This window comes from Curcuma longa, unplaced genomic scaffold (assembly GCF_044706935.1).
Source record: "Curcuma longa cultivar G26 ecotype Majalengka, Jawa Barat unplaced genomic scaffold, ITB_CL_G26_1.1 contig_15349, whole genome shotgun sequence".
Classification (NCBI taxonomy): Eukaryota; Viridiplantae; Streptophyta; class Magnoliopsida; order Zingiberales; family Zingiberaceae; genus Curcuma; species Curcuma longa.
In genome coordinates, this window is record NW_027430048.1 from 1 (window position 1) to 123827 (window position 123827).

General features: G+C 39.0%; 20 protein-coding genes and 1 long non-coding RNA gene across 28 annotated transcripts; 12 read left to right on the forward strand and 9 right to left on the reverse strand.

Moving 5' to 3' along the window:
• The first annotated feature begins 749 nt into the window (after positions 1-749).
• On the forward strand, positions 750-2261 carry LOC141816235 (putative aspartyl protease At4g16563). Its single transcript, XM_074704057.1, has one exon. The coding sequence runs from the start codon at positions 758-760 to the stop codon at positions 2156-2158; it is 1401 nt and encodes a 466-aa protein (XP_074560158.1). The 5' UTR covers positions 750-757; the 3' UTR covers positions 2159-2261.
• A 1373-nt stretch (positions 2262-3634) lies between these two features.
• LOC141816225 (serine/threonine-protein kinase Nek5) lies at positions 3635-10895 on the reverse strand. Its single transcript, XM_074704045.1, has 15 exons — positions 10590-10895; positions 10251-10493; positions 10105-10171; positions 9949-10014; positions 9824-9870; positions 9689-9734; positions 9523-9603; positions 9391-9433; positions 9256-9305; positions 7551-7632; positions 7421-7470; positions 6485-6558; positions 6337-6388; positions 5436-6218; positions 3635-5366 (listed from the first exon to the last, which is right to left on the reverse strand). Exons 2-15 carry the CDS (start codon positions 10346-10348, stop codon positions 3861-3863), a joined length of 3045 nt encoding a protein of 1014 aa, XP_074560146.1. The 5' UTR covers positions 10349-10493; positions 10590-10895; the 3' UTR covers positions 3635-3860.
• Positions 10896-13960: 3065 nt separating this feature from the next.
• On the reverse strand, positions 13961-18641 carry LOC141816241 (receptor protein kinase TMK1-like). Of its 2 annotated transcripts, none has more exons than XM_074704064.1 (6): positions 18560-18641; positions 18309-18478; positions 17988-18217; positions 17800-17883; positions 15398-17703; positions 13961-14639 (listed from the first exon to the last, which is right to left on the reverse strand). In XM_074704064.1, the coding sequence occupies exons 5-6, from the start codon at positions 17700-17702 to the stop codon at positions 14128-14130; spliced, it is 2817 nt and encodes a 938-aa protein (XP_074560165.1). In that variant the 5' UTR covers position 17703; positions 17800-17883; positions 17988-18217; positions 18309-18478; positions 18560-18641; the 3' UTR covers positions 13961-14127. The 2 variants fall into 2 exon arrangements, with proteins under 2 accessions (XP_074560165.1, XP_074560166.1); XM_074704065.1 differs by having other exon boundaries at positions 17772-17883.
• A 285-nt stretch (positions 18642-18926) lies between these two features.
• Positions 18927-22534, reverse strand: LOC141816228 (protein LEAD-SENSITIVE 1-like). The gene is made up of 3 exons (XM_074704050.1): positions 22447-22534; positions 22246-22319; positions 18927-19796 (listed from the first exon to the last, which is right to left on the reverse strand). Exons 1-3 carry the CDS (start codon positions 22464-22466, stop codon positions 19114-19116), a joined length of 777 nt encoding a protein of 258 aa, XP_074560151.1. The 5' UTR covers positions 22467-22534; the 3' UTR covers positions 18927-19113.
• A 3479-nt stretch (positions 22535-26013) lies between these two features.
• On the reverse strand, positions 26014-27315 carry LOC141816236 (E3 ubiquitin-protein ligase PUB23-like). Its single transcript, XM_074704058.1, has one exon. The coding sequence runs from the start codon at positions 27259-27261 to the stop codon at positions 26014-26016; it is 1248 nt and encodes a 415-aa protein (XP_074560159.1). The 5' UTR covers positions 27262-27315.
• A 1636-nt stretch (positions 27316-28951) lies between these two features.
• On the forward strand, positions 28952-29413 carry LOC141816219 (uncharacterized). Its single transcript, XM_074704036.1, has one exon. It carries the CDS (start codon positions 28952-28954, stop codon positions 29411-29413), a length of 462 nt encoding a protein of 153 aa, XP_074560137.1.
• A 3624-nt stretch (positions 29414-33037) lies between these two features.
• LOC141816234 (vacuolar iron transporter homolog 1-like) lies at positions 33038-34203 on the forward strand. Its single transcript, XM_074704056.1, has one exon. The coding sequence runs from the start codon at positions 33504-33506 to the stop codon at positions 34152-34154; it is 651 nt and encodes a 216-aa protein (XP_074560157.1). The 5' UTR covers positions 33038-33503; the 3' UTR covers positions 34155-34203.
• Positions 34204-35572: 1369 nt separating this feature from the next.
• On the reverse strand, positions 35573-38579 carry LOC141816222 (soluble inorganic pyrophosphatase PPA1-like). Its single transcript, XM_074704043.1, has 9 exons — positions 38393-38579; positions 37200-37327; positions 37088-37116; positions 36723-36788; positions 36495-36602; positions 36259-36324; positions 36056-36176; positions 35839-35920; positions 35573-35722 (listed from the first exon to the last, which is right to left on the reverse strand). The coding sequence occupies exons 2-9, from the start codon at positions 37321-37323 to the stop codon at positions 35680-35682; spliced, it is 639 nt and encodes a 212-aa protein (XP_074560144.1). The 5' UTR covers positions 37324-37327; positions 38393-38579; the 3' UTR covers positions 35573-35679.
• A 2918-nt stretch (positions 38580-41497) lies between these two features.
• On the forward strand, positions 41498-45774 carry LOC141816221 (tubby-like F-box protein 8). 5 transcript variants are annotated; one of them, XM_074704041.1, is made up of 5 exons: positions 41498-41536; positions 43096-43470; positions 43657-43744; positions 44618-44750; positions 44833-45774. In XM_074704041.1, the coding sequence occupies exons 2-5, from the start codon at positions 43105-43107 to the stop codon at positions 45560-45562; spliced, it is 1317 nt and encodes a 438-aa protein (XP_074560142.1). In that variant the 5' UTR covers positions 41498-41536; positions 43096-43104; the 3' UTR covers positions 45563-45774. The 5 variants fall into 5 exon arrangements, with proteins under 5 accessions (XP_074560142.1, XP_074560140.1, XP_074560141.1 ...); XM_074704039.1 differs by lacking the exon at positions 41498-41536 and adding an exon at positions 41596-41791; XM_074704040.1 differs by lacking the exon at positions 41498-41536 and adding an exon at positions 41596-41759.
• Positions 45775-46516: 742 nt separating this feature from the next.
• Positions 46517-50250, forward strand: LOC141816231 (large ribosomal subunit protein uL3-like). Of its 2 annotated transcripts, none has more exons than XM_074704053.1 (6): positions 46517-46602; positions 46880-46977; positions 48129-48239; positions 48796-49100; positions 49224-49633; positions 49807-50250. In XM_074704053.1, the coding sequence occupies exons 2-6, from the start codon at positions 46893-46895 to the stop codon at positions 50063-50065; spliced, it is 1170 nt and encodes a 389-aa protein (XP_074560154.1). In that variant the 5' UTR covers positions 46517-46602; positions 46880-46892; the 3' UTR covers positions 50066-50250. The 2 variants fall into 2 exon arrangements, with proteins under 2 accessions (XP_074560154.1, XP_074560155.1); XM_074704054.1 differs by having other exon boundaries at positions 46549-46602; positions 46884-46977.
• Positions 50251-51901: 1651 nt separating this feature from the next.
• LOC141816229 (protein LIKE COV 2-like) lies at positions 51902-58682 on the reverse strand. Its single transcript, XM_074704051.1, has 8 exons — positions 58455-58682; positions 56629-56681; positions 56448-56557; positions 55192-55359; positions 53185-53282; positions 52611-52737; positions 52244-52348; positions 51902-52147 (listed from the first exon to the last, which is right to left on the reverse strand). Exons 1-7 carry the CDS (start codon positions 58557-58559, stop codon positions 52245-52247), a joined length of 765 nt encoding a protein of 254 aa, XP_074560152.1. The 5' UTR covers positions 58560-58682; the 3' UTR covers positions 51902-52147; position 52244.
• A 534-nt stretch (positions 58683-59216) lies between these two features.
• On the reverse strand, positions 59217-62639 carry LOC141816226 (V-type proton ATPase 16 kDa proteolipid subunit). The gene is made up of 3 exons (XM_074704046.1): positions 62303-62639; positions 61904-62189; positions 59217-59574 (listed from the first exon to the last, which is right to left on the reverse strand). Exons 1-3 carry the CDS (start codon positions 62376-62378, stop codon positions 59442-59444), a joined length of 495 nt encoding a protein of 164 aa, XP_074560147.1. The 5' UTR covers positions 62379-62639; the 3' UTR covers positions 59217-59441.
• A 496-nt stretch (positions 62640-63135) lies between these two features.
• On the forward strand, positions 63136-64443 carry LOC141816223 (photosystem II 22 kDa protein 1, chloroplastic). Its single transcript, XM_074704044.1, has 4 exons — positions 63136-63452; positions 63520-63633; positions 63754-63997; positions 64081-64443. The coding sequence occupies exons 1-4, from the start codon at positions 63249-63251 to the stop codon at positions 64323-64325; spliced, it is 807 nt and encodes a 268-aa protein (XP_074560145.1). The 5' UTR covers positions 63136-63248; the 3' UTR covers positions 64326-64443.
• A 1102-nt stretch (positions 64444-65545) lies between these two features.
• Positions 65546-73155, forward strand: LOC141816227 (cystathionine beta-lyase, chloroplastic). Of its 2 annotated transcripts, XM_074704049.1 has the most exons (15): positions 65546-65821; positions 66231-66372; positions 66479-66665; positions 66752-66861; positions 68724-68794; positions 68906-68997; positions 69069-69156; positions 69239-69350; positions 71078-71174; positions 71295-71376; positions 71800-71917; positions 72111-72218; positions 72294-72396; positions 72701-72903; positions 72952-73155. In XM_074704049.1, exons 2-14 carry the CDS (start codon positions 66292-66294, stop codon positions 72874-72876), a joined length of 1425 nt encoding a protein of 474 aa, XP_074560150.1. In that variant the 5' UTR covers positions 65546-65821; positions 66231-66291; the 3' UTR covers positions 72877-72903; positions 72952-73155. The 2 variants fall into 2 exon arrangements, with proteins under 2 accessions (XP_074560150.1, XP_074560148.1); XM_074704047.1 differs by having other exon boundaries at positions 72701-73155.
• A 2350-nt stretch (positions 73156-75505) lies between these two features.
• LOC141816230 (patellin-3-like) lies at positions 75506-77812 on the forward strand. Its single transcript, XM_074704052.1, has 4 exons — positions 75506-76722; positions 76855-76979; positions 77065-77206; positions 77329-77812. The coding sequence occupies exons 1-4, from the start codon at positions 75523-75525 to the stop codon at positions 77587-77589; spliced, it is 1728 nt and encodes a 575-aa protein (XP_074560153.1). The 5' UTR covers positions 75506-75522; the 3' UTR covers positions 77590-77812.
• A 1858-nt stretch (positions 77813-79670) lies between these two features.
• Positions 79671-80704, reverse strand: LOC141816220 (uncharacterized). The gene is made up of 3 exons (XR_012600667.1): positions 80608-80704; positions 80286-80390; positions 79671-79780 (listed from the first exon to the last, which is right to left on the reverse strand). It is a non-coding gene; the product is annotated as an uncharacterized LOC141816220 (long non-coding RNA).
• A 5998-nt stretch (positions 80705-86702) lies between these two features.
• On the forward strand, positions 86703-88915 carry LOC141816232 (protein DETOXIFICATION 54-like). The gene is made up of 2 exons (XM_074704055.1): positions 86703-87772; positions 88053-88915. Exons 1-2 carry the CDS (start codon positions 86825-86827, stop codon positions 88629-88631), a joined length of 1527 nt encoding a protein of 508 aa, XP_074560156.1. The 5' UTR covers positions 86703-86824; the 3' UTR covers positions 88632-88915.
• Positions 88916-91885: 2970 nt separating this feature from the next.
• Positions 91886-93284, forward strand: LOC141816240 (NAC domain-containing protein 48-like). The gene is made up of 3 exons (XM_074704063.1): positions 91886-92121; positions 92216-92490; positions 92583-93284. The coding sequence occupies exons 1-3, from the start codon at positions 91959-91961 to the stop codon at positions 93039-93041; spliced, it is 897 nt and encodes a 298-aa protein (XP_074560164.1). The 5' UTR covers positions 91886-91958; the 3' UTR covers positions 93042-93284.
• A 944-nt stretch (positions 93285-94228) lies between these two features.
• LOC141816239 (MADS-box transcription factor 2-like) lies at positions 94229-96317 on the forward strand. The gene is made up of 7 exons (XM_074704062.1): positions 94229-94520; positions 94645-94711; positions 94920-94981; positions 95083-95182; positions 95275-95304; positions 95399-95443; positions 95884-96317. The coding sequence occupies exons 1-7, from the start codon at positions 94333-94335 to the stop codon at positions 96016-96018; spliced, it is 627 nt and encodes a 208-aa protein (XP_074560163.1). The 5' UTR covers positions 94229-94332; the 3' UTR covers positions 96019-96317.
• Positions 96318-96581: 264 nt separating this feature from the next.
• Positions 96582-97473, reverse strand: LOC141816238 (protein DMP3). Its single transcript, XM_074704061.1, has one exon. The coding sequence runs from the start codon at positions 97341-97343 to the stop codon at positions 96681-96683; it is 663 nt and encodes a 220-aa protein (XP_074560162.1). The 5' UTR covers positions 97344-97473; the 3' UTR covers positions 96582-96680.
• Positions 97474-101014: 3541 nt separating this feature from the next.
• LOC141816237 (U-box domain-containing protein 26-like) lies at positions 101015-102811 on the forward strand. The gene is made up of 2 exons (XM_074704060.1): positions 101015-101243; positions 101360-102811. Exon 2 carries the CDS (start codon positions 101365-101367, stop codon positions 102574-102576), a length of 1212 nt encoding a protein of 403 aa, XP_074560161.1. The 5' UTR covers positions 101015-101243; positions 101360-101364; the 3' UTR covers positions 102577-102811.
• The last annotated feature ends 21016 nt before the right edge of the window (positions 102812-123827 follow it).

Genomic DNA, 123827 nt, shown 5'->3' on the forward strand with positions numbered 1-123827 from the left:
TTTATAATTAATTGCCTGTTAACGTGACAACGAGTTGGCATATATTAATTGCTCTTATTAGAATAATCGTTATTAGGGTTTCAATTTGAAACTAAATAAAAACCATTATTCTTTTATTATATTTTTTATTCGATACATTTTTAAAAAAGACAAAATGGTATATATACTCTTGTGCATTGTCTTCCCTTAATTTGTATATAATGCATCAAGAATTCAATGTGATAAATTCAAATAAAAATAGTTATAAGATATAGCCTTTTATTATATTTTTTATTCGATATAAATTTTTAAAGATAAAATGGTATCCTTTCGTGCACTGTTTCTCTTTTGTAATTTATCAATTTTGTGGACTTAAAAGTTAAATAAAATTAAAGTATTAGGCATGATAAATTCAAACAAAAAATAGAGATAAAATGTGATTTAAATATGTAAATAAGTCGAGTTAAATTAATTATAATTTATTTTTATAATTAAAAATCTCACATCCATCTCCATCGTAATTAGAGTTTTTTATTTAATTTTTTATTCGACAACCTCGGAGATGGCGTAAGGAGGCATGCATGTGAGTGATCCGAGGGGGTGACGAATCCGTGCCCAACGCCTCAAACCCAACCCTATTCCATCCAGCGCAAGACCGTTGTCTTCTTCCGCCGTGTGTCTTAGTCCCACCTCTCCTTTTCCTCCTTTCTTCCTTTTTTTTATTACCCCTTCCAACGCGAAGCATCTTCCTCTTCCGCCCGTCGCCGCTACTCTCGCAATGCCGTCGCGTCTGCGCCTTCTCCTCCTCCTCTTACTCGCCGCTTCCTCCTCCTCCGATCCCATCACCCTCCCTCTCCGCCGCACGCCTCTCCCGACCCGCCCCGACCCCCTCCACCGCCTCGCCGCCCTCGCCTCCGCCTCCAACCTCCGCGCCTCCCTCCTCAAGAACCCCCACCGCCGCTCCTCGCCTCCGTCCACTACCGCTTCCCTGTTCCCACACTCTTATGGAGGCTACTCCTTCGACCTCGCCTTCGGCACGCCGCCGCAGGAGCTCCCCCTACTCCTCGACACCGGCAGCCACATCACTTGGCTCCCTTGCACCTCCTCGTACCAGTGCCGCCGCTGTGCATCGCCCTCCGGAAGCACCATCACTCCTTTTCTCCCTCGATCCTCCTCCTCCGTGGCCCTCGTCGGGTGCCGAAACCCCCGCTGCCTCTGGATCCACCCAGCCGATTTCCTCCGCTCCCGTTGCGCCGCCTGCGACAACGCTACCTCCGATTGTCCTGTCTCTGCGTGCCCCCCTTACGCTCTAATCTATGGCTCCGGGTCCACCGCCGGCCTTCTCATGCTGGAGACGTTGGGCTTCTCCGGCCGTACTTTCCCCAATTTCACCGTCGGATGCTCTGTTTTCTCCCAACGCCAGCCCGCCGGAGGCATTGCCGGATTCGGCCGCGGCGCCCCTTCCCTCCCATCCCAGCTTGGCCTGAGGCGCTTCTCCTACTGCCTAATCTCTCGTCGGTACGACGACGACGCCTCCGAGAGGGGCTCCGTCGTGCTCGACCCACCAAAGCAGGACTCCTCCAGTGGCTTATCCTTCACGCCCTTCCTCAACAATTCGGCCGCTGGAGCGGGCTCTCCTTTCTCCGTCTACTACTACGTCGGATTGCTCGAGATCGCCGTAGGAGGCAAGAAGGTCAAAATCCCCCGTTCCTTCCTCCTCCCAGACCACATCGGCAACGGCGGCGTCATCGTGGATTCCGGCACCACCTTCACATACATGGCCTCCAAGGTGTTCGATCCAGTGCTCGCCGCATTCGTCGACCGCGTGGCGGGCCGCTACAACCGATCCACCGCCCTGGAACTCCAGACAGGCCTGCGTCCTTGCTTCGCTCTACCGCCCAACGCGACCGACGTGGAGCTGCCGGAGCTGGCCTTCCGCTTCAAGGGCGGCGCCGAGATGCGACTGCCGCTGGAGAATTTCTTCGTGTTCGTGGGCCAGGACGCCGCGGGGGTGTGCCTCACCGTCATCTCCGACGGCAACGACGACGTCGCCACCGCGGACGTCGCCGGCGGCCCCGCGGTGATACTGGGTAATTTCCAGCAGCAGGACTATCTGATGGTGTACGACTTGGAGCGGGGGCGATTGGGATTCCGGCGGCAGTCTTGCCTAATCATCTAAATTTATTCCTAATTAACCCTCAAAAGCTTAATTAATCGAACCGAGTTTAGTTTAATGTCCTTATGGTTTTCTGTCCAGGAAAGTGCACGGTGATTAACTTTAATCGCAAAGTCGATAAAGAGGCTCACATAGATGGACAATAGTGTGTGATAAATGAACACCAGCAAGGAACTTGTTTTCTTCCTCTGGGGGGCAGCTTTTTATAAATGAGTGCGCTTTGAGGAAAGATGCCTAGCTTTTGGCACGGCAATAATATTCTAACGCGTGAAGCGAAGCGTGCCGAGGATGGAGCTTGCATTGTACGACTGGAGATAAGATTAGGTGTCAAACGAGTTGATCCCTGGCGGAGTAAGTCACATCATATGGGCGGGACGAACCAATCTATCAATTTGACTGATTGAAAAATTTCTAATTCAATCCAATTAAAGACGGATCATGGATTAGGCAGACTAATCCACGGGTTTGTTAAAAAAAATAAAAAAATATTAAAAATTTTAAGTTTGAATTATAATTTAAATTGATTAAGTTGGAATTTTTAAGTTTGAATTATAATTTTTAAGTTTGAGTTGTAATTTAAATAGATCAAATCTACTAATTAATTAATTGAGTTTTTTATTTTAATTTTAAAATTTAAAATAAATAAATAGACTTTCTCAATCCACGGACCAATCCAAGTCCACTGCAGGCTAATCTACGCGAGTCGCGAGTATAGGCGGGCCAATCCATCTAAATTCATCTTAAAATGAATTGATAAAATTTCAACTTAAGCTGTCTAAATTACTTGACGGGTGGATCAACTCGACGGATCTAAATTGACAGATTAGATAGAAGTTAGAACCCGGCTGGGCTTAACTCAGTAGGTCTGTTTGACACATGGCTTTCAATTCATGTTGTTATAATAAGATCGATGACAGCTCGAGTTGACGAGGATATGCATTTGTTGTCACCATTAATTGTCTCGTATATTGGGCCCTGTTTGCATATTGGTATTATTTAGATCATAAAAAATATTCATCCTATATTTGAATTCTAATTGTTTTATTATTCTTTAGACACCACACTCGATGGGATAGTAATACATCCTTTTTGTTATTCCTCTAAATACTTTATCATTATATCAGACTGTGATACAAAATTAATATTTTTTAATAAATCTAACTAAACTTTGAGGACATTTTAAATATTTTTTTAATTTATAAATTATTCATTATATCATTTTTATAATTATTTAGAATGAAATCTGAAGAATTCTTTATTTGAGTTAAAAATTCATTTATTAAAGAGAATTTAATTTTAATCTGTGTCATATTTCATGTGAAAATATTATTTAAATAATTAATTAAAGTTTTGATCGTACATGTTTTCTGATAAATTTGTTATAAAATTGAACATTTGATACATGAATTAAAAGTAAAAGATCATGAGAGATTTGTTAAAAGTTTAAAATTTGTAATGGATATTTTTTGATGCAATCTGTGATGATTTAAAATTTAAAATTCAAGACGAAAGAGTCTAATTATGCTGACATCGACACAGCACACTGTATATACACGATTTTAAAAAGAATGTAGACTAAAAATTTGTTAAGAAAAGAAGGGGTTTACCGTTTGCCGCCATGTTGGGAGAGAGACTGAACCACTTTTTTTTCTGTAACTGAAAGACGATTAAACAAACGAAGGAGATGGGTTTTGTTTTACAATCCTCATGACGTGCGATTGGCTTCGTCACTCATCATTCCCTTAAAGCTCTTAGCTAACCAAATCGCAGTTTCCCTAGGGGACACCTTGTCCTTCCCAAATGGCTTTAGAACGACAGCAAGCTCTTCCAGTCTGTTGTGCTGCAGAAGATCGGCAGATAACTCTAACAATCCTTCAAGAGCTTCTGCTCTCTGTCTGAAGGAGTTCACGTCCAGCGTTTCTTTAGCCGGGGCCTCCTCTTCCTTTGGAGCTTGGCAGTGTTCAGATGAAGCAAATTGGTTCTCTGTACCACTTGATTTTGATGTTTGTGAGCTAATGAGCCTCTCCTGACTGCAACTTTCTGAAGCATTTGTTTTAAGAGTCATAGTTTCAACAAATCCAGACGGGTTCAGGCCAGTTGAGATGCTCCTCGTATCTACCTCATCTTGCACAACGCTAAGTAGCTTTCCCATGTCAATGTTCTGAACATTCTTCTCCTTGTTGTCTAAGATAGGTTGATCGCCACCAACTCGAAAGCTACTGTGCCTAATGACATGTATGACTTCGTCAAAAACTGGGGTCAACTGAGGTGCAGTCAGCTTTTCCGTTGTCTGGTTAATAGGGACAGGAGTCCTAGTGTTTTCCAGAGGAGAGCTCTTTGGGGTCGTTGTAACAAATGGCACGATATCTGTCATTGAAGCAAGGAGCTCTCTAACTGTAAACTTGTCGACACCATTTTGCATGACACTCGGATTTTGCTCAGGTTTGACTGAGGAAACATCATCTTTGTAGACAACATTTTGTTCAGATATAGAAAATGTTGGCTCCAGTAATGAACTTGAGCTCATTATGTCATTGCTCGAAGTACTGTTCTGCATGTCCTCTGCACTAACTTCAAAATTCAAAGTAGGTTTACTGTCATTCCCATGACTCTCAGCTGATGAATAATCAAGTCTCACATTTGTAGATGAAGATAATGACGATGCCGGCCTATCTGATTCTGAAATTTCAGGCAGAAAGATTTCTTCAGCAGAATCAAGTGTTTTATTCAGGGAACAACATTTTTTCTGGCCCTCCACTATTGTACTGAGAGAATCTTGACTAGGAGTATGTGGAGCACTTGATGGAAACAATTCATTCTGCACTTCAACAACTGCAACTGGAGATTCTTGACTTCGAACAGATGGAGAGCTTGATTTACCCAAATTGATTTCAATTGGACTTGAAGAAACTAGATGATCATCCTCGCTCTGGTTTTCACGTTTCTTAGGGAAACATCTATCCTCCTTTGGACAAATATCAGTACCCTTATTTAGGGTAGGAACATTTATGATCCCACTACTTTCAAATGAATAACGATTGTCAACATCAAGTTTCTTGGAATGAAGGATAGGCTTTTTTGACACACTGGAAGGTGGAGTCCTTTGCCTCTTGGTAGGAATTTTATCTTCTGATATTTGTTTGACAGGAACTGGTGGTGAAACACCATCATTTCTGGCCTTGATCTTTGGAGCAGATTCAGATTTTGGTAACTGCAACAACAATGTAGTGGTAGTTTGTAAATGTATAAGAGAAATAAAAGACAGTAGTTGTTATCTTACCTGCTGCTTAAACTTGTGTGAAGTCTGGACTCCTTTTTCGGACTCACCATGAACCTTGGCAGGTTCATCAGGTTGTCCTATGTTAGATTTTGAAGTAGGATGGCCACTAACAGGTTTGCAAACCCTGTTTGACACACCTATTTCAGTTTTATGGTTGAAAGAGTGTTGTGGAGGTTCATCAATGCTTTCAGTAGGTACATCAGCTTGGCCTTCTGAATTAGACAGTGAAATTGAATTGCCACTAGCAGGCTTGGACAACTTAGGTACTGGTTCTGGGTTAATCTTGCGATCTGAAGGACCAACTTTTACTCGTGTTGCTCTCATTGGGGATCTACTTTCTCTAACTTTCCCTTCCTCTTTTAACGCTGTCAGTATGTTAGTTGTGGGTTTTGAATGCTTAGACACAACATTGGGCTGGTAATCAACATGTGTCAACTTTGATGAATCTTTTCTCTCTAATACAGCTTTGGGGACATCATTCCTATGCAATGAACCAAGGGGAACGAACTTTGTAGAACCCATTTCATCAGTTGAATCATTGTCCCTTCCAACGTCATTTTGATGGCAGTAAACCTTTTCACCAGGAAAATTGGTGTCCCCCGAGTGCAAACTGTCCTTGTCACTGCTGGAAAAACTACTGCTTTGGCTTTCACACGTATTCTGACTATTATGTGAGGTAGCGATGGGCTTCTCATGCGACTGGTCGACAGTTGAAGGAACAGGACATGGTCGGTGTTCACTGACATATGGTTGCAAATAAGAGTGCTGTAGAATCTCAGATGCCTGAATCATTGAATTTTAGCTTTTTAAATGGTGTTAGGAAAAGAATATAGGTGAAAAACATCGATCACGACACACTGATAATTTGTTGTGAATGGAGAGAGTAGCTCGAGGGGCTTACTGTTGGACGATTTTCTGGATTCTTCCTCAGCATGCTTTTAATAATAGCTTTTCTGCATAAAAAACACGAGTTTTTTTTATAGTGATTAAACTCCCAATAAACAACAGAGTTATTAACTACAATAGATATATGCAAAATATGCACTTACAGTGAAGAAGAATAACAAGCAGGAACTGGACCAATAGATGACCGATTAATCTTGCTTATTAAACCAGCCATATCCTAAAGAAATTTCAGATACATAAGGTAAAAGGGGAAAGATTTCTTATAACTTTAAATATAATTTAATAGAAGAAATCCAGCAAGCTCAACTCATTTGGTACAAACATCTCAAAAGAGGGAATTATTTATCCCCAATACCTAACGTGAAATGTTCTTTCAACTAGCATAATCAACACATAGAAGCAACACAAATGAAGCATCTTGTTTTTCTTTAAAAAAATAATGACGTGTGAAAATATCAGGGAGAATGCAGAACCGAAAGATAAATCACAAAAGGTCAAAAATACTTGTTAATACTACTTTAGATATATATTTCTAGAATTGCACAGTTTGTACTATTAACAGGCTGAAAGCAGTGCTTAAGGTAAATGATTTTTTAAACTCCCAGTAGGCTTAATAGACACGAGCATTAGTGCAGTGTGATGGTTAAGGAAAACCAATAAAATACAAAAAGAAAGTCGACTTGAGAATGACTAGATATATTCATGAAAGAACAAATCAAAAAAGAATACATCAGGAAGGACAAAGCAAATAAGACTGCATACAGAATTAATTCAGGGAAAAGAACAAGATCCCTATTTTTTATCCATACATCAGAATAGATCAAACCTCAGTTTTATTTTCCTTTTTTTTGTTGTTAGTGAATCTTTGTAAACCTTTTATATTACGAGGTATCTATCATGCAACTAGAATAATCCAAAAATAATACAAATTTCTTTTTTTTTTCATTTAACTATATTGCAAACAAAGTTTATGACTGGCCAACGTGTCTCAATGCACAAATACAAAATATGCACATGCCAGCTACCTGGAGTCCAGCACATTTAAGTAATTCAATCAACTTGCATAAAGTTAGACTTACAAAAGCTTTAAATGCAGGTCGATGAGCAGCCATCTCATACACACAACAACCTGATCAATGATTTCCAAATTAATCATATGCATAATCCACCAGAAAGCATTTGGTATAAAAATTCATGAAGCAGTCATACCCAAGGACCAGATGTCTGACTTAAATCCATAAGGAATATCTGCAAGGAGCTCCGGACACATATAATTGGGAGTTCCAACAACCTATAGGAAATTCCACTTGTACGTTTTATCGAAATTGGCAAGCATCATATGACAAGCTATTGCATTCGAGAAAAAGAAATCCAATCAAAGATTCATCTGGCAGAAATTATCAGACAAGTATTACATGGGTTATAATTTGAAGGTCCAACCTTACCACAAACTATACATTTAACATACAAGTAGAGCTGCCAATTTGGGTTAGACCCGTTGGATTGGCCCGCTCCGCCAAACAATTTAGGTGGGTTAGGTCGAAATTTTATCAATCCATTTTAAGGTGGGTTAAGATGGCCTAGGCCCGCAGCCTGCATGGGTTGGCTCATGGCGGGCTTAGGTTGACCCGTGGATTGAGAAAACTTATTTTTTTCATCAAAATTTAAAATTAAAGTAGAAAACTCAATGGACTAGTGACCTTGACTAATCTAAGTTACAATCCAAATTTAAAAATTTCAACTTGACTCGTTTAAACGGAAATCCAAACTTAAAAATTTTAATATTTTCTTTATTTCTTTTATTTTTTGAGAGGCCCATGGGTTGGCCAGCCTAATCCGCAACCCGTCTTAGATTGGGTTGGATTGGAGATTTTCCAACTCACCAAATTGGTGAGTTGGCCAGCCTCGCCCCGCTATATGATGGGTTTCTGGTGGGTTGGCCCGCCTCGCTATCAGTTGGCCCGTTTGATAGCTCTACATACAAGTAAACTCCAATTTTATGAAGAGCTACTTTAGAAACTACAATTTTTCCAATTATTGTGAAGCAATAAGTCTGTGAGGTCAATTTGATACCGTTATACAATATTCTGAAGAGGTACAAGAAAGTAACAAAATGTTAGATTTAAACAAATATTTTTATTAAGACTAGCATCAGTACAAAGGAAAATAAAGACTGACAGTTAAACAACAAGGTCAGCACTTGCAATTGCTAGAATTCAAACAATCATAAGTTCTATATTCTTTAAATGAAACTACATGGATTTAAATCTTGTGGAAGAAATTAGTTACCACCTTAACCTTTCAATTCATTATGTTTACTTTATATAAATTTCCTGAGTTCATGCTGATGCATTCACAGTACAGAGACCAAGTAAATACATCATGACAGACTAAAGAAAATACCAACTCTTGACCTCTGGGACCACAGTGCCACTGTCATCACAAAGCAGACTTCAACATGATTGGTTTCACATCAAGAACATGAAATCGAGAACGGGAAGATATGGGAGTGCAGATGTTACATATCATGTATATATCCTACTAAAAGTGGATACAATCTGGTAAAATGAATTTACTGGCTGATCTTGTGGAAAGTAAGTTTGGAAATCACGAAAATATGCTTGTGACATTTTTAGAACCTAGCTCATTATGCATTTCACCATTCCAAAATAAAGCATGGAATGAAAGAAGAAAAGAAAAGACTGGTTCATCCTGAAATTGATTTTGGTTTGCTATTTGGCCCTTACATTTGAAGTAACAGAAATTAAATAATTTTTTAAAAAATATCATATATTTAATACCAGTTATCTTTAACTAACTAAATCATGTGTATTAGTTCAACAATGTATCATATCACATTCTAAGAGTTGTCTATTGAAGAAGAAAACATTCGAGGAGGAATTATAACACTTACAGAAGAAGCCAAATCATCAGCTTTTAGAGTTTTAGCTAGCCCAAAATCCCCTGCACAGGAAAGGAGGCAAGGAAAAGTTTAAGTGTAAATAAAATAATGATTATCTAAATGTCTAAGCACTGTCAAACTGCTAACCAAGGCGAACATCTTGATCCTTAGTGAGAAATATATTTGAACACTGTCACAGAGATGGAAGAGACATAATGAAAAGAATCAGGTAAGAAAATAAACAGCCGAGAGAAGCAACTTATGCCTAATGTCACCAACCTTAAGATCTCGGTGCAAAACAAAGTTTGAATGCAAGTACTCAACAGCTAACAAGAGTTGGACAAACCACTTTAGTAATTTCTGGTAGGAAGTCAATTTATCAGATTTTGACCATTCCAAAATATTTTTAGACAGATATAGAAAGATCTAGATGAAATTACTATACCTCCTCTGGGAAATATGTTCCATTTGATCGTTTCATCAGCTCAGCCCTTTTAGATTACATAGATTGAAGTCAAGCGAACCAAATAGTTTACATTAAAGGTAATTTTAAAAAAAGAAGTAACAGTTGAAGGCTTACATGTCTCCTCCCTCACAGTATCCAGTGACAATACAAACATAGCAACCCTACATTCACACGCATTGATTAGACAAAACGAATCAGAAGGTAACCTATATATGGAGTTATATTTTGTGGTTCGAGACCTTCTCTACCCAGGCTTCCTTGAACTCAACTATATAAGGATGCTGAATACGGGCGATAAGAGTCATCTGCACAGGTCAGATAGGAAAATTACTAGAAAGATGGCGCCTATAAATATAAAAGAAGACAGTAACGAAGCATCCATCAACTCCACAGACCTCCTGGTGAGCAGATCGCCGGCAACGTTCAGTCTGCCTTGCTAGTCGGATTTTCTTTAGAACGTACCTGAAATAAAAACTCGTGAGATATTGACTCGTAGAAGTCCAAAGGGGCAAATAACACCTGGAAAGCTAGCTGAACGTACTTCTGTTTTTCTTGCTTATGATTCACAAGAATCGCAGACCCGAAGGCTCCGCGGCCTATTTGTTCCATTATCTCATACTTATCCATTCTCGACTCCATGGATCCAATCCACAAATGGGACACTGGAGGCACAACTCAAAGATCAACTTCACAAATCTAATCTCAGCTCGAGCTCGAAGTGCCTTGCTTCATAGATCAAATAATCAGATCTCATCAAGCTCCTCCCGCCGCATCGAATCAAGAACTAAAAAAAAACAAAAAAAACATTTAACCGCACTGAGATCCAGCGGGAAGAAAGACCCAAAGCAGTCAATCAATCCCAGGAGCACGACGAACTCACCTGACGAAATCGATCTGGAACGTCAAAAAGTGAATACTCGTCCTCGCCATCAACGGCCAGCCGAATCTCTTCGTCCGACCGGAACGGGCGGCGATTTCCTCCAGCAGTAACGGATCCGATCGCGACTCCCCCGGTGGCCCTCTCGATAGGGAAATGGAAGCGGATCGAGGGTGCCAAATGCAGTCTAGCAATCGCCTTCCATTGTGGCGCGCGTCGGTGAGTAGCTGCTGCGCATCCCCTTTTTCTTCGCCTTCTTTTATTTAATATTTGATCTCAGTCTATTACTACTTACTGGCATCGCATCGAATTGAATTCAATGGAATGGCAGCAATTTAAAATGGAGCTCCGAGTTGGGGAGGAATATTTATAGGTGGAGGGGTAAGCAAACCAAGGTTAACCACTGGATGTGGTTGGGTTAAATGAAATGGACGCACAGTTAAGTGTTGCAATGAGACGAGGAACTGGCAGGAGTAGGTTTTAATTACTTACTTACTGGCATAAGTAGGTTTTACTTACTTACCGCAGCTCTCCCTCTTCTTCAGCAGTAGAATTCATCATTTCAACGATTATACCTGATCGATCTTATAATCATCTATGGTACGAAGAAGACATTAACTTCCGAAATTCGATATTTGTCTACTTCAATAAGTCTGTTCCATAATAATCTCATACGATTAGTCTTTTTCAATAATTCAATAAAAGGTGAAATCCGCAGAGCGGTTCCACACGATCAATCTCACGACTATCTATGAAGAAGTAAATCAAGAAGTTATAATTGATCACTACGAAAGAAGATATTGTTTCGACCCTTATCCACTTCAATAAATCTGTTTTATCGATAACCAACTCAATTATATCTACTACCGTTGCTCTCTCTCAATTTTAATTAGAGTAGGTTGAATCGGATTAATGGATGATCCAACATTCAACCGATGGATAATCATTGGTTGTCAATAAGTTCATGGTGTGGAAACTTTAGTTTGATGACCAATAAGAGTGGCTATTGGTTATCTTCCATTGACCATCAGATGTTTTTTTTGTCCACTCGTGAACTTCTAATCAGAGAGAGAGAGTACAGCTAATAGAGGGCTTTGTGACCTCACTGGACTGCGTTGGCGCACATATTTGGAGTTTTCTTGAAGGTGTTTGGATTCCAAAGCGCAGCTGAATTAACTGTGTTAACCTTTAGCCTGATTCATTAGACTAAACGTAGAATCTCCACGTACCTTAATACAGTCTAATAGAATGCCACTTATCTATCAGCTGTCCGTCGGAAGAGCAGTTAAGGCACTTAAGGGTGACAATCGTTAAAAGAATGCCCACATAAAATGGTATGTATTCGTCAACTGTCCATAGGGTACCAAGAGGCAACAGTCATTGAGAGAATCTTCATGTGTCTACTCGTTACCCGTCTAAGAGATGTTTAAGTCACCAAGAGACGACAACTAACTGTTAAATCATATCTTGGAAAATCTCTACATAGAATGACTCATGTCTACGACATGCATTAGTCATTTTGTTAGGGTGCTAGATCGTCAGAAGTTAAGGTCAAGTGTCAAATTAGCTAATTTTGAGTATATCTTCCAAATCCGAATGGATCACGTTGGACGAACGTTGAGTACTCGGAAACACCAATCTCGAACTGCCTTCCCTGCCTTCCCTTCGGCCCCCCGCATTGGAGAGGTAAATCACGGGATGTTGCCATGGTGGCCGAGGGACGAACATCGAGCAATTGGGAATGTAGATCTTGAGCGAACTGCCTTCCCTAGCCTGAATGGGATGTTGCTTGCCGAATATCAAGCACTTGGGAATGTGGATTGTTGGTTAGAAGGATGCTAAGGATCACCTGAGTGAGATGTTGCTTGACGAATGCTGAATTCTTGAGAGCTTCCCGATCTTCCCGAGTCCAAATGAAGTTGTTGTTGGAAGGATGCTAAGTGCTCGGGCACGCAGGTCCTAGACGACCTTCCTACGTCCGAGTGAGATATTGCTTTATGAACATTGAGTGCTCAAGAATGTGGATGAGCAACTTTTCCTGGACCTAAACAAGGTCTTTGTTGGGTGAACATTGAGTGCTCAAGCATGCAAGTCCCAAGCGGCCTTGAATCCGAATTAAGTTGTTGCAGAATGAGTGCTAAATACAATATTGAGAAGGAGATTGGCTAATGTTGCTGGATACCATGAATGGGACAGAACAGAAAATGCATTATTTATATCATCCATCGTTACGACAGAAAGTGTCGTACGAATATTTAATATCCGCATTTGAGCACATGCAATACACTTGCAAATATATTCCACAGTGGTCCTCCACGGCTCGGCTCCTCTCTCTTCCAGCTCACTCGACCCGAGCGTCGCGTACGTGGTCGCGTGGGGACCAGCGCCAGCTCAGCTTCGCTTCATCAATCCTCCCCCAATATTTAATTCTGCCTCCCCTGCCATGTCTATTCATTTTCTCTCATTGCCACATCATTTAATCAAAATTGCATGGCGAATTACAATAAATCGGTCGAGCATCATTGATAATTGATTCAATTATTTCGATGAAATAATTCATCGCCGCGAGCTGGATCGACAGATGCGCAACGATGTACGTTCGACCACGTGGCCAATTGGAACAAGATCGATTCATCGTTCGCCTATTTATCTCTCGACCGGACGGTCCATTGATTAATTGGCCCGGTCTAAGCAGACAGGAACATCCAAATCCGATAATCGAGGTGTCGGGAGCCGGCTGCATAAGCGGACAGGGAACAGGAGTGCCTGTGGATATAAATGCAGAGGCCCCAAATTCTCACCCAAAAAAAAACTCGAGGAACGTGCAAGATCCTGAATCCTGATTGGTTCCGCTCGTCTGCAGTGCGGCAATGGGCCACGTGGTGGGGCACGCGTCACATGGCTGGTCTCTGTCTTAGCGGGACCCATGCGCAGGTCAACATTGAATGACAGAGAGCGAACTCGAGATTAACGTGATCCAGCAGGAATCGGCGGCGTACTTCTTCAGCAAGCTCAACGTCGTCAGGTGGAGCGAGGTCAAACTTCGTCGGTTGGAAAGTCAACGTTTATCATGAGTTGATGTTCTCCTCTCAACCAGTTAAAAGCTTGATTAAGACAGGCAGCGAAGACAAGTTTAAAAGTTAGCAGGTGGAAGATCTGCAGCCAGGCATGCGTGTAAGTACCAGCAAATCTGGTCATTTTATCCATCAAACCAGATCTTGCCACTGGAAATATTCACACAAAAGTTAAGCTCGAAAGCTCAAGTTTAAGTCCATTTTGTTTGTTGTGGGGTTTGTGATAATAAATATTAAAGATACTAAGCAACAGTAGAAGAAGTTGTAGAAGATGTTGAGCGACAGCAGTTCTGACAAAGCATGAATCATTATCAAATTTGCAATAATAATGTCGAACAGGCAAGACAAGAACACAGTAGGTCTCTTTATAGTTTATATTCACAGTGACTTACCAACCTCTAGCTGATCGTGATCCCAAGGAAATTCTCCAAGATGAGTTTTATTTACAAACTATGAAAACAAATGATTCATCGGGCATCTGCAGAAGTGAAAGATTCAGCAAATCCGACAGGCCTCGCCGGAATGCTTCCTTTACTGTAATCGAGGCTCATTGATGTGGCACTCGGAGCGCCGTCGGCGGCTTGCCACCCCTTCACCATCTGAAGAAGGGGCTGGCAAAAATCAATTCCCAGATATTCGTCCTGATCGTCACTGGCAGGCATCCATTTTTCGACGAGCGGAGCGAGTACATTCACTGCATGGCTCATGTCCGGCCGCTGATACGGCTCTCGTGCAGTACAATGACCTGCCAGTTCTGCAACGATGCAGATTCTTTCAAAGGACTCGTCTGTGACAGCGAGTGATGAATCAATGATGCTTTTGAGATTTTCCTTGCTGTTCTTCATTTGACAGAACCAGGATGCCAAGTAACGGCTTTCGTCCGAGCGACCCTCGTCCAGGGCTCTCAAACCAGTCAATAATTCCATCAATACCACACCGAAACTGAAGACGTCAACCTTTGTTGTAACCTTCCCAGTAACTGATCCAGCAACGGCAAAAAAGTTTGCATCAGTAAATGAGTTGCAGCTAAAAAGTATATCACATCATGACTTGATTACAAGAACAGATAGTTTCCCTGTTTCAGTCTTAGGAGAATGAAATAGCTTCAAAAATAAGTTGCATAGGCAGTAGGCATGTAGCTGTAATTTCTCAGGTGAAATTTTTAGTGTTGTTATCTACCAGGTAAAACTCCTTTATAAAAGGAGTATGTGAAGTTGATCTGTAGTTCATCGCATGTGGCATAAAGATACTTAGTAGATTTACTAGTAACCCTGGTAATAGACACTGGAAATTACTGATTAAAGATTGAAGATACTTGAAATATACTAGAGATTATGCTTTGTATCCTAATTGCTCTAGTTTTGTTTTAGAATGCTATAGTAATGCAACTTGGGCTCTAGATAAAGCCAATTCAAAGACCACAAGTGGATGGTTATCGACACTGGGTATTGCGAGATGTATAACCAAGAATGACAGATTGTCAAGTAATAGCGCAAAGAATATCTCGATGAGATATAATCATGTGTATTAACTGTAGCATGAGCATATGCTAGTACAAAACAAATTATTTTAGTAGGCCATAGCAAAGCAATCTGCCAATCTATATGCCAATAGTTCAGGAGCACCTCGAGAATTGAACAGATAGAAAATATTTGATGATGAATTCATTGTTTCTTTTGTGTGTAATGTGATAAACAACAAAGTAAGAGAGAGAATTGTGGAACAGAAACACTTTACCAGCATATTCTGGAGCTAAGTACCCAAAAGTCCCAGCAAGTTTAGTTGCCAAAGAATGTTTTCCATCGGGAGCAAGTTTGGCGAGCCCGAAATCAGAAATTTTAGCTCTGTAGTCATCACCAAGTAGTATATTGGATGACTTAAGATCTCTGTGGATGCAGCAGTGGCTGGCAAAGTTATGAAGATACTCAATTCCTCTTGCAACATCCAAAGCAATGTTAAGCCTCTTCTTCCAAGACAAAGGCTCCATTTCAAACTCTTTCCACTCGAAAAGATGCTTGCTCAGAGCCCCTTGAGGCATGTACTCGTACACTAGAAGTCTCTCATTGTCCTCAACAGAGTAGCCCACTATAGACACCAGATTGCGGTGTCTTACCTTTGAGAGTATAGCTATTTCTGCTTGGAACTCTTCCAAGGCTTTGTTATTTAATGCAATTGACTGCATTCTCTTAACCGCTATCATTGTTCCGTCATGCAATTCTCCCTTGTAGACTATTCCAAATCCTCCCTGGCCAAGCACATTCTCTGGTGCAAAGTTTTGAGTGGCAGTGCGAAGAATCTGAACTGATATTATCAAGTTCCCTGATTTGATCACATGTGTGTCTACCAAATCAGTGTTGTTTCTACTGTGAAGTTCACTAGCAGAACTGTTGTTGGAGTTATTTGCAATTGCAATCTTAACAAAATTATCTGGATCTGAAGAGTTCCGAGGATGAACAACGATGGCATTTGGTACGGAGAAATGGTTCTTCCCCTTCTTCCGTTGCAGCAGAAATAAAACGACCAGTAAGAAAACTGAAACCCCAACTGCAACTGGAACTACAATGACAACTACTTTTGAGCTGGAAGAGGAAGTTGGACTTGGAACACCTGATGATGAGTTAGATGATGGGCTAGGCTGGTTTGATGGGGCATTGCTATTAGAATCTGAAGGAGAGGTGCCATTGTTCACCAGTGAATTACCATCAAGAATCACTTTCACACTGCTTGGAAACTGTGGAACTGGAGGTGAGATATTATTTGAAGAAAGATTCAATAGTTGCAAGGACTTCAAGCCTGTGAGGTCTTCAGGGATTGTGCCGCTAAGATTGTTACTCCCAAGCAAAATTCGAACAAGAGAATCCAAGTTTGCAAGAGAGGGACTAATGGTGCCATTCAGATGATTGTTTGGCAGATTAATAACAGATGTGCTGCCGTTAGTGCAGGATACTCCGATCCATGTTCCAACACAAGAATCATTTCCTTTCCAAGAATTCGCAAGGGTTGGTGGGTAGTCAACTGCATCAAGAAAATCCAACAGCACTCCAACCTCTCGTGGGCAAGGATCACCAGGGGTAGACTGGCAAAATGAATTATAAGAATATGTGAAATCACTGAAGCTCACCTTAGGAATTGGCCCCATGAATGAATTGTCATCCAAGTGCAGAGATTGGAGTTTAGGTAAACTTGTTAAATTAACAGGAACAAGTCCTACGAGCCGGTTACTGTTGAGCCACAACCGTGTCAAGGAAGTCAAGGCACCGATTGAACTGGGGATGTGCCCTGTGAATTGATTCCCATGTAGCCAAACATCATTCAACATAGTCATTGAAGTAAAAACTTCAAGCGAGCCTGTAAGGCCTCCCTCTTGATTGTTTAGCCACAGAATCTGCAAAGGCAAGGAACTATAACTCGCTGGAATCTCTCCAGTGAGTTTGTTGTAAGACAGCTTCAGCATCGATAGAGAATGCAAGTTGCCCAAGAAATCTGGCAGCGGACCGATAAGGTCACACTGCATTACGGACAAGTTTACCAATTGAGCCGAATTGCCCAAGTCCGGGGGCAGCATCCACCCAGTGCTCTGATTCAAGGGGTTTTTGTCCAAAGCTAGAACCTGCAAGCTATCAAGTCCAACAAAAAAGTCTGATGGAATTGTATCGAATTGGTTGTTGTCGAGAAAAACAAACTGTAGTTTGGATAGTCCTTTAAGAGAAGGCAAAGCCCCAGTCAGGTTGTTGCCTTGGAGGCCGATGTTTTCCAACATGGATAGCTTGTTGAAATCCACTGGGAGAGTGCCAACCAAACCAAGATTCTTAGCCTGGATCTGAGTGACCCTTGAGTTGAAGCAGTAAACATAATTCCATTGCGGACTGCCACAAGGATCTTGGTTGTTTGCCGGCCATCCGAGGAGCTCGGCATTGCTCAATCCTTTGCGGAACTCATCGAGAACGGCATAGTCGCCAGGGTTGGTGGTTGCCAAGGCCACAAAAACGAAGGCGAGGAGGATAGACAAATAAAACAATTTGACCCATGATCCCCTCTCCATTCTGCATCCAGAACTAATGGTAAGGGAACAAAAAAGTAGACTCAAATAGCCAAATAGAGAAGAAATAACCCTAAAAACGATGATCGAGGAGAATAACTGCACTCGCCAAGCTTAATCTGCACCGCAAAAGAAAAAGATAGGAAGAACCCAACTTCTCGAAGCTATTCTAGCAATTCCAATCCTGAGTATCAATGAGCACAATGGAAACTTGAGGAAACTAAAAAAAAATGCTGAAACAAATTTCATAAAAAGGAACATCTAGGAAAGAGAGAAGGGAATGCTCACCAAATCGTAATCGCCACTTCGTGCGCAAAACCGAGGGTTTACATCAGGATTTGGCATCAACACTCTCTCCTCCCTTGAGACCATCAAAGGCGAGGCAGCAGAAGGCATCTCACCAAACTATCAAACCCCAGAAGCAATCCAGTTTAGGAGCAAAAAGATGATGTCTTTATTGGCTTCCAGTAAGCTCCAAAACGTAAACCACCTAAAGATTTGATTTTTCTCGTAAAAACCTGCGGCCACAGATTACCAAAATTCTCAAATTCCATAAATTTAACGGAAGAAAACTAGAAATAACAGCGACGATTAGGGAAAACACTTTACGGAAAGATGTCTCTTTTTGTAACTAGGCCTTGAAGCTTTTCTCTTTATCACTTTCACCGAATATTCCTTGTCGCCGGTGATCGAGGACCGGGACGACACTTGAGGATTGTTGATGACAATCAAGTACAAGAGTCACAAGGCAGTGATGACTTCTCGCCTTATACTATTCACTTTATCAACGATTAAGAGTTCATGCCAGTCATAATCATGATCGCATTTGGAGGTTACGCGCAAAATTTAACGAAACTTACTGATAAAAGCGAGACAAAACCTTCAGCAGATTCGTTGAACAGGAATCCACCGCCGAATTGTGGCAAGCCAACAAGAGCTTTAACTATGATATAAATCCATGGGTCAAACTTGGAACAGGGGAAGAAACAAACAGAATAAGGAAAGCAAAGCTGCAAGAGAACCCAAAAAAGATAAACAAGAGAATAATTAATTGATCTACTACTAGTTTTCTGGTGGTGTCTCTTGTTCTTTCTAGGCTACGTAGCCGACATATTTATGTGGTGGCATGGAATCCTACCTGATGGGCCCACAGTGTCGACGCTTGCCTCAATAGCAATGGGGCACATGCGAGTTCAATGAACAACAATAATGAACATGAATGTTGGGAAGTTTAAACTCTTTGATAGCAATATATCATTACAAGAAATGTGTGATTGTAGAAGCATAACATCAAACTTGAATATGTGATACGGCAAATCCATATATTATATCGTTCTAATTTCATGGGATGTATCGAAAGACTCCTTGATATGTTGATAAGCAAAATGGTAGTTAGCAGAAACCTTCTTATAGCTCAATGAGATGATGCAGCCAGTTGATTTCCCTCCACCACCTGAACCCTTCCAGATGCTAGTCCAGCTGTGAGTTCTTCGACAGGAATCCTTACAACATCTATGCGGTTGCCGATGTCTGCAGCATACCGGCTAGCACAGTAAACTCCGACGGCAGTCACTGCCATTCCGTACACGTTAGTTGTGATGAGACGGAATGGCGTTGAGAGGACGGCGGCGAGCGGTCCGCCGATTACTGATATTGCCTGCCCACTTTGTCCGACGACTCCTCGCTCTGCCACAAGAAGACCGGTCTTGCAATAGATGGCAAAGTCCTCACAGTTGCTTTTGAACAGGCTGTAGCATCTGAAGCCGTTGTTGAGTAGGTGGGTAGCTCGGTGGATGACCATTTCATCTGGATCAGAATTCGCGAGGGTGCAGGTGCCGCCCCGAGCTTTAGCGAGAAAGAGTGCAGGATTGACGCCATACTCGAAACGATAGAGGACTCCACCAGCAAGGAAACAGTCCAGGCAAGAAGAGATCACTCCACGGGAATCCGATGATCGGTAGGCACACTTCGGGCAGGGTGTCAAGTTTGGTTTAGGCGCGGAACTTGCGAGGACAACATCTAGAACAGTTCCAGTTCCCACCTCTTGTCCTTGACCTCTGGTGAAGTGGATGACTTTATCATCACCCACATATATGCCTGTAATTGAATTAGGCAGCAAAAACAAATAAACATTTCTGATGTATAAATTATCATGACTCAAATTCTATGTTAATCATGGCAAATAAAAAATTTAACATCATCCCTAACTTTGTAAGATAAAGAAGCTGAAAATTCTCTGATATTCAATTATAGTTAAGCAAAAAGTCTTTCACCTTTTCATGAAACAATATGGAGAAAGAAAAGAATAAATGCATGGTAATAAAAACAGCAATGCATACAAGAGTCTAGCTATTTCTATTGCCCGACTAGAACTAGCTTGTTACACCACATACACCATTTTTTTGTCTACTTATCCTGAACAAGATCAGCAAAATATCAAGGCTGGGTTTACTTGGAACGGAAAGCAAGGAGTAGAAGAAGAGGAGGGAAAGTAATACACATGAGTGAATCATGTTCCATGCGCAACCCTCCTACTGTCTTTTCACTCAGCTAGACATTGGCCTAAAGGAAGTATACATGGTAGGAAACTAACTCGAGACATCACACAGACCTGAACATCAATAGCCATTTCTGTGCATGATGAAGATATTGACTTCATAAGCACACAAATGCAGTGGCAAAAGAAAACGCAAGGTAGAGCATAGCTAAGGTGATAAACTAGTTTGACATCAGGAAGATATCTTCACTAAGTAGTATGACCACTTCGATAGGTCCACTGGGCTTGCCTAAACCACTTTTGCTCATTCATATTATGTATACGATATACATATTGTTTGAAGTTTGAAGGATTGAAAAGAATCATAGTAAGAATTGTTTGAAGAATAAAGTAGATAAGGAAAAGCTATTTGTCAGAAGAAAGTAAGAAAGAACTATTGCTTATCATTGGAGAAGCATAATTCCATAGAAATCAACATTCCAAGTTCATTCATTACACAAAGACAGAAATCCTTATTCCATGGGAATTCATAGAGAACAGAACTGCTATTTCTATTAACCAAGAACATCAATGGGGAATTCTTTGTAGCCAAATTTTGTATCGATGATGACAATGGCAGTGAAGTGCGACTATGGCATGACTGTTGGAATGGAAAGACACTGATAAGAAATGATATGAAAGCATCTTATATGACATCTACAAGGAGTAGGAATCTACCATGTAGTTTTGAGTTTTAGTTATTGGCCTGAACTTTGACAAGGCAGTTCAACAGAGAGACATTATAATGCTTCATGAAAGGGAAGCATCCACTAACTTACTGACTCACCTGACAGAGCTTATTGGAGATAGGATAGCTAATGATATTTCTCAATTAAACTGACTAATTTTGTGTTTCTCATCTGCAACAGGAGTCCCATGGCACCCCCTTCACCACAAGTAGTTAAGGTGCAAACCTGGCTCATCCTAAACAATAAGATTAACATCACGATCCTAGTGAATATAAAAGGAGTGTCATAAGATAACTAAGTGTGTCCCCTATGCAACAAAGAAATCAAAACAGAGATCATCTTTTCAGATTCTGTAATGTTGCAAACTGCAGGTTGGCAATTATTTCATTCATACGTAGAAGAGAATCTGCAAACGTGCTTAAATGTCTACTTTAAAGCACTAGAATCCAGGGATGCTTCATTGAGAAATCCATTCCTGTTCAATACACTATGCAAGGAATGGTTACGGATAAGTTAACTGCAGAGAAATCATTCCTTAACGGCCATACAGAAAACAATGGTTGCTCACTCATTGGACATGGTTGGTCCATTCTTGGATTCCAAGAACACCCGCTAAAATCAGAGGCTCAATTTGCTTAATGAGATTCCAGGAATTTATAAATATTTCAGCCCAGGCATAAGTCCATGACTCGGTGGGTCAGAGTAATGGTCCTTTAATTTATGTAGTGCATGAAACATTTCAAGGCGATGTAATACTGAAAAATCCTTGCTTATATTCATGTAATTTGAGCATTATATGGATACAGACAGTTGAACTCTTGCACGTAGCATTTATTCTTTAAGATTACTTAATATGATCAAAGACCATTAGCATGATACTAATGAGGATGAAACTACTGCCAAGTTATATATACAGCGACTCCAGCCATATTGACAGTACCAAGAGTAACTATTCAATTAGACTGATTCTAAGGCTTAATACTTGGAGCGATTTGGTTCAAATAAAAAGAAGAGTGGAATCAAAGGGTTCCCTTTGATTATTAAACAGCTTAAGGTGATTTTTACAGTCGAGAATCCACAAAATAATCATGAAAATTTAAAGAGTCCTGAATTGGAGTACTTGGGGTGAGCAAATAAAGCATGCAATAAAGATCCAGATGCAAATTATGATATATTGAAATCATCAGCATATACGGATTATGAACAAGTTTGGGTAAATTGGAGGCAGGATAAGTTCAATATTACAACGCAACCCTAAAAAAGCATACTTCATAATCGTTTCAAATTCCAAAACGATGGGGGTGAAATAACAGAATGTTACCATGGTGGGCGTAGATATATGCAGTTCGCCACGAGTAGATATGATCTCCGGGCTTCAAACTCTCCTTCCCGATCCTAAATTATGAGGCATAATAAGCCCCAAAGGAAGCGAGCCATCGGGAAAAACAAAATACTGGCGATGAAATCACACGTAGAAGAAAGAGAACTAGATCTAAAGCAACAGCAAGGCGAGCATCCGAACCTGTTCGAGAGAAGCCCCATCGTCTCTCTCCGCCGCGGTGTCGACCCTCCTGGACGATCGGGAAAGATGCCGCTTTTGCCGCCCTGAAACGGAACTCTTTTACTCACTCTCCGCCCGATTCCTCGTATGCGGCATCCGTCCGATCTTCCACTCTACAATATCCAACGGCCTTATGCTTCCCCTTTTCCCGTCTCAATCGAGGCAGGGGACACAAAATAGTACCAATAGAAGCGTCCTATGGCGCTTGGAACAGCTTGCTGGCGAAAGGAATTTCTAATTTTGATGTATCCTGATGAATCGAGACAGGGAATATAAACTTAAGGCCAAAATCCTTCGCCAAATCTTTAATTAGATTTTTGTTATCTAATTAAAGAAATAGTATAGTTTTCTAATTTAGGATAAAATCTTTAGAGGGGTAAACACATCAAATTGCTTGTTAGCTATTCGAGTCTCGATTCGAAAAAAATTCATTTGAGTTCGTTCGATTAAGTTAACGAGTCGAGTTCGAGCCTGTTTTCGAGCTCGAAAATATTATCGAGCTGAGCTCGAGCTTAATAGTATTTGGTTCGTGAGTTTGCGAACATGTTCGTTTAAAGATTCGCAAACATATTCGTTTAAAGGCTCATGAACGTGTTCATGAAGAGGCTCACGAACGTGTGTATATATACATATTTATTTATATTACATGAATTAAAAATATTATATATTAACGAGCTAAGCTCGAACTAAACTCGTTTAATTTTAAAATGAGCCATTTTTGAATCAAGCTCGAGTCATTCGCAAACTATTTAAGTTCATTACGAGCTAAGCTCAAGCTTAAGAAGAAAAAAAAAACTCCCTCTATGACCTTGGCTCCCAAACATTAGTTGCATATGATCGTGTGATGACTCTTAGGCTCAGGAGTCGTCCCAATTCTTCATCTACTAAGTGCAAACATTAATATAAAAAATCAAAAATTAAGGGATCGGGTTATAGCATTAGAGCAGTCTTATATTAAAGAGCAGTCGATTAAAGATCGGATCAAGACAGTAGTAGAATGGTAAATGTAAGAATTCATATCTCGATGAAGTCCAAACATCATATGATTTTGACTCATAAAAAACTCAAAACCCGAATGTTACTGATAGATAGTTCATAATAACAACAGTCTTCTGAGATGTGTTAAACTTTAACTTAGTCTTTTTATTTATCACTCGTAAAATATGCAAAATAGTTCTGTTAAATTTGATATTATATGCGCATCTCTAATTGTATTACATCTTTTTAGAAATAATGCATGTTATGGCTGCCATACCCCGATCAAAAAAGTAAAAGCTCAGCCCATGGGGAAAGGACACGTCGAGCGAAAGAAATGGTAGCGACCTCCCGACTGACTCAAAGACCAACTAACCCGAAGATCGACTGACTCGAAGACCAATTAGTCAATCTTCCTTTAAATGCCAACTCCTTAGTCTTCCCGACGGAGCTGACTCTCTAGTCAGCTTAACCTCGCCAAATTGACACTCTTGCCTAGCTGGCTCAATTCCACTGACATGATGTCTCTCACTTAGCATGCTAAACCCTTCGCCCCAGCCACCTCAATGTCCCTTCATAACAACCTGAATAATGCGTTGACTGGCATAATACGTAGGATGACATAGTATGCAAAATAACAGGGTGATCTAACGCATAATTAATGCAGCATGTTCTTTTATAGTGGAAGACATGGATGATGGGATACTTTCTCTACCGCGGGTGTAATATCTCACTCCTGTTACACTATATAAAAGGAGGTCACATTTGCGGGCAAAGGTACGCGCGCACACGCTACTTTTTATATTCATCTACTCTCATCTCCTAGCCTGTTCTTTTTTCTCACATCCAGCTGGCAATCTAACTTGGGTGTCGGAGTGCCTGAGTTAGGTAACCCTTGACTTCCATTCTAACTCTCCTTCTCTTAATTGGAATTTTATATGACTTCCAGTCGGCTCAACTACACGTGGGTTTCAAGCAACTTCGTCAGCATAGAAGTCTGTTGTTCGATGACTCATCTTGAGGTGATCTCAAGCAGGAACAATACAGATAAAAGATTAGCAATTGAATTTTAATAACATAATTTATTTCCATCATTAATGCAGATAAAACTCATTGATCGTTAAATACAATTAGCAACCAAAATTCGATCGCAAAATATACATTTTTTTTGGTGGTATAATTTATATAATTATTAAATAATTTTATTTTTATTTTATCAGTTTCACTAATAAATAAAAATAGAAGAACTACTCAATCATTAAAAATCAAAATTATTATTTTTATTAATTTGATTTGAACCGATTGAATTTATATAAGCATGCCCTTTCTGGATTGAGATTGAGAGGGATCATAAACAATTATTTTCAACAGAAAGAACTAATCAACCAAGAAACATCTAAGGAGAATGCCCATTTGGACTCCATCGATGCAGAAAGAAGAGATCAAATCTCCAGAATCATATTAAACAAAAACAACGAAAAGTCTATCTGGATCCATTTCTACAATAATCAGACTTCTTCTAATACAAAAATATCATTTTCTTACTAATTGATCTTCTGTTGACTTCTTATAATAAACCTATCATAAGCCAAATGTATTTATCGATTAAAATTTATATTTGAATATATATATATGAGATGTCGAGTGCTGAATATGACCGAGTCTCCGACTGTCGAGACATCGAGAGCCGAGACGTCGAGTGCCGAGACATCGAGTGCTGAGACGTCGGGTGGCCGAGAGCCGAGAAGATGAGACGCCGAGTGCCGACTGGATGATGTCAAGGCCTACATTCAACACAGTTTTCTTAAAACAGATTCGCTCCCTCTTATGTGCTTTAGAAGGTGATGGACCACTATTTCCCAGGATATAACGACAAGATCGGAGAAACGATCAAGAAAAGATCGAGAACACTTTACCTATGGTCTCCTATCGCTTCCTCTTTTATAAGCTTGATTTGAAACAAAAATGGAACAGGATGACAAAATATTGGTTGATCCACTTGAACAAATTATGCTCTGACCGGTCGTACATTCGGCGTGTGCAAGTTGTGCTCACACACAAATCACCTTATGGTTAGTGCAATCTAGACCCTAGATTTGCACCTTTGCGCACCTATGTGTGAAAGAGAACCTCTTCCCATACATTTGTTCGCAACATCAATACTTATAATATATTATAAACCAACCAAGTTGCCTCTCAATTATCAATGTGGAACTAAACTCCTTCATTAACAAGGGTGGAGCCACACCTATTTGTACCCGGGCTGTAATGACGGCGATAAAAGGCTTAGATTTAGGAAGGGAAGAAAAAAATTTTAAGAACTAGCCCGGATATACCGTCGGCGTAGCCCAAAAGTTTGAATCAGTCCGGATAATTCACAGCTCCGCCATTGCCTCCATATGATGATCTTCTTCATTTATTTTTTTTTTAATTTTATTTCTGTTCACATTTCCAACAGAAAAAAAATGAAAAATAGGACAAATAAGTAATGTATAACAATTTGCAAATGCTTAATTCTCAATTCTGTTCTTTGATATCACTGAAAACTAATGATCACAACGTAGAAACCCCGTTCTTGAAGAGAGAAGACAAACAGGGAGAATCTCGCCACGCCTTCGCGTGCATCCTCAGGATCTCCCTCGCCCTCTCCTCCATCTTGCCCCCGCCGCCGGCCTGCACCACCACGCACAGCTTCGTCACCGCCCCCACCTGCACCATCTCCTGCAGCAGCGCCGCAGTCGCGGCGTGCCGCACCACCTCGTGCAGCACCCGCACCGCCTTCTCGCTGGCCAGCTGCGACACCCTCAGTATCTTCTTGGACACCACCGCCACTGCCGCCCGGTGGCGCACCAGCTCCGCTCGCCCCTCCGCGCACCCGCACACCGACGCCAGGGCCGCCAGCGCTGCCTCGCACGCCCGCCGCTCCGGCTCCTCGAGCAGCAGCTCCACCGTCGCGTGCACCGCCCCTGCCTTCACGGCCTTGGCCCGGTTCCGGCCCCACGGGCACGCGCCGGCCAGAACTCGCAGCGCCGCCCTGGTGGCCTGCGGCGACACGCCGTCGCGGATCACGCCCACCACCTCGTCGAACAGCTCCTGCGGGAGGGCCGTCAGTCGACCGGGCGAGACGACGGTAAGGACGGACTTCAAGATGAGCATCGCGTAGCTCCTCGACTGGTAATTCGAGCGCTGCAAGACAGAGGTCAACGAGCCGACCAAGTCTCCATTTCTGGTGACCAGGTCGAGAAGCGCTTCCTCGGAGATCTGAAGAGAGTGGAGGACGGCGAGAGCCTCATCGCAAGCTGTCGAACTCGATGTTAGAACCGTATCCTGATCGATCTCCAGATCGCTCGAGGCGGAGACGACGATGACCCGTGCCAGGGCATCGACGGCCCCGGGCGTGGCAGCGACGCACCGCCTGTTCCGTTCGCTCTCGCCGGAGATCCGCCGCAGCTTGCGCAGTGCATCCAGCTGCGTGGGCATCCGCGCGGAGGCCTCGAGAAGCGCGGCGACCTCCTCCTGGCCGACGGGGAGCTTCGGCGTCGGGATCCGCTCCACGCCGTCGGAGGAGTGGAGGGTGCACCACGCCTGGATCAGCCGCCGGAGCGTGTGGTTGGGGGTGACCTCAGCGTCGGCCGACAGAAGCTGCTTCGTCACCGGGCAGGTGCTTCTCTTCGAGTCGAAGAGCCACCGCTCGATGCTCTGCCGGTCGTAGGTGATGCCGGTCGGCAGCGTCACCGGGTCCCGCATCATCTCCAGCGAAATCGGGCAAAGGTAGTACGACGGAATCTCCAACCCCTCCATCGAATGACCCAAAAATGGAAACTCAGACGAATCAAAGGCTTAAGATCTCCAAAATAGCTGCGTTAATTGGGTTTGAGGGAGTTGACAAAAGGACAGATCTTTATATAGAAGGAAGAGGCGACGAAACTCATACAAATTCAAACCCATGAAAGTCAACGCGGTAGACCTCTTCATTGTTTTTGCTAAAAAAAATTCAAAGCTTTTGGCAAGCAATAAATCCGGTGGGCCACCTGCCTTCTTACCAGAACTAGAAATGGTCTTATTTAATTATATTATTTTAATCGTTGACAAATTGTAAGGCGGAGTGCGTCCATTGAGTAGTTCTAGCTATGAGAACATACGTATGATGTAGGAAATTGACCTTTGACTTTTCCATTTATTATATTCGACTGGAAGCATTGTGGGAGGGAGGGAGGGAAGGCCGGTGACCTGATTCCATCGGTCAAAAACGACGTCGACGTTGACTTCTTCTCAACGCCGACTTTGTCGGCATGACGTGGTGAGGTTAGATTTATCCCTTCCCAAGTTCCAACCGCGCAAAGTTAAGGCCGATTAAGTAAACGGTAATTTAACACGACAAGTCGCCAAATTTAAGGAGCTGCACTGGATCACTCGGAGCTCGTGACACACTTCATTAATATTTATATTTTCGTACACGAAATTAAATCTTCTTGCTGTGTCACTCGTCCCTCGTGACATGTTAATTATCATACAAATCTAAAAAGAAGCAATTAAAGACAAAGATTATTTGTGGGAGGATAAGAGAGATGGACTTCCGAAATGGCTAGCTGTTGATGACAAATTTTATTATTTATTGGCTACATATTTAAATTATCATAAAAATATAAAAAGAATTTTTTTTTCTAACTTTTCCCGGACTAAGGTGTAGTGGCAATGACACTTCAGTAGTTTTTAAACATCTAAAAAAATTAGATATTTAGATTAAAAAAATTTGACACTGATGATTTAAATGAGATAAGTGGTTTTAATTAGAACCGTTGATTAATTAAAGGTCTAGAATTTTTTCATGTTAGAGGTAATAAATAAGTAAATATGATGAATGGAAATAAAATGTTAAAATGATAATATAAAAATAAAACAAATTAATTATTTTCAGAAATACTAATAACGATATAATTTTTTTAATATTTATTACCAAATAAATGGGCCTGGATTATGGTCTCGAAGGAAAACAAGAGAGAATGGCCCATCACTGTGTTCAATCAACAATGCACTCAGAAAAATATTATTCGGATCTTACAAATTAGATATCTTGATTATCAAAATAAATTAAAAATTTTAATCTTTGAAAAAGTACAATTTTGGATTCCTTCAACAGTTGACCGCGTCTAGTTGACTTTGTCATTTACCTCGTTGCCCTCCTTATCCAATCAGCGGATTTGTTGACTTGGCGCTTACAAAAATCGTCACGTGGCGCCTCTTTATTGGCAGAATGAAGCGTCACGCTGTCTGCTGAAGAGGGATGTCACCGGATCAACTGCTGCTCTTAAGAGAGACAGGTTCAACGAGCAATGAGCGATGGCTGCGCCTCTCCTTCTTCGCTCTTTCTTCTTTCCTTTCTTTCCCTTCGATCCACCGATTTGCTTTGTATCTATATATTCATTTCATTTCTAGTCAGTGCTCCAGCTCCATAAATTTGGTTTGATATATTTAGATATATATAGAATTAATGGATTTGCCGGTGAGGAAATCGTCTGAGCTACACGGGCCACGGCCGGCGACTCTGAAGGTTTGCAAAGACTCCCACACGATAGTCAAGAAACCCCCGGCGAACGCGCCAAGGCCGCCTCGCCGTCGACCGGTCGTAATCTACATCTCCTCGCCCAAGGTCGTCCACGCCACACCGGCCGAGTTCCGGTCTGTGGTGCAACGCCTCACCGGCCTCTCCGCCTCCTCATCCTCCTCTTCTTCCAGTTCTTCTTCTGCTTCCAGGAAGACGGCGGCGGTGGCCAAGCCTTCAACGTCAGAGGAAGTACTAGCTCAAATTGCAGGCGGCGGAAGTGTGGCGTTGTTACCGCCGGCGACGACTTCGCCGGCGGTATTGCATGAAAACAGCAGCTTCTTCTTCGAGAGTGCAAGTAGTAATTTGTTCTCTCCGGTGGCCAGTTACTGGGAGCATTATCTGTATTAACCAATACCAAGCATAATTATGTTAATTAGATTAGTTATTTAGGATGACTAATTGCATATGAAAGTGATGGGAATTGTTAATTTGTTTAGTTTTTTTATAAAATCAATGCTAAATATTCATTTTGATATTTCTTTTTAACTTTTAAACTAAAAGATTTTTCTAAACATGTATATGAGAAAGTAATATTGGAAAGAGATTTGGTGCTAGATTTTTAATTTTCGTGATGCAAACTTTTGGATATATTAAATTTGCATTGGCCAACCACTAATGAAAAGATTTAGCTATAAGAAATTAAATTTAATTGACTGGTGAAGTTATTAATTAAGATCATCTTGTAGCAATTAGGTGATATATATGTATGTATATTAATCAAAGATCATGATCATAAATAGACAGCCTTTGAAAAAAGAGATGCATATGAAAAAGATGGACTACCTTTCTTTACAATTAATTAAGCTAAGTAGAACAACAACCTGCAGCTAAATAATTTGACTAAAATTTTAGTACGATCTATAAATCGCAAAAAGAAGAAGAGAAAATTGTGCCTTCTATCAGATGGCATGCATGCAACTTCCATGCAAGTGCAACAAACTAATCATTCACTTGACGGCAGATCATTATTTTTAATAAACTTGTTCAATTTAATTAAGAAGAAGAGAAAATTGTGTCTTGGCTAAAAATGGAGATCGTTTTGATGGAGATATTTGTTTGGCAAAGATAATAAAATCTATATAAATTTAAATTATTAAATAATAAATAATATAAAAGATTTAATCTTACCTAAATTGATGAGATATGCTGAACTCAAATTGAAAAGACCGGATGATTGAGCGTGGTGCCTACGAAGGCGGGGAGCTATCCAAGCTAAGTGAGTCGTCGAGTGTCAAGATCGAGTGGGAAATTGAAATGTCGAGGTCTATGTTTATAGCACAATTCCTTTAAAATAGATTAATCCCTTCTAGAAATGCTTTGAAGTTAAGATGGACATATGTTTTTTAGGATGTAACGGCAGACCACGACCACTATTAAACATGGATTGGTCATGACGAACTGAGTTTATACTCGAATGTTATCACGGAAAAAGTTGTTGAGCAGAGTGCATGATAGAAATTATGAAAGAAACGAGGAGAATGAAGGTGGATGAATCTCTATGCTTTTGCATCTGCTACTCAAGGCTGCGACCCTTTTATATAGGAGTTTAGATCCTTGGCAGCATTAAATGATCAAATAATGGTTATTTATCCACCCCGTGCAAGTAGTAAAATAGGATTCGGGTAGTAAAACGTAGTTTGATCCACATGGGCAAATTTTACCTTGACCCGTCCGACATCCAACACGTGTGTGCTCACACATAAGTCATGTGAGTTCAATCTAATCCGAGCCTTGGTAGAGAATATGGATCTAGGAATTAGAATTAGGGGGCTTGAACTTAATATAATAAATTATATATTACTATAACAAATATAATAAATATAACCAAAAAAATTGTTCAACAAAGTTAGACCATACTAGATTTTGAACATAAAATCCATCTATAATAGAATTTATATCTATATCTTTAGTTATATTTTATTCAATGTTATGATTATACCCACTCTTAGTCAATTATTGACACAACTCAATAAGTGTAAAAATCTTTAAATTATGCATCATATCAAATTTATAATGCACCAATTCATACTTCAGAGCAGCGATGTCTTGATCTATGAAATCTTTAAGATAAAATTTTCTTGTAGACTTACAAATATCATCACTGTTAAACGAGATAAATGAATTTTTAGGATCTAAAATTGTATTAAGAGAAAGAAATTCTATTGATGACACATTAAATCAATTATTTAACTCCATTAAGATAATCTATTATTACATTTAAAATATTATAGTGGTAATGGTGTTCAATTATTTGCGGGAACAATTGATTCTACATAAACAACAATCAAGTCAGACACATAAATTTTATTTTTTAAATAAAAAACTTTCGAAGAAATTCTTCTCACTCATATTCTTTAAATTCTTCAAGGAGAATTTTGATAGTAGAGATAAATATAACAACAATCAAAATATTTTGAGATTTTCTTTGAAGAATTTGACAAAGAGTATCTATCATTCTCAAAAATCTTCAAATCATGCATCATATCAAATTTATAATATACTAATTCATATTTCAAAGAAACGATGTCTTGATCTAAGAAATCTTCAAGATAAAATTTTCTTGCAGGCTTACAAATTATATCATTAAACAAGTCAAATAAATTTTTAGGATCTAAAATTATATTAAGCGAAAGAAGTTCTATTGACAACACATTAAATCGATTATCTAACTCTATTAAGATAATCTATTATTACATTTAAAATATTATAGTGGTAATGATGTTCTATTGTTCTCATAATTTTATATACTAAATGCAAAATGAATACAAATTCAAAACTTTTTATATTTCTATAAATCCTTGGAATTTCAACCTTAGTTTGTTTTATTTGAAGAGTGGTCACTAAAAACTAAGTATTCACGATTTTAAACCTAGAGTGCAAGAGCAAGCGATATTATCATTATCCAAAAGAATAAGGGTTCACAATAAGAATAAGTGAGCAAAATTGAAATTATTTTATAGTTTTAACTTTTAAACCTATTGTTTTAGCTCACTTCTTGTTTTAGAAGCTTCCCCATCGACTATATATAGTAAAAAAAATTGAAGTGTACAACATCTCCTACTCTCTTGCTGTGGCCGTGCCGTGAGCATGGAAAAGCAGGAGCCGCCGCAGCCACGCTCGCGGCTGCGTGTGCGGTAGGAACCGAGCCAAAGCACCCCATACAATTCAAGGTTGGGCTACAATTCAAGATAGTTCATATTACTATCCATCTCTAAGCCTTAGATTTGCACCTCATACATGCAAGTTCAAGCGTGAGAGAGAGTTTCTCCCCATATGTGCTCACAACTTTAAATATTGTGATTCAATATAAACCAACCTCGTAGTCCCTCATCCATTTCCATTCGTTCACATTTCCAACACATTTTTCATCAATCATGTAGCATCTTTCCTTTGTCTATAATTCATTTGCTTGAGGGCCTGAGAAAGGTTAAATAATAGTGGTGATGGTGGATGGAGTGCATACTCCTTTCCATTATACTTGCTAATGTTTTTAATGCAACAAAACCAGGTGCTCATCTATTCAGCAATCCATGTGCCAACTTGTGTTTTAATAATAATTCATGTACAATTGAGGACGAAGATATGGCAAGGTTCATTTGGTAGATGCAGAAATGGAGCTTAAAGACATCTAAAAGGAAGGGAATATACTACTGCATTATTGGTAGATGTCGATAGTGCTCTCAAAAGAAGGAAGTGCAGAAGAAGAAAAAAAACAACTATTAAACTGTCTTTTAGGGTTTTTTGGGTACCCTTTTACATCTGTTGTAGAAACTTGTCATTTCTTTGCGAATAATTGAGATCTCAACAAGGCATTTCTTGTGCCATGTTTGTGCAAGTATTCCTTTCTTCATATATCATTTTTCACTTTTGTTGTTAGCCATTTTGTGTTGAAAATATTTTAAAATTAATCATTGTATATTATCTAATTCCAACCTAATAGAAAAGAAAAGAAAAAATCCATATGGAAACCTCAAACACTTCTGTTGCTTTAATTCTCTGTACATGAGGGAAACAGACAACATTTCAGAGTGCAATTTTTTAAATGCATGCTCTTCTCATTTCCTCCGCGATTGAACAGTACTGTTACAGAAACTGTAAGTGTTTCTTTTCTCCCTTAATTAGTAGATTTCTTTGCCTTCCGGTAATCAACTTCTTTTTGTGGATTTCCACATTGTTTTTGGCCATGGAATTAATTAGGTCATGGACAATGCTCCAACCTCGCTGAGCATTCAGCTGTTCCTGATGCTGCGTGGAAGATGTTCGATAAAAAGGCCCAATGAGGCCTAACTAAACTACGGAATACTCCACTTAGTGGCGCCACCACCATGGTCGATCACTATCTCAATGACGACCGGAAATTACTATAAAGAGACCGCCCTACGGCGTGTGTCTTCCACACTGCTTCCCTGCTACTGCCTCCCTCGGGCAAAATTAATCCATGGCCAGCGTTGATGGAAGCGGCATTAAGCTTTCTGTCGAAGGCCTCGAGGAGGGAGTGGTCGTCGCTCCCGCCGGCGCCGTCGTCGAGGTCGGGGATGACTGCTCCCAGCGCGCGCAGTGGCTGCGGGCGGCGGTGCTCGGCGCCAACGACGGGCTCGTCTCCACCGCGTCGCTCATGATGGGCGTCGGCGCCGTGAAGAACGACGCGAAGGCGATGGTCCTCTCGGGCTTCGCGGGGCTCGTGGCCGGCGCGTGCAGCATGGCCATCGGCGAGTTCGTGTCGGTGTACTCGCAGGTGGACATTGAAGTGGCGGCGCAGCGGAGGAGGGAGAGGAAGCAGAGGGCGGAGAGCGAGGAGGGGCCGGAGCGGCTTCCGAGCCCGCTGCAGGCGGCGGCGGCGTCTGCGATGGCGTTCGCGGTGGGGGCGCTGGTGCCGCTGCTGGCGGCGGGGTTTATAGGAAGTTACAGGGTGAGGCTGGGAGTGGTGGCGGCAGCGGCCAGCGCAGCTCTGGTGGCGTTCGGGTGCGTGGGTGCTTTGCTGGGGAAGGCGCCGGTGGCGAGGTCGTGCGCTAGAGTGGTGGCGGGTGGGTGGGCAGCCATGGCCGTTACGTTTGGGCTCATGAAGCTCGTGGGCGCTAAAGCGCTTTGAGCGTTACAATCACTAATCATCATTATGAAGCAATAAGGCAGATCTTTAAAAAAAATAATAATACTAAAACTATATTTAAAAATGGAGTTCCATAATAAGACAGATCTTTAATTGGGTATCAAATAAATCAAAAAAGATAAGATAAATTTGCATCTTTCTCCAGGCGACAGTGGCTTGTTTTTGTGGTTGGATGCAAAAAATGGAAGGCATGTGTATGTTTAATGAAATATTAATGCTAATTAACGTATTTACTGCGGATGGTCAAGTCATCAGTCAATGAACTATCTGGCGAGGGCGATCCTTGGACCAAGCACGAAGGAGAGGTTGGGATTAAGTAAATCAGAACCGAACCTGAAACACACTTGAAAAGAGATTAAACTGGCGCTGGGAGTCCTGGCAACTTCCAACAACCAAGTTAGGGTTCCGATGAAGATGTGGAGAACGAAAAGCACATAGTAGCAAGAGTTAAGAGTTTCAGAAATCGGACTTCCAACACGATAGTGAGCTGATCTTTTTATAACCTGTATTAGGGTTCTGTCTGCAGGGTAGGATGACGTCCGCTTCTTCGCATGCGGCTGTTTGCTATAGAAAGCAACTCCCCTCTATTCCCCTTCTATTTTGGCTGCATATGCATAAATAGCATATAATTATAAATATCTTTCTTTTGGCTTTATGTGTAGAATTAGGAGACTGGCGGGAGACCACGTTTGACGATTGAATACACCCTCTGTACGGTGGCGTAGAAGGGAGGGTATCAAAAGGGACCAAACTTGTGTTATTTGATGGTGGCGCACAGGGCTAGCTAGTGTGTCAGGGGCCCACAGCTAAAACTAAGGGTGAGCATAAGTGAGGTGGAGTGGCTGAGACAGACTCACTAAGACAAAGTTGGCCAAGATGAGGGTAGCCGAGATGAGGCTGGCCGAGACAAAGTTGGTCAAGACTAGGAGCAGACGTCGACCGAGATGAGAGGTAGCCGAGACGGAGTCAGCCGAGACTAGGGGCAGTCGTCGACCGAGACGAGAGATAGCCGAGACGAAATCGACCGAGACGGAGTTGGCCGAGACTAGGGACAGTCGTCGGCCGAGACGAGACGTAGCCGAGACTAGGGGCAGTCGTCGACTGAGACAAAAAGTAGTCGAGACGGAGTCAGCTGAGTCAGGTTCAAGGCCATGTTGACTTGTGCTAACACTTCAATCTGGGCCTTGACCATCAGAAGACTCCTAACTTTAGTTCACAAGAGAGTCACATCATCTTAACCATCCGTATCAATGCTAATTAACGTATTGTCGAAACAATTGTTGGTCTTGGAACTTAATCCAATTCTAACTTGCATAAATTTGTAAAATACAAGGCAAACTGGAAATTTTAGTGTTCTATAGCTTTAATTAGTAATCCAATCATATGTTAGATGAAATGATAAAAAATAACAAATCAACACCAAAAAATTCAAGACTGACAAGTAGTACAATATCGTCGTTGCAACTCTTGATTCCAAAATAGAATATGGTGGCTTTGATTTGGGCTTTCACTGCCTCAGAGTTTGTAAGATGTATTCAGCGTAGAGATCCCTGAACAATGGCACCATTAATACAATCAGAAATTCCACATAGAATCATTCAACATCACTGTAAATGCTTCAATTTCGGTAGTTAGAAACTCGAGCAAGGCACGGAGAGTAACTCACATTGAGTGATGGATGGCTTCACGAGCACTTTGCCCAGGCAAGAAATCATTGACCGCAACCTCTTTGTTCTCATTCTTTTTGTCTGAACAGCTTGATCAAGGTTGTTATCTGTTTTTGTTTTATTCTTGTGTGTGTAATTTTTTTTTAAAAAAATTATTAAATCATGCATTGATCCTCAAGAATATGAAACTAATAAAACATCTCTTTGATAGGATACAGTCTTCAAAGAAGCGTCGGATCTCCGCGAGCCGATGAGGAGGCAGCTCACTGATATCATTGTAGTGACGGTATTCAGGATCGTCAGCACAAACTGCGATGATCTTATCATCTTTCTCTCCCTTTTAGAAAAAACAATAAGCTTTAGTTGCACAACTTGAGGATTGGCATTGAATGTAAATTACTAATTATCTGCATTATTGCCTGATCAATCATAGGCATAAGTCCAATGGCTTTGGCACGAAGGAAGCATCCTGGAATAACTGGTTCCTGTACAATCATTTGGTTGGCAAAAGTTCAGTTATCTCTGTGATTATATTTCGTATTTGATGGCACCAGGATGGAAAAATATGATACCAAAAATTTCAGGCAAAACAATCATAATGAGAAGCATCACCAATTTTATGAATAAAAGAGAAACATATAAGGTTTCAGTCAACCTGCATAAGAACCAAAACATCCATGGGGTCATTATCTTCACATAGTGTGCGAGGAATGAAACCATAGTTCTGTGGATAAACAACTGACGAGTACAAGATCCGATCGACCTGTGAGTGAAGCCACAAAATGACATTAGAAAGATATGATTACAGAAAATCAAGATTTTCTTGCATGCATTCTACAGGTTGTTTCAATTTTAGAATTAATAAGATAATATGAAAACACACCTTAATCAATCCCGTCTTCTTGTCAAGTTCATATTTCACTTTGCTCCCTTTGGATATCTCAACCACCTTTGATGATTACCAGAGAAAATAGCATCAACAATATTAAAAAAAAAAAGATTTTTATTTGTCATTACTCAAACTTATTATTAAGGAATAAATTCACATAATTATATTAAAATTAATCATTTACCAAATGAAAATTACATCAGGGAAACACTCATCTCTTTTTGCTAGAACCACTATCACTGATGATGATTGGGGCAGTTGCAGATGCAATTGATCTTATAGTTTGCAATGATTAACACTAATGTTTCTTCCTAATACATTTTTGCTAACCAAAGGATGATTGTCCGTAGAATACTTACCACATTGAAGATCGCAGGAGCAGCAGGACCTGCATGAAACATCATGATATGGTTAATCCTTTGGTAATTTCAGTTGCAAAGAATTGAGTTTTGTAATATTGAGTCACAATACCTATTTCAAGATCATGCCACGGATGTGCAGCTACAGATCTCTTCGACAGTGAGGATAGGATTCTTTGATTCAGTCGTGGAATCAGGCTTTTGTGTGTTCCATTCGTCCCATTTTGTGGATTCATGATTCTACAACAGGCCAATTAATGTCATTACCATGCACAAGGCTCTTGGAAAATCAGGTAAGGCATGGCATTGAGGGATCACCTACATTAATCTATCCTCCATTGAGCTATATGGTAGGCCAAATTGCTAATAATATTCAAATCAATTAATCTTTTTTATTACATTTTTCTTTTTTAACTTTCTCCTTCTTCAACAAAAGGTGGAATCAGTTGCAGTTGACCACTACGGGAAGGGCATTATTTCGGCTTCGCAAAAATTCAATCCTTGTCCACTTCAACAAATCTGACCCGTTATAACTAACTCAACTATGTCCAGGGGCAAAGTTTCTCCAAACCTTATATATATTTGACTCCAATCAACTCAATTTTCCTAATTAGATTTCAGATAGCAGAAGGTCGGGAAAGCAATGAAAACGGTAGAGACCCTAAATATTTAGACAAATCAACCTAAATCAGTTTGAAAAATAAAATAATAATAATCAGGAAGTGAAATGCTATTCTTGAGGATTTAATAAATATCTAAATTTTCATTTGGGATCGAGAAGTTTGTGAAAGAAAACCAATTCTCCCTCCCCCCAAAACTCGGGATTTCTGATTCAACGTGAAGAATAACTTATAGTAATTCAACCTCTTGTCTCTTCGAACACAAAATTGAAGCATGCACCCTATAAAATTAAATCCTAACATCGAATGGGATCTTTTTTCACAGTTAAAAATTGCTTCCAAACAAATTAATGTGGCGCCCCCTTCGCTGAATCAGCTACTTGCTACCATCAAAAGTACGAAAAAATCGTGCGAATTACTGGAATCAATCAAAAAGTGCTTCCAAACAAGTTAGTGCGAGATCCTTTTCGTTGAAACAGCTAGCATTTTCAGACAACTTCTGATATTCCATTTCCCACTTAGTACGATCAAATGAGAAGCAGATGTTTATGTAGTCCGCAGAAACAGAAAGCTAAAATGTCTCGAGGAAAACGGATACAAATCTCCCCCCAAAAAAACGATGATCGAGAATCTTCAATAAAAGCCAAAGTAACTAATCATGATAAGAAAAGGGAGGAGCACACACCTCGAGCAAAAAGGCGACGACGGCGGCCGGATCGATGTACTGCGAACTGGAAGAACGCCCTCGGCCGGGTATGCGATGAGATGCAAACCCCGATCGTTCTCCCTTTAAATAGAGAGCACAGATCGAGGTCGGGAAGCGGCACCGGCACGCGGTGGGGACCGATCGCCCGACTCGTTCGGATATCCGAGTCAGGGACAGCATTAGGCGTGGAATATTCGGCGGCACGTTGGTCGTCTCCACCCTCGGGAACGAGTCGACTCTGGCCGAGTCTGGATGGCGATCGTGCTCGAGACACGTGGATCTTCGCTGGCGTGGACGGATACGATTCCCTGACGGTGGAGATTAAATTAAAGGCGATGACTTGGCACTGAGTTGTTTCCAACGTGGTCGCATGTCGCAATTGACGAAGAAAGTGGGAAGGAACAGCAGCAGACGGTGGACGCGGGATTGCCAGTTCAGAAGAGAATAAATCGAACGGCATTTATTCTACTGAATTGCACAGGCAAGTTTCGGAATTTATCGTTTCGTATCAACTTTTATAATATCGAAATTATTTATATCTTTCTTTTTTTATTATACTCTGTATTTTTAATTTTGATTATGATTTAAAATGATTTAAAATTCTTTGATTCGTCAATCATTTTACAATTAAATTGACTGTGAAAGTTAATATTTTTCTAATTATGAGAGTATTAAGAATCATTGGTAACTTATAATAAGCATGTGATAAATTTTATTAAGTTTTTATAAATTTAAAAATTTACTATTCTCAAAATAGTCGATTGAATTTAAATTTGAGGATATATATACATTTAGACTTTCAAGAATACATCAATTTTAATTTAAAATGATTTAATTTTTTTAAATTACCAGTTAATTTCATCTCACAAAATTTTAAATTACTTCAAATCAAAATTAATATATACATTTTAAAAATCTTCTTAATATATTTATGGCTTTAAATCTGAATTCAACAATGTAAATTGAAAAAAATAAATTTTTAAATTTACAAAAAATAGATAAAATTTATTATAAGACGTAGAACAATAATACTTACTGACCAACACTATTAATAAATTTTAGGACTCTTCCTAATTTGAAAAATATTAAAATTTTAATTTTTTGAATAATATTGATCTATTAGTTTCGTCTGAAATTTATTAATAAATCTAGAAAACTTTGAATTACTCTGAATCAAAATCAATTTATTTTTGAAAGCATCCTCTATATATATATATATATATATATATATATATATACACTTTTAGATCTGAATTTAACCGTGCAAATTAAAAATAATAAATTTTTAAATATATAAAGTAAAAATTATTTATTTTTTGAAAGAAGGAAGAGAGGGTGGGGGGGGGGGGGGGGGGGGGGGGGGGGATATTATAAAAGTTAAATGCATAAAATGAAAAATCTGAAATCTATTTGTGCGGTTCAATTAAACGCCCTAAATCAAAACCTTTAAATTAAGCATCATAATTAAGTCAAAAAGAACACACACAAACTTTCGAGCACCAATGGAACGGACAGCAAGAAGGAAACGAGTGCCCATGAATTGGGTTCAAAATTGTTTATTTAATTCGTCTGTAAGCAAGGACTCTCTAAAGAATATTTATAAGTGTTTTCCAATTGTTAAATTTTAAAATCAAGCTTATTCATCAATTTTATTAAGATCAATAAAAAAGTTTAGTCGACCAGAAATTTGGAACTAAACTAGAAGAGGAGTTACTGAGTTCTAGCAATAACACACAGGCGAAAACTATGTTTCTCTGTTAAATGTTGCCAATCAGTACAGTTAAGAGTTTAATTCCAAATGCTCACTGAATCCATCAGTGGTACATTAAAATCCACTAGTCTATAAAAGTAAGTAGCACTGCACTTGTGTAGCATCATTCACAAGTTTATTCATGAATCCATGAATTAAGCTGCAAAGGAAGTACAGAGGACTCTGCTCTGTTATATCTGCAAGATTGTGCAACCTCCTTACTTAAGTAAGTAGCTACTCCATTAATGGGGAGTAGCTACATGCATGAACATACAAGAAGACGACGGAGAAGGAGATGTTCTATCTCACTGAGCAACTGGCAGGTTACTGACCTACACAGCGACTGAAACCTGCGTCAAACGTTGCCTGTCGCTACTTGATGAGCTCTCAAAGCCAACGTACTTTTCACTGACCAGAGGGAGGAGGATAAGATAAGCTTGAAAAACCTGTCGTGACTTGTCTCATCATTCTAAAGCTGAAAGTTACACAAAAATTTATATATATCAGCTCGTCAAAAGACGTGCATGAAAGTGATTTCCTTCTCCCGAAGTATACAGCATCTTCATATCTGAATCTTCTCGATCATCTGCTCATTTTTATATCCATTGAGGGGAAGATTTGCTCCTAAAGTGGGCTCTTTTTCTTCTTGTTTTTGCCTGATTTCACTTTGTTTAATATACATAGATAATGAGGATGCATGATGGATTAGGTTATGTTGTTGACGTGTCTGTTCTAACACGGATAGTCGGCGAGAATTATGGGGTTTCCATGGACCACGCACCCACCTCTTCTTGTTCATGGCGTGGCATGATTGCATTGCATACTTCTCTTTGGGTTTATATCGACGTTGTGATAGGAGCTAAATGATTAAGATAGTGAAGTGGCTTACTCTTATCGACAAGCTCGTGTGGTTGATTATTTGTCAATTGATGGACTAAACCTGTCTTCAAAGCAATGTAGGAAGAACAATCAAATTGATCACCAAATATCAATTTTGATTAAGGCCTATTTTCCCTTTTTCGAAACTGAATTTAGTATCATACGTATTATTTGTACAATGAATTTCAGTGTAATTAAATTTAGCGTGATATGACAATCGGAATATTCTTCTTCTTGGACTGTTCCGGAGGAGCTTTCGCTGAAGAATGACGACGTCGACGTCGACGCCGAGCAGCTCTGTGAGTAGCTTCCAGTTCACGCGGCACGAGCGGGCAAACGGAGCCGTTAACAAAACAAACGGAGAGCCACGCAGCAGAAAGCACAAGAAAGAAAGGCTGGCGCCGCCGTGACGGAACGGTAGGGACGCCGAACCTCTTCTACCCTGACATCCTACCTGCCTTTTTATTAGGCAACGGTTCGTTCCTCTCGATGAGGTACAACAGTGGGTGGGGTTCTCTTTTTACACCTGATCTTTGCTAGATTTACGCTTTTTGGCTTCGACCTTTGAGTTACGCCTTTGTTGTGCGCGTGCGGGTTCGAGTGGAGAGAAGAGAGCAGCGGCAGCGAGAAGGAAGGGATCTGCTGATACAGAGAGGGGTTTGGTCAGGGGATTCGTTTCTTGTGGGCGAATCAAAGATTGAAGGTTGAAGTGCGGAGGTGGGTTTTGCTTCTGGATTCGGACACTCAAGGTAGATCATTGATTCCGCTGCTTTCTTTGCTGTCGAGCAAGGAAGCTTTGTGCGTTTTCATTTGCTCGCACGGAGTGATTTTAGAGGAGACCAGACTGGCTTCTCTAGTGTTGATAAACGTAGTTTGTTTTTGGAGCGTGAGGGGCTTCGATTTTGGGGTTACAAGCTCCAAAAGACAGTCTTTTTGATGGTAATGGTTTGTACTTGGAGCTCCTTCCCATGTTTTCCGATGGAATTGTTTGTGGCTTCTCCGATGTTCCTCCGATGTATCGTGACTTCGGATGTTCAAAATTTGATATTTTTATGATTTTATCCCTCGTTTTATGAGGGGAAGCCAGCTCTTTAAGTGTGATCGATTTACTGCTTGTTTATGGACGGTTTATTTCTTGTCAAGAGTGGGTACGTACATATCTCTGTCTTTGCTTCTTTGTTCAAATTAGCAGGCTCAAACTCGGTTTCACTGTGGCTGGAGGATGACACATCGTTTTATTTGATACGCGTCTATAGTATTCTGTTTAAGCCAATTATTGCGAAAGTACACTTGTAATTCACTTGTTTACTGAGATGTTCATTTAAGTTTACCAACATTGTTTTTTCGTTGTAATATTGTTTGATTCCATGGAAAATTAAAGAAGAAGCATTGTGAGAAGAATTCTCTTTCTTTCATGTTTAGTTTTTATCTTATGTTTTACATATCTATGCAATTCGTGAATTCTGGTGTTTTAAAATAAATTTCGGGGAAAGGAACCCATACTGCGGGATAAACCAGTTTATTTTAATTGATATTGGACGAATATGTTCTTTTGGTTTCTTTTTAGGTTGCACCAACTCATGTTCGTAGTTTTATGTATTTATTGGTCGAGATGAACTATTTCATATCATTAGTATCTTTTAAACTAATATTATTGTGTTAGTTTATTTAATGGTTATAAAAGACTAACTAAAAAGGTTAAGCTTTTGAATTGTATGTGTTTAAAGAAACCCATTGATCTTTTTGATGTATAGAGGATCTATTATATGTGACCATTGATAGTTGATGTGTCAAGGACCTTCCCATTGGCGATCTGTAAATTTTTCTTGAATTTATATAGTTTATCAGATTTATATTTCATAGTTGCTCATTTTTTTCTGGATTTATAAATCTCTTATTAAGCCAAAAATTCTGCCATCCAACATTTGGATCTTTGTATTTCCTTTTTGTAAACCATCCATTTAATAACTTGTCAATTTATACAGTTAGTCGATTTATCATTTATTTACTCCTTGAGTAGTTTACATTCTTTCTTGCTTCTATCATGGTTCAGTTAAGCCAGATGTCATTTGACTCATTCCGGAGCATTGTTCGTGATGTGAGGGATAGCTTCGGTAGTTTGTCAAGGCGGAGTTTTGAAGTGAGGCTGTCAGGCTTTTCTGGCCATCATAAAGGAAAATCTCAAGGTTCTGTTTATGATGCCCATGAACCCCATCAAGTAGTTCAGCAAAGTTGCTGGGCTACTCTTCCTTCTGAGCTACTTTGTGATGTGATTAAAAGGTTAGAAGAAAATGAAGCTACATGGCCATCGCGCAAGCATGTCGTGTCATGTGCAGCTGTGTGTAAATCATGGAGGGAGATGTGTAAGGAGGTAGTAAGAAGTCCAGAGTTTTCTGGGAAGCTCACTTTTCCTGTATCTTTAAAACAGGTAATCTTTATTTTCTCACTCAGCGACTAATAATACGTTACAGATTATAGTTGGAACATTCTGCACTTATTACGCAAGGTCAAGGAACTGCCTTTATAGCACATTAGGAAGTAAATGCATTACCTTTATTTGCTCCTAAAGTTTGATTCGTTACTGACTTTTAGATTTTTGTTTGATTTTGTACAGCCTGGAGCTCGAGATGGGGTAATCCAGTGTTTCATCAAGAGGGATAAGTCAAAATCAACTTATCATCTCTATTTATGTCTTGGTTCTGGTAAGTTGTCTGATTCCTGCTAAGCATGCTCTTTATGTGATAAATTTGGCCAACAAATATCTTCAATATGGAGTTTTCATATTGTGTCCATATTTTCCATTCTATATCACATCTCGATGTGCAAAAGGAATGTTAGTTTGTCTTAATAATTTCGTCATGGAACACATATAACACTGCACTACAGTAAAACTTTCTTGCTTTTTAAACTCGACTTTCGAAATTGTTTTCTCAAGTCACACTGCTGATCAAGGTTCAAATTGAGCAACCATGCAAGTTGTCTGTGTAAATCTTGTGCATCAACGTAGTATCTACTTTAATACTTGCTACGTTCCAATTTTATTATATATATATATATATAAATTCAACACTGAATGGGAGCCCTTGCTTGGAGACTAATTACGTTTCTGTATTCTAAGAATTAGAATACCTACCTGATGAAGTTGTTGATCGAGAAACTGGTTATTTACCTGACATTTTTTATGCAGTGAAGGTTCTGTATTGAATCACAAACTTCTGTAGTTATCCACAAGCATTCTGACTTAAATATCGGAATTGTTTACATTGCCCAAATAAATCTGCCTCAGTTTATTTTCTATCAAAATGTTAGAATAACAAACTATTTGCAAGATTGTTTGTGTGTTCATGGTACATTCACGGTACAGTCATTAGTTATTGCTATGCTTGTGTCTGCTAGGATTCACAATGCTGAAGCAAATCAGGAATTTAGTTTTACTTTTGTTAATTAGTCAAGTCTCTTGACAATTAACTGATGCATTCTGTTCTCTGACTAACATTTAGAATGTCTTTGAACAAACATTCAGATGTCTATTTCTATTAGTTAATAACTTGACATTTCTGGATGTTACTCTGTAGCTGTGCTTGTTGAGAATGGGAAGTTTCTCTTATCAGCTAAGAGAAATCGGAAACCAACTTGTACTGAATACACCATTTCGATGGATGCCGGCAACATATCACGGTCAAGCCGCACCTTCATCGGGAAGTTGAGGTATTACATCTTTTGTTTATATATCTTTTCTATAAATTTTAAATAAAACTGAATACTGCTACTTCTTTCCCGGGCATTTTAGGTCAAATTTTGTAGGGACAAAGTTCAGGATCTATGATACTCAGCCTCCATACAACAGGTCTGCTATTTGTCCTCCCTGTCGAACTAGCCATAGATTCTACTCAAAGAAAGTTTCACCCAATGCGCCGGCAAGCAGCTATCCCATAGCTCAGGTGACATATGAGTTGAATGTTCTCGGAACTCGAGGACCACGACGGATGCACTGTGTTATTCACTCTATCCCAGCATCCTCCCTTGAGCCTGGCGGCGCGGTCCCTGGGCAACCTGACAATCTAGTTACGCGCAACTTCAATTCTTTCCGCAGCATTTCCTCGTACATGGAACGCTCCTTCGATTTTAGCAGTGCACGGTTCTCAGATACTTCTGGAGGAGTTGAAGAGAGGAGGGTGGTCATGGAGGCTGATGCGAAGGAGAGACCGTTAGTACTCCGAAACAAGCCACCCCGTTGGCATGAGCAGCTGCAATGTTGGTGCCTCAACTTCCGGGGCCGTGTAACGATTGCCTCGGTGAAGAACTTCCAGTTGATCGCCGCTCCACAACCCGCCGCTCCGAACCTAGCAACCACCACACAGCCAGCAGCTGCTGCTGCACCTGGTCATGACAAGATAATACTGCAGTTTGGCAAGGTTGCGAAAGATATGTTCACCATGGACTACCGGTACCCGCTTTCGACGTTCCAAGCTTTTGCTATCTGTTTGAGTAGCTTCGATACCAAATTGGCCTGTGAATAGAAATGGAGAGAAAAAAAAGGAAACGATAAGCAATCACCCCTGATGCCGTTTTGTGGCTGTTCTTGCTGGATATTGTAAAACTGCCATATGTAATTCTCAAGCACTAGTTTGCCATAGTTTTCATGTGTTACAACTCCAGGTGAATTTGGAATCTTATGTACATTTAAAAAGTCGTTCAAAATATTTATATATATTCAATTTACGTTGATTAATTTTGAGAGTGATCGATTCAGTTTTATAGAAATTTTTTATCGTTCATTAAAATAAATCAAAAATTATTTATAATGGATGATTCATCAGTTCAATGTTGATCAGTCATCTATTAAGAGAATGGAGCTCATCCAATCTGGGTTGGATCTTACTTTGAGGATTGTATTTCACCTTACCGTCTCAATTAGCTGTCAAACGGATCAATCTATGATAAAGTGGATCAATCTATCAAAAATTTATCATATGACAAAGTGGGATGGACCGATCCATCAATTTAACGAGTTAAAAAATCTCCAACCGAACTCAAAATGAGTTATGGATTAGGTAGGCTAATCTGTGAGCCATTTAGAAAATAAAAAAATATTAAAAATTTTAAATTTAAATTATAATTTAAATGGATCAAGTTGAAATTTTTAAATTTGAATTGTAATTTAGATAGATCAAAATTATTAGTCTATTAAATTTTTTACTTTAATTTTAATTTATTAAAAAAATAAATTTTCTCAATTTACAAATCAATTCAAATTCGACATGGGCCAATCCATATTGATCACGGACTTAGACGGATCAATTCATCTTAACTCACTTTAAAATGAATTAATAAAATATCAATTTAACTCATCTAAATGGTATAATTGGACGGATCCACTCAAATTAACTACTCTACTATGCACTCTTACCCTGTAATTCTAAAAGATAACAAGGACATTTTGGTAATAATGGATTTCGACTCACATTATAAGTGCTCGCGATTCGTTAGGGTTTCGCGTGGCGTGGTGCTCCGGCGGCCTGTAGCCACTCTGGTGCAGAAAACGAGTGGCTACTTCAAGGTTCTACCTCTGGCATGCTTCTGAGCGCTTGAGTTATCTCACTATTGCCTTTTGCTACTTTCGTACTTCGTTGCTTGGTTTTGATTTTTTAATTTGTCGAGAATCATGCATGATTCAGAGTTTTTTGTTGTTTTTGGGCGTAAGATTTGTTTTAAGTAAAACATTTTTTTTGCCATTGTATAATTGTATAAAATTTCATGTTTTTATTTTGTTTCCTCTTTTCCGTTTTCTCTGCGTAATGGCTGAAGTCATCTTTTTTGCGCATTGTATGTTAAAGGTAGGTAGGAAAGATGTCTCATCGGAAATTTGAGCACCCAAGGCATGGGTCGCTAGGGTTTCTCCCGAGGAAGCGAGCTTCTCGTCATCGTGGAAAAGGTATCATGGAAACATTGTCAGCTTGCTTTGTGCATTCTCTGATATTTTCCCATGTATTTTGTGCATTCTAATATCCCTGTTGTCATTTCACTTTTATTGCTAGATTCAATGGTGGTATTGTCTATGCCGTTGTGTAACTTAAGATTTTGCTCTTATATTTCTTTTGCATATATTTCTGTGAAGTGTGTACAAGTTTTTTTTTAAAAAAAAAGTGAGAGGGGTTATAATTTTCGCAATATTTATTGGTAAAATTTGTGCCAAATTTGGCAGTAACATTAGGGAAGGAACTAGAATCTATGAGCAATTTTTTTTATGAATAAGCTACCAACAATCGTAAGAACAATCAAGTGGAATTATTTCCACAAATTTGAACTGTATTTATATGGTAGCAGAGCACGAATTTCTACCTTGGCGGAATAAAATGCCTAGTTGATATAACATTTATCTGTACTTATTTATATGGTATAGATCATTAGTGGCGGAGCAAGTATTACCTTGGTGGAACTATATATCCAATGATATAGCATCTAACAGTATTCTTTGGGGGCAAATTTTGAAAAAACAATTGTACACTTATGAAAATATTACGTAATACATCCATGCCAAAACAAGTTATTTCCACAGAAATTTATTTGTGTAAATCATGATCTAGTTTGACCATAAATTTTAATGTTTGAAAAAGCGTGGCTAACCATACATTCTGCTGAACATCATTCTTATGTGGTTCCTTAGTTGAGGCTGAGGCATATTGGCATCTCGACACATTAAATATGCTGTTATTTTAAAATTTGCATGGTGAAATTTGAAGTGTGTGTAAGACTGATGATTAACAATTGGCTATTTTATTATATTCTCTGAATTTTAATATATTCAACTATCATTATTAGAACCAAAAAACCAAAGAAGCCTCTCTTTTATACATAGTAATGCACAATTCACTGTTAATGGACCTGCATCTGTGGATGCTTGTGCAATGACACTTCTCTTGATAGTTTTTCTGATTTTTGTTACTAGATCATTTGTTAATTTAGCCATTGCGTAACATTGCTTCTCCAATCATGTTGTTTTGATTGAAAATTCATTGAATTCCAGAAGTAAATTCTTTGTTTTTAACAATGGCATTCTTTTTTGGGTTTTTTTTTTAAATGCAGTGAAATCCTTCCCCAAGGATGACCCTACAAAACCTTGCAAGTTAACTGCATTCCTTGGATACAAGTCTGGTATGACCCACATTGTACGTGAGGTCGACAAACCAGGATCAAGTATGTGTTCATTTGTCTGGTTTCTACACTTGGATTGAAATTTTGATAATTTATTCCTTTTCTGTTGTCATCCATGAAGGTAGATCTATAAACTAGTTGCTGATTAAAACTGAAACTGTAGTAATTGTTATATCCTTTAATTTGTGCTTTTGTTCCTTCTATATTGATGATCATTTTTGCAAGTTAAAAAAATATTCATATGCATAGGTATAGCTAAAAGTGTAGCCAATGGCACATTACTGTCGGCCACCGTAAAATGGAGCTAAAAACTTACACTTATTTCAGAGAGCATCAATTTTCTTGCTTTCGATGTGTTATGAGAGTTATTAAAAGGGATATTATTGTATGGTTATTTTAACAACTGTGGAATGCCATATTAATTGCAATTCATTGTATGCATAACATCAGTTGCTTTTGTATTCCAATTTCTTCTCTAGATTCCTTTCACATTTTCACCAGCTTCTAAAGCCAACATTGTACCATTCACTATCTCCATGCTTGTTGATTTAAAATGTCAAACTTATATGAAGCATGTGACATCTCTTCTTGTTCTCAGAGCTTCATAAGAAGGAGACTTGTGAAGCTGTTACTATCATTGAAACTCCACCAATGGTGGTTGTTGGACTTGTTGCCTATGTGAAGACACCACATGGTCTGCGTTCTCTCAACACCGTCTGGGCTCAGCATTTAAGTGAGGAAGTGAGGCGGAGATTCTACAAGAACTGGTACAAGAGCAAGAAGACTGCTTTTGCAAAATACTCTAAGAAATATGAAAGTGAGGAGGGAAAGAAAGAAATTCACGCACAACTGGAAAAGATGAAGAAGTATGCCTCTGTTATTCGTGTTCTGGCTCACACTCAGGTGCATATAATGGATTCACTTGTTATAAAAGATGACCATCCACATCATAACCCTTTGCAAACAGTGTTATTTTTATAAATTTACCAGAATTAGCTCATGTTCCTTTCTGTTTTGATGCCATAGATAAGGAAGATGAAGGGCCTCAAACAGAAAAAAGCTCATCTGATGGAGATCCAAGTTAATGGTGGGACTGTGGCACAAAAGGTGGATTTTGCTTACAGCTTCTTTGAGAAGCAAGTACCGATGGATGCTGTCTTCCAGAAAGACGAGATGATTGATATTATTGGTGTTACAAAAGGTAAAGGTTATGAAGGTGTTGTCACTCGTTGGGGTGTCACCCGCCTTCCACGGAAGACACACAGGGGTCTCCGCAAGGTTGCCTGTATTGGGGCGTGGCATCCTGCCAGAGTATCCTACACTGTTGCCCGTGCTGGGCAGAATGGTTACCACCACCGCACTGAAATGAACAAGAAGATTTACAAGATTGGCAAATCTGGAGATGAATCCCACACTGCTATGACTGAGTTTGATAGGTAACTTAACTCATCCATCTTTTATTGCTATGATCGAGTTTGATAGGTAATTTAACGCATTCATATTTTACGTGTGCTTTCACAAGATTGCCAAATGCAAGTTTGAATTGTAATCCCATTACACCAGAAAGAACACACTTCAACCTGACCTGTTAATTTCTGCTTTTTGGCAGGACTGAGAAAGACATCACACCCATGGGTGGCTTCCCACACTATGGTATTGTGAAGGAAGATTATATCATGATCAAGGGGTGTTGTGTTGGGCCAAAGAAAAGGGTTGTCACTCTTCGTCAATCCCTACTAAAGCAAACTTCTCGCGTTGCCCTCGAGGAGATCAAGCTCAAGTTCATTGATACTTCTTCCAAGTTTGGCCATGGACGTTTCCAAACAACTCAAGAGAAGCAAAAGTTCTATGGCAAGCTGAAGGCGTGATTTTAGCTACAATTTGTGTAAGCGCCAAGTCTGAAAAATTCTGTTAAAGAGATCTGTTTAGAAGGATTTTCTCTGCGTGATTTGAACTTTGAGGTTCCTTAATTGTTATGTACTTTTCAATTCTCGGAAATTGCTGCTGTGACAATGTTTTTTTGTCATTTCAAATAATTTGGATTTTATGAGTTTCTTATCGTCTGAAATGCAATTTACTGCTTTCTATTAAAAGATTTACTATCAATTGTACAATCGTTTGTGTTTCAGCGGATCTTCATCGATACATTTTACACGACGAGTAGCATGCTATAAAATTTCGTATTTTATTTTATCAAATTAGGCTCTTTTGTAAATTTATGAAAGGCACCCTACTGTCCTGTTTATTTGGAAGGATGAAGGTGGAGAGAAAAGAAGAGGAATTATTTGGAAGGAGGGAAAGGGGGAAGGAAATGGAAAAGAGGAATAGAAGGTGAAGAGAAAAGAAGAGGGAAAAATATATATACTAAAATGTCTATTTTGATTAAAAAATATGAAAAGAATTTGAATATTTGACTCTCTAGTCTCTACCTTCTTTTAAAAGGGAAATATAGAATAATTTACTCTGGTTATATACTTACAACTTAAAATTATATATTTCACTTGACTTAAAACTAAAAAAATCATAATAGTGTATTTAAAAATAATAAAAAAACTAAAAATCAAAATAAGAAAGATTGTGAGTTTCTCCGGTCAGACAACAACTTTATCTTGGGGGAAAAAATTTTGCGGCATCCAAAATAGGGTTAACGATGTTATTAATGTTTATGGTAACTCTAATGCTATTAAAGTCTCCAAGGTAATATGACATTTAGGTTGATAGCACTTGCTCTGATCCCCAATTACGGTGTATTTGTAAAAATTTTTCTCCAAATGAAGAGCGCTATCAAAGGATACGTCTGGTAACAATAAAAATTTTGCTAAATAAAAATTCTTTCGCCCTTTTTCCCTTAATTTTGATAGAAGAAAAATTACAACAAAATCAGATTCGCCCACGTTAGTTTGTTCCAAGTAGAAGAAATAAAATATAAGTTTTTTCTCTGAGAATTGTTCTTATTTAATTTTATTCCTTTCAATTTACCTCCCTGCCACCCCCTTCAATTTCAAATTTCCATCTGTGAAAGCCAGTTTCAAAATTAGCCAGTACTTAAATTACTCATTTCAGTTGAAAATTGTTTCAAAAATAAATTCGCTTGGAGTGAATTTGCGATCAATAAATTAATTTTTAAAATTAACTTTAGCAACATTTTCGCTTAAATATTCGCGGTTTCATATCCATTTACGGCGACATTTTTCTTTAAAAACCCTAGTGAATTCACAACCATCTCAACCATACATTTCAGGAATATTCTTATCCTAATGGCATGGTACGCTAAACAACTCAAAGTATTTCCATTTAAATGACATTTTAAAGATACCTGAAAATTTTATTTTCACCCAACAAACTAATTTTGAAATCAACCTGTGATCAACTTGATTGAAAGGAAATTTGAAATAGAAGAGTACAAGGGGGAAAAGGCATTTTGCAAAGCCATAAGCCTGTTTGTCAATAAATTCTAAAACTAAAGAGCACGATTTGATAGTTCATGAATACCTCTGTTGGCGTTCGCAGTGAATATGCTATCTACAAGGTAATATTAAGCAAGCAAGGAACTTCTTACCCAGCCCGCGATATGCAATTTTCTTCCAATCCTGCTTCAACGTCCTGGCAATCGATCTACAATCATAATATGACTAGTGTTTATTCCTGCATCAAACTAAAACAAAGAAAGCACAACAACCCAAAACAAAGGAAAGGCCAGGTCGTGTAGGGCAAAGTAATAACATCTCTAAACTGCAACAATTGTAATCCAGGAACACACTATTAGGTGTAGGTGTGCCGTGTAGTTCGTTGGCGTAGTAATCTTCTATATTTGAACAAACACTTGCTCAACGTTTAGACGTGTTTACAACACACAATGATGCACGATCAGTTCAAGCTTTACTTGCTAACCCCCTTCTCAGTGTAATCTGGCTCTGGCTCACTAGGAAAGTGTGGAAGGCATGGTAAAACTGCAGCGGTGTGACCCGTAGAAAAACACAGTTTGTGAGAAAATGAAGAGGGAAACAGATCACAGCAGTAGCAGAATGACTTTGACACGCGTTCACCTTAATTTGTTATTCTGTTCAATCTGATGTTCTGGTTTTTCCGGGGAATCCCTTCCAGAGGAGCAATTGCCTGTGGCATTGTCATACCCCCCGAAACAATAATCTCTACAACAATATCAAAATATAAAAATTTGAGAAAGTAATCATGTATATTGCTCACAACTGTGCACATTTCTGTAACATGATTTAAACAAAGAGTATAAGTTCATAGCTCAAGCACGAAGAATGTTCACAATTGCCTCAAAAAGAAGCAACTCACCGAAAGGAGAAAAAAACAACAAATAAATCTATTGCTAAGAGATACTATTGCCAAAAAGGTGATAAAAAAATAAGAAAATAAAAGTCTAGAGATGAAAAGGAGCCTAACCTATGCCTTCCCGAACAGAAAGGTTGGGCCTAATGATTTCTTCAGAGTTGACCAAGAATATATCACCGATATAAAGATGGTTGGTTGGAACATAAACACTGCATAACTCTTCATCACCTTTGTCATTCTGCAATGTGAAAGATTTTTTTTTAAAAAAAAAATCATACAATTCTAATAACATTTGCAACTTGATGAGTATGGAAAAATTATATGTCAAGATAAAGATAAATGAGTGCTACAGATACATGCTCGAATAATAACAGACCTGTGATATACAGAGTTATTGCTTATCAAACAAGTGATACATCACAGACTTTTCTTACACGAAATGGAGTGATATAAAAACCATAAAGCATAATAGGAGACCAAAAAGGTATGTTGTTAGCTATAAAAGCAAGCAACATAGAGGTACAAGTACGTAAATGAAATGCCATTCAGCATGTCAAACACACCCATCTAACCGATTTATTGCCAGAAAGTTGCAAACTTAAGCTATGACCAAGAAACTACTATAATTTTTAGTAGTTGACTAGCCAAAGTCATCAATGTGAATTAAAACAAGGAATTAAAATACCTGAAGAACCACTGTTGATGTAATAAAACCAAATGCATACTCCCCAACACGTGGATGGCGAATAATTGCTACCTCTTTAAAAGCTGTGGTATTTTGATCTGTGCAAAAAGAGTAATGGTAAGTCAAAAGATGGATTTATTCAATGCTCAGTTGAGGTGTCAATAAGAACATTTGTTAATTTGAAAGACAATTGTACAAAAAGTAGAATTAGACCATGATTAAATAGATGCAGTTCACAAACGAATAAATACTACATGCTTGAAAATTATGACATTAAATAGTGGAGATATCCAAAATCAGAACAAGTCCAGCTAATTCCAGATATTTGGAGTTTGCTACATGAATCCTAACCCACCTAATTGAACTCCATTCAAAGCAATACCTCTAGTCAAATCTTATCACACCTGATTGAAAGTTCTACAGATTTTCTTTGGTCTCTCTTTAGCTTTCGTACCCTCGACTCAAATTGATTCAACTTGTCTAACTATAAATTTATTCTTCATCTTTTCTTTATCTAGAAACCACACATATCCATTTATGCATTTTCTATCTTCATTTGTTAATTTTCATATATATCTTATTGCTTAACTATAGAATATAGCTGGCTGTACAATAATTTTGTAGAAAATATTCATCCATCTTAACTATTCAATCGTTTCTATTCATATTATTGAAATTATATTTCATCTATTCTATTAATTCTACATTTGTCAAAGTTGCTGCCCCCACAGGTCAAAATCAGATTTTATTGTATTCCTAGTCCCATCAATTAGCAAAATATTGTACTTGCACCATGGATGTTTATTTTGAATATATTTCATTTAGTACAAAGTGGACATAGAGCTGAAATAATTACTATGTTGAAATTTAAACATGTGAAAAGAATACACAAGTGTTTCTCCTTTTGCAACATGCAATAGTTAACCATGTAACAAGTTAGGGAAAACAGAAATGTTCTGAATAGTTTGTTTTGTCACTGCCTTTTCAAACCAAGCATGAAGAGATGGCAAATGCAGAAATAAACATAAACTCAGAAAGAGAAAACATTTCCAGGACACTTTCAAGTATCGACACATCTGAGAACTTGCAAGAATACTTCATAGTAATGTTAAACAGATTGGTGTTTGATTTGATGTTTTCTGGTCTGGGGATGCATATACCAATTTAAAGGCATTCCTCTGAAGTGATTACTGCAAGGTGAGAGATGGGTTGCATGCATTTTTTCTGAAAGAACCATGGATATCATGCCAGATTTGCATATTGCTTATCTGAACAGCTATAACCGTGCCGCGGACCAATCACATAATCAAGCACTCTGTAAGTGAGGATTCCTACACAGTGAGGCAATACTTGGAGGTTGAGAATGAAATGGACTTCCTCTAATATGAGCACATAAACACCACAGTGAATTGGCACTCCAAGTCTAGGAAGGTAGTAGCCATATTTGGTGGAAGTGAAGAACTTCAGGGAACACTAGGGAAAACTCATTTACAACCTACATACCAAAGTGTTAAGCTGTCATGAACTTGATTGGAAGGAAGCCGAACTTCTACTTGGAATCTTCATCCAACTCCTCTGGATTCAGGGTTTGAGTTCTGTGGATTTCAGGTATTCGGTTTTGCAAACAAAATACAAAGACTTACTTCACATTTGGAATTGTATAAAAAAGTTGATCAGAAATCAACTCCAACAAGTTTTCCCACCCTGGCTCAACCTGCCATCCTTTGCTTGTTTTATTGATATTTTGAATAGTAAATAATTATAAATTAAAACCACCTTATAAAACAAAATCATTTAAAGGAGGCAGAAAATTTATTGAAAAAATGTTCCTTAAAACCAGAAATGTCAATTTTGTACGGCACTAGTTAGCTCCTATGAGTGGAAAAAAGATACTGCAAATACAACAGTTATCACAAGCAATCAGTTTGTAACCGCTGCCAACTGTATGTCTGATAGTTTTTCATAAAATAAAATGAAATATGGACCTTTTTCAAACACATGAAATACCTGGAGAAATTGCAGTGCTAATTTGCTTTGATGCTGAATAAATGTGCCTTACAAAAGGCATTTTTTTAATAAACCACTCTCCCAACCAGACAACTGTTGCTCCCAGCCATGATGAAGCAAAGATTCCAATGAGAAATACGAATGCCAAAGATGTCAAGAATCCAAGGCCTACACTTTGGAAAAGAAAGAAAAATCATGTTATAATGAATCCAATCTCTGTTTATGTAAAAACATTAAAATGAAATTATAGTACAAAACTCCAAAAATATAGGTAACAGCAGCACAAGCAAACAAATTTTAGGTATATGGTTAACAAACTATTCAAGGCACCATTATGCCAAGAGCAGATTATCATACTATGGCACAGGTAAGTGCACAGAAATAGAATTGGAAAATGGGTCACAAAATTTTAGCACAATAAATCTTCAGCAACAAATTCATATAATTGTATCAATTTAACCACCCAAAGTAGAAGCTTCAATAAGCATCATGATTTGTCCCCGGGGCAATGGTGCAACGGTAGAACATCTGGGTTGTGACCTAGGGACCCGCGGTTCGATCCCCAGCTACGGCGTATTTGCAGGAATTTTCCTCCAAATGGGGAACGCAATCAAAGGATGCTAGGCATCTGGATTGACCGCCGTATGCGCTTCCCGATTTACCCTGGTGGTCGGTGGGAAACTTCCATGGGACCGGGCCGGCCACCCCCAGGGATTGAGTCCATGAGACTGACTGGGATTTATCATTTTTTTTTTCAATAAGCATCATGAAGAAACCAAATGAATTCAAAGAAGAAAACAATAATAATATTTTGAGATAATATAGATATTAGACCCATAATTGAGAAATATTTTTCACAGTTTCTGCAATATATTTAAAACAACCTAAGAGAGGGAGAGTGTTATGGACATACAGACTTATATTCAGCTTAATGATATTTCAAACCTTGGATAAAAGGTTGCATGTTGATTTGTAGTGGATGTAGAACTTGAGATGCTTTGATACCATGTGAAAGATAACAAGGAGTGTCCAAAATCATACACCAGCCATTAGCTAGTCCCCTTCTATCCATACATATATTATACTAAAGGAAACCTACAAATAGACTTGTGTACACTACATTCAAAGGTAGGTCCTCAAAAGTTGAATATAAGTTCAAACAAGATTTTACTTAATTATAGAATAACTCCAATTCCTACTACAATGAATAAACAAGTTTGCACAATATGCATTGAAAGGGAAAAGAAAGAACTCACCAAAGATATTGAATCCCAGCTTGTCATATATTGGACTGAAAAAACTATCAACGAACTGAATAAACCACCATGTAATGTAAAAAGTGATTGCAACAGGGAAGAGAACTACACTGAAAAGAAACAAGTGTAAAAAAAAATTAATTGCAAAAAAAATAAAAGAATAAATATGAGAGAATGGTACCATCCAGTCATAAACTTCTTTGACACCCAACTCTGAAGAACAGCGCAACAAGCCTGTGCAAGAGCAAGGTCAAAGTTTGAGAGCAAACTACATATAACAAACTAGCCAGACATGATTACAGATGTAATGCATGTCATTGTTCATTACTCCATAAACAAGAACAAGAAACAATTTTAACTTCTCAGTTGACTAAATGAACATGATGTAACCTTTAGCGACATGTATGGGATGTAAATTTTTCGTGGAGTATGAAATGGATGTTTCTTGAGATTAAGAAGAAAAAACTTCTTGTAAGGGTATCTATTGAGTGCAAATTGAACAATAAGACAGTGTTTTTCACAAGAGGAAGGAAACAACTTAGAAAAGAAAGAGGGTACAAAAAATAATTCATAAGAAAATAATAGGGAAATATTTCCCCAGTTTTTATTTCCTAGAGAGAAACAAAAAGAAGGAAATCTTTTCATTGGAGGGAAGGAAAAGAGGGAAATTTAAATTTCAAATATTAATTAATTAAGAAAAAGGGAAAAATAATAATAAATCAAGTACTTTATTTTTTTAGTTAAATGAGATGGCATTCGGATCACATTGGGCAAACGCCAATTCACTACAGTGGGTAAACAATTCTCCGACCATTTCCTTCCCTCCCTCCATTTCCACCCAAGGAAACAAAGAAAAAGGGTGCCTAAGAAAGTGATTCATTACAGTAGGGGAAATAATGTCCCCCACATTTCCTTCTCTCCCTCCTTTTCTGCCCAAGGAAACAAAGGGAAAGAGTATCTGAGAAATCATTACTAAGTAAATCAATCATGTATGCACAACATCCATGTGCAAAGATAGCAAGTTAGGCCCGTATCGTTCTCTCAACTAAGTTACTTGACAAACAAAAATCATATACACCACTCATATGGGTAACACAAATAATGACTAGTAAAATTTTATATCTTATAGCGAAGACCATAGTGAAGAACAACTTATGTTATTTTATGATATTTTCACTCTGTTATGTCCAAAGATTAATATCATCTATTGTCTCGGTATTTAATAGAAGTTCCACATTCTTTTTCTCAAAAAGAAAAGAAAAGAATAGCCATCACTCTATAGCCGAAAATAGGTGAACTTTTTTGAAATGAGTTTCCTTTGTTTAGGAAAGTAAATGTGATGTCATATCCTATTTTTGTAGCATATATATTGATATTTTTTTTTAAAAAAAAGTCGCATCATTTGAAAACAAAATTGTGCAATATAGTTCCCTTTATTGAAGTTTGCATACAAAATATAGGTTTAGCCAGTTGCTAGAGATGTTTGTACAATTCTTTGATATTGAATACAATTTATCTTCCGGATTAATCTGCAACTTAAGCCAAAACATACAAATTATATCCACCAAGGCTTTGCTATCTGTATCCTGTTGTAATGGCGTAGCCATAGAATGTGTGCCTAAGCCTACTTGACCCCAGAAATCTATTAATTTTCATACCAACTAATAAGTTAAAACTACGGCCTTATATCAACACGGCTACAAATCCCTTCCATAGATGACCGCTCTATTTTATGCATTCTGCATCGACTTATTTTTCAAATCGATTCCTTTGCTCAAAACCAGTCAACATTCTCTGCCATCCAGCTAACTAGGAACCAATTGATTGAATCAAACTATAATCCTAAACCAACATATTACCAAACTCGACTTATCCAACTGGAAGGGCACAAAACTCGATACAATATGCACCTAAAGCCAACCAAAACCCCTCCTGCTATAATCTTGTCCAACTTGTTTAATAGATCTAAATCAGAACCCCAATCTATCAGATCTGACAGACACGCACCTTCCTGGTGGAAGAACTCGGCGAAATTGGGGGCGCTTTGGCTGGGTCTTCAGGGTCCGCCGCCTGGCTAAGCGGAATCGACGTGGATTCATTCTCTTCCGCCATTTTCTCCTGTCCTCTCCTCGCTTCCCTTCTCTATCTCTCTATATCTCTCTCTCTCCCGATCTCGACGCCGACGCCGAATCGCGAGACTTGACCTAACGCCCACCTGCTGGAAGCGCAAGAGTAGACAGCAAGGAATGCTGATGGGGAATGGCGTTTCCCAACGGTGGTTATAATCAGCGGCAAGGAAAATGAATCTAAATGACCAAAACACCCTTGGCCTTTTGAGCTAATCCCTGAGATTGAAGCCACCCGAGACCAAGTTGGAGTCCACCCACACGCTTCGTTGACTAGTGACTTCATCATGTACATATAAATACATTAATTAAATAATTAGAATATATATACATTTTCTTTGACTAAATAATCTAATATATCTTTGATTATTAATAAAACTTGTAGATTATTATTTTTGATTAAAAAAAACAAATGGATAGCCTAATTGAGATTTGCAGGTTGAGTTGCAGTTAGAACAGTCACATATACACATCACATGACTAAGAGATCCTTGAAGAAAGCATTCAACATAAGTATGAGTACTTGCTAAACTGGTGCATATAAATAGAGTTGATACTACAACGAGGATTAGAATAAAGATTGACTGATAGCTATAGAAACACTTGTTCAATGAGAAAATCTCGCATTCTAATCATTCGATCCTTGAAGAAAGCATTCAAAATCTTTTACGTTCTTGCTGCAAAGTATAGTTTTTGCGGCAACCGAAAACTCACAGAACAAACAAAGATTACAAGCTTGTAAGTTCAAATTATTGAGCATTTAATGAGTCAAACGCCTGACTCTTATCTGTAGCAAAAGTTAAATAAATAAATTACATTGTAACTGCAAAAGATAGAGGCAAAATAATGGACCATCTCCTGCAGTTCTTTAGTCTGCTCGAGATTGACCAGCTCGAGAGGAAAGGATGATGCCGACAATAAGGCCATAGAGAGCAAGAGCTTCAGCGAAGATGAGTATCAGAATCATTCCCACAAAGAGCTTTGGCTGCTGGGCGTTGGCCCTACAACAAATGGAATAACACAACATTACGATCAGACTGAAATGACAGGTCATGGGTTCATAATGACTCTTAATTCATGAAAAAAAAACGTTGCATCTCATCTCAGTTTATTTCATTTCATAAGCAACATTAAGAGTGACACTAAGAGTGGCAGCGTCAGAGCATTGAGTTGTTCCACTCAGGAGCTAGCTATAGATAAAGATGCCAAGTATCAAAGCACATAAGGTCTAAGTTTAAAGTTAGCAGGTACTCAAGTGCGTAAACACCTGCATTTATCTCTCTCAAAGTTAACTTGAGTTTCAACCCAGGTACCCCAGACCTGCTATTTTGTTTGAACTTCATAAATATAAGTATACAACCCTATACACGACTTTCATGTTCGTTGGGTGCTGTGATCCACACCATGCACAGATCTCTCAATTTCAAGAATCCTAAGATGCTTGGTCTATGTACATAAAGCTAGCCCAGACAAAAAACATATCATAATATCTCATTTACAAAGGTTTTCCCATGGATTAAAAGGTAAATACTAGGTACATAAACTGATGCCTATGCCTGGAAGTTGTTTAAGCCTACAGATGTCCACAGTTAATGGGCTGCATTTAGGGCATGTCTGCTTGGAAGCAACCTAAGAAGAGCGAAGGAGGGCAAAAAGCAGTCAATTCCTTTATCTATTTCCGTAGAAGAAAAGTAAGGAGAAGTAAGGGAGCAGTTTGAAGTTCCTTTACTTGTTTTAGTTCCATCCAAAAGTGAGCAGAAGAAAATGAGAAGTGGCGGAAAGACTAATTTATCCTTGCATGACTTGGAACAACAAATCAGAGTTTAAAATTTTCTCCTTTTTTTTCAAGTAGGCAAAACAAATGAAACTCCTCCCCTCTTCCCTTTCTGAACACTCTTCTCTCTTTTCCCCTCTCCTCTCAAATAAACATGCTTTTAAGGTCAAAACCACCTCCAAAATTAAAAGTTTGTAATACCTAGAGAGTTCATATACCACCAGACAACTAACAGAATGCCAAGGATCCAGACATCATATTATCAAAGCATATATACAGATAGAAGATAGTGAGACACACCAAAAACATACAGATATTAGGATGCTAGATGTTCAAACATCTTCATTGTTTGCAGGTATTGACGGAATGGACAAGAGTTCTACTTTTTAACTATGGAAAATAAGCAAATTCAGACCTAGATGTGCAAGCTTATTCTGCTACAGGTAGTAGAGGAATGAAAGACAACAAGTTCTTTCTAGAAAAGGCAGATAAATGTAAATTCAGATTTTGAAGTTACATCTGTCATTGGTCTCTAAAGAGATTCTGTTTCAACTAAATCGTTTGTCTTATATTGTCAACAACATCAGAAGTCAATCGCATAATTATCATATGTTTGTTAGAACTAATAATGGCTCCTTTCCATGACTGAAAAGATTTTTACTCATTACAAACATACCGTGCATATCATAGGAGCAGATTTTCATTCATTACAAAAACTAAAGGACAAAATCTATGGGGTATGCTACTACTTTTATAGTTGCATAGGAGAAGAATGCATTGTGTCAGATTCCTGTGCATAGTTCGTTTGATGCATGTTTACCTAGGAAAATTGATTTGATTATGATACAGATATGATCCTAGGAGATGATTATGATGGAGGTCAAGAGTGTCAGATTAAGGATAGCTAGAGGAGCGCAAAGCATCTTGAGGCATGTCCCCAAAAAGAGAAGGAATATGATATCACAGTTTTGCTTTGGGAACCTAGGGAAGTCATAGATAACAGAGAACAATAGGAGAAATGGATTTTTGTTCTTGGACAATTTTCTTGGTGTATGGAGGTTTTATTACATTTTTTCCCCAGTTGAATTTTCTATTCTACCATGTAGTATTCATATTCAAGGGAAGATTTATTAGAAGAATTAGATGTCCTTGGTATGTAGTAAAACAGAATCTCGTTCACCCCTGTTCTTATTTATACTGATACTTCAAACTTTCATAGAGTCACTTTGCTTGTGATGAAACTAACCAGACTGATCTTGTCCGCCATTCCAATATTTCCAATAAACAACTTTAAGAGTTATCTGGTTCAGACGACAATGCTTGATAATTAGCAAAAGACATCCTCGATCAAAGTTAAGGACAACAATATATACGACATATGTGCAATTGATCAATCGTATGCTTTAACTGGGGGGAAAGTTTCTGATCTATAATAGGGGCATCTCAAAATCAATTGAGTAAATTTACGAGAATAGAAGACAAGGTAAGAGAATTGGTCTCCAACAATTCAGCCAAAACAACGGAATCGAGATCACTCTCGGATCTCAAACAGATACCTGACTCCAGCATCTCCTACGATTCCAATCGCCATGCCAGCTGAAAGTCCTGCGAGGCCACAAGCCAGCCCGGAAGAGAGGTGCGCGTACCCATCGAAGAGGTAGTACGACTTGGCCTTGGGGTTGATCCCGGTGCTTATTATCACCGCAATGATGAGACCGTAGATCCCCAAAACTCCGGCCATGACAACGGGAACTATCGACTTCATCACGAGCTCCGGGCGCATCACACCCATGGAAGCAACACCGACGCCGCTCTTCGCAGTTCCGTACGCCGCCCCCATGCCTGGAAGGAACAAACATCAACCCGAAACATTTCAAAACCGAAACCTTCACATCGAATCCAGCTCGACGCCAAGACGAACACTCGGAAAGGGCGCATCAGTTGGGAGAAATTACAAGAGAAGACGAGCGCCGCGGCCGCGCCGAGGAATCCGAAGAAGGGGGCAGTTTCATCGCCACTGAAGCTAGACATCGGGGCAGCGGAGTCGACGAAACCCTAGTTTCTTCGGACGAGGAAGAGAAGGGCGGAGAGAGAGGCGGTCTGATGAGATCCAAAGGGTCGTGGTGATCGAGATTTATTTCTCGGCCACAAATGACATTATTATCCCAAAAATACCCTTCTGATTTGTAACAAACTACGGTCGGACCGCATCAGCGTTCTCGATTTCGTAATGGGCTCTTTGGTCATTGAACATTTGCTTTCTTCGTTGTGAACGGTGCGGTCAATTTAACAGCACAATAAAAGGCCGCAGGTAATGAAGTCCTTATAAATTCTTTCCTGCGACCTGGTGTTCTCATGACCAGAGGTAATTAATTATATGATCATATATTCTGCATCACATATATAACACCAATCCTTTACCCATGAAGCTCTCAAGCAGTGAGAATCTCCAAGAAGCTTTGGCAAATGTCCACGCAGCCTTCTACCGTTCATTTCTCTATACAGTATGTGTACGTACATGTGGCAACATAGATCATCTTTGAGGAGCTGCATGAACATTGCGACAAACAAAGAGATTGTGACGGAGACATCACTGGCTCACAACCAAATTCCACACTGTTCCTTAAATGTTGTGATCCTGAGTCCATGGCGCACGCGTGGACTGGCTCTGCTTCACAAGTTTTCAGACTGGCTTTTGCCTCTCATGGACACTTTTTCATCGATCTCCAATATGGAGCACGAACTGTGTACGTTATCTCCAAGTAGAGCCAGTGAGACGTGGTCTCTCCGCTGCCAACAGACCTCCTCAAACCCTATCTCTGGCTCCTGGTGATCACCTGATTTCATAAAGACAGGGCCTCGAGCCTAGCAGATCAGGCAGAGAGAAGTCTCAGGTTCACCATGGCCACAGCTCAGTCCATGCTCGTGTCCAGCATTAATGGAGGCAAAGAGACGGCGCTTCTTCAGTCTCAAGTTCGCCGGCTCCGACCGACACCGTTCTCCCACTTCCTCCTCCCTCCTCGGCCGTCACCTTCTACTTCTTCCACTTCTTACAGGCCAGTTCTGGCCGTATTCAAGTCCAAGGCCAAAGCTCCGCCCAAGAAGGTTAGTAACAAAGTCTGAAGCATGCAGAAACTAAGAGCTTAAGCTTGATGGTGTTTTGAATAAATAGGTGGAGAAGGCCAAGCCAAAGGTGGAAGATGGCATTTTTGGTACTTCAGGGGGAATTGGATTCACCAAGCAGAATGAGCTATTCGTTGGCCGGGTTGCTATGCTTGGATTTGCAGTGAGTAGATCCCTTCATTCACTCTTACAAAACTCTACTTACGAATCAACAAGAAGAGCAAGCAAACTGAATTCATGTGTGGATCTGATTGAGAGTGCCTTCGCTAATTAACGACTGCAGGCATCATTACTAGGAGAAGCAATCACAGGGAAAGGAATCCTAGCACAACTTAACCTGGAAACAGGAATACCAATCTACGAAGCTGAGCCTCTCCTCCTCTTCTTCATCCTCTTCACCCTTCTTGGAGCCATCGGAGCTCTCGGGGATCGTGGCCAGTTCGTCGACGACGAACCCACAGGCTTGGATAAGGCTGTCATCCCCCCTGGCAAGGGAGTCCGAGGAGCTCTAGGACTCAAAGAAGGAGGTAACAGGATCATCAGATCATATCACTCGTTTTAAAAAGAATATATATATCACTAATTAACTATGTGTTTGTTTCCACTGAAGGTCCCCTCTTTGGGTTCACAAAGGCAAATGAGCTCTTTGTTGGGAGATTAGCTCAGCTTGGTTTTGTAATCTCGATAATTGGGGAGATCATCACAGGGAAGGGAGCTCTCGCTCAACTGAATATCGAGACTGGTGTGCCGATCAATGAGATCGAGCCACTGGTTTTGTTCAACGTGCTCTTCTTCTTCATTGCAGCAATCAATCCAGGAACCGGCAAATTTGTCGTCACTGACGAGGAAGAGTAAGAGAGGGAAGCTCTAGTACTAGTTCTTGTTCCATCAGTGTATGTCAATATTTTGTTTGTGTAGCTAAAGTGATATACGTTTGTATTCTAATGAAAGCTGGATAATCCTCTTTTGAGAACTTCTCTTCCCCATTTTTTAAATTTACTTGAAAATCCTTACAATTTATTGTTCTTGGATAAATATTCACTCTACTGGCGTACAAATCTTTTATATAAAACAGTTAAACACAAATCTTTTCATTCTCTGAAACTCTTAATATTTTGTCAAACCTTTTTAATTGTATTTCCTTGGATGAAAAGTCAGGGACAACAAGATTATTTATTTATTTTAATTTTTAATCTATTTTTTTCCTTGGTTCTTCCTTCAGTAATTTTTTAAATTTAAATTCATCGTTTGATAATTTCATCAACAAGACACTTTTTTATAAACATTGTGGCAATTTAAAAAAGAAATAAAAATGTTTGGACAGATTTACAATTTCCGACACAGATTCTGAAAAATTTATCAAAAGTTTCAAGGGCATTTTGAAACAATGGGTCAATTTCAGTGGTCAAAGTGAAAATTTCTGTTTAGCTCACACTTTTCGCCTATATCTGTAATGAAGCCCTAATATTATGTCCTTGTAACGTCTTCCGGCGTCGGATTTCACAATAAAAAAAAATAAAAAACGATAGATGAAAAGGGATAGATGATTACATCGAAGGATCGACCTTTAATAATCAATATAATTGATTAATTAAAATAATTTATTTCATTATTTATCTCAAAAGATTATATAATAATTCTATATATAATCATAAAACAATATCAAATCAATATAATAAATTTAATAACTTATTAAAAGATAATTATTAATAAATCTAATAACCTTATCTAAATTAATAGTAATTCATGTCTTATCTTGTGAAAAATAAAAAGGATAGACGAGAGGGGATAAGATGATCACTGATCTTTTGATTAATTAAAATAATTTATTTCATTATTTATCTCAAAAAAATTATATAATGATTTTATATATAACTTTAAAATAATACTAACTCAATATAATAAATCTAATAACTTATTAAAAGATAATTATTAATAAATTTAATAATTTTATCTAAATTAATAATAAATTTTAATAGATAATACTTTGAAGTGGTATTCGCAGAAGTTTACGGATCCTGATCCTATTAATCACAGCCAGTTCTCTCGACCGAGCAGGGTTTTATAGCCGGCGAGTGAATTACTTTTCCACCGCCTCTCATCGCTCACTGGTCGCCTGAATCGATCGCACATCCACGCTGCCCTCCTCGCCGCCTCCCCCATCTAGAGCTACCCTCCTCACACGCCCATTTCGCCCCCTTAGAAGTGCCTCAAGCCACTGATCGCCTCACCCACTCATCCGAGCACATCTTCTCGTCAGTGCCCCTCCACCTCGAATACTCTTTGCGTCACGTTTGCTGCAATTCCTGCTCTCCTACCATCACAGTTCTGCCTTCCAACTCAGCCATTAGGTATGATAATCGATAACTATGATATATTAATGAAGGCGTGTTATTATTAACCTTTTTTTTATCGGAGGATTTATCTGCGTTACTCGGTGACTTTTTGCGTTTTACTTGGTGAATATGCAAGTTTTAATGAATATTTCTGTTTATAGCTGTGATTTTTTTTTTAGAGTAGGCGTTTGTTATAATTGATGATTATGATACTTATGATAAGTTTGAATGAAGAATTCATGACATCTGAACTATTTGTAACATGTGACTTTTGAAGCATGTTTATCTATTTTGTGTATTGTTGATGCCATCTTCGGACTTAGACCAATGAAATGGTGAATTGGTGCTCTCACCAGGTTTAAAAATATTGGTACTTGTGTGCAAGCAATAATTGCAAGTAGTAAAATTATTCTATGCATGACAGGGTTGTGTTGTTTGGAAGAATCTAAGCCTAACGAAGAGCAAAGTGAAGACCAGAGGTTTCCATGACTGCCACCACTTCTATTATCCCGTCTTCACCCATCGCTCACCATCTTACCTCCAACCATGTTTATGATCTCCCTTCGGTAGGAAGTGGCCAATCAAACACCTTCCTCTTGTCCTTCCTGTTAAAACTTTGTATTTTTCTTTCAATTGCTTAATGCATATTCTAACACATGCAACTATTTATAGGAGTTGAGGTGTTGGAATTTGAGTAGAAGCTTAGTTTTATCCTCTAGGAGGAACTCAATGCCTTTACCAAAGATGTCATTGAGATCAAACACAAATCTTGGTGGCGGTGACGTAGACAAGGAGACTGAAACTTCAGCTATGGTGGATTGTTTTGTTGACCATTCAGATGATTTATCTTCAGATTTGGGTCTGTTTAACCTTCTTGACTACTTCTTTTGTTTTCTTAATCAAGAATCTATTTTCCATGCATTGGAGACTCATTTATTTAACCAGAGTTGGAGAGGGAACCAGGCATTGCGACACTGTTGACTTCTTTTGGGAATTCTTTTGATCCATATGGAGCTATGAGCACACCATTGTACCAAACATCCACGTTTAAGCAGGTAAAGATGGTTCTTTTCTCCTTTCCAGAAAAATAAATGCATGAATTTTCTATTAATTTCTATAAAAGATCTTTTCTTACTTGCATAAAGCTCAATAAAGGAATAAAATTCATCTAGGCGACTGCAAATAGTTGGGACATGATAAAGGTTTTTTTATTGAACAAAAAAGGGTTATATGTTATAAAAATTGTTATTTTATTTATTTAATGGTAATTCTATAAAACAAGTATGATACATAATTCTAGAATTGTATTCTCCTTTGAAAAAAATACTGATTTTATTGCTTGGAGATAGCTTTAAGTCAAGGCCATTTATTTCAAAGCAAAAAAAATGCATGTCACAACTGATCCTATGAGAAAGGTAACCTGTTACATGAGAAGCCAAGACTGAGAATGCTTCAAGCCCATATAACAAACTTGATTGGCTTGATACCATCTGGCTCCATATACTTCAAGCTAAACCTTACTGTTAGAATAATATTTCTTTATATCTCTACAAATTTACAGTGCTAACCTTTCATTAAACTATCATATCATAGTCTCTCTGTTTTAGCTGGACTTCCTCAATAGAACTGAAGACTCATAATCTAGAATCCAAAACTGGTCAGTGGTATGTAAGCTCTAGCCTAGTGGGGCATCGTACTATGAACTATCCACTTGTAGCCCTTTCATACTTAGGTCCCTTCACTATGGGTAGAATGAGATCCGCTATGGTACAATTGTCAAAAGTTACCAAATCAGAAAACTGATGAATTATTAGCTCTGTAGACCAAAGTTTTTGTCACGTAAATATGCATGTCCAATTTAACAGAACTGCTGTAATAGACACATCTAAGTTATGAACACAAGTAACCTCCACATCTGATGTGGGATCAGACTATGGTGTTACATAATGTTATCATTCTAAACAAGATACACTTAGTGCTATCTATGTTTAACACAAAACTTGTGTCAATTAGAGTGGTAATTGGCACATTAAGTGTTTAATTGTAGGATTGACTGGCATATATGTATATGCATATTTTCTCAGTGAAGAATATTGTACGAATGTTAAAAAAATCAATTTTTTTTTTTTTTCAATTTTCTTGTTTAAGGAAGAGAAAGAACTGTTGAAGCTCAATATTTTAGAAATATCAGGCTTTACCATTAAAGTTGAATCTTATGCTTTTTTATTAACGAGATTATAATGCACTTTTGCAACAATAGGAGGAGGATGCTCAAATATGATAAGAACAAACTGGGTTATGACTAAAATAGGCATATTGCTTTGAAGAAAACTTGATACTTCTTTCTAATTACCTATGTTTAAAGATTCAAATCTATTAACAATTTAAGATATATTGACTATTGTGATATGTTTTAAGAAGCAACCTAGGTGAGATATGTAGTCTCTTGTATCACATATAGCATGTTTGTATATCACATACACGGCCTGCATATGCAAACACCCAAAATTTGAAGGCTGTGCGCTGTGGTTCATTCTAACCAGTTCGGTTGAATTGAATCAAATAAAAGATCATAATTATCACTTTATTTCTTTACTACTTGCCCTTATTTTTTCCAATAATAAACATTCAATAATTCTGTTCTCTTTATCAGTTCTTGTGATTATGTAGCACTTTTATGGCCTAAGTCTTTGGTGTAGTAACTTGTAAGCATTAACCTGTTAATTCAAACAGGTTGTTGGGCAAAATTTCAATTATATCTTGTTTTCTATATGGCATTTATAGAACTCCGGGAGTATTTATCTTAGAACTCGGGGCATTTTTTTTGAAAAAGCAGGTTGCATTTGGCACTGCATATTTTTAGACTTACTATGTCGTTGTCGCAAAATTCTTGTTTGCTCATTTTCACCTTATCCAGCCTTCAGCAACTACTTTTGGCCCATATGACTATACTAGAAGTGGTAACCCTACGCGAGATGTGTTGGAAAGGTTTGTTGATTGGTCCTTTTCTGCAAAGTTCAAAAGAATTATGATATTATTTGGAATGTTAATTTTACTATTTATGATCTGATAAAGTGTAATCTTTCATATAAATGCTAGGCTTATGGCTAAGCTTGAGAAGGCTGACAAGGCAATGTGCTTCACCAGTGGCATGGCTGCCCTCACTACAGTCACACATCTTGTTGAAGCTGGTGATTTTCTACCTTTATGCATCCTAACATTTACAATCTTACATAATAATTTGATCAAACTTCTTTTATAGGTCATGAAATTATTGCTGGTGATGATATATATGGTGGCTCTGATCGGTTGCTCTCTCAAGTGGCTCCAAGACAAGGGATCATTGTGAAGTTAGTTTGGTTCCTTCTCATCCTATTAGATGTATATGTCATTCTTCTCTAATATTGAAATGGTACATCTTCCATGGTGCAGAAGAATTAACACGTCTAACATTGAAGAGGTGGCATCCACAATCAGTCCTCTGACAAAGCTTGTGTGGCTTGAAAGTCCAACAAATCCTCGTCAACAGATCACTAATATACGAGTATGCTCTTTTGTTATTTTTGTTGAATGTATTGTAGGAGGTGTTTTGCATAAGTCAGAAGGTATTACTTGCTGCCTCTGTTTTATCTAATGCTGAAACATAGGACGTGCACTGTGATGCTTGTATTGTGCTGAGTAATCACTAATTGACCATATGCAGCATAATCCTACTATCCACTTAGTATTAGAGTTATCCTCACTCTCCCTGTCCTTCATTAGGTGCTCTCTTTCCTATCTTTAGTAATGCTGCTTTATGCTTTGCAAAATGATCCTCTAGCTGATAGACTCATCCTTGCACTATTTGAAGCCAATATCAAGATTCAGATAACTATAGTTCATAAATGTTAAAAGGGTGTTCAGGTGGAGAAATGTTGTTTCATTTCTTTAATCGTATTTTGAATGACAACCTAAACCTAGAAATCATAAGTCAAATGTGCAACACACTCAACTTGGACAGTAGTTAGTGAGAAGAAATACGCCTTACCTGAAAGCTTTTTGTGATGAAATTGAGAAATAGGATATCTAGGTTGTAGAAATCCCCATATAAACTTAAGGAGTGAAAGACATAATCTGGAAATCTACATAATAATAACAAAGAAAAGTAGAAGACTGAAATAGAAATATGAGAGGTGCAAACATAGCCTAAGTCACAACACAACACTAATGAGTATAATAAAATTATAAAGTTTCATTCTAGATTGATAGATTGGGTATCAGTTCAAATTTTTACAAGAATTGTTTTCAAAATATGATAGATTTTGACATCAAGTAAAGTGAAGTCATTGTCCAAAGAATTCAATATTTGACTCCTAAGGTAATATAAATTGTAAATGACAATAAAAAAGGTTTTAAGCGACTCATGAAAAATATAGCATTATGCAAACACCAGTAGATTAAAATAACCCCCAAGTGCCCAATCAGGACTTGCATATTAGCTGCGAACTGCATGTTTAAAATGTTTAAATACAATTGTCAAATTGAATAAGAAGTCTCTGATTGAAAGAGATCACACAAAAAGAGATCTATGTTGGCTTTTTTTATACCATTCTATGCAAACTAGAGGAAGGAATGAAAGCAGTAGAGAGAACTCATTTAGGAAAAAGGAATATTCTTTAAATATTTGAAACTTATCCCAAACAAAAATCACCAGAGCCTCATGAAGGCGTTAACCAAAATAAAATAGATTCGGTCTAAGTAAGATTTAAAATGGGATGAAATCCTAACTAGATCTGGGAATGGTCTAGACCCTAACAGAAATGTTTTAGACCCTTTCCTACATTCTGCAAAGGTCTAGATTTTTGGCAAGTTATGTTAATAGGCTCACTAGATAATGAAATCTCTTATCTTCAACATCTGTTGCTAAGTTTCTTTTCCTTTACTCTATTTGTTGGCGCTATAGCATTTGTAAATGATATCAGTGTTTCTAGTTAAAAGATACAAATTGGTTACTATTGTTTTATTCTTTTTTGTTGCATATACTAGTTGTTTGTTGATAAATTCTTTTCAAAAGAGTTTTGTCTGAGATAAACTGCTGACTAACTCCATTTGGCTCGAAGAAGATTCATTAAGTTTTAGTTATTTTGGCACATGTCAGATGTTGCCTTGTTCCTACTTTTCAAACATATGATGCTTCCTTTATACTGCTCATGCTGCTTGTTGGCTGTCGATGGCTAAATGCTTCTCTAGTTATATTGAGGTGCCTTTGTTGATGCTTTAATTTTCTGGCAGGAAATTGCTGAAATAGCTCATTCATATGATGCTTTAGTTATGGTAGATAATAGTATCATGTCACCTGTACTGGCCCAACCGTTGGAACTTGGTGCAGGTACCCAAGAATTATGAACCATTATTAGGAAAGGGTGTTTTGAATTTTTAATTTTTTGGCTGCTTCTGCTTCGTTTCTATGTAATAGTTTTTATCTATTGGAAACTTGTCCTGCTTGCAGATATCGTGATGCACTCAGCTACTAAATTTATTTCTGGTCATAGTGATCTTATGGCTGGCATTCTTGCTGTAAAGGGTGATAGGTGGGCCATTTGTTGTTATTTATCTTTTTTCTATGATCTTATTTCAGGATTCTGTCTGCTTTCATAAAGAATATACATATATGATGATTCAAAAAAAGTAAATATCAAAAGGATATAAGATGAGCTGTGTTGTTTACCTGACAAGCCTTACAGAAGATTGCATAGAAGACTTTTAAGGAATTCCATACTTTCATGTCATTGCATTTCGAATTGTGAGGGCTCACTCTATGAAGTTAAATATAGCATAATCGTAGATGAAGTTTTTGCTTTGATGCAAGAAATTTTATTTTAATGACATCCTTTTTGACCATTGCCTATTTGAGCCACAAATAGGAGGCCTTCAGATTGTCTTTCTTTCAATTCCATGCCAAGCATTCTGTTTTATCATTTTATCTTTTTTAATGTTTCATTGTTGTTGACCAGATTGGTCAAAGAGATTGCCTTCCTCCAAAATGCTGAAGGCTCTGGATTATCACCATTTGATTGTTGGCTTTGCTTAAGAGGTATCAAGACTATGGCTTTACGCGTCGAGAAACAACAGGTGCAACATGTTCTTGGCCTTGAGAAGCTAACCTGTATTTGGTCTCCTCTGGATGAAACTTTAACATCCCTGTAACATTGTTATTATTTGCAATAATTCTTGCACTGAGTAATCAACTTTAACACGATTCTCATTGCTGTATGTTTCATCAAGCTGTTGTGTTATCCATCATAATAGTTAATTCTTCTAATAGGCTAATGCACAAAAGCTTGCTGAGTTCCTATCATCCCATCCACGGGTGACACAAGTGAATTATGCTGGACTTCCTGGACATCCTGGGCGTTCTCTACATTATTCTCAAGTAAGTTTATTAAGTTTCTCTTGTTAGATCAAAAGTAATAAGATCAATAATGATTGGTATTGCTATTCTTTGCAGGCAAAAGGTGCTGGTTCAGTGCTGAGTTTTTTGACAGGATCACTACCTCTTTCGAAGCATATTGTGCAAAGTACCAAGTACTTCAGTGTAACTGTTAGTTTTGGTAATTATACTTCCTTCTTGATAGCTTCTTATCTGGGGAATCAAAAACTAGGGACCTTATTCAAAATTGATTTGTTGACATAATTTGAGAAAGGTTTTATGCATCTGTTCATTTAGGCAAGCAAAACATTGGTTTGCTTTGGGTAACATATCCTTGATTTAAATAATTGGAAGTTTTGCATCATATGCTTCTATAAATAGACTTGAAATAGGCTTCATTCCTCATCTCTGCTATACATTCATTTTTAAACCTTTCTTTCTCGTAATGTGATTCAAGTTTCAACATATATTTCCATTGGATCCAGGTAGTGTGAAGTCACTTATAAGCTTGCCCTGCTTCATGTCGCATGCAAGCATACCAGCTGCAGTTCGAGAGGCTAGGGGTCTTACGGATGACCTTGTTCGCATCTCTGTTGGCATTGAGGACATTGATGATCTTATAGCAGATCTAGATCATGCCATCAGATCTGGGCCTGCTTAAAAGGCCACGCCTTTGGTAAAATAAGGGTGGAAGGTGTGCTATCACGTTGTGTTTGATATAACCTTCCATAAAATCAATTTATTTGAATAACTAATTGATAGATGTGTCAATTCGTCATTTTGTGCAGTCTTTGTAATTGACTATCAGTGTTTTGCCTTTGTGATCGTGTTTAATAAATCACATCATATAAATTTGTGACAACAACCGATTAATAGTTTGGGGTAAAATATGACTGATGTTGCTTTTGCTTCAATACAATTTGTCACATATTTTGATGTATTAGATAGATAATTATGTTTGGGTTCATCGTAGTTGTATTTAATGACCAATTCAAATATAAATGCTCTGTGCATATTAATTAGGCACTTTTAGGTTTATTGACTGGCACAATTTGGTTGTGGGATGACAGACTTTGTCCATTTTCTGCTACGTTTGGGTAATTTAAAAGAAACTCGTTGTCAAGTCTCCAAAGGGATGGAGAGACAACTATACTCACATTTACCTTGAAAAAGTGAATTGCATAGTGATGCAGGGGATCAGTAATATCTTAGAGAGGTCATAATTTTTGATACAGATTGAATCATGAAATTTATAATATATCAAATTAAAGTTCGTTTAGAAATTTATATTTGTTATTAGGTATAACTCGTAACAGTTCACAATTCAAAAGCATTCTAAAGAATTTATTTTTTTTTTTTTGGAGGTTCAAGAATTTATTCTTTTTGGAGGTTCTAAAGAATTTATTTTTTTTGGAGGTTCTAAAGATTTTATTTTTTTATTAAGATTATTTTCGTCTTCTGTATCATTAGAATTTTGAGATTGTAAATATTTATTAGTTGATGTTAGAGTATTATCTTTATGGAATTAATTCAGTTAAATCAAGAGCAAAATTATCTATTTTTGATGATTTTCTATGTCTTTTCTCAAAAATTTTCTAACATTAGTATTTGTTTCCATCACCATATATATCAAATTCTCCAATTGTGGTTGTTTATATTTGTCTTCGAATAATTAAAATACAAAGTAATTATTTTATCTAACACTGAAAACAAAGATTTTTTTTTTTTTCAAAAAAAATTGATTCTAACCTTATCCAATTTTGTATCATACACTTGTATTTATAGGTGCTAAAATTTCGCAGGCTGGTAACTTATGTTGCAATTGACTATTGGCTAAGTTTGTTGATTGATTCTGGTTCGGATGGGTTGAATGTTTTCAGTCTGAATCCTATTATCATTTGGTTCTACTAACACGACTTAAACACTCGAACACAAACACTATTTCAAGCTTAACAAATTTTGGATTCAATGATAAAATGATCTACTTTGCCAAGATAAATTAGAAGGAAAGTATTTGGAACTGATATGGAGCCATCTACGATGCCCAAATCTTGTTGCTGGAAAAAGCTTGAGAGTTGATAATGACTACTCCGTAGTAGTCCTCAAGCCCAACTTTTATTTGCATCACTTTGATCATTGATTGTCACGATCAATATATTTGTGCAAAAAAAAATTGAAAAAATATTAGTTTAACTCAAATGTGATTAGATTAAGTTACAGTCCATCTTATCTTCAAACCGAATTAATAATTTCCTACCAATTTGGTTTCTTGCATCATTATCCATTCATAATTGAAGTCACTCAACACTAAAACAAGATTCTGATTCTTTTATGAAAATAGTGTGATTAAAATAAAGTAATTGATTCCCTATAATTTGCAATCCAACTTAGAAGAGAAGAATATATATATACATGCCGAGAACTGATATCCTGAGCGATCCCGCATGACCTGTGTGCGACATCTCCGATCACTGTCACTGCCGCCGCCCTAGCCACGCCGTCCGACCACCGCCGGGCGCCGCCTTAGGCGCGATCAACGCGCCGCTCGTCGACGCTCCGTCCGACAGCGGATTCCGGCTGGATAGTGATTGGAATCCGACGAATTTGACCGGAAACTTGGTTGGCAGTGTCGGGGGTCGAATTCCGACCAAATCGTGGTCAGATTCCTGCCAAATCACGGCCGAATAGTGGTCGGAATCCAGTGCCCGACACTGCCGATCAAATCGCGGTCGGAATCCGGCCGGATAGTGGCCAGAATCTGGCGCGCGCCACTGTCGATTGCGTTTCCGACCAAATTCATCAGATTCCGATCAAATCGTGGTCGAAATTCGCCGTCGAACGGAGTGCCGACGAGCGGCGCGTCGATCGTGTCTGAGGCGGCGGACGCCAACGGACGGCAGTGACTGGATAGGGCGGCGACAATGATGATAGATTGAAGGTGTCGCGCACGGATCACGTGAGATAAGACGCGTAGAATATCAAATTTCTACATGTGTGTTGCATATATTTATGAAGTTAGTATTATTTTATATTATTTAGGCATTCAATTTGAAATATTATGTTTTGGCTTAAATGGAAGTAAATTAAATCATTCTGTTTTATTTATAAACAGAGTAATTTATCGGAGTAATTGCCCCTGTATTATTATAATTATTTTTTATGAAAAAAATATACAACTAAAATTGAACTACTATAGAAATATTTATTCTTTTTCTACTTCATTTTTCCTTTATTTTTTTTCTTCATTGTTATTTATTATTTCACTTTCTCCGTCTGTTGCTTTTGCCCCGTCTCTCGCTCTGTCGCCATGGCGGAAGAATCCCGAAGCAAAGCGACCGATGCGCCCCCCGCCACTGAGGTCGTCGTCTCCGAGCCTGCCGCCGAGGAGAGGGCGCCGCAGACAGAGGCGCCTCCCTCCGCGGCCTCTGCTGAGGCCGCCGCGGAAGGGGAGGAGACTAAGAAGCCTGCCGAGGCCGTGGCCGAGGCGGAAGCACCCGAGGCTGAGGAAAAGAATCCCGAGGGCGTAGAAGGTGAATCCGCTGCTGAGATTAGCGTCGTCGCTGAGGCGATCGATCCCGAGAAGAAGGCACTTGATGAGCTCAAGTTGCTCGTCCAAGCCGCCGTCGCCAACAACGAGTTCGCGCCTCCGCCACTTCCCGCTCCTATTCCGGCCAAAGAGGAAGAAACTAAGTCTGAAGAGCCTGCGGCCCCTGCGCCGGAGGTGGCCTCGGAGGAACCTACGAAGCCGGAGGCAGTCCCGGAGGAGCCGCCAAAACCGGACGTCGAGAAGGAGACTGCTCCGCCAGTAAAAGATGTGCCTTTATCTACCACGACGCCTGGCGAGGAGAAGTCAGTTACGGTCGAGGATGACAACGCGAAGACGGTCGAAGCCATCGAGGAGACGGCCATCCCAGTCGCGCCACCTCCTCCGGAGACCGATGAGGAGGCAGCCAAGGAGGCACCAGCTGAGATCCCTGTTCCACATCCAGCCGAGCCGCCGGAGGAGGTATTCATTTGGGGCGTTCCTCTCCTTGGCGACGAGAAGAGCGATACTGTCCTCCTCAAGTTCCTCCGTGCTAGGGACTTGAAGGTTAACGATGCCCTGACGATGCTCAAGAACGCCGTCATCTGGAGAAAACAATTTGGCATCGAGGCTCTCCTCGAGGAGAACCTCGGCCTGCCAGAACTGGAGAAGGCCGTGTTCATGCACGGCGTCGACAGGGAGGGCCACCCGGTGTGCTACAACGTCTATGGGGAGTTCCAAGACAAGGAGCTCTACGAGAAGGCCTTCGGCGACGAGGAGAAGAGGCAGAAGTTCCTCAAGTGGAGGATCCAGTACCTGGAAAAGGGTATCCGAGAGCTCCTGGACTTCACTCCCGGTGGTATCTCCTCCATGGTTCAGGTGACTGATCTCAAGAACGCTCCTAGGCTTGGGAAGCATCGCCAGGCCACTAACAAGGCGGTCACCTTGTTGCAGGACAACTACCCTGAGTTCATAGCCAAGAAGGTAATTTTAGCTCAATGATCTGACTTTAACTATCTCTTTCGATCGTAAAAATTGCATCTTTTTGACAATCCTCTCAGTTTGCTTGGTTGATTTTGCTAACTGTTAATGAAAAACTCATCTATGCCATGCTAGGTGTTCATCAATGTTCCATGGTGGTATCTCGCCTTCAACAGGATGATGAGCCCCTTCTTGACCCAGAGGACCAAGAGCAAGTTCGTTTTCGCCGGGCCATCTAAATCAGCAGACACTCTATTCAAGTGGGTGTAGATCCATCTAGTTTCTTTCTTCGTTTTATCTTCTTTTAGGTTGATTTTTCCCTCTGGGTTCATGATCTTGGTACAGATACATAGCACCTGAGCAAGTTCCAGTTGCATTTGGAGGCCTAAGCAAGGAAGATGATCCAGATTTCACTAGCAGTGATGCTGTTACTGAGGTTACCATCAAGCCTTCATCAAAGCAATCCATCGAAATACCAACTGTCGAGGTTGTGGCTCGATCCCGTTCTCCCTTATTTCCCTATCGCTCATTAGTTATAAAAAGATCCAGTTTTTCATTGTTTCATGAAATCTTTGTTTGGATTTTGGATCATTGGTGCTCTTTTATCAGGCAACTGTCTTGGTTTGGGAACTCCGGGTCTTGGGATGGGAAGTGAGTTACAGTGCTGAATTCGTGCCTAGCGCGGAGGACGGATACACAGTGCTCGTGCAAAAGAACAGGAAGCTCATCGCCGCCGACGAGCCTGTAATCAAGACCTCTTTCAAGATCGGTGAACCTGGAAAGGTGGTTCTGAACATCGAAAACCCGACATCCAAGAAAAAGAAACTCCTCTACAGATCCAAGGCCACATCTTCTGTTGAGTCCACATAAGTAGTTCATCCGCCATCTGCCCTTCATTCCATTTGTTGAAATTTGAGAAATAAAAGGGAAGAATTCGGAGAAATGGGTTTCAATCAGTTGATCAAAGTTTTTCTTTTCTCTCCTCTTTGTTGTTGGCGTATTTGGTTTGATCATTGAGTTGAGTTATGCTTGTTTAAATTATGGGTTGCTGCTCTGTTATCATTGTACATTCTGTGTAAACTGGTTCAGAACTTGTCTCTTGCAATATGGTTTGACTTTGTCAGAAATTTTTGAATAAAACAAGAACAATCTGCCTCATGTTGATATCTTATCTCTACATATTTCTTGCATTGCCATGACTTAAATTACTCTGTTAGATCCTTTCCCCTTGATTTGTCTCTAATCCTGAAGTATCATGTCTTCACACCATGAAACAAGAACCTACAGAGAGCATATTAGTAATGATGATGAGCATGAGCAATGGGCATCATCTTCTCAAACATGATGATAGCATCAGTCAGTTCCTTGTATTCATCAAATCTCTCCAAATATTTTAACTCTCTCCATTAAACTAAATTGTGATAGGGTGGTTTTGTTGCATAGACCAGCCATGTGCAGAAGAGTACTACATTTATTTTGTTTAGTGGAATGTACAGTGAATGTTCCTCTCTCCTACTCTGCTATTTCATTTTCTCTGTTCAATTCATTTAACTGTCTTCTTGGCGACGGCCTCATTAAATGCCATTTCTGAAACCTAAATCAAACAGTACGTTGGGGTGGATAATAATAAGTGCCTTGTTTTTGAATGTCCAGTGCAAGTCAAAATTAACTTAGATAACATCAATATATTTTGTAATGAATGAGCATTGGGGCTTCTTTGAAGAGAAGGTTTGAGTTCAGAATTCTTCATTGCCATTAACGACATCTGAATGATTGCCCTTATTCTTTTTGTCTTTCAGAAACATGTAATTCATTGATGTTGGGCAACAATGAGATGTGCAATAACTCTTTGTAATCTCATATATATATATCATGTGCGTCTGTTTGTACGTGCAACGTGATAGAAGATTTCGGATATCTAGAAGTGTTTCGGGCACTCGGAGTAGGACAGTGCCATTTTATAATTATCATTTAAGATTTTTCATTTAGAATTTAGGGGTTGAGTTTCTTTAATTTGCCCTCCTCTTTTAAGCATAAAAAATTTTTAAAATAAAAAAAATTAGTTGCTCAAGAGATGTGTGAGATAAGAAGTGTGAAATAACAATCTGACACATCTCATGAGCACCTAAATTTTTACTATTTTAAAAAAATATATATGCTTAATATTATAATTCAACTTTTAAATCCTAAAGAAAAAAATCTTAAATGACTATAAAAATAAATAAATAAAAAATACTATTGTTCCTATTTCAAACGTCCGAAATGATCTGGGTGCTCGGACTCTTCCATCGCGCACTGCGTTGCGTGTGTGATTTTGTCCCCCTCCCTCTCCCCCTCCCCCTCCCAAAGACATAAGTAAATAGTAAGACATGAGAGATACAAATAAGAACATTTGGGATCAATTGTCAACAAATGTATTGTTCACGATTGATTTCGTAAAAGATCTGACTGTGAGTGTTAGGTCAATTTGTACTTCTCGACGTGAGTAATGGTCGATAAAAAAACTTTTAGAATAAATTGATCATCTCTAAAATTAATCAGTTCTAAAAATTAAATATTTAAATTATTATTAAAAAAATTATGTGATTTCCCACTCTTAGAAAAAATAAGTTTCTATTGAAATATTGGGAGTGGGCATGGCACAACCTGGACCATCTCAGTCTTTGGCTGTAGTTGGCCCCCACCAAGTGGAACCTGTACTACCATCTCAGTGTTTGGCTGTCCGTGGCCCCACCAAGCAACTTATTGGTCATCGTAGGCTATAGATGAGTGGGCAGGCAGAGTTAACTAAGTTGAACCTATCATGACAAAGTGGAGAGGGACCCATTGTTTTTATAGAATTATCTTTTCCAGGTTAGGTTAAAAAAAAAAGAAGAAGAAGAAAAAGAATAGAGGCCGATCTAGTTCGATGATTATGAAAACAAAAGTATTTCCATTGTTTATTCCTGCTATTTAATTTTATAATGATCAACATCTCATTAAATTTCATCTACATCTCAATGCTTCTGTTCTTGACCAGCAGCAACACCCAGTTGTCTTCCAACATACTCTCCTCAGTTCGCTGCAAACACATTTAGCAATTTATCATAGATCAAAACAAGATAAATTCAAAAATAATTAATAACAAATTACATTATATTGAAAGGAAAATTAATTGTCTGCTTCTCTTTTTAAATGTCTTTGTACATATCTAGTTGGTGCATTCTTGTGCAAAAACAAGAATGTCAAGAGCAGATGCAGAAAAATTGAGGTTGGAGAAGTGGACAAGGAAAAATTTTAAAAGCATTTGGCACTTAGAAATTATTTTATATGAAACAGTAGTGTTGTTGGTATATCATGTCCTAGAACTCTTTATTTTTTCCTTTGTCCTAATACATTTAGTTCAGATTCCTAATATGTTAATAAAAATGCTCAAAGAAACATTTTGATCTTAAGGATGTCCTGCTTCCACTTCAAGGATAAAAGGAAATCTGAAATATTACCATGCTTTGATAATGAACACATTAAGTGAATTTTTCAAGAACCTTATATTCAACATAATTCAGATAATCAAAATTGTTAGTTACCTCCTTGTCAGATTTTGTTTTCAAATAGAAGATTCAAATATTCTCTATCCTTGAGGCCCCAGTTTATAGAACTTAGTAGGATGGAGAGCAAGCCGATCGAGATTCCTACAATTTAAGAGCATTTTAGTAATACTAATCCTCAAGGCATTCTGCAAATAAATGAATGAAAAGATAAACTTAATCAGGAGCCATGAGTAAAACTATTGGAATAACATGTCGAACAGAAAAAGAAAACTGGAGGTCTATTTTTTAACACCAAAAGATTAGCGAGTGCATGTAACTCAAATCTGGGTAGTAACATCCATGGAAGTGTAGAAATTACCAGCATCTTAATCTTTGCTCTTCTGATCTAAGAACTATCGACACAGAGATCTACAATTTAGTGATGCAGGAGCCACTAAAGCTTTTCTTGCTTATCATAGAAGGTGCAGCCCAACAGGGTTTGCATCCGACTGCGTTCGTGGTGAGATGGATTGTTGATAGTCTAATGTTGAGGTGGCCCAGAAATTGCCGGCTGCTGATATGAGCTTATGCCTGACGTATCCATAGAAGGTGCAGCCCAACAGGGTCACTGTGCATCCGACTGCGTTCGTATATTAACAGAGATTGGATTTCTGAAAATAAGCCATGAAACTAACACATTGACAGCAACCTGCAGTAAGATGTCTTCTTTTAGAATCAGAAAATTGAAAGGGGATGAAGAGGAGTTCATGCAAATATCACAGTTTAACTCACCTTTAGATTGCTTGCGACATTAAATGTAACAGCTGTAGAAGATTGAGAAGTTAAGGCAAAAGGCTGAAATTCCTGAGCCAAAAATGATGAGCAACGATGAAAAAATAGATTCACCAGTGTAGAACCAGTTAGCCACTCCAGCTCCTTCAAGTATTAATGCAGGAAGAGAGAGTATCATAGTTGCGAAAGGTGCCATATTGTACACCGTGTTTATACTACAACAAAGATAGTGACTACTGAGTTATGGTCGACCCCCTAAAAAAAGTTGTACAATACACTATCACTTAAATTTTGCAAATCAAACAATGTTGAGACAGTTTTGTCTTTAATAGTGTCAACATTCATTTAGAACAAACTTTAAAAATAGGTCAAACAAAACAAATCCACAAGCTTTACTATAAGTTGCATGAGGTAATATCACCGATATCGATGTTTAGAAGCAGTTAAAACTTGTGGCATTTCCATAAAATGTAAGCTAAATCCAATTCTCCGCTTTATTTAGCATTTTTGAGACATGGATTTCTCTATAACATAAAATGCCAGACGTAGTCGGCCGTTTCACCCGGATCTTGTAAGTTCTAGCTACAAAGATCCCTACATAACTATGGAAAATGGAAAGGGGAATCAGAATGTGTAACATATTCAAATAATATAATTCTTGTGACTCTTGCCATGTGCTAGCTACTCACCTAATCCATGAATCCTAAATGGAAACAGAATCAACTGTTTTGCTAGCACGTCATTTTTTTTAAACGAGAATATAGAGAATCAAAGTGGTAGGTTCAGGAGTGACTTGACCAACACCCTAAATAGATGGGACTGACCCATTTGCTAAAGCGAAAAATATAGGATGGGATATAGGTTTAAGGCCAGAAAGAGAGATAGCTAGATACAGAGATCACCAAGCCTAAGCTACAAGGCTCTAAGTCTAAATCTAATTGCTCAGTCTAGTAGTTTATATTATACAAACAGTAGGATAATCTCCATGAACCAATGATGACACAGACCCATATAATGCACCCTTAAAGGTTTGCCATGGAATGAAGCACTGATATTCCTTAACAAATTCAGTAACAATGGATCTAGTTTGTAAGGGGCTTTCAACCAAGAATACCTTCATTAAGAACTTCCTTAGATGAACCCATATTGATGGGAAATGTTGATATCTAGTATACTAACACCTGTTAAGATATAGGTTCCAATCAACTTTAAATTTGATTTATGTTAGCAAAAACTGAAGCTACAAGAAGGAAACTAGTGAGCTAGAGCAGAGATCTATAGAAGGAGAAAGGGAACAAACTGTGCACAATCTGGTCTAGAAACGAATATCTAGAAAACTAAAGAAAGAGACCCAACAACACCACCTAATTGTTTAATTTTAAAGGGGTGCATTTTGAGACTTGATTTATTCTACACTGTTTAACCAAAACTTTTGCACTGAGTGAAGATTATTTAATTTTGTTATCACATTATTTAACTTGACTAACAACTTATGTTATCTTTTAGTTTTAATATTTTGAAATTTTTTAGGATTGCTACAAGTTTTTATGAAACCTCAAAATATCTCTCATTTATTTTTAATTTCAAAATTAGATTTAAAATTGTTTTATAATGAGCCTATAAGTTTCTAGAGAATATTATTGCTAAATCTATCATAGACTTTTATGCTTTAACAAATCTAGCATGCACTTTTAATTTAGACAAATATATGTATACACTTCAATTTTAATTATAGCAAGTCTACTACATTATTAATCTAATACATTACATAAAAATTTTAGAAAAAAAAAATCGATAATAAAAATACTAGTATATTAGTTATTTGATTTAAAATATTATTTGTTTTTTCACTCTTAACTATCAGTAAATAAATGTATTAATTGATTAAAAAAATTAAAAATATTATGTGCATGTACATAACAGAGAATTTTTAGAAGAATTCCTAATTTAATATATTAGTTGTTTGGCATAATTTTTTTTTTACTCTAACAATCAAATAAGTCGTAAAGCAATATGTCAATTGATTGGGAAAAAAAATTACAAAAATTATATAATGTGCTAATTTGATAATATACTAGATTTGTTATAAAATTAAAAGTATGTGCTTATGTTGGTGAAAATTCGTGCAAGATTTGTCAAGCATTAAAAAAATTATGCTAGATTTAGAAATTATTCTAATTTTTTATCTAATTTAATTGGATATGCATCATATAATCCAAATCATAGATTCTAGCACTAACATATTTAAGTAGCAATTATTAAAGCATAAGCATAACCTTTTCCTTACCATAAGTCAGAGATCCCCTAAAATCACCTTACGGAAAAGAGTAATTACCTTCATTTATGTTTTGCTGCTTAAGATCTCACACTATTTGCAACGGATAGAGAGACCAGCACCTGATTGTGCCTTGGGGTGTAGATTTGAACAAACCTCAGTGAGAGGTCAGAATCTCTCCTTTGGATAGAGATTACTCACCTCCGGATTTTACCTTTTCAATCTTTCCCCAATTTTTTCATTTCTTTAAAGAATAAATTAAGTCATCACAGGATATGTATAAAATTATTTCTGATCAATAGAATAGTTTTTATGTAACAGATCTAGCGGAATTGAACAACCCTAGAATTTGACAAGCCCATGCGATCTAGAGAGAAGAGGCAGTCATACATCAGTTCCAGGATCTTGTAAAGTTCAGAAATTCCAAACTTTTAACAAGACACAATCTCAACGCACAAAGTGAAGGAATGGTTCCGATCACAGACGAAGAACAACCACAATAATAAAGGGAGAACCAAAAAATCGACCTTCTTACAATCTAGATAGATAACAAATACATCACAAAACAGTCAGGAAAAAAATACTGGAAAGAGGAAAGTATATAAAGTAAAAGGAACGGAATCACACCTGAAAGATCCACTTATTCACGATGATGACCGTGACATCGAACCCCCACTCACTGCTATGGACAGCGCCGAAAGTCTCCGAATGCGACATCTTGTTCTCCTCCATCCTGCCACCTCCTACACTGAAAGCCCTCAGCTCGATTCCCCCGGCCGCCGCCGCCGAGATGGCCGAAGAATGGCCCTCGTGCGCATAAATCAAACTCCGACCGCCACCCCCTCCGTAGCCGAAGCGAAAGCGAGGAAAGGCGACATCCATTTTTGCTCGTCCGCTTCGCGCTCGGGGCCGTCGAACCACGCTGGAAATGCATCGTGCAGCGCCAGGCAGCTGGACCGGCCTGAGCGCTGGTCAGAACTGCCCCTGCCCCTGCCCCCTGCCCCCTGCCCCTGCCCCCGCCCCTGCCCCTGCCCGGCTGCCCGGCTGCCCGGCTGCCCCTGCCCCTTGCTAGCTTGCTAGCTAGCTAGCTAGCTAGGTCACTGATAGGTCACACTAACAAACCCAAAAGCCATGCAGACCTAATATTTTATAGTGGGACCACACAGACCAGCACCCTCTTTGCCTGTCCTCCATGAGCATGTAGATATTCTAAAATACACAAAGATAGATGATGATCATATAAGGCAGTAATGTCATGTCGATATAAAGCTGCATGTGCATGAACTTGGTCCATCAAATTCATAGTTAATACTTGTAACAGCTATGGGATACGTTTAAGTTTAAAGGGGGGCACCCGGCCGTTTAAAAGCTTCGTAAAGGATACCCTAATAAATGCAATTAAGTGTATAATAGATACATAATATTTATGATTTCTTTGTTTTTTATTATATAATATCATGCAAGTTGGAATGAAGGTTATTAGATAGGATTCATGTTCCTTAATTATGAACATTAATAGATGGCAGGGTCAACGTGGCAAACTATAGGCTCAAGACTGATTAATGTAGAATCATATCATCCTGACCCGAGATCGAGCCCGAGTCAAGACCGTAGATTAAAAGGCGGAGTCACACAATTACGATCTGATCTGAATCGAGTTTGATAGGAAATTTAGTCAGGTGGGATGAGCGAGTGTGAGAAGTGGTGCGGACACGTTTTGAGGACATGGATTGACGTGCAAGAGGTCAGCAGAGTGCGCAATAACAATGCTTCTCACTATTCCAAACCGGTATAAAAGAGTGTCTGTATAGGCAAGTATGAACAAGCTATTTTTGTTTACGAACTAACTATTTTTTCCTTCTTCTTCTTCCATATGTGTGAATTGAGTGTCAGATAGGTTTCGTTTAGACGCTAAGGTCTGTTTTGACCTCCCTTTTAACTCTTTAGTGTTTGGAATTTCCTATCTTTTTGTTGACCGTAAAGAGAGTTCTAGACTTAGCGTCAAGCATTCGCCTTTCATAGGGATATTCTTCATCGAAGTTGGACTTGCCTTCTGCTAACATTTCTCACCGCCCTAGGTCAACAACAAACCTACTTGGCCTTTCATCAACCTACGAGTGACTCAATCACTTGCTGACCCGATTAACTATCGACTTGATAAGGAACCAATCTTAGTCATCAATAGTCCGACTTGTGACGCTTTACTTATATCACTTGAGAAGTCAGTCCATCCCCTAGCTATCTCTCAATATCAATGAGATTAATTTATGATTAAGGTTGTTGTCCTTGCAATGATTAATGTATATTATATAGAAGAGGTAATATGTGTAAGAAGATTTTTTTTATAATATATTATAATGTAAATATATTAGGATAACTATGTAAGCAAATAGTTTAAGTTTGCATTAAACATATAATATATTAATGAACATTATATAGGAATTTTTAAATTACTTATTAAAACTAGATTAAAGACACATTGAACCCCTAAGAGAACTTGAATATATCGTATCAAAATTATTGTCACAGTGGATGTTATAGTTATGTTATCTAGGTAGTTTTTATCGATACTTTCTTCTATCATACTATTTGAGGCTCTATAATGACTTATGCATGCCTCGGATAACTTCCAACGAGCCCTTTGACACTCTACTATTCTTCGTAGAGTCAATTTCATCGTAAAAGAAAGTGAGCAGAAAGTTTCGATATGATCATTGTTATAAGATTTTTAGCACTGCATCAAGTGTGATTGCATAGTGAAAAGAGTCCATACATAATCATAAGAAACATTAAGGTGTGCAAAAGTAAGAGAGTGGCCAACAAGCGAATAAAAATAAAGGAAGTCACAATTAAACATCATTTGGAACGAAATTTCTTCATCCAAAACACACACCAAAAAAAAAAAACTTTGGAGGATTAAAAATTTCTTTTATATCATATCAAAACAATGGTAGAAATAAAAAATATATATTTTATATTAATCTATATGATATCATAATAGTCATACGATTATATACAAACATTAATATAATAAAAAGAAATATATATGCATATATATACTTAGTGATATATTAAATATAAAATATTATGATATTTTTTGGAAAGCAAAACTTTAAAATAATAAAAGATGTCTATGAAAATATTTTTTAATAATTTTTTATTCTCAGTGTTTATGTTCAATCAAATAATATTTCTTTTTTTTTATATATCCCTTCCATATTCCTACATTTATTTGTTCCAATTCACCATTCCTCCTGTCCCCCTCTCAATTAAATTTTCTTGAAATAAAAATTATTAATCCAGACCAAGCAATTTTTTCATATTTTTTTAATTTTTGTTGAAATTGTATTTAATTCACCATAGATATTTATTATTTGACAAAAAAAAAAAAAAGTAACACGAGTGACCACCAGCCGCACCATTTAAAACCCCCAAACCCGGTTAGCGTTTTCTCCAAGCGACGGCGAGCGGGCACGGGCAGCAGAGGAACCACACGTCGAGGTCGTCGCTTTGCAGAATCTGTGAACCGATGGCGGCGAGGAAGCACGAGGAGGAGGAGGAGGAGGGCGTCGGGGGTGGAGGAGGAGGGTTGGGGAGGCTGGTGACTTCGGAGCTCAAGGAACTTTGGGCCATGGCGGCGCCAATCACCGCCATGAACTGCCTAGTCTACCTGCGAGCGATGGTGTCGGTTGTCTGCTTAGGTCGTCTCGGCCCTCTCGAGCTCGCCGGCGGAGCACTCTCCATCGGCTTCACCAACATCACCGGTTACTCTGTTCTCTTCGGGCTCGCCTCCGGCCTCGAGCCTCTCTGCTCGCAGGCGTACGGGTCGCGCAACTGGGACTTGATATCGCTCTCGCTGCAACGCGCCATCTTGCTCCTCCTCTTCGCTGCCGTCCCCATCGCTTTCCTCTGGGTCAACCTCGGCCCCATCCTGGTGGCCCTGGGGCAGGACCCTGCTATCACCGCCGCCGCCGCGACCTACTGCCTTCACTCCCTGCCGGACCTTCTCACCAACGCGCTCCTTCAGCCGCTCCGCGTCTTCCTCCGCTCGCAGGGCATCACCCGTCCCATGGCCGCTTGTACCGCCGCCGCCGTTGTCCTCCACATTCCTCTCAACCTCCTCCTCGTCTTCGTCCTCCGCCTCGGCGTCCCCGGCGTCGCCCTCGCCGCCGTCATCACCAACCTCAACATGGCTATATTCCTCGTCGTCTACCTCCGCGCTTCCCGCGCCTGCGAGCTGACATGGCGCGGCTGGTCCCCCCGGGCGGCGCTCCGCGGTCTCGCTCCGGTACTCCGCCTGGCTCTCCCCAGCTGTCTCGGCGTCTGCCTCGAGTGGTGGTGGTACGAGATCATGACCGTGCTTGCCGGCTACCTCCCTGACCCCACCACCGCCGTCGCCGCCACCGCCGTACTCATACAGACTACCAGCCTCATGTACACTGTCCCCATGTCTCTCGCTGCCTGCGTCTCCACCAGGGTAACCTCACCTTCCTTCACATATTTCAGAATCCCCTGCTCGTTGGGTGCTCCGGCGGTCCACCGCCTTTGCCCTTCCTCTTGCTAAATCTGGCAACATCTGTTTCGTCTTCTCGCTTCGTATTCTCTTGTGATATTACACTTCCAACGCGCACGTGGGACAATCCTAGACCCTGTTTCATGAGCCTCTTCCAATACCTTTTGTTGTACTTCGCTTCTCGTTACTTTTTTCCCCTCAAAATTTATTTGCAATTAATGACATTTAGGAATCACTGCATCAGGTGGGAAACGAGCTCGGCGCAGGGCGGCCGAAACGGGCGAAGACGGCGGCGCTGGTGGCGCTCGGATGCGGCGCGGTCATCGGCGTGGTGAACGTGGCGTGGACGACCTTGTTCCGCGCGCAGTGGGCGCGGATCTTCACGGCGGACGCCGCGGTGCTGCGCCTCTCCGCGGCCGCGCTGCCGCTCGTGGGGCTGTGCGAGCTGGCCAACTGCCCGCAGACCACCGGCTGCGGCGTGCTGCGCGGCACCGCGCGGCCGGCCGTCGGCGCCCGCATCAACCTGCTCTCCTTCTACCTGGTGGGAACGCCGGTGGCCGTCGGGCTCGCCTTCCGCCTCGGCGCAGGCTTCGGCGGGCTCTGGTACGGCCTCCTCACCGCCCAAATCGTCTGCGTCGTGCTCGTCCTCGCCGTCGTCCTCCTCCGCACCGACTGGGACGTCGAGGCGCTGCGCGCCAAGAAGCTCACCGCCTCCGCTTACGCGGAAGTCGCCGTCGTCGTCGCAGCTCGACCGAACGACAACGACGAGAAGCGGCAATTTATAGAAAACGACGTTGACGACGAAGCAGCGGAACCGGTGTAGAAGTCAACGTCAAATATTGACTGGCACGCCATCTTTAGATTTGGCCTAGATTTAATAGTCGAGTACGTGGATGCCAAACATCTATATGTTGCTTTTGGGCAGTGGGCTTATTATAGTAACTTGCTTTTGGCTGTAAAGCCTCTGCACGCGCTTAAATGCGATGCAATGCCATGTTTAATAAACCCGGTTCGCCCCTTTCCTTCTTTTTTAAACCCGGTTCTGCTCGAGTGTTGGATTCCAAGTGGCTGCATCTCGTGAGCCTTCCTAAAGTTGGAATCCAGGCAAAAGAGGTGTACACTGAAGTAAGCTTTTATTTTATGCAAAAGCTCGTTCTGTGGCTTGTGATTTTTCCAGCCATTTACGTAGTTATCGACCACGCACCTCGTCATATCTCCACTACGGTTTTGTACAGTGATGGTGCACATTTTATATTTTGTTGTAGGTTCGAGGGGGGACATAGAAACAAGTAAAGTACAAGGACAACCTACAAATCCTTAATTCCCCATGGCCATTGCTAGGGCTGTAGGGGGAATCCGTGAGAGGCAGTGGCAGCCTTGAGCTGTTGCAGCCAGGACTGCGAGTGGAGGAGGGTCATCTCCCTCCCCTTTTGTCCCTCTGCTGCTGGCCTTCCTCCCTTGTGCAGTGCAAAAGTAGAAGAAGGGAGGAGGAGCTGAGGCTCTGATGAGTTTTTCTGGAGGTACAGCCATTCATGATGTTTCATCTCTGACTGCCTGATTTGTCCTTGTCCGCGCAGTGCCATCGATGCACCGTCCCCGACACAGGGACAGAGAAAGCATGAAGCCTGCCCTGGGTCTCGAATATTTTTTTTAAATACTGTAAAGCTAATCATAATTCATTTTTCCATTTAAATTTAAGAATAATAATAAAAAGCAAGCAGTTTCGTTCTCAATGTAAGATAAGCTTGTTGAGTAGCTTTATTGGGCCGGCTTATCAACGAAGCTATATGAGAAACGCAATCCAAAAGCTTAGGCCAACTGGCCCATTATTTCTTACAGCACAGCCCGGCCCAAATAGGAATTTCCTCAAAACAAGAGTAAGCACCATGCAAGACCGGCTTTAGGTTAAGACCTATGCGTAGGGCCCCAATAAGGGGTTCAATTTTTTAATATATTAATAAAAATATTTTGAGAGAATAAAAAATTATTAAAATATTTTTATTAGATTTTGTAGAGATTTGACATGGTCATTGAATTTCGTAAAAATTTTAGCATGATTCCAATATATTTAATATTTTTCAATTTTTAAAACTTTAATTTATTAATTTATTTATATTCATCTTTTTCCTTCCTTATTAACCTAATAACATATTTTATCCAACTTCAAACAATTTACTCGTTTGATAACTTGTTTTCTTTCCTCAAGATATTTCTGAGGTCATCACAAGGGGTATAAGGAGAGGAACGATCAAAATTAAGATCCTTTATTACAGATTTTTCGATGATCTTATTAATTTACAGAATTGAAATTAATAAAGTCTTATTTACATTCAATTATATCTCAATAAAGGTTAAATGATTTAACAATGTTATCAATTGAAAAAAAATTTATTATTAAAACTTGAATATGAAAATTTAATTAATAATTTTGCATCTCAAAAAATTAAAAAATTTAATTTTATATAAAAATTTTATTTTTAAAATTTATATTTTAATTTATTTAAAAAAATTTTAAATCCACCATTATAGGTCTCAAGTCCGAATAAAAAAAGGGTGAAAGAAAATTTTTTAAAATAATAACAATCATTTTAAAAAAATTCACCTAGGGCCTTCAGGAGGCTTGAGCCGCCCCTAGCACCATGCTTAAATCGACTAATGGCATCTAAACTAGATGCCTTTTTCGTTCGAAGATACATTCCGATGGCTACATAAACCAGCTTGGAATCTTAGTAATTGAATGGGGTTCGCAATTTGGGACCGAGATCATGGGCTCAACTCGCTTTCGACCGGTCTTTCTTTGTCTCGCGTAAATGAGAGCATGGAGCCAATTGAATTGGTACCTAACAAATATCTTCTCAAGAGGTCTAAAACCATGTGAAAAGTGGTATCCATCCACTTAATGAATGAACAGTAGTCCATATCAATGAGAAGCACATCCATTCAATTTTCTTGTCGCACCGAACTAACATGGCTCATTTTTTTCACAATTATCTTTATTAATCTGTTTATTTCATGCCTTGCACACCTCATTAGATGCATTCATAATTTATTGGAGCTTTAGAAGTTAATTTCAAAAACTTATAAAGTTTAAGTGAAAAATTTTCATTTCTTAATAGTTAGGAAGATGACCAACTAGAGGTTATTATATTGAGGACTTGTACTTGAGAAAATATAGAATAGTGTTGCAATTTTCAAGCAACTTGAATTATTTAACACTCAATTTTAGGACTTTTAGTGATTGCTCGTTAAAGATAGGACCTTTTATTTTCATGACAGATTACTTTCAGCCAAATTATGATTTTTTTTTACAAAAAAACGTTTTATTTATTATATCTCGTGTGTCTACGGATGGCAAATCCACATCATGATCTTATCCAAGTACAAATTGCTGCCATCAACATAAATATTTAATAAAGATAAGAACAAATCTCTAAACCACCATCAATAATTTAAATACATGGCTAAGTACTAACCATGAATCATCATGCATGCGTGGCGCTTATTTTTGTAGCTGTTAAAATAGATTCTATATAATTTATTTTATTTTATTTTCTAGCTGCCACGTATTTGACACGTGTTCAAAAGGCATATAAGTTAAGTGACAAAATTTTAAGCCGTGAATGCATGCACGAGTTAAGCCGAAAGTCGTGTGTCGACGGCAATTACTGCGTGCTTATTTCTCAATGCACGTGTTCAACCTTCGTCATCTGCTAATTTTTATATATTTTTTCCCGAAAAATAAAATAATTATTATCCATATCCAATCGTGTGTTCCCACGCGAAATCTCTGCCCTCTTTTCATCCTTATCCAACCGCATGCCGGACCTCTGCCTCCGCGCCCGAGCCACGTTCCCGAAGCACTACGTGTCGAGCAGGCAGTGGGGAGGCCGAGAACCGCGCCGCGACAAAAAGAATGACGTAAGCAATGACAGAATCCGCCCGCCGCAATCTGCGACGAGTGCCTCATCGGCCGGTAGATACTCACCACGTGTGCTGGGTCCTCCACCACGTGGCCTTTTTCTCTCCTCGCCGTCTATTTATGCGGCCCGCCGCTTGCTTTCCTAAGTTTTAAAGCTTCTCTCATCTCCCCGGAGGGATAGAGATCACAGAGAGCAGAGCGCGTGCGGCTGTGATTTCAAGGAGGGCGAAGATGAACGGAGGGGATCTGCAGTTGCCCCACGGGTTCCGTTTCCACCCCACCGACGAGGAGCTCGTCATGCACTACCTCTGCCCGAAGTGCGCCGGCCACCCCATCGCCGTCCCCATCGTCACCGAGCTCGACCTTTACAAATTCAACCCGTGGCAGCTCCCTGGTATGTTGATTATCAATTCACCAATCGGATGAACAAGTCGATCAAAGTTTTATTTCGGCGCTGATGAATCGAACTCGAATGGTTCATATTGCAGAGATGGCGTTATACGGGGAAAAGGAGTGGTATTTTTTCTCGCCCAGGGACCGGAAATACCCGAACGGCTCGAGGCCGAACAGGGCTGCTGGGTCGGGTTACTGGAAGGCGACCGGGGCGGATAAGCCGGTGGGATCGCCGAAGCCGGTGGCCATCAAGAAGGCGCTCGTGTTCTACTCCGGCAAGGCGCCCAAGGGCGAGAAGACCAACTGGATCATGCACGAGTACCGGCTCGCCGACGTCGACCGGACCGCCCGCAAGAAGAACTCACTCAGGGTATATACCTTGCTGAAGAAGGAGCTCAGCGATCCACAATCGGACGCAATTTGCTAGTTAATTTTCGATTTTGATTCGAATTTTCTTTGCAGTTGGACGATTGGGTGTTGTGCCGAATCTACAACAAGAAGGGCAGCAGCGCCACCTCGGACCAGAGGGCGTCGAAGCTGGCCGGTCCGAGGACGATCCGGCCAGGCCCAGCGTCCAGTCCGGAGGACCAGAAGCCCGTGCTAATGGCCCCGCCGGCGCCGGCGACTGAGGCGCACGTGCCGGCGGAGCTGGTGTACAGCTTCGCGCCGTCGGCCGACTCGATTCCGAGGCTCCACGCGGACTCGAGTTGCTCGGAGCACGTGCTGTCGCCGGAGCAGCTGGCGTGCGAGCGGGAAGTGCAGAGCCAGCCGCGGTGGCGGCCCAGCGACTGGGACCGGGCGTTTGGCCTCTCGACCGCCTCCAACTCGGTCTTCAACCAGGTCGAACCGGGTCTATTTCCCTCGACCGGGTCCAGCGACCCCTTCCAGGACATCCTCCTCTATCTGGGAAAGCCCTTTTGAAGTTGCGGTAGACGCGACGGCGTGTGAGCTGGCTATAAACTGAGTCGACTCGTCCAATTCATGCTTTGTCAGCCGTTGGATTCAAGACGGATGCGGTATTGGGCGGCTGAGAATGCCGCCGCCGAGATGAGAGAGTCGACTCAGGTCTTGTGGAATCGAAATGAGAATGTGAATATATATATAAACTGATTATTTATGCGCATGTTCACATAATAAACATTGTAGACTGCACCATTCTTTAAAGTGCTCGAGAGGTTGGTAGACTAGTGCTAATTGGTAGGCACTTCCATGTAATTTATCATATATTTTTTAAAACTAAAAGAGATCATGGATTGCAAAGAAAAATGCAACCAACATATATATGTATGAGATTTTGAATGAATCATGATCGTCAGATCGATCGTATAAAATTATTAAATATGATAAATTGTATTTTAATATTTTACTAAAGAGTTTGAATGAAAAAACATTGATGTTATTGTCAAACTTGTGCCTAAGCATAATAAAGAAGTCTACATGTAGTTGTAGTTGAGTAAGGGAGAATGAAAGTTCACTGGTATCCAAAATTCCTAAGAAATATCTATCAGCACAATTGAAACAAACCTCAAATCTTGTTTATAAAGCCTCAATTTTGATATTTATATTATTATTATTTTATTTTTAAGTTAAGTTACTTCTTTAATTTACATGGTTTAAATATAGCCACTTCAAACAAGCAATTATATATATATATATATATATAAATATTTTATAATATTAAGTTACATATAAAATCGAATTCTTTAGTAACCGAACGCACCATCACTATGCGGGCGAGACAGTGACAACTCGCGCATAAAAATTAAGCATCGCGTGCAATAGTAGGGTTACTAGGTGGAGGCGCCTGTCTTGCCTAAGATAGGCGATCTCCACCATCATTATACTGCAACGTTTTACATACATCATGACGTTTACCCATGTGTTCACCAGTCTCTGTATTAGTTGGAGCATTGGTCCCTTGCTTATTAGCCACTCATATAGTAGGTAAACCGAAGGAACTTGATTCTGTTCCCGCGTTTCCTCTGCTTAAACCCTTCGTTTCCCCGTCGCTCTGGACAGGATGCTAAGGTTTAAAGAGACTGGTGAGCAGTCCTCGTACCGTCCCCGAAAGTTTCCTCCGCTCCAAGCTCAGGATGGAAAGCCTCTATCTTTTTCTCAAACTTCCTCCGCCCATCGCTGCTCAATCTCTCCTCCTTTTATTCCTCTGCGAGTTGGAGCCAGGGCGGCGGCGACGGTGCTAGTGGTGGAGGAAATGGGGCGCGGGAAGATCGAGATCAAGCGGATCGAGAATTCCACCAACCGGCAGGTGACCTTCTCCAAGCGCCGCAATGGGATCATTAAGAAGGCGAGAGAAATCAGCATCCTCTGCGAATCTCAGGTCTCCGTCGTCATATTCTCCAGCTCCGGGAAGATGTCCGAGTACTGCAGCCCCTCGACAACGTGAGTTCGCCAACGATGACTCGCTTTTTCTTTTTCCTGGTGAAAAAGGATCTTGGTACCTTTTTGTGTGCTCTATGGATTTTGAGATTTTGGCGTTTCCGAATGGACGGTGTCGTTGTGTCAGGTTGCCGAAGATTCTGGAGAGGTACCAGACGAACTCCGGAGAAAAGCTCTGGGATGTCAAGCATGAGGTATCGTTGCTCAATTAAAAATGCTCACGTTTTTTTCTCTTTTCCTTTGTTTCAGATGACTCTAGTTTCGTCCATGAATCTAAATGGTGAATAAGAAATTTTCAGATATCTTGAGCAAATTCATAAATCCATTTCCCCCTCTGCACCAAATGAATCATTTTTCTTTCCATTTTTCCGTGAAGCAAATTGCTGTCTTTTGCTTTTGCAGAGTCTCAGTGTTGAAATTGAGCGAATTAAGAAAGAAAACGACAACATGCAGATTGAACTAAGGTTTGTTGTGCTAATTTATTGTTTGATTCATATGGTTCAATGTCTCACTCATCTGGTGAAATTTGCGCTCTCTTATGATGGCTTCGTTCTGTGGGAATCAGGCATCTCAAGGGTGAGGATCTCAACTCCCTTTACCCAAAGGAATTGATTCCTATAGAGGAGGCACTCCAGATTGGGCTCACCAGCGTAAGGGAGAAGCAAGTGAGAAATTTGTTTTAATGATTTTTGCTTGTCATTGCAATTGAGATTACCTTTGTGCTGTTGAGTTGATACTCATTTCTTGCCAATTCTAGATGGAGATCTGGAAGATGCACAAGAAGAATGTTAGCATACATATTCCCTTGAGCTTTAATTGGTTGAATGCTTTTTTTTTCTTAATTTTGTTTCTGTTCCTAATGGTTTTCATCTCTCGAATAGGAAAATTTTCTAGAGGAGGAGAACAAGCAACTGACTTACATGCTGGTAATCTTCTTATCAATTGATGTCTCATAGTTTGGGTGTGTTTGACAGCTTACAGATGTTTATACCTGTTTCATTATTCACAATTTTCGGTAGCCAGTAGATAATCCTAGTCCAAATGTTTTAGCACTTGTGGAACACATTGCTTTATAATTCTCCTAGATGCATAAATTTTATAGAATTACACATTTTAGATAACTATTTTTAGCACCTCTAGCAAGTTTTCTATCAAAGAAAGCCAACTTGTGTACCCTAATTGCTCTTGTAGTTAACCTAATGGAACTTTCAGAAACTAGAATGGGCATCTCTAGCTATGCATAATCAGGCAATTCTTGCTCTAATATGTAATTCTAGAGCATTTCCATTCAATCTCCCTGTTTTATTGATGTGTGTTAGAAAATTTTCTTTGTTTTTCTAGTAACACTTGGCCTTTGTAAATTTAGCACCATCATCAACTGGCCATGGATGGAAGCATTCGCGAACTAGAGCTTGGATACAAAGATAGGGAGTTTGCTCCACAAATGACTATGGCCTTCCGCGTGCAACCGATCCAACCTAACTTGCACGAAAGCAAATGATAACGAGATCTCTCTCCTCCATTGGTATATTGTAGATGCTGAATTTTCTATAGAAGGATTATCTATAGGTACCTTCTGTATTTCAACATGGAGAACTTGTTACTGGGGATGTGAACTTGAAAGGTGAGGGTGATGTGCTACTAAATTCACCTTTGTTCCTGGAAGGGTGGGAATGAATCAAAGATTTCTTAGTTGTACCAGTCACTGGCTGTCTTAACTTTTCATCAGCAAACTTGCGTTCAAGTATAATGCTAATTTGTTTGTTCTGTTTTTAACGTGAGATGCTTGACAAAGCTGAGCAATTTGAACTGGAGGAATTGACTTTTGATTAACTAATTCATATACCAAACTAGAATTTATTGTCAACTGCATCTTCCACCATTCGCGATGTTTGTTTACATTAAACTTAGTTGAGTAGATGTGAGAATGTTGACGGTTTACTTGTTCTTGAGAATGTATCTTAGTATTAACTTGGTCAACTGATTGGCGCCTCCCAACTTTCTTGTCACAAATTTCCAAAACTTTTTTCTCAATCAACCAAAGTTACGAGGAATTTGATCGATTTTCAAATACTTCGAGCATCAAAACAAGCGAAGATAGATAGCTGCTATTACAAGATTTCTAACAATTTAAGAACATCAAGAATTAAGAAGAGCAAGGAATCAGTTGCCGGAGGTGACAGGGTAACCGACGCCGTGCCTACTCGTCGGAAACACCACGAACAGCAAGCTGGAAAGCACGCCGACGCCCAGCGGCACTATGTCCAACGCCTCCTGAACCTCCCTGCTCGGCCGCGGGTAGAAGCAACTGACGACGTTCCGGTCCCGCAGCGCCACTGCCGCGAACACCAGCACAGACAGCACCGCGTGCACCCAGTCCCTGGTCCGCCGCCTGTACTTGGTCAAGTCCGGCGGAGGCCCCGCGCCGCCCTCGTCCACGTAGTTGAAGAGCCACATTCCACGGCTCGTCGCGAAGCCATAGTAGACCTGGCCGTTGGGCGCCCGGAAGCTGTCGGTGAAGCTGGCGAGGAAGCAGGAGGCGGCGAGGAGGAGGAGCAGCCCGCGCGTCAGGAGGACGGTGACGGCATCGCAGGCGCCGTTGTTGGTGAAGACCGGCACGAGGAGCTGGAAGGCGAGCAGAGTGCCGGTGGGCAGGAGGTTGGCGAGGTGGGCGGTGGTCGCTAGCGCTTGAGATATGGCTTGCTGGGACGACGAGGATGATGGCGGAGCAACCGGCGCCGGCGGCTGGAGCGATGGTGGTTGCTCCTGGAATTGGTCTTCGTCTTCCTTTTCTTTGGATTTCCTGAACTTGATTTGAAGGGACATGGTGGCCTGGTTAGCTCTTACGATCTGTCTCCTCCTCCTCCTTCAAATCGAGATTAATTTTGGATGATGTTGTTGATGAGACATGGAAATAAATAGAGAGATATACTTGTTGTTCTTGTTCCACAGCACGTTGTTTGCTGGTAGTTGTTCAAAGGGTGAAGCTATGGATCTTGTTAATTTATGGAAACAATCGCACATCGAAGCTTCATTGCTTGACAAGTTCAAATACCACTTTAATTGAATCTGGTCATTTTTCCTGCTCGCGCGCTGGAAAAATGACGAGAACTATAAAATTCAGCTTTTATTACGTGATCATACGATTTTGAGCTCCATCGACACGACACGTTATTGACGAGATCAATTGAGAAGAAAGCGCCTGGCAATTCCATGACGAGGAGAAATGAACAGATTTGTGAAGCAAACTCGTTGCTTTGCTGCAAGAAAGAGGGTGGCGATCCCGATCATGCTTGCCGGTGCGTGTCAGCCACCTTCCTCGAGCGTCACCTGCTGCGCTGCTTGATGTCGTCGTGCACGCAAGAAAACAACTAGCGATAGCTCCGCGTGGTAGAGATCGACCAGTACCACCGCTGAGCCTACTCCGGCGGAGAGTTTGGATGCATTTAGCTGTTCGCTTTAATGCTGCTGTGAGATTGCTCAGAGGAAAACAGGGAATTCAAATCTTTCAAATGCTTCCTCAGGTACTAAGAATTCAATTAATCTTTCTTGTTCGGACCATTTCTTTTCATGAATGATTCCTTGAATATCTATACCCTAAAAGACATGAAGTGCAGACAATGCTACTTGTTCAGCTATGATACTATATCTCATCGGGCCTGTCCTCTATGCTAAAGGAAGGTGATTCTTCCTCGATCTCTTAGAGGGGAGGCAAGAACTAAGCAAAAAAATGTTGGATAGCACCATTTTTAGAGGGGAGATCATTAATGTGGCTGATCAATTTAGACAGGTAACGCATGCAAGAAAGCCAACCAGCCTGTGACTGGGACACAAGGTAACTAGCGCCTTAGCACTTAGTACGCCGTTACTGAATCATCTAGCCATTGTTTGACGGCTGAGGAATAAATTATCAACATCTTCATCCTCCCAAATTAAGCCATTACACGAACATAGGAAACAAAGTGTTGGGATCTATATGCGCGAAAAACCGATTAAACCGCATATAACGCAGCGGAAAACAGGATCCCTCCAGAAGATCCATGCGAAAAACATACTCGTTTGACGATTCTACCTACTAGAATCGAGTTTACCTTCGATGCGTGCCTTTCGCAATCCCGACAGCAACTCTTTGCCTTCAAGGACGTCGGATCTCAACACGATCAGTGTATTCGCGCCTCCACGGTATCCACACGAACACTGAGATGGAGAAGAACCAAACTGTGGTGCTAGCCACAAGAGAGGTTCGGCCAAGAGAAGAAGAAGAGAAGAAGAGCAAGAGCAAGAGCATCCAACAACCCCTTCATCAAGAGCCTCTCACCCCTTTTTATATCCCACCATGAGATATGAAGGATGAAGGGTTTTCTTGTCTTTTAGTGATCCACGAAATTAATACTTTATTAATTCCCATGCATCTCATGCATGAAGATCTTTCTCCTCTTTTAATGAAGATCATGCATCTCATGCATGATAATCTTTCTCTTCTTTTAAGGAAGATCATGCAGCTTTTTAATGATCATGCATCTCATGCATGATAACCTTTTAATCAAATTCGAATTTGGCTTGTGTGACTTGAGTCCAACTCGAGTCTCACACAATCTGAGTTGACTTGAGTCCAACTCGAGTCCAACTCAATCCGAATTGACACTAAGGGCTAATTTTAACACAAAGCACATCAAAAAGGCACGTCCTCTTCTGGAACAGATTAACTCTACTGTGAACAAATCATTCATGAGCTCAATACCATTTACAGTCAGTATTCAGTGAACAATGAGGGTAGGTGGTCCATCTGAGAATTGACATGCATCTAGTGCAATAAATTGCACAGAGGGTGGAGGAGATCGACTCAGTACATAAATGTTTGTTTGCTGTTGGCAGTTAGCATATAAGTTTGGGGAAGAGATTCTCAAAAGAATTACGTACCATCCACATGCATCAATGTTCAGACAAGCTGGAAATGGGCATACTAATTGGTTAGATTCTAATGTTTTTAAATGGGATTATATCTTTGGATTTGCATTATGGGAGATATATATATAGCAATATTGAGATTGTCGTTTGTTGCGTAAAGTCGTAAAGACACTATTGTTTAGGAGATCTATGAAGTAGATTATTATACCTCCAGCTCCTTCAATGCCTACTTATGCGCCTTGATACTACAATAGTATTCACTGATTGATTGAGGCATTTCCTCAGGGATATTCCTTGATGCTCTTGTGACAAATTTAAATTGTTTGTATCCGGCGTATCGAAGAGTAGGTATGCGTGTTGGTTTTCAATCTTGAGAGAAATTTGTTGCATCCTTTAACCGTGAGAGATTATATTTTCTCTAAAAATCAGCAGCAAATTGACACTTCAACCGCAATGCATTTCTAACCCACTTTTCATTTTCTTTGAATTTTGACCATGTTGTTGATCATGCATTAGCTCTTTGTGGTTTAGATTTTGGATTCTATTGATTAAACACAAAATGCTGGACAGCTAGTTTTCGTTAGGAATTCTATCTTCAATTTTCCACTGTTGAATGTCCTTGAACAAACACCATCAAACAAATATTTGCAGTGCAAAATACTGATTTGATTGATCAACAGGGTCAGTGCATATCCTGTCTCACATGAAAGATTGATGGATTAGGAATGGAGAGATTGGAGTCCCACAGCTCCAGCCCACAAAATTGCTTTCCTTGTCAACATGATTAAAAATTCCAACGATAAGCTGCATGATTGGTCGGCTGAGAGAAACATGACTCTAGAAAACTTTTGAACACTATCTTGTCTGCCACATAGAATATAATAAGCATTCACAATGGTTAGAATGCAGATAACCTTCCTCAACCAACAATCATCCTTATATTTCAAGTACACGCATGACAGAGTCAATACCTTTTCTCTGATAAGATATGTAAATGATATGAGCAAATTTTGGAAGAACCCTGTGTTTTCTACTCCATTGCCTATGCTATTCAGCTATGACATCCTAAAAAATCCTTTCTCTTTGACCTTTTCTGCAGGACAACGTCAATTAATAGCACAGTAGGTTTTTTGCATCTACTTGGATGCTTGCTGGCTTTTCTGGCTAAACTCTAGGCACCCAACACAAAAGCCTGTCCTTTGTGCCATCGCAGCAGCTGCCATATTATCATAATCGCATTTCATTTCTTTAATGCTCACGACTCAGATGCTAAACATTCATTTGTCAAAATGATAGTGCACGGGTTGGGGTTATTCTATTCGATAGCTCTCAAGTTCTTGTCATCTTGTAGCTCTGCCAGAGTTACTATAAAGATGGAGGTCCAATCGTATGATTTTTGGCACATATTTTGTCAGCGTTGTTAATACTCCACCTACTGTGATTCTTCTTCTTAGAGCAGGTGCATCCAAAACCTCATAATTATATTACTATATTGATTAGATCATCGAAAACCTCTTGGAATGGTCCAACTTTGACCAGCTAATTTAGATTGTTGGGATCGAAGACAGATGATTTTTTGTTCAATTATGAATGAGGCCATGTCCAGGACAAGGACAAGCAATTGCCACCTCCAGCTTTTGTTGTTGCATCTCTGGTGTTATCTGATTCCTCCAGCTCTATCTTCCTTTCTGCAAAAACTCTTCTCGCCCTTCTATTTGTTTTGGTAGCTGTCGTCTCTGTATCTCTCATCCAAAAGCATGTCCAAGTTTCTGTGCCATATCTGAGAGCTCAGTGAAAGCTGTGAGCTGATTACCACAGGTTCTTCTTTCTCCCTGCTCTACTTTATTTGTTCGTTGCCTAGTTTCAGTTACACGAACCTCTTACTGCAATATCAAGCTGATGATTCTATCGATTTACATCTGTGATTGCTGTAGGAACAATGCAAATGATGAGTGTTCCTGAGTTGCTCAGGTGCCCGATTAGCCTTGATTTGTTCAATGATCCAGTGACGCTTAGCACAGGCCAGACTTACGACAGGGCGAGCATTGAGAAATGGCTTGCCTATGGCAACTTAACATGCCCGGTCACAATGCAGAGGCTCCATGACACATCCTTTGTCCCCAACCACACCCTCCGGCACTTGATCGAGCATTGGGTCCTTGCAAATCCTGCCACTGTTTTTGGCCACAGCTCCATGTTTACTGCTCCAATCAAAAGCACGGACGTCACGCTCTCCACCCTCAAGCACAACCTCCAATTCAGAGAATCCACTACTATGACAAAGCTGGAAACGCTTAGAATCATCAAACTACTGTCTTCGGAGTCGAGCGCCAGGCAGGCTAGTTTGATTCGAGAAGGCTTGTTTGAGCTGTTGCTGCAGGTGCTCTTCCAGTTCCCTGTAGCAGACAATGCCGAGGTCATAGAACTAGCTCTCGATGGAATCCTCAATCTAAGCCCTTCCAAAGGTTTGGAGTCCCTAAACATGTTAAGAAATGAATCGAACTTAGTTCAGTTAGTGTTTCTATTAGAACAGGGGAATTCCAGGGTCAAGGCCAGGTTGTGTTACTTGTTGGAGGCGATCGCATCGTGTAGTTTGACACACGAGCTGTGCCTCATCTTAGGAAGAAGGGAGAGGCTGCTCCAAGTGCTGGTCTCTCTTCTACTCGACAAATCCGACATCCGGGAGGCCACCCTGAAAGCAATCTGCAGCCTCTGCTCACTCGAAGCCAACAGGAGCACTGCGATTCGAGAAGGCGCCATGGACGGCCTCGTCGCTTACATGTCGAGCGCAATGTGCGCCTCTCGTTCGCGGAACCGGAACGTGAGGTTAGCGGTCGGCACGCTCGAGCAACTGCTGGCGTTGGGAGTCGGCAAGAGGCGGATGAGCAAGATGGAGAACGGGATCATGGTGCTGGTGAAGATGGTGTTCAGGGTGCCCTGCGATCAACGGGGCAGCGAGCACGCCGTCGGGGCACTGTTGCTCCTGTGCAGCGACTCGGAGAAAGCAAGAACCGACGCCATTAATGCTGGGGTCTTGACGCAGCTGCTGCTGCTGCTGCAGAGCCAGAGCGGGGAGCAGGCCAAATCCAAGGCCAGAGCTCTGCTGAAGTTGCTCAGAGCCAAGTGGGCAAAGGATCAAGCAGGATTCTGATCTGTCTTGGAGCTCATCATCCATCAAAAGAAACTATCTTTCCTTTTTCCATTTTAATCATCATGCAGATGAATCTGCAGCCGACCGCGACGCAGTGTCATATTCTGCCATTAGTGATCTCTGATGTTTTGATCCATATCGTGCAGTTTGCAGTAAGCATACTTTGCCATGAATCTGTTGCCAAATCTGGATGAAGGTCCTTCATGGCTGATCGCGTGAAGATGGCCTTCTTTGTGCGCGTACAAAATCTAGAGAAATGCGTATGAATGTTAAAGTCAATGCTTTGCTTTTGAATCTATACACATACACAGATCAATTATTCAGTAAAAATCACAAAACACAAGAACATCAGTGAAAACTACTGCTATCGTATTATAATAACTTGGCTATTAAAGATTTTTACAATAAAAAATTAGTTGGTAGTATGTTTTAATAGAATTGGAATTAATCAAAATTTAATCATCATTGAAGCATAATACAAATTAGATTTAGATTATTTTAATAAAAAAACTGTTGTTTATATAAATTATTAAAAGAATAGATGTTTAAGTGAATTAATTAATCAAACCAATTTATATTAGAAAATTAAGGATGAAAAATGGCTGATACGGCGGGTCTTTAAAGGCAGGACGTGATAAAATGGGAGTCAATAATCGATCCAGCTTGGCAGGTCAAAGGGTCAACGATCAAATCCCATATGACTGATTCAATTGCGATTTCACTCGACCATTCGGCACTCGGCTGTCTCGATCACTCGGCCATCTCAGTCACTCGACACTCGGCTGTCTCAGATATTCGACACTTGGCTGTCTCAACCACTCGACACTTAGTCGTCTCGATCACTCGGCCACTGAGTCGACCCCGACTATTTCGAACACTCGGATACAAACTCAGTTACCTTACTCATTCATACGCTTAGTCTCGACCTCAGCTGCCCGCCGTTGCAAACCTGCCTCTATCCTGGCAGCCTCCCTATCATATGCTGCCCGCTCGGCTCTAATCGGCTCATCTGCTTAGTCTCTTTCTTGGTCTCAATTGACTCTGCCTCAGCAAACCCGGTCGCTCTATGTCACTCCGGCGTAGTCCTTCTCTAGAACTTTGGTGTCTCCCATTCTACGTGTCACGTGGTGCATCAAATTGATATAGATCAAAACAATTCAAGACTAAAAATAAAAGTGTAGTATGGAGTCCCAAGTCGTATTTTTCCAAGGATACTAATAAATGTGCTTGATTAAGACCTTCAACTATTTTTGGTATTTAACAAATCTGAATTTAAATCTAATCAAAATGATTGAATTAAACGAAATTACAATTAAACTAAGATTACTGAATTATCAGAAAAATGACTAATTAAATGCAGATTTAATAACAAAAGAAACCGCAACACAGAACCTAAATTCATATTGAATCTAACTCTACATTCAAAGAAGCTCTAAATTCTAATGAAATTAAACTAAGGATCCTATCTTGATTTAAAAGATCTAATGATAGAAAACTAAGTATTGAATTAAAATGCTTGAAATTCGAAATTAAACTAATGAAACAGGAACTAAAATTATAACTACACAATTCCACTAATCATAAAAATTCTAATTCAACAAATGAAATGTTCTTAAGCTGAAACAAAATAAACAGCAAATGTTCAATGAGACGATTCTGAAATCTAGGTTAAGAAAATGCTGGAAAATTCATTCACAAACTCAAGATCAAAGAACAAATTCCTTCTCTTCGCAGATCTGCAAAGTAACCTCAGGGAACGCCCTTTTGGTTTTCAACAGCATCTTCTGAATTCCTCAGCCGGTAAATCAAGACATTCCAGCTAAAGAGAACGCCCTTAAAGCCAGAATTCTCGTCGCGTGAAAAACAGAGACTAAACAGCGATCGGATCTGAAGATGAACTGATAAATTTGAATGTTGTTGCTCTGATGAATCTGAGAATGAAACGATTGCAGAACTCCTTAGAGAACTCCAGAAACTCTGCAATTAGCTGGAAAGAACAGATTCAAGGAACGCCCTTAATCTGATGGTTCGACGGAATGGGGAAGAAGGAAACAGCGAAATCTGGAAATGATGTTGATTGCGATCTGCCCAATCTCTTGCCCGTTGCTGATGATTTCAGAGATTGATGTTGAAGATGGAAAATGAACTGAGATCTGAGATCTGAATGGAGTTTCGCCTTGGTGTCGCGCGCGCGGAGAAGAAAAGTCGCGATCCAAATCTGCGAAGCCACTGTTCTCTTCTCCAGCCGCAGGTTTTCTCTCCAGTGAACCGGGTTCACTCAAATTCTGGTCCGGTTCAGCAGCTTGATTCAAGTTCTAGACTCAATTCTTGGTCCGCTTCAAATGATTTGATCAACCCAGTCAACAGTGACTTGATTTAGCTAATTTTGAGCTCATCCGACTTTCCCGGTCTTCACCTAAAACCAAAATTAACAAACCAATCAAAATTTGAATTAACTTGAAAGAAATCACGAATATCAATTTTAAAACCAAAACCCTTTATTTAATCCAAATAAACTCAGATTTTTATTAATTCGAAGTAAAATGCAATGCCACTTAAATCAATCATCAAAATCCCCCACACTTATTCTTGCTTGTCTCAAGCAAATAAAGAAAATAAAATCCTTTTCAATGGCACCCCCCTAAACACATTTCGAAACATGATTAGTAAATCGAAGAAGCAACCATCTAAAATAATAAAGCTCAAAGATCTTAAGCATTCTTGGACACCCATTTTACTTTCGGTTTACTAAATACTAACTTCCACTTTCATGAATGAATTGAGCATGATATCACTCAAACCTCCCAGGATAAACATTATGTGGCTCTCCTTCTAACTAAAATTTATGCTTTTTGGTAGAGGGCACTCAAGCTACACATGTTTCTTGAACTACCATAAGTTTGCTAATCTTCTACTCTCTACCACTATTATGGATATAAATTCCAGTATAAAGGTAGAATGAAAAGCAACAAAGAAAGAGCAGAAACAGTTCAGATTGCAATTAGAAGCAAGAAAAGATAAGAAGAAATTGATTTTTCAATGAGTGGAAGATTTGGGCACAAAAGATGATACATGATTGGATTCCAGCCATTCTTCCCTACTTCTCTTCCTCTCTCAAACATTATTTCAGAATCTCAAATTTCAGTTTCCCTCAAATTTCAGCATTCCCTATCAGTTCAGCACTTTTCCAATTCCTGCAAACTGCATTTTTAAAATTCTGCTCACATGTTTTTTTTTTTACTCAAGCTTATTCGTTTCAGTTCTCCACATGATTTCTTCCATTCTTTTTCCCTTTTTGTAGCTTGATTTCTAATTCTCATTCATCAACAATTAGCCTTTCAATTCAACTCTAGATCAGCCTCTCAAGAATTTCAGAAATAGGCTGAAAAACTGCAAACTGCCATTTTTTTTCTGATTCCAATCCACTTTGCTGCCATCAGTGATTCTGGATCATTAACATTTCAATTTGTTATTTAGGAAGCAACTAAAATGAAGTATGTTTCACTATAGTTCATCCCTTCATCGGATTCTTGACACAAACTTGATACATTCCACTTTTTTTTTTCTTTTTTTTTTCTGTTCTGTTTCACATCTATTTTCAATACACTTCAATCATACTTATTCGAATTCTATGATGAATTTATTGAGGACATTCCCAACCAGATCAGTCCACTCTTAACATCTCATAAAACTCTGCTTAATGTGTTTCAGCTCCATTTTCAGCTTTATTTCAACCTTGTTTCCACTTTGTTTGTACACAATTTAATCATTCATTCAACATTCCATGAATTCACATCAACTAAGCTTCAGAAAATTTGAATTGCAGCAGCTCCACAACACCAAAATTTCAAAAATGTATAGCTTTGTCACAACCAGAATTCTGCACTGATTTCAGCAACTAACCTCCTTTGTTCTGAAAAACCAGCAGAACCATCCTCAGAATTTAAGTTCTCTGATTCCCCCACAATTTCACACTTAATAGCTTCATTCTAAACTTAAATTGCAATTGTTCTTCCATACTTTTTCTATTTCTGCAATTCTGAACAGCAGCATTGATCCATTAAGCTTGTTTCTGAATTGCAGCAACTCTAAATTTTGCTTCCTGTTTAACTCCACTGCTCGTATGCTCAACACAATAATCAACTCTTGGCTCTCCCCCACACTTCAACCTTTGTCTGTCTCAGACAATTCAGAACACAGCTCCAGATTTAATTTCTGAATTCTGTCACAGATAAATCAGCCGGATTCCAGCTTCAGCAAATTCCAGATTCCAGCATCTGCTATTGTTTCAGAAACTGATATTAACAGACAAAACTACAAAACCTTTGTGCCAATTCCAGCATTTATCAAAAATCAGAAACTGCAACTTTTACAGAAACTGATATTATCAGTCAACCACTATGTGCCAAATCTACAAAACCTCCAGAATTTTCACCAAATGTAAACAACATCTCATTTCAACCACTGCAACAAACTACAACAACCAATGATAAAGCTATTGATGGTTTGACAAGTGTAAACAACAGGCTTGCTTTTGTCTTCTGATAAGCTTCTTTCCGTAAGCTTGAAATTAGTGAAATTCTCTAGCACCTCTTAAACATCTATCATTTTTTCTTTTCTCAAGCTGAGAGGTTTCACCAATATCCTGTATCAACACATCAGATGGAATACTCCGAATTACTGGACAAGTCTTCAGATTTATAAGGCCATAAGGAAGCATAAAATTGTTGATCCAGCCTGTTTGTCAATGTACTATCTTGTGAGGAAATTCCAGGAATAACAGTCTCATTGTTACATGAATGTGAACTACATAACCACAAAACTCCTCCTTAAATTCAGCACAAACACTGCAATAGAAAATCAAAACAGAAATTACAGTTTTCTGTTATTTTCTAGAAATCATGCTTGAAAAAGAAATAATTTACACCAGAATTAATCTGTTTCCAGAATTTAATACTCTGTTAGACTTATTCTGGAACTTCCCAGTATTTCAACACTTCAATCTGTTTCACTTTTTTTTTTTCTGACCATTATGAATCTGAATTCTCACATCTCAATCCTACTTCTATGCATGAATCAGCATTATCAGATTGAGAGATTGTTTCCAAGGCCTCAAACCCATCACCATGATCATTAGTTCAACATGGATTCCAACCTTATATCAACTTCACAGTTTCTCAACAATTTCTACATATATTGTTCACTTTTCAAAATTTCCATCAATGATCACAGATCAGAATACTTCAAATACCTTTCCAAAACAAACAGCAACTCAACTCATTCTTTACACATCAGTCTGAAATGACCTGAACATAATCCAACCTTTCACTGCTCGAGCATTTCCAGAACCACAAGAACAATTTAGAAATGAAAAAGAATACTCAGCAACATCAGCTAGCATAAATGCAGTTTACATCCCTGGGAAAACATCAACAATTCTGATTGAACAATTCAATTCCAGCAAGAATTAGAAAACTGCTTGATACAACAAATTCCAGCAACAACAATATCTGGAAATACACTCAACAAAATGTTCAGAAACCATCATCCACAGAATTTCAACTGTGACTATTCATATTCAATCATGAACATTCACAAAAGTAACAATTTCAGAATTCAACAACTGTTGAAGCTTGCTTGAAACATGGATAGGCTTAAAAATAGATTTCCTTTCGCATATCCAAAATTAAGACTTGAAATCAGAATCTTGTTATCCATAAACTGCATTATCATTTGGCACATGAAATCCCCACAAAACAATATCAATACACTATTCCGGCACCAAATATCCTTCCCCCACACTTCAACTAAAACCTACTTAGCCAAATATCCATCATATAACTCAATTGTTCCCAAATCCAAGAATACAAATCAAGAAGAATGCAAAGATATGATGGTAACAAAGAATAAAGGCAAGCATAGTGTGGAAAAAGGAATACAAAAGATATACCTTCATACATGAAATTTAATCCATTAATTGTGGCTTTGAAAGAATAAAAGCAAATTCTAGAGTTGCAATAGCATGAGTGCATCACACAAATGAAGGCTTAAACTCACTAGGTAGAAAAATTATCACGTCAATTCATCAATCTAGTTTCCATTATTAGATAGTCACCTCAAGAAAATTAAGAGCCCAATTATGACAATAAGTCCAAAATTAAACCATCAAAAATAGCTAACTTCCTCTATTTCTAACATATTAACGAAAACATGTCAAGGGGGTGCCATTTACTTATTTCAACTCACTAATCATGCAAAAAGAACAAACTAAAAACTAACTTGCAAAAGTAAAGAATTATTATTTGAATGAAAGCAAACAAAAGACTAAGTTGAAACGAACTCCCCTTTAATTGGGTAGATAGCTCCAATGTGCTTCACAATCTCCAATTCCATCTTGTTGTTGACTTCATGAAAAAGCTTAAGTCGATGCCCATTCACCTTGAAAATATGGCCCGTAGACTCCTCCCTAATCTCAACAACTCCATAAGAGAAAACATTAGTAACAACAAAAGGCCCTTCCCAACGAGATCTCAACGTACCTTTAATCAATTTAAGTCTTGACCTATATAAAAGCACCTTGTCACCAATATGAAATTCCTTACCAACAATGTGCTTGTCATGAAAATTTTTGGTCTTCTCTTTATAGATCCGTGAGTTCTCATAAGCCTCCAACCGAATCTCTTCAAGCTCTTGGAGTTGTAGCTTCCTCTCCTCTCCTGCTAGGTTAGCCTCAAAATTGCAAGCTTTCACGGCCCAAAATGCCTTATGTTCAATCTCTACCGGGAGATGACAAGCTTTACCATACACCATCCTAAAAGGAGACATCCCTATTGGAGTTTTAAAAGCTGTCCTGTAGGCCCAAAGAGCATCATCTAACCTCTTGCTCCAATCCTTCCTGTCCGGTTTCACAGTTTTTTCAAGAATTGACTTCACTTCTCTATTCGAAACCTCAGCTTGTCCATTTGTTTGGGGATGATAGGATGTAGAAACTCTATGTGAAACCCCAAATCTTCTTAGCATAGCTTCCATTTGTCTATTGCAAAAATGTGTCCCTCTATCACTGATTATTGCCCTGGGCACTCCAAACCTGCAGAAAATATGAGTCCTGACAAAACTAACAACAACAGAAGCATCATCAGTCCTGGTGGGAATGGCCTCCACCCACTTGGAAACATAATCAACTGCTAACAATATATATGAAAATCCAAAAGAAACAGGAAAGGGACCCATGAAATCAATGCCCCAAACATCAAAGATCTCACAAAAAAGCATGTAATGTTGATTCATCTCATTCCTAGGTCCTATGTTTCCAGTTCGTTGACACCTATCACATGATCTACAAAAAACATAGGCATCACGAAAAAGGGTAGGCCAATAAAAACCACACTCCAAAACCTTCCTAGCAGTCCGCTGAGGTCCAAAATGCCCACCAAACTCAGATGAATGACAAAATGTCAGAATAGACTGAAACTCAAACTCAGGTATGCATCTCCTAATGATCTGATCACTACAAAATTTCCACAAATAAGGATCGTCCCACACATAATATTTTGAATCACTTTTCAATTTATCCTTTTGAGCTTTTGAAAATTGTGCAGGAAAAACATGACATACCAAAAAGTTTACCAGATCTGCATACCACGGTGACTCACCATGCACCTGAAAGAGCTGCTCATCTCTAAAGTCATCATCAATAGCTGAATGATCCATATCTCCCTCAATTCTGCTCAAGTGATCTGCAACCAAGTTCTCCTTCCCACTCCTATCTCGAATCTCCAAATCAAACTCCTGGAGAAGAAGCATCCATCTAATCAATCTGGGCTTGGCATCTGGCTTCTTGAGGAGAAACTTCAAAGCTGCATGATCAGAAAATACAACCACGTGAGAACATAATAAATAAGATCGAAATTTATCTAATGCAAAAACAATGGCAAGAAGCTCCTTCTCTGTCGTGGTGTAATTTGCTTGAGCCGAATCCAAGGTCTTCGAAGCATAATAGATCACATGTGGTGCCCCATCAACTCTCTGTGCAAGTACTGCCCCTACAGCAAAATTAGAAGCATCACACATAAGCTCAAAAGGTAAAGTCCAATCTGGTGGCTGAATAATAGGTGCAGTAACCAAAGCCTCCTTCAATCTCTGAAAAGCCTCCTGACACCTCTGATCAAAATGGAACTCCACATCTTTCTGAAGCAACTGAGACAATGGATGAGCAATCTGACTGAAGTCTCTAATAAATCTCCTGTAGAATCCTGCATGGCCAAGAAAAGCTCGAACATCCCGCACGCATGCGGGGTAAGATAGAGAAGATATAACACTAACTTTAGCAGGATCTACTTCAATGCCTTTCCTAGAGACTATATGACCTAAAACAATACCATGCTCAACCATAAAATGACATTTTTCAAAATTAAGCACCAAATCAGTCTCAATGCATCTATCTAAAACCCTGGACAAATTTTCTAGACATGCATCAAATGACGAACCATACACAGAAAAATCATCCATGAAAACTTCCATGCAATGCTCTAATAAATCACCAAAAATGCTTACCATGCATCGCTGAAAAGTCCCTGGAGCGTTGCAAAGCCCAAATGGCATCCGTCTATAAGCAAATGTACCAAAAGGACACGTGAATGTGGTCTTCTCCTGATCTTCTGGATCGATGCAAATCTGAAAATATCCAGTGTACCCATCAAGGAAGCAATAATGTGACTTACCCGCCAACCTCTCTAGCATCTGATCAATAAATGGCAAAGGGTAGTGGTCTTTTCTGCTTGCTTCGTTCAGCTTCCTATAGTCCACACAAACTCTCCAAGCATTCTTCACTCTGGTAGGCACCAACTCATTCTCCTTATTAGCCACAACTGTCACCCCTGACTTCTTTGGAACCACATGAATAGGACTAACCCACTTACTGTCAGAAATAGGGTAAATAATACCTGATCTTTATTATACTATTCTCTTTCATTAGATATCAATTTTTTAGAAATACAAATCCAATTTGATTTATCAATATTTTTTGATCAAAATTTATTAATAGATTTAGAAGTTTCGATTAAATTCATTTAGGTTTTGTACTGCTTCGGAGTCCAAATATCTCATTCTTTATTATTTTTAAAAAGTCTACACCGCAATAGTATTAGTGTTTCAGTTGTGATGCTTATTTTTGAAAAAACCATCACTATAGTGGTATTGGTGTTTAAGCTGTGGTTTTGATTTTTAAACACCACTACAGTAAAAGGTGAAATTCTCCACCCTGGCAACCCCACACGGTCAGAGTTTTGAACACCAGTACCATAGTGATGTTGGTGTTTAAAAATCAATACTATAGTGATGTTGGTATTTAAGTCGTGGGGTTGATTTTTAAAAATAAATACTAAAATATTTATTTATTTATTGTTATTAATAAAATCAATTCTCATTATTAATTTTATTTTTATTTTTATTCTTTTATAATTACATATTAAAAAAATATTTTAAAAATCTTATTTTTTATCACCCTACTTTTATATTATACATTTAATACATTAATTTTAAATAAAAATTAAAAATAAATAAATTTAAAAGATTTATTTAATTAAATTTAAGAGGAAATATATTACATATAAAGGAGAGAGAAAATAGAAAAAGTAGCTATTGATTGAGAGGTAAAATGAAAATAAGGTGCACCTTTTACTAACTCTTTCGATTCCTTTTTCACTTCTTTGCATGCAATATTTCTATCTCTTCGCATTATTTTTTCTCTTTTTCTTACTCTTAAATTAAGTTAAAATTTAATTTTAATCTAGGTAGATAATCCTCTAAATTTATTTAATTTTAATTTTAAAACTTCAATAATAAATTTAAAAATATAAAAGAAGAGTAATAAAATATAAAATTATTTTTTATATATAAATATTTTTATTTTTAATGTCTAATTATAAAAGAATAAAAAATAAAATGATAATAATAAGAACTTATTTTAGTAATAAAAATAAAAATTAAATAAAAAATCACTTTAGTACTGATTTTTAAAATCAACATCACAATTTAAATAGAACATTGTTGTGGTGATCGTTTCTAAAGATGAGCACTACAATGATGTTCATTTGTAAAAATCAACACCAAAGTATTATAAAAGTTTTAAATTATTTTGAGCACTATTGGAAGATCTTTAAAATAGTAAAAGATGACTTATTTGGACTCAAGTTCATCTAATAAACTGATAGGAGTTGGAATAAGTATGATCGGAGCTCTTTAAGTCCATCAATGGATTTTGACCAAACCTATTGATGGACCTAGATTATTTGGATTTTTGAAAAACTGGCATGTAATAAAAAATGGTAGTTCATGTCCAATTTTGATTCTGAAATCCCTATGATAAGTTATGTATATCTGTCAATTGCCTTAAAGTCTAAAACTTTAAAAGTCTTCTTACCACTGTGTTAATTACTTCAAATTGATATCTTTGGACATATATAGACTCCGGAAAACATTAGAAAATTGTAGCACTTAGAATGTATCCGATCGAAACTCTTTAGGTCTATCAATAGATTTTGATCAAAACTCATTGATTGGCCTAGGAGTTTTGGATTTTTAAAATTTTATCAAGAAATAGAAGAGGGTAGTATTGTGAAGATATTTATGGTGTCTATGACTGGGTCTGACATTTCTACGATATGTTATGAACAAAAATTAATTTAAAAAAGAAAAAAATTCTTTTAAACATATTAAAAGATCTTAAATAATATTTTTTAGGCTTGAATATGACATGTTATGAGATTTCACCTTGTAATAAATGTAGATCTCTGAACAAACTTCGATTTGGCATGTAGGACGTCCCATTATGATATTCGAGTCAAAAGTTTAACTTTCGGATTAGATAATTGGCACATACACATAATATATGTAGAGATGTCAGAACTAGACATAAATACGATATATATCTTCTACACACATATCTTTCATCTTATGGCAAAAATTTTAGAAATTCTAATACTCTAAGTCGATCAATAGATTTCGATCAAAATCCATTGATAGACTTATAGTGCTTTGATCGACCCATTCTAACTCCTGTAGGTTTCTACAGTGGTCGATAGTCCACAGGTGTCCTTCATTATTATCGTAAAGAATTCCTAACATTACTCAAAAGATTTTAAAAAATTTTGACTTTGTGTCAATTGACACAGACATATACCTTTGTGTGGGAGACTCAAAACTAGGATTTCTCACCATATCTTATCTATCTTCTATACACTCTACACTCCATCTCATTATAAAATTTCAAAAATTAAAGTTGTCTAGATCCATCAATGGGTTTTGGATAAAATTCATTGATGGATCTAGAGTGCTTCGTGTAATATCTTAGAAATTTTAGGATTAAAATTAAACAATAAAAGAGTAAGCTTTAATGGATTTGGTTAAATGGATTCATGATGGAAGAGAGTTCTGTCAAAACAAACACGATGAGGAGATTCGTCTTACAGAGACGAATCAAACGAAACTAGATTGGCTCGAACCAGAGGTCGTTTGGTTAGTGAACCAAACGAACCGAGATTGAACTAAACTGAACCAAGTTGGTTTGGTTCGTGCTGGGAGATGTTTTGATAACATAAATCGTATAAAAAGGTTCGTCTCGCTAAGACGAATCCAACAAGACTAGTTTAAGTCAAATCAGAAATCGTTTGGTTGGTGAACCAAGCGAACCAAAGTTGAATCTGATTCACTACAGTAATCGGTTCAATTGTTTTAATAAATCTTAGATTTTTAATTAGGTTTAGCCGATAAAAAAAACTTGGTTAACGGTGTTAGTTTAGATTTAATCGGTCAATTTATTGTGCATTCCTTTTTAAAACGGGTTCGGGCCGCGTTTTCTCTCCTCACGAACAAAGCCGCCGAACCCCTTTTCTCCTTCCCTCTTCCTCATCGTCTGCCGCCGCCAAGCCGAACCCTTCTCTTCTTCCTCCTTGCTGCAGCCGCCCTCTGCCGCCTGTGAAGCTCGACGTCGCCTGGCCGAAGCCAACTCCTCTGCCCCAAACTCGCCGCCGCCGCAACTTCCAGAGCCGAGATTTTTCTTCTCCACCGTCGCCCTTACCTCACCTCTTCCTCCTCTTCTCCCCATCACCGGCCACCGTCAGAAGCACACCGTCACCGCCCAGCCAGTCGCCCCTCTGCCGCGTGAAGCCCGATGCCGCCGGCTCCCCTCTTCTTCCTTTTCCACCGAAGCAGCGTCGGCGAAATTCCCCTTTTTGCATATAAGCAACAAGGTAATAAAAGAAATCAAGGAAGAGGTCAGTGTTCTCTTGATCTAGGGTTTGATGCTGCATCCCTTTGTTGCTTCCTTCTTTCTAATTGATGTTGTTGAGAGGTTTGTGTGATCGTGTTCCAATTGTAATGGATAGAGGTGACAGTGGGTTGAGAAATTCAGTGAGGGTTAGAGCTTTGTTAGGCTTAATTTCTATTAGGTTTTGTTTTTTGTTGGATTTAGGGTTAAATTAGTTAAGTTATGTAATTGAATTAGATTAAAGTTTAGAACAATTAATTTAACTAAAAAAAAGTGGTAGATGTGTTTTGGATGTTGGTAATTAAAAAAATGATAATCCCAGTAGCCACATCTCTGGGGGTGGTCGGCCCGGTCCCACGGAAGTTTCCCACCGACCACCAGGGTAAATCGGGAAAAGCATACGACGGCCAATCCAGATGCCCAACATCCTTTGATTGCGTTCCCCATTTGGAGGAAAATTCCTGCAAATACGCCGTAGCTGGGGATCAAACCGCAGGTCCCTGAGTTACAACCCGGATGTCCTACCGTTGGATGTTGGTAATTAAGATCAAATAGATGGTTGTTAGCCCTAATTCAATTAGGATCTAGTTAAGTTGTCATGGAAAGGAATTAGCTTAAACGTAACTGGTATGAATTTAAATGAAATTTAATTGTGGATAGGTTAATCGAATGGAACCTAACTTGAGGTTAGGATGGAAATGTATTAGGGTTTCATAAGATTAGGAATTTATTAGGTTATGGTTATGGTTTAATTAATTGATATAAGATTTAATTAATTAGGATTTATGCCTAGTTAACAAAGAGATTAATTTAATTAGGTAAATGATCCATGATTAAGTTATTAATTGGTTAAATTGGATTGATTGTAATTCAGTTAATTACCACGTTAGCTAATGTGATTGAGATGCAATTAAAAAGGGATTAATAAAGGATGAGTTAAATGGGGGTTAAATTTACCTTAGAATCGACTAGGATTTAGTTGGATGAAAAGTTAATATCATATTTAGAAGATGTTTATTGTTAATTGCAGGACCTGGATCTAGCGATCCTGCGAGACACGGGGAGATTTTATTGCGACGATTCGTCATTCAAGTGGATAATCGCTGTATTTGGTCAATACAGATCCACTATCTTTTCAGTGCATAATTCCTTTTACAGTATTTGTAGTTTTTGATACCTTGACTCTATTTATTTTGTTATTTGCCTACTTTTATTAATCATGTTCATATCATGCTTGACCCTATATTCGTTGACCTTGGTTTACTGTTCTTGATTTTGTTTCCTATCCTTGATACCTGAGATTATTATGACTTATACCTATGCGTATTGAGTGGACTGGTAGGTGCTAATGACTATGAAATGAACATCTCATCATGATGTCTGATAACGATTATAAATCCCAATGATGTGGTCTATCGTGTCTATAGTTGGCCTTAGTAGTATATAGGTGGTATTGACTCCCTATTTCCATCATATTGATGGCGACTGTACAGCAGTGCACACAGTCGGCAGCTGTATGGCAGTGTACGCAGCCAAGTCGATGATCTGATCTCGACACCGGTTAGGGGTGGTATTCGGAGAGTATTAGAGGGCAGATATCAGCCATAGGATATGTAGCTTATCATAGCTACGGGATCACCAGACGTGGAGCACTGATCCCCCAATTTGGATCACCGGACTACTTTGTTGTAGGGCGCGGAGTACTGATCCTCTGATGCCGACCATACCCAGTTTCAGATACTTGCACGAGTGTTGTAGCGTGTGGGGTAGTTGCATCATGCATACGCACATCATGTGCATGTTATATATATATGTATTGGACCGTACTGATCCTGCATTTGATTGCTTATCTGTTTGATTCTTGATTGTTGCACTTTGTTTGACATGTCATTCATATGGTGCATTACATGAGACTATTCTAGTGCTTACTACCTGCAGAGTTATTTATGATATCTTGCTGAACTTTGATATGTATCCTTGTTATCTTTATTTATCTCTTTATGCACTATCTGTCTCTATTATCCACTGAGTTTTGTACTCACCTTTTGGACCTTGGGATTTTTTTGTCTTCCCAGATATCAGGTAGGAGCTTACAGATGATGCCAGGGATCTGCCAACTGCTCCATCTCACATCAGAAGAATTGGTAGATCTAAATTTATTCATTTTATTAGTAGTTCGATAGGGTTGTATTAACATTTGTTACATTCGATATGGTTGTAGACAGGTTATATACATTGGTGTGGTTCTTGTCGCGCTTTTCCGTTGCGTGGTTTTATATCTCATGTGAGTTTTCGTATGTATGGTTTTTTTTCCGGCTTTCTCGTGGTGATCTATTATAATATAGGATGTGTTAGTTTATTTGCATGTGGCCGTGTAGGCCTTGTATGTAGAGTTATTGGATATGTAGTCAATATTTCCGGCCGCATGTGGCCGATGTATATTCATGTTTGTATTCAGGGAATTGTCAGGGATACTGGGGAGGTGTTGTCGAAATTTTTCGGACGGCTATCTCCCGGGTCGTGACACTTCGATCGGACCTATTCTAACTCATATGAGTTTATTAGGTGAATCTGAATCCAAATAAGTCATCTTTCATTATTTTAAGCTCTCCCAACAGTGTTCAAAATGATTTAAAATTTTTAGAATACTATGATGCTGGTTTTTAAAGACCAACAACACAATGATATTGGTCTTCGAAAACCAGCACAACAATGTGTGATCAAAACCTGAAGACCAGCATCACTACGGTGTTGGTCTTTGAAAACCAACACCATAGTTTATAATAGTTGGCACGTGATCATAACTTTGTCTACGTGTATTAGGACTATGATTGGATATTATATATACCTTTTACACACTAACCTCTCCCATCTTGTGATAAAATTTTAGAAATTCAAATATTATAGGTGCATTAATGAATTTAGATCAAAACTCATTGATGGACCAAGAGAGATCTAATCGGATTCATTTCAACTTCTGTAGGTTTCTATAGTGCTTGGAAGTCCAAGGGTATTCTCCGTTATTGTAGTAAAGGATTCCCAATATTTCTCAGAAGGTTTAGAAAGATTAAGACTTTAATTGACACAAACTTATAACTTCGTATAGGAGACTTAGGACTAAGATTTCTCACCATATCTATCTTCTACACACTCCACACTTCCATCTCATTACAAAATTTCATAAAATCTAAATCATCTACATCTATCAATGAGTTTCGATCAAAACTCTTTAATAGACCTAGAGAGTTTTGATCAGACTCAATCCAACTCCTGTGGGTTTATTAGGTGAACTTGAGTCCAAATAAGTCATCGTTTACTATTTTAAAGCACTCCCTACAGTGTTTAAAATGATTTAAAATATTCAGAATACTATAGTGTTGATTTCAGAAGACCAGCACCACTAGTCTTCAAAAATAATTTTTTTAAAAATTAGCACCAAAAAGATTTTTTATTTTATTATATTATTATTTATATTAATAAAATCAACTTCGTAATTAATTTTATTTTTATAATTAGATATTATTAAAAATTATAGATACTAAAAAAATATTTTTAATATTTTATTAACTTTCTTTTTTATATTTTATATTTTTTATTTTTTATTAAAGTTTTAAAATAAAAATAAATAAATGTAGGGGATTATTTATGCTAATTAAAGTTTAAATTAAATATTAATTTAATTTAAGAAAAAGAGAAGAGAACAATAGATGGATCTGCAACCTTAGCAACCCCTAAGATCCGATCTCACTAGTATAGAGGGAGGTAAATTCCGGTACACAAACTAGAGGTGCACGGTAGTGTGAATGACAAGTCGTGAGTTCCCATGAGATTCGACCCCTAATTATTATTTCAGAAATGTCATGCGCCCACCGTCTGTGGTACGCCCTAGAGACAAAGAGAAGTATTTATGTCGATTAAAGTTCAAATTAAATTTTAATTTAATTATAGAAAAAAGAGAAGAGAAAAAAAAATGGATCTGCCACCTCAGCGGCTTTCATAGAGCCGACCTCATGGGTATGGAGGGAGGTAAATTCAGGTAGCAAGAGGCACATGGTGGAGTGAATGGTAGGTCACGAGTTTCTATAAAATTTGATCCGTAGCTGTTACACCAAAAATGTTATGCACCCACCATCTACACTACGACCTAGGGGCAGATAAAAAAAAATTACATGCAACAGAGAGAGAAAAAGAAGAAAGAGAATATTGATGCAAAGGAGAGAGGAAAGAAAAAGAGAAAAAAGTTAGAAATTATTAGAGGGGTAAAATGTGAATCTGATGCACCCTTTGGGAAAAATGAAAGTTAGGTGCGCCTTTTAGACATTGCCAAACTTTAGGTGCACACTTTGGGAATTTATTGAAAAAAACTTTGCAACTAGAAAATTAAACATATCTGCATAACACCTATAACCTGAATGAATATCTTCTAGCCTTAAGCTTCTAATTTAACAAAAAAAATACATATTGAACATGTCACGTCCCGAGAAGCCGTCCGAAAAATTTTGGCAGCATCTCCCCTGCAACAATGACTTTCCGTAAATACATACAAGGATACTCAGCCACAGGCGGCTGGAATAAGGACTACACGTCGAACAACATAGCATAACACACACAACAGAGTACATATAAGGCATACACGGCCACAATCACTAACTCTTGCATGCAATATCAAATCCGCAACAACATATGGAAAATCCACATAGCGAAAATATCGTAAATCCGAAATACGAGTACCACTAGTACAAACCAACACAGATACAGTCCATAACCACACTACAAGTCCAAAATAAAATACAACTGTAATAATAATACCAACTAAAGACACTCCTTGATGTGAGATAGCAGCAGTCAACCGAATCTCCCAGCTCCAAATACCTATCTGCTACCTGGGGAGAGATAAACAATCCTAGGGTCTGGGTATTGAGCATTAGATACTTAGTGGGTACAGGAATGAAGTGCATGTAAAGGTAAACAGAAATAATAACAGAGTACGAGCCAAAATAACATATACAGAAGAAATGAATAACATGTACATGGTATCAGGTATCAATAAGGTATCATGTATCTAGGTATAGAACATGGTATAATAACTGATTCTACTAAGGAAGAATCATACTATGCAACAGGTATCATAATCATAGCATGTAAGCATGTATGTAATGGCACGCAGTGCAACAATCATAGCAACCAAGTGCAATAGCCACAATTATATGAATAAAGTAAACTATGTAATAATCCTACCAACAAATGCATGTAATATGCATCAATCAACGCAACCAAAATATCTATCACTGTTCGCACTCTACACTCCCCAGTCACCCCTATAGAGCAGTGAACTGAGGGGCCAAACAGGACATACTGCCAGCTCCGACAACTGACCACTAAAGATAAGTGGGGAGGGGCAGTGTGGCAGGAGGGCAATGTAGCTAGTCTTGGTCGCACCCAACTGTAGTGCAACCTCTTACCTATGTGGCACCACAACACGGTGCAAGTAAGATCCATCAACAACAACACCTACAACTATTATGGATGTATGATGATCATTCCAACATGTAATAGCTAAAGTCAATTAGCATGTTCAACAGAATCAACATAGGTCAATATAAGTCCATGATATCAGAGTTAAGACTAATCTAATCATGGGTAGATCAAATAAAGATCATACAACAAGTATCAAGCAACGAGTCATACGAGTATCAACATGATGAAAGATACAGATAATATGCCATCAGTAGATCATCATAAGGTCAACAGCAGGTATCAAGCAAAGATTATCAAATGTATCAACTAGATACTATCTCAAACAGCAGGGGTATCAACAGGATAACAAGATAATAAAAACACATGCATTGAAATAAGAAACCTGTATTGACCAAATACAGGGTACCTACTTGAATCAGATGATTGTCAACAACTAGAACCCCCAGAAATACAGGACCGCAAATAAGTCAAGGTCCTGCAAAGGAATAAACAACATTCCTAAATGACATATCCAATAAATCTTAATCAAGTTAAAGGTAGTTTTAATCCCCATGTGATTAACCTAACGCGAAGTTTGATTAATCTAACCAATTAAATCTTAACTCTAATGGATCAAGGGATTCCTACTCGATTTACCAATTCCACATTCATTAATACTGATCTAACCTAACAACCCAATCAAACAATAAGGCAACGCCGAACCAACAGTAACAATGCATTCACACCAATCAACCATACTAAGGTCACTAACCAAACCATCCATCTCAATCAATAGTAATACCATTCAGCTTTCATTGGTAGTTACATCATAATCCAACCAAAAGAGCTTTTAGATCTTACCTCAGAATTAATGTCGATCAAGCCCTGGTTCCAACCAAAACTTTGGTCTGAGCTATTTCCCTAGCAATCAGTTTCGTTTCCCTTCTTCACTCTTGCGGTCAACATCAAAGAAGACACAAGTTGAAGAGAAATGATAAATTAGCAACCTAAACAGATCTAAGTCTATTCCAAAGCAATTCAGCTCATAACCCAAGCAAGACCAAAAACCAACTCAACATATCCTTACCGATCTTCTCCTCTTCGGTTTGATGCCGCCGATTCACAAGCCTTTAACTGAAACAGCTTTGGGAATGAGCTGTGGGAATATCAGATCTAAGGAAAATCTAATCAATCCAAAAAGATTAAACTCCAAAACCCACGAAACCCAAAACCTACTCAATCGGAACTTACCGATTGGTTTCTTCTTCCGGATCGCTCCCACAAGTTGAGGAGAGGAGAATCCAACAACAACCTTAGGAGATTAAAAGGCCTACAACGAGATTAAACTCAAAATCAAGCAATAAACCTAGCTACGTTTCCCCTTACCTCCCGATTTTTTCTTCTCCGATTCACCGACTGCTCGCGTTTGTAGGGTCTAAAGAATGTCCACATCTCCACATGACATGATATTGTCCACTTTGGACCTAAGCCCTCATGATTTTGTTCTTGGGCTCTCCCCAAAAGGCCTCATGTCAATGGAGATATCTTCCATTCTTTTAAACCCATGATCTTTTCCATGTGTTTTAGATGTGGGACTATGTTTGCACCTTTGCAACCCAACAATCCCCCCTTCAAACAAAGGACCACAGACCCCCCCTCAAACAAAAAGCTTCGGTTTGATATCTGAATCCTTGACCCACGAGGACTTCCTGCCCCTCGGTCCACTCTGACCTACTAGGACTTCATGCCCAGCCGCAACCAGGACTTCCTGCCCCTCGGTCCACCCTGACCTACTAGGACTTCCTGCCCAGCCGCAATCAGGACTTCCTGTCCCTCGGTCTACTCGACCTACTAGGACTTCCTGTTCGGTGTCTGGTCCTCTTGATTCAAACACGGGAGCCCTACTTCCTTTGTTTTTAAGGTTCAACCCATATGGTTAGATCCAGATCATGGCTCATCCGGCGGTTAGTCCGGTGAAGAGCGGCCTCGCTCTGATACCAATTGTAGGGTCTAAAGAATGTCCACATCTCCATAATGACATGATATTGTCCACTTTGGGCCTAAGCCCTCATGGTTTTGTTCTTGGGCTCTCCCCAAAATGCCTCATGTCAATGGAGATATCTTCCATTCTTTTAAACCCATGATCTTTTCCATGTGTTTTAGATGTGGGACTATGTTTGCACCTTTACAACCCAACAGTGTTCACCCAAATCGCCGCCACCCGATCGATGCCAGCTCCGATCGCTGATCAGCTCCCCAGCTCCGGTGTTGGCTAGACTCCCTCGACGTCGACGGAAATGAAGGGAGGAATGACGTGTGTGATCGGGATCTCAGAGACGGCGGAGGTGAGTCGCGATTTAGCCTAGATTATATGATACAGTTTTCTTCTATAATCAACAACACACCATGTACATAATACTACTTCCTAACTCATCGGGTCTTTCGATCTATCGTTCTAAATCTCACCCTTTGATGAATCAAAGAAGTACATACTAAGTACATGTGTTTGTCATTATATTGGGATTAAGAGCATGTACATTTATAGTAACATAGGTTTAGTTCGATTATATAGTCAGTATAAATCGAACAATCCTCAGATGGTCCTGCTCAATACACACTTAGTGTATTAGTGTAATTCTATAGTCAAGACAGACACGACACCAATCCCATATTATAGTATGAGCTCTTTCTTACTATAAGTACATTAATCTCCCTGTGATTAAGATATCGTATGTCCGTTAATTAAATGAGTTATTGACAACTCAAATTTAATCAACTTCTAATCCAAGAGTAGTACTACTCAACCTTATTATCATGTGGACAAGGTCCACCTGAGGGTTTACATGATAATCCTTATGAGCTCCTCAAGGGGACATCATCAGCCGAGATTATATGTCACAATTTCCTTCTATAATCAACAACACACCATGTACATAATACTACTTCCTAACTCATCGGGCCTTTTGATCTATCGTTCTAAATCTCACCCTTTGATGAATCAAAGAAGTACATACTAAGTACATGTGTTTGTTATTATATCGGGATTAAGAGCATGTACATCTATAGTAACAGAGGTTTAGTTCGATTATATAGTCAGTATAAATCGAACAATCCTCAGATGGTCCTGCTCAATACACACTTAGTGTACTAGTGTAATTCTTATAGTCAAGACAGACTAAGACCAAATTACACTACAACCACTCCAATGGTTTGTCCAATCCATCTTGGTTGTGAACACTGTTTATAATCTATAAGGAACTGATAACATGGTCTTCTGTGTGTGACTCCGCACACCATGTTTATCTACAATATAGATTAAATGGACATTTGCATAAAAACTAAATGCAAATATTGACCAAATGTGATTCTTATTTCAGAATGTTTATTTACATAGCTAGGATTCTGGTATACATCCCAACAGGAGGGTTGTTAGACAACCTGATAAATTCATATTTTTGGAAGAGTCTTTGGACTTGGTCCTGTTGGATCGTGGCATTCGCTAGAAAGGGGTGAATAGCATTTTTGATCT

Coding starts and splice junctions, on each gene's coding strand:
- LOC141816235 (XM_074704057.1), top strand. CDS start 758: ATGCCGTCGCGTCTGCGCCTTCTCCTCCTCCTCTTACTCGCCGCTTCC.
- LOC141816240 (XM_074704063.1), top strand. CDS start 91,959: ATGAACGGAGGGGATCTGCAGTTGCCCCACGGGTTCCGTTTCCACCCC. Junction 92,122..92,215: donor CAACCCGTGGCAGCTCCCTG/GTATGTTGATTA, acceptor TTCATATTGCAG/AGATGGCGTTATACGGGGAA. Junction 92,491..92,582: donor GCAAGAAGAACTCACTCAGG/GTATATACCTTG, acceptor TTTTCTTTGCAG/TTGGACGATTGGGTGTTGTG.
- LOC141816238 (XM_074704061.1), bottom strand. CDS start 97,343: ATGTCCCTTCAAATCAAGTTCAGGAAATCCAAAGAAAAGGAAGACGAA.
- LOC141816231 (XM_074704053.1), top strand. CDS start 46,893: ATGTCTCATCGGAAATTTGAGCACCCAAGGCATGGGTCGCTAGGGTTT. Junction 46,978..48,128: donor TTCTCGTCATCGTGGAAAAG/GTATCATGGAAA, acceptor TTTTAAATGCAG/TGAAATCCTTCCCCAAGGAT. Junction 48,240..48,795: donor GGTCGACAAACCAGGATCAA/GTATGTGTTCAT, acceptor TCTTGTTCTCAG/AGCTTCATAAGAAGGAGACT.
- LOC141816221 (XM_074704042.1), top strand. Junction 43,471..43,656: donor TTCCTGTATCTTTAAAACAG/GTAATCTTTATT, acceptor GATTTTGTACAG/CCTGGAGCTCGAGATGGGGT. Junction 44,751..44,832: donor ACCTTCATCGGGAAGTTGAG/GTATTACATCTT, acceptor CGGGCATTTTAG/GTCAAATTTTGTAGGGACAA.
- LOC141816228 (XM_074704050.1), bottom strand. CDS start 22,466: ATGGGGCTTCTCTCGAACAG. Junction 22,320..22,446: donor ATGGGGCTTCTCTCGAACAG/GTTCGGATGCTC, acceptor CTCATAATTTAG/GATCGGGAAGGAGAGTTTGA. Junction 19,797..22,245: donor ATATATCTACGCCCACCATG/GTAACATTCTGT, acceptor ATTCAATTACAG/GCATATATGTGGGTGATGAT.
- LOC141816225 (XM_074704045.1), bottom strand. CDS start 10,348: ATGGAGTCGAGAATGGATAAGTATGAGATAATGGAACAAATAGGCCGC. Junction 7,633..9,255: donor CTGATGATTTGGCTTCTTCT/GTAAGTGTTATA, acceptor AATTTCCTATAG/GTTGTTGGAACTCCCAATTA. Junction 7,471..7,550: donor GTCAGACATCTGGTCCTTGG/GTATGACTGCTT, acceptor ATCATTGATCAG/GTTGTTGTGTGTATGAGATG.
- LOC141816237 (XM_074704060.1), top strand. CDS start 101,365: ATGCAAATGATGAGTGTTCCTGAGTTGCTCAGGTGCCCGATTAGCCTT.
- LOC141816236 (XM_074704058.1), bottom strand. CDS start 27,261: ATGGAGGGGTTGGAGATTCCGTCGTACTACCTTTGCCCGATTTCGCTG.
- LOC141816229 (XM_074704051.1), bottom strand. CDS start 58,559: ATGGCGGAAGAGAATGAATCCACGTCGATTCCGCTTAGCCAGGCGGCG. Junction 53,283..55,191: donor TAGCACTGCAATTTCTCCAG/GTATTTCATGTG, acceptor CTTTTTGCACAG/ATCAAAATACCACAGCTTTT. Junction 52,738..53,184: donor CATCAACAGTGGTTCTTCAG/GTATTTTAATTC, acceptor TTCACATTGCAG/AATGACAAAGGTGATGAAGA.
- LOC141816232 (XM_074704055.1), top strand. CDS start 86,825: ATGGCGGCGAGGAAGCACGAGGAGGAGGAGGAGGAGGGCGTCGGGGGT. Junction 87,773..88,052: donor CTGCCTGCGTCTCCACCAGG/GTAACCTCACCT, acceptor TCACTGCATCAG/GTGGGAAACGAGCTCGGCGC.
- LOC141816234 (XM_074704056.1), top strand. CDS start 33,504: ATGGCCAGCGTTGATGGAAGCGGCATTAAGCTTTCTGTCGAAGGCCTC.
- LOC141816227 (XM_074704047.1), top strand. CDS start 66,292: ATGACTGCCACCACTTCTATTATCCCGTCTTCACCCATCGCTCACCAT. Junction 66,666..66,751: donor TGATTTATCTTCAGATTTGG/GTCTGTTTAACC, acceptor TTATTTAACCAG/AGTTGGAGAGGGAACCAGGC. Junction 69,351..71,077: donor AACAGATCACTAATATACGA/GTATGCTCTTTT, acceptor ATTTTCTGGCAG/GAAATTGCTGAAATAGCTCA.
- LOC141816219 (XM_074704036.1), top strand. CDS start 28,952: ATGGATTTGCCGGTGAGGAAATCGTCTGAGCTACACGGGCCACGGCCG.
- LOC141816223 (XM_074704044.1), top strand. CDS start 63,249: ATGGCCACAGCTCAGTCCATGCTCGTGTCCAGCATTAATGGAGGCAAA. Junction 63,453..63,519: donor CCAAAGCTCCGCCCAAGAAG/GTTAGTAACAAA, acceptor TTGAATAAATAG/GTGGAGAAGGCCAAGCCAAA. Junction 63,634..63,753: donor TTGCTATGCTTGGATTTGCA/GTGAGTAGATCC, acceptor TAACGACTGCAG/GCATCATTACTAGGAGAAGC.
- LOC141816239 (XM_074704062.1), top strand. CDS start 94,333: ATGGGGCGCGGGAAGATCGAGATCAAGCGGATCGAGAATTCCACCAAC. Junction 94,521..94,644: donor TACTGCAGCCCCTCGACAAC/GTGAGTTCGCCA, acceptor TCGTTGTGTCAG/GTTGCCGAAGATTCTGGAGA. Junction 94,982..95,082: donor AACATGCAGATTGAACTAAG/GTTTGTTGTGCT, acceptor TGTGGGAATCAG/GCATCTCAAGGGTGAGGATC.
- LOC141816241 (XM_074704064.1), bottom strand. CDS start 17,702: ATGGAGAGGGGATCATGGGTCAAATTGTTTTATTTGTCTATCCTCCTC. Junction 14,640..15,397: donor CTTAGCTCCAGAATATGCTG/GTAAAGTGTTTC, acceptor TTGCTGGATCAG/TTACTGGGAAGGTTACAACA.
- LOC141816226 (XM_074704046.1), bottom strand. CDS start 62,378: ATGTCTAGCTTCAGTGGCGATGAAACTGCCCCCTTCTTCGGATTCCTC. Junction 62,190..62,302: donor CGCGGCGCTCGTCTTCTCTT/GTAATTTCTCCC, acceptor TGTTCCTTCCAG/GCATGGGGGCGGCGTACGGA. Junction 59,575..61,903: donor GTAGGAGATGCTGGAGTCAG/GTATCTGTTTGA, acceptor CATTTGTTGTAG/GGCCAACGCCCAGCAGCCAA.
- LOC141816230 (XM_074704052.1), top strand. CDS start 75,523: ATGGCGGAAGAATCCCGAAGCAAAGCGACCGATGCGCCCCCCGCCACT. Junction 76,980..77,064: donor TCAGCAGACACTCTATTCAA/GTGGGTGTAGAT, acceptor ATCTTGGTACAG/ATACATAGCACCTGAGCAAG. Junction 77,207..77,328: donor TCGAAATACCAACTGTCGAG/GTTGTGGCTCGA, acceptor CTCTTTTATCAG/GCAACTGTCTTGGTTTGGGA.
- LOC141816222 (XM_074704043.1), bottom strand. CDS start 37,323: ATGAATCCACAAAATGGGACGAATGGAACACACAAAAGCCTGATTCCA. Junction 37,117..37,199: donor GTGGCATGATCTTGAAATAG/GTATTGTGACTC, acceptor TGTTTCATGCAG/GTCCTGCTGCTCCTGCGATC. Junction 36,325..36,494: donor ATGTTTTGGTTCTTATGCAG/GTTGACTGAAAC, acceptor ATGATTGTACAG/GAACCAGTTATTCCAGGATG.